The 144179-nt window shown below is 40.1% G+C and overlaps 4 protein-coding genes and 1 long non-coding RNA gene across 5 annotated transcripts in view; all 5 read right to left on the bottom strand.

Annotated features, from left to right (window-relative positions):
* Nucleotides 1-3168, bottom strand: part of LOC109439377 (guanylate-binding protein 6) — a 146470-nt gene extending 143302 nt beyond the window's left edge. The window contains exon 1 of the long non-coding RNA XR_012497296.1: nucleotides 3067-3168. This is a non-coding gene — a long non-coding RNA (guanylate-binding protein 6). The remainder of the gene's footprint in view (nucleotides 1-3066) is intronic.
* A 20913-nt stretch (nucleotides 3169-24081) lies between these two features.
* Nucleotides 24082-67695, bottom strand: LOC109439374 (guanylate-binding protein 2). The gene is given in 16 exon segments (XM_074335100.1): nucleotides 24082-24275; nucleotides 25398-25591; nucleotides 26118-26180; nucleotides 26183-26216; nucleotides 28288-28500; nucleotides 29838-30118; nucleotides 32187-32429; nucleotides 32770-32966; nucleotides 33385-33494; nucleotides 34446-34573; nucleotides 35165-35290; nucleotides 35293-35367; nucleotides 64251-64319; nucleotides 64322-64388; nucleotides 67508-67671; nucleotides 67674-67695. Coding segments are annotated over 16 exon segments (2103 nt in total). The 3' UTR covers nucleotides 24082-24158.
* Nucleotides 67696-81123: 13428 nt separating this feature from the next.
* LOC109439539 (guanylate-binding protein 7) lies at nucleotides 81124-103720 on the bottom strand. The gene is made up of 11 exons (XM_074335097.1): nucleotides 103601-103720; nucleotides 99383-99577; nucleotides 96372-96499; nucleotides 94227-94336; nucleotides 93830-94026; nucleotides 92208-92453; nucleotides 91002-91282; nucleotides 83942-84154; nucleotides 82769-82871; nucleotides 82251-82444; nucleotides 81124-81389 (listed from the first exon to the last, which is right to left on the bottom strand). Exons 2-11 carry the CDS (start codon nucleotides 99570-99572, stop codon nucleotides 81195-81197), a joined length of 1857 nt encoding a protein of 618 aa, XP_074191198.1. The 5' UTR covers nucleotides 99573-99577; nucleotides 103601-103720; the 3' UTR covers nucleotides 81124-81194.
* A 15679-nt stretch (nucleotides 103721-119399) lies between these two features.
* Nucleotides 119400-128531, bottom strand: LOC141572388 (guanylate-binding protein 2-like). Its single transcript, XM_074337109.1, is given in 8 exon segments — nucleotides 119400-119836; nucleotides 120963-121156; nucleotides 121683-121781; nucleotides 123852-124067; nucleotide 124457; nucleotides 125412-125692; nucleotides 127748-127990; nucleotides 128339-128531. Coding segments are annotated over 8 exon segments (1344 nt in total). The 3' UTR covers nucleotides 119400-119719.
* A 13591-nt stretch (nucleotides 128532-142122) lies between these two features.
* The window catches only part of LOC109439864 (guanylate-binding protein 7), a 3634-nt gene continuing 1577 nt past the window's right edge, over nucleotides 142123-144179 (bottom strand). The window contains exons 3-5 of the mRNA XM_074337059.1: nucleotides 143688-143790; nucleotides 143176-143369; nucleotides 142123-142314 (exon numbers count right to left, since the gene is read on the bottom strand). Coding sequence (XP_074193160.1) covers nucleotides 142123-142314; nucleotides 143176-143369; nucleotides 143688-143790 — 489 coding nt within the window. The remainder of the gene's footprint in view (nucleotides 142315-143175; nucleotides 143370-143687; nucleotides 143791-144179) is intronic.

Below are 144179 nucleotides of genomic sequence, written 5' to 3'. Positions count from 1 at the left end.
TCAGCCAAGTTTTTGTTCCTGCCTCGCCCCCAGAGAATTGTCAGTTCTGGGAGGTTTCAGCAGTTACGTTGATAAAAATATTGCTTATACAGTTGAAGGGCCAGTTCATTCAAACAAACAATACCTACTGCTCTTGCCCAGGACCATTGGCCCAAAGTCTTCCAAAGCCTGGCAACATGCCTGTCACATCTCTCTCATATAACTTAGTTATTTCTTCACCTCATCTGCTGATGCGGGTGAAGCAGACAGAAAGCATCATCCAAATCTCCCCTGCCAGGAATGAGATGAGGGAGCATTTTCTTAACCCTAAGCTAACCATTTCCTCACATGAGGGAAAAACAACAGCATCTCATGTGAAGGAACAAAAAGCTAGCAGACAAACCTAACCATCTCCTCATGAGGGAGAAACATAACCATCACCTCATGAAGGAACTACCATTACCTCATGAGGGAGAAACAGACAACATGAAACAATGAAGCTGTATCAGCCTTGTAGGCTATATCAGCCAATGAAGGCGAATTTTCCTAACATCTTCCCCACACATGTGCTGGGCGCTGTTCTAGGTCCTCAGTATCAAGTGGTGAAAAAAACGAACAGAAATTCCTGCCTTATGGAATGCTATTCTAGTGGGAACAGACAGGTAATAAAGAAAACAAGCTAAATATATATACAATATACATATTACATATGTAGCTTTATATATAATTATAATTATCACAAATTTATCTATCTATCTATCTATCTATCTATCTATCTATCTATCTATCTATCTATCTATGATGATATAAAGTACTCAGAGGAAAATAAGCAGGGACTGGGATAGGGTGCACGAGGGTTGAATTTACATAGAGGGCAGTCAGGGAAGGCCTCTCTGAGACAGAGAAATAAATGTGATCTGTGACCTTGAAGAGGAAGGTTTAAAGAACTGTGGGAGCAGGAGCGGACTGGAGGAGGAGAGACTTTGAGAGGAAGAAGAAGACGTAAAGAATGCCATTTGCTCTCAAAGCACAACAGGACAGATCTTTATAACTTGGATAAAGTTATGGCTGCAGGAATTCATTTATTTCACTGGAATAAAAGGAAATTTCTTATGTATAGGCTGACAGGGAAGAGGAGCATTAGGCAGTGTTTTAGGATCTGCCCAGATCGGCTTGAGTCTGACAGCACGGCGGGGCTCTACTTTAATGTTTTCATCACACTGATTGGGTGTGTCATAAAATCGAGACACAGAGAACCGTTGAAGAGCTTTGACTGTCCCTTTATGTTCTCAAAGACAATGCTAAGCAACATTCATGTGTTCCCATACTAGCCCAGCTGTGTGACCGGTGGAAAGATGATTAAATTCTTTGTACTTCAGTTTTGTCTTATGTAAAATGGTAACATTTACAGTACCAATCTAGTGGTCATTAGACGGATTAAATATCTCATAATATTTATAATGTTCTTAAAATCACGCTGGTACATACCAAGTGCTATGTCAGTATTGATTAAAACTTGAATGTCTAAGAAGATAGGAAGGGTAACTTCTAAATGAAGGAGGACTGCCTTTGCAGTGAAGTAGTGTGACACTTCCCTCCCCTGTCCCAAACAAGCATGAGGACACATCCCATGAGGAGGATGTGCAGGCAGGACAGTGCCAGCAGTGACAGCTGAGAGGCAGGACACAGACAGAGGACTAGTCTCCACGGAGGAACCCAGAGCAGTCCTAGGATGGCAGAGCACAGATTTTGGAGTGAGGCTGCCAGGGTTCAAACGCCAGGGTTCAGCTCACTTACTGTCAGTGAGATCTTGAAAAAGGAACTTACCTCTGTGAGTCTCTATTTTCTTTGTAAAAGAAGTGTTATAGTAAAACAAGAACTCCTGCCTGATCCATTATTGTACAAGCCGGTAACACATAGGCTCTTGATAATTAAAATTTTTTCCCCAGCATTAATGTACTGTTTCAACAACGAGCAAGTTAGGTAATGTGCTGAAAGTCATCAATACATTCAGTGAGCTGCCAATTTTCAAGAAACAATAAGGCATGCAAAATCTTTTTCTCAGTAAATAACATGCATTTGTTGAACAGACTTCCTCGGTACCATTTCTCTTCTTTTTTACAGGTGCCTGGGAGCGGAGTTGGGGAGTAAAACATGAACCTTTGACTCCTGTGTTCTCAGCAGGAGAAGTGCAGAGATTATTTCTTAGATTTAATGTTTAATAAGCTTTGGGTAAGAATAGGTGAGTTTGTTTTATTTTTTTAATGCGGGTATACTTAGATACCCAAACCCAGAAGCTGTTAATTCCAAATAAACAAGTAGAATGAAATAGTTGTATTAGATGGATTTGGATGTTCAACTGTTTCCAAAGTTTGCTCTTTAGGAGAGGCATCTGAAGATACTTCTCAGCAAGTATCACAGGTTATTCTGACGCAGTTCTTGTATGGGCCACACATTAAAACAGTGTTTAGTAAACACGATTGGACCTTACATTTATTTTAACAGTTGATTAGTGAGAGTAAGATGGAATTATTCTATAGAGCAGCTTTGTAGTATCTTTGAATGTTAAATGTTAATACAAGAATAATCCGGTCAATCTTTTAGGATATAAATTGTCTGGAAATAAGGGTCACCTTTTCTTTCTGTTTTTTCAAGCTGGGGGAGATGAGCAGTGGGGAGGGGAAGCATGGCCAGGAAATGTCTGAGGCTAGAATGAGGGAAATGGAGGAGGAAGGGAGCCCACCCTGCGAGGGCTCAGGATATGTCTCCAGAAAGGACTTCGGCCCCTTTTTGCAGATAACGTAGTATACTTTCCTCTTTCTCCCATGCAGGGCTTTCTGTGCAGTCATGGGTGGGTGCCCAAAGAGGAGCAGTCCTACTCAGAGCTGGTGCTGTCTCCTGCCTGGGAGCCACTTCTGATCCTAAGGGAGACCCTGAGCTGGCTTGAGCAAACTGCCCCGCAGGGCCACCCACCACTGGGCCCAGGACTTCTGCCTTCCTGTGGACGGTGTGGAGCCTGCACTTGGGCATTTGCTATTGTGAGTTAATGGATATGGCATGGAAGACCAAGTTTAGGGCTGAACTTACGTGGTGTGGGAGCTGCAGCCTGGGCACAAGTTCTCAGCTGTCCTTGGTCGTCCCTCAGCTCCTCTGGGTACAGACTGTTCTCTCTGGAAGCTGAAAATTGAGCCAGATATTAGAGCAAAGCAGTTATCGCTGAGTATATGCAAAACGAAATCAAATGACTGGTAAGTTAACTTTCAGTTTTTATGCCCCACCCAGCCCCACCTCTAAGGAATGAACTGGGCTCCAGTTTTGGCTGAGTATGCAAAACAAAATCAAATGACACGCCCTGTCCTGTGAAGTAGAGACCCCGCATGACACCCTGCATGACACAGGGTCTCTAGTCCTGCTCCCCTCACAAGAACACAGGATATGGTGAGGCCAAAAAGGAAGACTCACAGAGCCATAGGTAGGGGAGTCATACCACTGTATTCTCACTGGTGTCTGAGTTGGAGACAAAGGAAGCTGGAGCCACACGATCCGCAACCTACCGTCCATTTCCCTGCCAACCAAACTCACTTGCTAACTGCAATGCGCCCTTGCTAGCTTAGCCATGGAGGTTATATCAGTGGCTAATGGCTAACTGGTAACAGCTGATAGTCAACTAGTCACAGCTGATAGCCATCTACTACCCGAGCCAGTACTTTTCCATAGGAGTTCGAGAGCCTGGAAACAGCTCTCTGGGACTCTGTCCCCACATTCCACCCCTACAGGGTCTCGCCTCACAATCTACGTGACAAGCGTCTTCCGTGACGGGTCCTGTGCTGTATTAGCCTATAGGCACCTATGTGTGGAAAGAAATAGTAGTCTTAGGAACCAACAATGGAAAATTCCTTCCATCTGGGAGGATACATGGTAGCTTTTGGTCCTGGGAAAGGAGGGTCGCTGCCACTGGTACCTTTCCCAGTTTGTGGTACCAGACCTTTACGGCAGTTCTTGGTGTCCCTTGTGTAGTTTCAACATGTAACAGAAAGGGGACCCCATAGTAGGCCATAGTGAGAGCACATAAGTTCCGCGCAAAATCGTCCCAGCATCAGGACCTCCATATACCACAGTCACTTGTGGTGGCCACTCGGCCACCATCCCTGACATCTCTTGCAAATCATGGGTCAAACCAGCCCCCTATGGGGCTATCAGGCCCAACCACCGCAGTAGGGGCTTTTGACCTGCCAGGGCCCAGTCCATTGCTGCCGTTCCTCTGCTTTCAAGCATGTGGATGCTGGCAGCAAAATGTTTCCATTTCTTCCATAGCATGGCTTTAACAGTCGCACTTGTAGTAACCTGTAACTGGATGGGAGCAGCTGTTCGATGTAGCAGAGCTGCTACTGGTGCGGGCCCTCCTTTCAGTGGTCTCTCACTCAGGATTCTCAAGACGTCCCATAGACGTGAGGCACAGTCGCGCATCATGGGAGGGTGTTTTGACACCCGGAGTCCTTGCTTCAAAAGGTCATTGTAGCGTTCAATCATGCCAGCTGCTTGTGGATTGTATGGGGTATGAAACAACCATTGCACGTACATCCTGGCAGCCCAGCGCTGCACTTCCTGCGCAGTAAAATGAGTACCCCTGTCACTTTCAATGACTTGGGGGAACCCATAGAGGGCGCACAGCCATGTAAGAAAGACCTCTGTATGTCATTGATCCACAGTCGGACACGGCCAAGCAAACATCAAACCTGTGGCAGTGTCCACTGCTGTGAATGCATACACTGCATTGCGGGCCTTAGGCAGAGGTCCGATGTAATCCACTAGCCAATGAGTGAGAAGCACCATCCTGGCGTAATCTGCTGTGTCTCCCAGGGGAGCCTCCGCCATTGGGGGCTGTCCTGGGCACAGACGGCACAGTCGTAGCAGGCATCTGCTATCTCCTGCCATTTCAAAGGCAGACCCCAGCGTCTGCTCACCTGTCACATGGTTTGGCTTCCAGCGTGCTGCCATTTCCTATGCAGGCAATGGGCCACCTCAGTGGCAGGGGCCCATTCTAACCATCGGACCTGTGTTAGGGCATCTGCTTCATCATTACCTGGGGACACTAGAGGGAGTAACCTGTGACATGCATCAGGGTCACCTCCTTTTTCTGCCCTCGGTCCCAGAGCTCTGGCCACATGGCTTGACCCCACAGTGGACAGTGTCCTACCAACAAGTTTTGGTGTTTCCATGTAGGGAGCCACAATGTTAGGCCCCAGAACACCACCCAGCTGTCAATACAAACAACCTGGGGCCCGGGCTTGTGGCTGTTTATCATCCACACAGCCTGTAGCTCAGGCCACTGGCTACTCTGACCCATCCCAGTATCAAACCAAATGGTATCTGTTTTGGGCTGCACACCAATAGCCGTCCAAATGGCTGCAGCTCCTCTGCTAGAACCATCAGTAAACCAGGCATCCTCAGGTACTGGGGCCTGTTCTTCTCTGTAGGGCGAGGGCTCCAAGTCCTCCCTACTAGGCAGAGCGCTTGGCTCAGCCTGGGCTATAAGCTCCACAGGCCCCAGGACCTGTTGTAGCTCTGCGCTCAAAGGGCTTGGACTAAGGGTGCTACATTCCTCCAAGAAGGCACCCCAATTGGCGAGGGTGGTGGTCTGTGCCACCCCTGTTTTGGGTCCCTGGGTCCACATACAGATCCACCCCTGGGCGGGATAGGTTGTTTGAACCAACACGCGTGCCGTTCCTGTAATGGCTTCTGTGGCCACTAGGGCTGCATACACTGCAGCGAGCTGTTTCTCTATTAGAGAGTAGCGGACTTCCACTCCTTTCCCCAATTGGGATCAAAATCCCACTGGCAACCGGAGATGCTCCTGCCATTGCCAGAGACCCCAACCGTACCCCTCTTGGGTTATGTGAACATCAAGTTCAAACGGGCGACCAGGGTCTAGTACTTGCAGAGCCTATGCCTGTTGCACTGCCCGTTTTGTGGCAACAAAGCCTTGTTCTATAGCCTCTGTCCAATCCCATGAGGCCCCCATTTTTATCATGTTATATAAAGGCCGTGCCATTTGTGCTAAATGGAGTACAAACACCTGCAAATACCCCAGCAGACCCAAATATACGTCTGCAGTTGGGAGACCTTGGTCGGGTGGGGAAAGGCTTGTATTTTGACAATAATTGCCTCAGGTACGACCTTTGTCTTACCCAACCACACAACACACAATAACTTGACAGATAAGCCAGGACCTTGGACCTTTTCCTCAGTCACCTCCCAGCCACGTGACTTTAGGTGGCGGAGAAGAGAGGGAGCTGCTTGCCTAAATCTGAAAGAGAATCAGATGTCAGTGAAATATCATCAATGTAGTGAAACAAGATGACAGTTGATCTCACTGTGCCAAGTCCTGGGCTACGAGCCCGTGGCAGATAGTGCGGCTGTGCAAGTATCCTTGAGGAAGGACTTGAAATGTCCACTGCCGCCCGTCCCAATTGAAAGCAAACTGCTCTTGACACTCGGGTGCAATGTCACTGGAGAAAAAAGCATTTGCCAATCCACTACATAATGATATGTACCCAGGCAGACAGTCACATGTACCATCAAATTGTGAATTGAAGGCCCTGCAGTTTGCAAAGGTGGCATCACTTTATTTAACTCCCTGAAGTCCACAGTCATTCGCCAGGTCCCATCTTCCCCTCTTGCTTCTTGACAGGCCATACTGGGGAGTTAAAGGGACTGTGCGTCGGCCTCACAATATGTGCCTTCTCCAATTCCAAAATATACGACCAATCTCCTCCTGTCCTCCTGGCAGGTGGTACTGTCGCACTGTAACCACGTGTCAGGGCTGCAACAACACTTGAGGAGGGTGGTGAGCATGCCCACGTGTCACTGCTTTCACTACCCGGATATGGGAGACAGAACTCTCCAACTGACGTCTGTAAACTGAGGCCATGTAGTACGTCCACTCATAGAACATATTCTGGAATGGGGGAGACATACACCTTGCAGGCACAGAGGGGACGCCTTCCTATACCCAGTGGTTAGGAAACAGCTTTTACCGTCACAGTCTTCCCCCCATAGCCATCAATGCAGATTGCTGGTCCGGGGAACAGTTCTGGGTTCCCACAAACAAGACTGCAGTCTGTCCTGGTGCCAACTAGGGCCAAAATCCTCTGCACATTAGAAGGGGACCAATGTATGGACAGGTCCACGTGGTCCCTCCGGGTCCCCGCTCGTCCCCTCTGACCGGGTACGTTGGCCCTTCCCCTAATCAAGCTGAAAGGAGTCAGCCTCAAGAGGCAGCATGACGTTCTGGAGGGACACGGGTCTCACTTTCCCAGACTTGTCCTTTAGGCTCCGCTGGAATTGCTGTTCCGGACATAGCTGTTTCCAAAGTTCCAACAAGAGTGCATTGGATTGTCTGTCTATTTTTTCCCCATCAACCCCTGCTGCCATGAAATCACGCCACATCTGCATGCGTGTTACTCTCTGAGGCTTGGGACCTTGCTCTGTTCCTTTTGATTTGGGCTTCCAGGTCTCGACTTCTCAGACCTCCTATCAACTTGCCTCGCCGCCGGCTTTCAACATCCCCCAGGGTGTCCATGGAGATGATAACTTCATGGATCCACCGCCCCACATAGGGCATAAGAATAGCAACCAAGTATCCAAAAGCACTTGCGGTGGCCATCTACAAAACCGGATCTCTCACGTTGGCTGTAAAATGCTCGTCATCCAGCCACCGCATATTAGGGTTGTATATAGCATGTGTCATACCCATTTCACAGATGATTTCAGTGAGTTCATTATATGATTGCCATTTACTCACAGTGTCTGGCAGCACACCAGCCTCTCCCCATACTGTGTGTACTGCAGCGGTGAGCCACTCCATTAGAAGGTGGTTGCCCTGGTCTTGGGCCAACCTGTGAAAATTCTGTAACCTTTGTCGCAGGGAAAGATGCCCCGTCACGAAGGCTAGCTTTCCCATTTCGCCTGGGGAGGAGAGAATGCTGTCTGCCCCCTCATCCCATAAACGTAGTTAAGCCAAGACGGGCTCTCCAGGGCACTGTAGGTACCGCCTCCCCAGCTCCTGATACTCAGTGGTAGTGTAAGGGGTGTAAGTTGTGAACTCAGTCACAGCTGGCTTACAGGTAGCAACGCCCCCGGGGCCCAAATGTTGCTCATGGTTTACATTTTGCTTCAAGATGGGCCGGGTTTGGGGGTTGGGAGCCACATTGTCTCCACTCGCATCTTCCGCCTCTGCCTCAGAGTCTCCACTGTGGGGCTCATCCTCTAACAGGCGACCAAGCTTCCAATGCTTCCCACCAGGACACCTGGTCCCGCACCTGGGCTATTCCAGCAAGCGCTTTCTCCGAGTCATGATGCACCACAGTGAGAACCCCTCCAACTGACAGTCCCAAGCTTCCAGTGCCTCCTGCTGGGGCTACTGGTCTGGCACCTGAGCTATTTCGTTAAGTGTGTGTGGGGGCAAAGCCCCAGAAAGAAGTTTCCAGGCTCTCGGCCTCACATAGAAAGGTGTTGGCTCAGGTAGTAAATGGCCAACTGTGATTGCATGGCCATCAGCTGTGGCTAGTTGGCCGTCAGCTGTAACCAGTGAGCCATTGGCCACTAATATAACTGCTGTGGCTACGCTAGCAGAGAAGAGAAAGAGAAGAGAAAGAATGGGGGCTGGCAAGAAGATGGTGGCTGGGCTGGCAAGCATGGATGGCGGTTTGCGGACAGTGTGGATCCAGCCTCCAGTGAGAGTATAGTGCCGCCAGAGAGAATATAGTGGTATGACTCCCCTACCTATGGCTCCGTGGGTGTTGCTTTTTGGCCTCACCATATCCTGTGTTCTTGTATGGGGAGTGGGAGCAGAGACCCCGCAGGCCTCCCTGCATGACAAATGGTGCAGCGAGCAGGGTACGGTGCCGGCCAAAGCTCTCCAAAGGACGGTGGAGCAGTTTGTGTGTATGAACACTCAGTCTCAGGAAGACCAGGAGGAGCAGTTGCCGGAGAGCTGGACCCCCGTGGAGGGGTGGGAAGATGTGGACGGTACTCCCACCAGCACAGGAAAAGCCAAGCAGCTGCCGGAGAGATGGAGCCCCATGGAGAGTTGGAAAGATGTGGATGGTTCCCCAACCAGAACAGGCCGGAGAAAGCGAAGGTCGTTGTAGCCCTGTGGGCCGGGGAAGTTCCTGCTTAGGCAGCCCAGATGCAGGACTTGTAGTCCCAGGAGGTAACGCTTGCTGAGTCCTCCGTGGGAGATGAGGGTGAGGTCAAGGTCGTCCCTCACCCCCAGGACAGCCCTGGTGAATGACTATGGACTATGGGGAATTGCCTTCCATCCCTAATTTAATGGACTGCTTGATTGTTTGTTTGGGAACTGTTGTTAGTGGAACTGGGGGATATTTGCTTTTGTCTTTTGACTGGCTGCCATTGAGAATATGTAAGCACCTTGATTGTGAGTCGCTGTTGTACCAGCAGGGTACCCTGAGAGGCACAGAGAGAGTGGCAGTGCCCTGAGAGCCCTGGCTGTGTCCAGGAAGTGTGGCTGTGCCCACAGAGAGTGGCAGTACCTTGAGAGCCCTGGCTGAGTCCAGGAAGTCTGGCTGAGCCCTGAAGATACCCTGGCTGTGCCCAGGAAGTCGGGCTGTTCCCAGAGAGAGTGGCAGTGCCCTGAGAGCCCTGGCTGAGTCCAGGAAGTCTGGCTGAGCCCTGAAGATACCCTGGCTGTGCCCAGGAAGTCGGGCTGTTCCCAGAGAGAGTGGCAGTGCCCTGAGAGCCCTGGCTGTGTCCAGGAAGTGTGGCTGTGCCCACAGAGAGTGGCAGTGCCCTGAGAAATCCTAGCTGTGCCCGGGGAAACTAGTGGTACCCTAAGAAGTCCAGGAAGTCTGGCCGTGCCCAGAAGCACTGGTGGTGCCCTGAGAAACCCTGGCTGTGCCCAGAGAGCCTGGCTATGTCCAGGATATTGCATTCACCCCCAGGCTCCTCGCACAGGTCCCCTCGCGGAAGACACTTGTCGCGTAGATTGTGAGGCGAGAGCCTGTAGGGGTGGAGTGTGGGGGCAGAGCCCCAGAAAGAAGTTTCCAGGCTCTCGGCCTCACATAGAAAGGTGTTGGCTCAGGTAGTAAATGGCCAACTGTGATTGCATGGCCATCAGCTGTGGCTAGTTGGCCGTCAGCTGTAACCAGTGAGCCATTGGCCACTAATATAACTGCTGTAGCTACGCTAGCAGAGAAGAGAAAGAATGGGGGCTGGCAAGAAGATGGTGGCTGGGCTGGCAAGCATGGATGGCGGTTTGCAGACAGTGTGGATCCAGCCTCCAGTGAGAGTATAGTGCCGCCAGAGAGAATATATGTGGTATGACTCCCCTACCTATGGCTCCGTGGGTGTTCCTTTTTGGCCTCACCATATCCTGTGTTCTTGTATGGGGAGTGGGAGCAGAGACCCCGCAGGCCTCCCTGCATGACAGTGTGTCCTTCATGTTACGAAGCAAGGTGGTGAGGAATATCCAGCCCACATGGCCGGCTGTACCCTTCACCTCCTCAGGCAAACGCTCAGCTAGAACCTGCAGGGCCCTCTCCATGCTGGCCGGAGACCTGTCCATGTCCTCCCACCCCTCCTTGTTGGTTCAACTCCTGAGAACAGTGGCCACTGGGTACCACACACTGTGTGGGGGCCACCTGTCCTCCTGCCTAGTCAGACTCCATTGCTACCTGGTCAGATCCTGCTCACTGTAATAGGTGTCCAAGCGGGTGGTGGCCTCGGTGTAAAATATCCACTACTCTAGGAGCCCATGGCAGCAGCAAACCACCAAAAGGAAGATGACACTTGATTTGGCCAACAGGGTGGCGTGCCATCCAGAGGCTTCAGAGTCCCACCAATTCACCGAGGGGTCACGTCTCTCCCAGGCCATTTGTGTTTGCTGTTCCCGGTGCAGTTCCTCACGGGCGTCCAGAGACTGAGCATTCACTAACACAAGCAGCTTCACCATCATTCGGAGAGCTCTGGCTGACACCGTACCCTGCTCATGAAACTGAGCTTTCAGATGTATAAACTGCTCCATTACCACTTTGAAAATTCTGGCCTACACCATTCCCCGCTCTCTGCTCCATGTGTCATGTAGGATGTCATGTGGGGTCTCTGGTCCCGCTCCCCACATAAGAACACAGGACACGGAGAGGCCAAAAAGGAACACCCACGGAGGCCTAGATAGGGGAGTCATACCACTATATTATCGCTGGCAGCCAGGCGAGACACAGGAAGCAGAAGCCACACGATCTGTAACCCAAGTCCACTTCCCTGCAATCTGTAATCCACACTACGCGCTTGCCAGATTAGCCACGGCAGTTATATCAGTGGCTAATGGCTAACTGGTAACGGCTGATGGCCCTCTATTACCTGAGCCAGCACCTTTCCATGTGAGGCCGAGAGCCTGGAAACTGCTCTCTGGGACTCTGTCCCCACAATTTAATAATAACATTGTAGTTTATAATATAGTCAAATTATTTCTGAAACTAATCTCTTCCCAATTGGAAAATGTTTATTCCTATTTGAATCTTTCTCGATTTCTGTTGCACAACGCCAGAAAGAATACAGCTAGAGATATCTTTGACACAAAATTTAGTCCTAGCAGATCATGGGCTTCCTTAAATATAGCTAAGGATTTCATTTGTGCCCTTATTTTTACAGATAGATGTCAGTGCAAGTTGAAAAAGACGTAAAAATTACTGGAAACCAATTTATAGCAGATGAAGCAAATTAGGCCTTCAGGGCTCATTGAAAACTTGAAAAACAAAGGAAGGAAGTAATGAAACAACCATCTCCAGGCAATCCATATGTGCCATCCCAAATCTTTATTACTGGAAGTATGGCTACATGTCAAAGGAAATATAGTTCCCACGGCAAAGATCCCTGTAGTGAGATGCACAGAGTGTAGCCATTTCTTCACAAAATGGGTTACCAAAAAATTATACACAGATTTGGAGGCAATTTCTATAGTGGTCTTATTCACATGCGGTTGAAAGACCTCTATGCTATTCACTACACTGCCCACAAAATCAAGGTACTTTCTGAAATGTAGGAAAACTATATATCTCGTTTTCCCAATATTGAAAACTTTAGTGACCTACAACGTTCAAAAGTAGTTATCATATATGTGTTGACTATAACTGAGATTTTTAGCAATTACCAAAGAGGTACCAAAGCTTGAAACATTGGTCATAGGTCAAAAATCACCTTCTTCTGGGGCCGGCCCGGTGGCTCAGGCGGTTAGAGCTCCATGCTCCTAACTCCAAAGGCTGCCGGTTCGATTCCCACATGGGCCAGTGGGCTCTCAACCACAAGGTTGCCGGTTGGATTCCCTGAGTCCCGCAAGGGATGGTGGGCAGTGCCCCCTGCAACTAAGGTTGAGTTCAACGCACGGCACCTTGAGCTGAGCTGCCGCTGAGCTCCCAGATGGCTCAGTTGGTTGGAACGCGTCCTCTCAAACACAAGGTTGCAGGTTCGACTCCCGCAAGGGATGGTGGGCTGTGCCCCTGCAACTAGAGAACAGCAACCGGACCTGGAGCTGAGCTGCGCCCTCCACAACTAAGACTGAAAGGACAACAACTTGAAGCTGAACGGCACCCGCCACAACTAAGATTGAAAGGGCAACAACTTGACTTGGAAAAGAGGCCTGGAAGTACACACTGTTCTCCAATACAGTCCTGTTTCCCTTTCCCAATAAAATCTTAAAAAAAAAAAGAATGACCTTCTTCTAACATTAGTAATAATCTATGTAGGGTCATCATTTCCATATATGTTTTGAGACATTGGCTAGAGAATGAGGCATCTCTGAACAAAACTGAAGAACCAGAGGAATTTTCTGCTCAGATGACAGCCAAATGACCCTTCAAATGAGCCAGTCATGCACCAGTTCTTATCAGTGTACAACAGAGGCAAAAAAGATTATACAGCAGGTATGTTATAAAGGTCGACTTGATGTCACCAAGTTTTCGTGAGTTGGATTGTGACTCATAATCCTTGCTCAACTGATCCACCCATTTAAGAATTTCTCTGTGGATATGCAGGAAAAAATGATATTGATAAAGTGGCCATGTGCCACCTGGGTCATTTATAAATATGCATATTCTCTGCTTATCAATACAAGTATGTTCAAACAGACAGTCTGTGTCAGAATTCTTGCACCCCTGTAGCTAGAATTACATGTTCACAGCACACTTTCTAAAGTAGCAGCCTAACCCTGTTAATTGTGCTAAGCGTAATCAAACTCATAAGCAGTCCTCTTAACGTTTAACTTTAAGTCACCCTGGGTGATAACCAACTGAATCACACTACTCCATAATCATTGCCCCAATATTTACTAAGGCCTAAACTACCTAATTCTTCCAAACAATTAAAGTACCCGCACACCAAAAAAGCTATTTTCAAGTACAATTCAAATCAAATAGGCAAAACACTGGAGCTCCAGAAGAGAAAACACAAACAGTAGAAATTCAGTAAGAATTTACTAATTAAGAGAAGCCATCTCCTTTATTTAAAAATGCTAGTTGTCTAGAGATAAAATGAAAACTTGTCAGCAAGCATTACCTTCTCTCTCTGGGTTCTTTGAGATATCCACAAACCGCAGAGGAAATAAATCATCTCACTCCCACGTACATATCTTTGTCTTACAATAAACATTCAAAAAACAGAATAGATTCGAGCAACCAAATAAATAAATGTTGGATTATAATCCGAAATATAAAACAGATACCCATGAATCCATACTGATATAAAGAAACAACTGAATAAATAAATAAACGGAGACAAATCTCCCATGCCAAAGAATTCTAAATAATTGATATATTCTATCCACAAGGAGATTAAGCATAACTCCACTCCTTAAGTGTCGGTTACACATAGTAACTTCCTTCCAAAGAGTACAGTATGGAAAGTGGGGAAAAGAGTAACTTGACAGTGGGGAAATCTGACAAACTACCTCAGCCAGGTAATCAAGGTTGGAGTTGGAGACACAGGAAGCAGGAGCGACACTATCTGCAACCTGCCGTCCACTTCTCTGCAATCCACAACCCACACTCCCCCGTGCGAACTGCAATCTGCGCTTGCCAGCTCAGCCACCTTCTTCTTCCTAGCCCCCATTTTTCTGCTAGCGAAGCCATGGCAGTTATATTAGTAGCCAATGGCTCACTGGTTAGAGCTGACGGCCAACTAGCCAGAGCTGATGGCCATCCAATCACAGTTGATGGCCATTTACCACCTGAGCCAGCACCTTTCCATGTGAGGCCGAGAGCCCGGAAACAGCTCTCTGGCACTCTGTCTCTATACTCCAGCCCTACAGGGTCTCGCCTCGGAATCTCCGTGACAAGCATCTTCCGCAAGGGGCCCTATGCCATATTAGCCTATAGGCATCTACAGGTAGAAAGAAATAGTAGTCTTAGGAACCAACAATGGCAAATCTCTTCCATCTGGGAGGATACATGGTAGCTTTTTCTCCTGGTAAAGGAGGGTCGCTGCCACTGGCAGCTTTCCCGGTTTGTGGTACCAGACTGTGGTGGGGGATGTCACGTGGGGTCTCAGCTCCTGCTCCCCACATAAGAACGCAGGATATGGTGAGGTCAAAAACGAACACCCATGGAGCCATAGATGGGGGAGTCATACTACCACATTCTTGTTGGTGGCTGTGTTGGAGACAGGAAGCATGAGCCACATTGTTCGCAACCCTCACTGCGCAGCTTGCTAGCTCAGCCACGATCTTCTTGCTAGCCCCCATTTTTCTGCTAGCGTAGCCACGGCAGTTACATTAGTGGCCAATGGCTAACTGGTTATAGCTGACGGGCAACTAGCCACAGCTGATGGCCCTCCAATCACAGTTGATGGCCATTTACTACCTAAGCCAGAACCTTTCCATGTGAGGCCAAAAGCCTAGAAACTGCCCTCCTGGTTCTGTCCCCACACAGACCCTGACAACAGTGCTTGGGGTCCCTTTCGTAGTTTCAATATGTAACAGAACAGGGGACCCATAATAGGCCATAACGAGAGCACATAGTTTCCGTGCAAAATCATCCCGTCATCAGGACATCCATATACCACAGTCACTTGCGATGGCCACTTGGCCACCACCCCTGGCATCACTTGCAAATCATGGGTCATACCCGCCCCGCATGGGGCTATCAGGGCCAACCACCAACCTCCTGTGTCTGGCTCCTCCGGGTGTAGACTGTTCTCTCTGGAAGCTGAAAATTGAGCCAGATACTAGAGCAACGCAGTTTTGGCTGAGGATGTGCAAAACCAAATCAAATGACACGCCCTTTCCTGTGAAGTTAACTTTGAGTTTTCATGCCCCACCCAGCCCCACCCGCAAGGAATGAACTGGGCTCCAGTGGGAGGAGAGTCATGGTTCCCCCACACCCGACTTCAGAATCCCAGGCTGGTCTCTCCTCTTCAGTTGTTGCTTAGGTTACCGGACCCCACAATGAAGACAGCCTGAATGTGTGAGCCAGAAATAGCAGGCTGATAGGTCAGCAGCCTGTCTCTCAGGGGTGCTTTGTAAAGGAAAGGGGTTTCGTTCAATTCTTTTCTTTTTCCTTTTTCAAAAAGTGTTTTGCTTTCCACGGTGATTTTTTAAATTATCAATATATATATATATATACAGGTTGTGTATGAGTGTGTGTAAAATGCCTAATTTTACAGCTCAGACATATTCACAATTATTTTGGTGCATATTCTTACACACTACTAGGGTGTCCAGATTTGGTGGGGGAGGTGGGCAATGCTAAATATAATTTGAGGGTCTCCTTCAACTCAAATAATAGAAAAATGTGAAGTAAAAAATGAATATTTGAAATGAGCAAGACCACACCAACCATATTTTTTAAAAGTTGACAAGTACTACAAATGTTTTCTTTCATTTTGTTTCTTTCTGTTAAGCCACTCCTATCATGTTTGAATTTCAGTGTGAGCCCAAATTCTGGCAAATATGTTTGAATTGTATACCAGGGAAATTGTAAATCTCTTTAAAATTTGCATTCCATTGTATTGAACAACAGAACAACAATTGTATCTATTAATTGACAGTGTTAATTCCATTTTAGCCAATATATTTCTGTGAAAGAGGCTCTTTGATAATAACAGTGATAAAAACAAAAAGCAGCTAGATGTTAGAGACTCAGTTTTACAGTACTAACAAAAACAGATTTCTAAAATATAACTTAAAAAATACAAGACTGTTACGTAGTATAAAATATCAGTAAATAAAACTCCCTTGTTTTCTTTTGATTGGTGACATGATACTAACAATCACATTCTCATCAGGAAGTTATCTTTAATATGATTTTATATTTTAAGTGTTACAATGGACTCTGCATGAATTGTAGTGAAAATCTATGATCAGTTTTCTAAACTGTCTTTATGTGTATATAAAATTGGGCAATGCTGTTTTTTCCAGTGACACTCGACTACATTTTACTGGTATTTGGAATCCAAATGTGGGAATCATTGCTATTGATAATTAAAGGTAAACAAATCAAAATTTTCACCCTTAATAAATGTATATCTTGTAGTGAAAAATGACTTGAAGGATAAGACTTATACTGTGCAGGGACTACACTAAATTGGGAAAATTTTCTATAGTGATGATCCTGAGAAAATGACCTTTTGTTCAGCAGAATACATTAAAGAGTTGTTGAATATACAAAGGTAAGACAGGAACCTGGTTTGAAGTAATCAGCTAGTCACCTAAACAGCTGTACATAATAAGTGAACAGTAATTGGGAATTGGAGATAGAGAAAAGAACATGTTCAGAGAAAAAAAGGAGGCCACAAAAGATGACTAGGTTGACTAACACACACACCATCACCAAACAATTGACTGTCCTATTTAATAGAATACCAGAATAAGAAGGAATTAGAATGGTGTACATCTGGGGGAAAGTGGTAAAAAAGGAACAGTGGCAGCAGATAACAACTGGGGTAGGAATGGAGAATTCAACTGATGAAAGAGACCCAAACTAATTTGAGTAAAAATTCCTGTCTAATTCTTATAACTTAATTTTGAGTTCCTCTGTCAATGGTTGTTACAAAGATGAATTAACCCTTGATAGGTCTACTCCGAAATCATGGTCAACAGGTCACATTTACTTTTGCTAGAAGTAAGCCCCCATATTCTGTGCCCATGCCTATCAAAGTGAAGGCTGGGATGAGAAGCTTGTGTGATGCCATTTAGAAGACTGTTTGACTTGCTGAGAAAAGCAATAAGAGACAAAGTCAGTGTAAAGCCACTGCTAAACAGTAATCAGTCTACAAGAATATACTGAAAATCCTGCGTGTAGGTATATGGGAGGGTATGGTCAGGACTGTAACAGCTCTATTCAAACAGCAAACCTGCTGAGGAAAACAAGTGAAGATGAGGTTGATCATGAACGCTTTGGTTATAGCTGGACAAATACCCCACACCCAGCTACCCAGAGAGCGACCTGCAGATATATCTTCTAGTCTTTCAGAATTAATCAGGCCCTTTGAAGTGGTTATTTAAAGACTTTAGTCTTTCCTTCTCGGTATGAAAGAATAAACTCACCTTCATAGTGTAATATTCTTTAATTGTGAAGCTGAATTTTGGCATCAGTGAAGAGAAGGATGGAGGAGGCATGTGCAGAGGTATTTATTTCCTCCCTCACTAAAGTGAGAAGTTGACCAAATGTTCAAAATTATTCATTTTCTTTTCTTATCCACTGCTCTCCTTGATCCAATTTTAGTCAGGCTTCTCTCCTCCCTAAAGACCCTGAACTCTGTCTGCCCCCAACTCCAAGCAAATACTAAACACCAGAATGTGCCCCCTATCAGCTTATCCTGAGAACAAGCTGACCACAGCACTTCACTTCCACAGCACTTCACTTTCCTGTGAGAGTCTGCTCGTCATGGCCCATTGCTTGCCCAGATTCCTCAAAGGTCCTGTAAAAGCTTTGCTTATAAAAGGAAAGCCTTTGCTTGTGTGGTGTTTACAAACTTGGAAATTCCTGAGATTAAAGAGTACTCCTGATTATAATGGTTTCTTATCTAAAAAAAGTCCCACCTTCTCTCAGTCTCACTTGGCTTTTATTAACATTAATAGATACACATAAAATAACAAATTGCATTTGGTTTATGTATGTGTGTTGTCACCACTTTCTTTCTGTCCAGTACTGTTGCTGGCTCCTGAGGGAATTTTTGTTTGTTTGTTTCACGGAGACCAAAGGAAACTTGGGAAAAACAGTACCTTTTCATTCTTAGTGTGTTGAATTAGTATGTGACGCCTAGAACTACAGCTATCATTTTGGGAACATGAAAGGAGCTGGCCTCAGAAAACAAAAATGAGGTAGTCGGTGAATAAAGTAAAAAGAAATCTGGGTCAATTATGAGGCTCTTTGAGCTGCACATTTAACCATTACCTTTAATGACCTACCGTCAGATTTCTTACAAGACTATCTTCTAAGAAATATCTTCTAAAACGTTCTGTTATAGACCATTTTAAGTTGTCTTTAAATTTAATAGCCTAAATTACTATTTTTTGTTCGCGCTTACATTATTTTTATAATTTACAAAGTCTGTTGAAAACCATGATTAAATACATTTGAAATTCTTGTAAAAATTTAAAGGACGGTGGTCTCAGGAGGATAAAAAAAAATAGGTACTGCTTCAAGAGAATGAGAAGACATGCCCCAGACTGGGAGAAAACTTTTGCAAAAGATGTATCTAATGAACTACTAGTATTCAAAATATACAAAGAACTCTTAAAACTTAACAATAAGATAACAAATAATCCAATTCAATACTGAGCAAATATCCAAATAGACACCTTCCTAAAGAAAATGTACGGACAGCAAATAAGCGTATGAAAAGATGGTCAATATCATACTCATGTGTCAATTAAGAATTGCAAATTAAAACAATGAGTTACCACTACATACCTATTAGAATGCAAAAAATCCACATTGACAACACCAAACGATGGCAAGGATGGAGCAATAGGAACTTTCATCTATTCTTGGTGGGAATGCCAGTCCAAAATCATACTCCTTTGTATTTACCCAAAGGTATTTGTAGAAACCTTGTCTTAGGAATATTTGTTTGGTAGATGGTTTTGCTACACTGGTGAAATGTTTGCTTGTGCAGTTGGTTGAGAAGAATGAAGAACAAGACATAAAGCAGTTAATTAAGAAGAACAAAAATGACTTTATACACAAACATACTCGCTCTTCATAGAGTTAGTAGAGGTTTGTGTACTCTAAACACTATAATTAGGGTGCCCTCTAGTCTATGATTGTCATTTAAAAAGAAATAAAATGTGGTGGATTTACATTTGTCTATGCTGTATTATTTAATATATTTCTGATAGGAAACTTCCATTTTTAACCAAGTTTGGATAAGAACTGATTTTTTTATTTAAAAGGTTACAAAACAAATAACTGGACATTTTTGCACAGACTAGCTTTGGTTCATTATATTTCAAACCTTGTTTTGCATCTACTACTCGCATAGCACTGGTTCTGAGAACCTAAGGATGTGGCCCCATATGTGACCTCTGGCCGTGCACCTTCACATAGTGATGCACAATCAGCAGTGGAAAAATTCCTGCAAGTTTTTACAACACTAGGACAGCTAGAAAAGAATTAACTATTTAGGGAAGGAATTGTAAACCAAAAAATATATGTCCTCCTAAACCCAAGCTAAAGGTATGTTAACCTCAATTGTTCTTAATAAAAATATAAAAAGCTTGCATGGCCAATCCAATGCCAGATGACAGAAGGTAAAATGGGACAGAGAGGAGCTGAAGTGAAAAGAGGTGGCAATATATATGATTGCAGGTTACATAACCTTTAAAAAAATAACAGATTTATTGGGATGTAAATCACATACACTACAATGCACAAAATCAGAAGGTACAATTCAATGGTTTTAGTATAGACGTAGAGTTGTGCAACCATCGCTACAATTAATGATAGAAATTTAAATCACCCCAAACCCAGAAAGAGAAGAGAGAAAGCAAGGGCTGGAAAACATATTTGAAGAAATGATGACTGAAAACTTTCCTAACCTGGTGAAGGAAATAGACAAACAAGCTCAGGAAGCACAGAGAGTCCCAAACAAGATGAATTTAAAGAAACCCACACCAAGATGAAGTATAATTAAAATGGCAAAGGTTAAAGATAAAGAGAATCCTAAAAACAGCAAGACTAAGGCAGCTAGTTAATTACAAGGGAGCCCCCATAAAATTGTCAGCTGATTTCTCAACAGAAACTTTGTAGGCAGAAGAGATTGGCTTGAAATATTCAAATGATGAGAAGTGAGGACCTACAACCATGATTAGTTTACTCACAAGGCCATCACTTAAAATTGAAGGAGACAGAAAAATTTCCCAGACAAGGAAAAGCTAAAGGAAATCATCCCCACCAAAACAGTATTACAAGAACTGTTAAAGGAACTTCTTTAAGGAGAAGAAGGAGGGAAATTAAAAATAAATAAATATGTACAGTATTAATAAAATGAGAACAATGTATCGATCAATAATCACTTTACATGTCAATGAATTAAACGCTCCAATCAAAAGACATAGGGAAGCTGAAGGGGTAAGAAAACAAGACCCATACATGTGCTGTCTTTAAGAGACCCACCTCAGATCAAAAGACACACGCAGACCCAAAGTAAGGGGATGGATAAAGATTTCATGCAAATGGAAATGAGAAAAAACTGAGGCAGCAATACTTATATTCGGCAAAATGGACTTTAAAATGAGGACTATAATAAGACACAAAAAGGATATTACATAATAATAAAGGAATCAATCCAACAAGAGGACATCACCCTAGTAAACATTTATGCACCTAACATAGGAGCATCTAAATACATAAAGCAAATCACGACTAACATTAAGGCAGACAATGACAGTAACACAATCATAGTCGGGGACTTTAACAACCCACTGACACTATGGACAGATCTTCCAGACAGAATATCAATACAGAAATGTGGTCTTAAATGACACATAGACCAGCTGGATTTAACTGATATTTTTAGAGCATTTCACTCCAAAGAGGCACAATATACATTCTTCTCAAGTGTACATGGAACATTTTCCAAGATAGATCACATGTTAAGCCACAAATAAGTCTCAATAAATTTAAAAGATTGAAATCATATCAAGCATCTTCTCTGACCACAGTGGTATGAAAATAAAAATCAATTACAAGAAGAATAGTTAAAAACACACAGACTAAATAACAAAATGACATGGTACTAAGTAATGAATGGGTCAAGAATGAGATCAAAGAAGAAATCAAAGGATTTTTTGAAACAATTGCAAATGAAAACACAGTGATCAATATCTATGGGACAGAGCAACAGCAGTCCTAAAAGGGACATTCATAGCACTGCAGGCCTACCTAAAGAAACAAATCAACAATTTATCTTTGCAACTAAAGGGACTGGAAAAAGAACAGCAAACAAAGCCCAAAGTGAGTATAGGGAAGGAGATAATAAAGATCAGAGTGGAAATAAATGAAATAGAGACTGAAAAAACAATGCAAAAGATCATTGAAACCAAGAACTGTTTTTTTTGAAAATATAAACAAAATTGACAAACCTTTAACCAGACTCATCAAGAAAAAAAGAGAGAGGACCCCAAATAAATAAAATCAGAAATGAAAGGGGGGAAATGACAACTGACACCACAGATGTACAAAAAAAATTAAGAAAATGCTGCAAACAACTATACACCAACAAATTGGACAATCTGGTGGAAAATGGATAAATTCCTAGAAGTATACAATCTTCCAAGGCTCATTGAAGAAGAAAAATAAAATCTGAACAGGCTGATTACTACCAATGAAATTGAATCAGTAATCAACAAGCTCCCAACAAGCAAAAGTCCTGAACAAGGTGGCTTTCCAAGGGAATTTTACCAAATATTCAAAAAAGAATTAACACCTTGTGGGACAGAGCCTCAAAGAGCAGTTTCCAGGCTCTGGGCCTCACATAGAAAGGTGCTGGCTCAGGTAGTAAATGGCCATCAACTGTGATTGGATGGCCATCAGCTGTGGCTAGTTGGCCGTCAGCTGTAACCAGTGAGCCATTGGCCACTAATATAACTGCTGTGGCTACGCTAGCAGAAAAATGGGGGCTAGGAAGAAGATGGTGGCTGAGCCTGCAAGTGGTGCAGTGAGGGTTGCGAACAGTGTGGCTCCTGCTTCCTGTTTCTCCAACCCAGCTGGCAGCGAGAATGTAGTGAGATGACTCCCCTACGTATGTCTCCGTGTGTCGGGCGGGAGACCCTGCGCGCTGCGCCATTTGTCGTGCACGGCAGCCTGCGGGGTCTCTGGTCCTGCTCCCCACATAAGACGCAGGACATGGTGAGGCCAAAAAGGAAAACCCATGGAGCCATAGCTATGGGAGTCATATCACTATATTCTCACTGGCGGCTGGGCCAGAGACACAGGAAGCAGGATCTACACAATCTGCAACCTGCCGTCCTAACAGCAATCCGCGCTTGCCAGCCACCATCTTATTGCTAGCCCCCATGTGTTCAAGTTCCATCCATGTTGTTGCAAATGGCAATTTTGTCTTTTTTATGGCTGAATAATATTCCATTACACACACACACACACACACACACACACACACACACACACACGTCACATTTTCTTTACCTATTCAGTTGTCAATGGACCATAGACATGGGTGTTTCATATCTTGGCTTTGTAAATAATGCTGCTGCAATGAACATAGGGGTACGTGTATGTTTTTAACTTAGTGTCTTTGTTTCCTTCAGATATAGTATATCCAGAAGTGGAATTGCAGAATCACATGGTAGTTCTATTTTTAATTTTTGAGGAAACTCCACGCTGTTTTTCATAGTGGCTGCATCAATTACAAGTCTTACCAACAATGCAGTAGGCTTCCCTTTTCTCTGAATCCTCGCCAGCATTTGTTATCTCTTGTCTTATCAATAATGTCCAAGGAATATTTTAATTCTGATGAAGTCTAATTTAATAATTTCTTATGTATAGTGCATGATATTTTATATCCTGTTTAAGAAATCTTTACCTACCACAAGATTATAAAGATTTTCTTCTATGTTTTCTTTCAGAAGCTTTATTATATTACTTTTTACATTTAGGACTATGATTTATTTTAAATTTATTTTGGCATATGGTGTGAGTTGAGGGTCAAAGTTCATTTTTTTCCCCTCTCAAAATATTGTTCCCACACAATAGCAGAGGGGCAGAGTGAAAAATGCAGTCCAGTTTTAGGTTTTGTAGGACTATAGTTAACCATGACTCTCAGAGGAATGGAAAGGAATTTACTTCACGTTTGAGTTAAAACTTCCCTTTCTATGACTATAGAAGTTACTTTCTGAATCGCAGGAGGGCAAAGACTAAAGAAAGGATACTAGGAGAGAGAGATAGAGATGTAGGGTGGCCTGTGGAAGGGGCAGTAGTTAACGTATAGGGATTTTATAGACATAGAAGGTGGAACATCCACGCAGAAATCCATTCTGCACAGAGGCAAGCAATTCTCCTACCAGTATCCTGGAATCCCATCAGTGCCCATAGACCATGCAGCCATGACCCAGTGAAGAACTGTACATTGTCTGCACCTCGCAGCCAGTTGTCCCAGATCTCCCTCATTGGCAGCCAGCCCAGGAGCCAATGACCACTTGGCAGGAGTGAGCTCAATCATGCCCGATGGCTTTGTCCACTTCCATAAGAATTGCCCTATGTTTACAACTCTCCACCTCTATTCAAAAACCAAAGTAAACCCTTGAGTAATAGCAAGGGACTGTGGATATCTAGAGGGTGGTGTATGTAAGGAAAAGCAAGTGTATCCTAAACAGAGCCCACTTGATATCTCCTCATTGTAAAACGCATCCCATTAAACAATCTGAAGTGTGTCTAGAGTCAATATGCATAATTTCAAGTATAGGATCCAGTTAAGAATCATACTAATCATTATTACTATAATTAATCATGAACTGAATCACTCTGTAGGCAAAACATTGCCTTCACAGTTTATTTCATCTTCGCAAACTTTATGGCTCAACACAAACACAAGCATCATGATTTTAACTTTAGTTTAGTGGCAGTTGTTTGATGTCATGAAGTTGCTCGTTTAACTCGCTCCTAGTGGAGGAGAGGAGAGCTGGTTAGGAAATTATGTTCCTTGGATATTTAGAGTATGTTGCATATTGTGAATAATCCTCTGCTTCTCCTGTGGATGGCTTCCATCTCATTTTGAAGTCTCCTGCTCTCTTGCTGGAATCCCTCCTTGGGAAGCCGTTCATATTCCTAAAAGAGAAAGTGGAGACCGAACTCACACAACTTAAAACATTTCCCACATTTTCCAAAGTATTTCCCCTGCCAATACCTACATTAACCCTCATGAGCTTTTGAAAGTTATGCTTGAAATCCTTTCCTCCCTTAACTTCTGCTGTATCACTCTCCTGAGTTTTCTATGACTGCTTATATTTTTTTACTTTTTTTTGGTTTGTTTTTGTTTTTTAGCTGCAGGAATGTTCTCTTATAGTTTTAAAATATTAGTGATCCAGAATCATATTCTTGGCCCTTTTCACCCACATGCAACACAGTCTTTCTGGAAAAAAACCCTCATTTTTTTCCCCCTTCAACTCTGATTTAGGTAGTGTGGATTCTCAAAAATATATCGAAGAAGGTATGGAAGATGGGTGAATTCTAATAGGATGGTTACTACCTGATTCAGAATCATGGCTGATGTTTGATTAGGGAACTTAGTACAAGTCTCCTAACTGTGGTGATAAGGTAACAGAAAAGAGTTGAAGAGCTCAGGGCCTGCTCTGGCCCATATTGAATTTCTGGGTGTATTTAGACTCAACGTAGACTTTAGGTAGAGTCTGGAGAACAGGAAGGTACAGGCACTCTGGGTATTTATGTGGTTAATTGTATAGAAGGTCATGGAGTCTTCCTACGCATAAGGGTGCCTGCGGAGATAAAGTTATACCAGATATGGCAGAAACAAAATTACTTGGACTCCACTCAGTAGGAGAGTCCAGATATTCTTCCACAAGGTAGGACCGGAAATATTATCCCTCATGAAATTAAAATTTTTTCATTTGAAAGTTGATAATATAACAATACCTATAACATAACATGAGGATTTGATCACAGACTGCCTGTAAAGCCTTGTGCAGTGTTTGGCAATGAATAGCTACTGTTTATTAGTGATTAATAATGAAGGAATGCATGGTATTTAATCCTGCAAGTAATTAGCCTTTAGTAACAGATATGGTCACAGGTAGAGGCAGTAATAGAATGAAATGTCTACTAGGGTTTTTGCTACAATAGGTCTTAATCTGACATGATGCTCTAACTTCTAAGCAGTGTTTTTGATTCGGCCCAAGTGGAAGATGAAATGGCGATGACACAATCAAATACCTGAAGTTTAAGATCTAGAGTCCTCTGTTGTTCTGCCATTAACTGGGCCCTCTCCATCTCCATCTTCTCAGTCAACTGTTTCACATGTTCCTGATGACTCTTTTCTTTCTGTTCCATCATTTGCTGATTCTTTGCTTGCATTTCCTCCAACATGTTTGCTGCAGCCTCTGCAGATTCAGTCTTCATACGTTGCACTGTCAGGAAGCAAAGAAGAAGAAAAATTTATAGGGGTGACCACATTGCTTCTTTCTTCCTGGTATGCTTACCTGCCATTATTGCTGCCGACTGCATATGCCCTACTCAGAACTGACTTCAGCTGGTAAGAGGCATCATTGCTCATCTTGCTCAAGTTTAAGATCCCAGATTCACCCACCCAGTTTATTTAATCTTTTAAGAGCTTTTGAGGCTATCTAGTCTCTTGACTTGCTTCTCACCTTCAATGTCCAATTAGCAGAGAAACATGACAACCGTATTTTGCTGTTCACTCCCCTTTTTTGTTTTATTCTCATTTCATAGAGAAAACTTTTTGTGATAATTTTTGCACTGAGTGACCAAAAGGTAGATGACTGTAAATTCCAGTTAAGAAATAAAATTCCCTAGAGCTATGAACTATATTTGATATTCTTTGTTCTACAGTAATGATTTCGGGTGGACTAATATGGCTTACATGAACATTTCTCAGGCTTCCCAACTGTCTAGAGTGTTTTCAGCTGCTCTCACCTTCAATCTCTTTTTGCTTGTCTGTGAGGGACTGATCAGTCTGTTGAAGTGCATCAGCCACAGCTTGGACTCCAAGTATTTCTTCAGTGTCTCTTCTGCCTAGTGATACAGAGGAAGTTAGAATTAGGAAATAGGGATTATGGGTTTAAGCAAAACTCAGAGATACAGCTGTTAATTCAATATAATTTTACCACCCATATAGAAATCATTTCTGAGTTCAAATAGTATTTCAAACTAAACTGACCTACAACCCAACTCTGGATCCCCCTCAAACCTGTGTCATTCCCAATCACTTCAGTTTTAGCTATTTACTTTGGTAACTCTGAGTTTCTAACTGTATGGGTTAAAAACCTGACCATTACCCTCGATATCCTTTTTTCTCCCACATCCCACATGTAATCATCAGCTAATTAGGTTTGCTCTATCTTCAAAGTAAAACCAGCCAGAACCCATCACTTTTCACCTGCTCCTCCCAAACGCCCTGGTCTAAGACATCATTACATCTTGCCTGGACCATGGTGTTAGCTTCCTAATTGGTCTTCCTACTTTCATCTTGGTCTGCTACAGTCCATTTTTCTCAGAGCAGCTAATGTTATGCTATATGATTTTAAGAAAGATCCCTTCACTCGTATGGACAAAATCCTCTACTGATTTTTCTACTCTTTCTAAATAAAATTCAAACATTCTCAGTGATCTTTAAGGTACTAACTTTTCTGCCCTCTGACCTCTGAACACCTATCTGACCCCATCTCCTGCCACCTCTCTTTTGCTCACTGCCCACCTACTATGTTTCTTGCTATTCCTGGAGCATAAACCAATTTCTTTTTCTGTGCTTTGACACTGTTTGAAAGTTTCTTCCCCTAGATCCCCATTTGCCTTCCTCCCTTCCTCCTTTGAAGACTCTGCTGAAACATTACTTCATCAGCACGGCCTTCTGTAAAAACATAAATATAAAATAGGATCACATCTCCTTCCTCTTCCATACGTATAACCTACTTTTCTCTTCAGGGCACTTTTTGTCACTGTGCTAGTGAGTGCTAGAGTTATCCTAATATTATTCTCCTCTTTGTTCTTAGTAACAGAACTCTGATTTTTTTTTCCTGGGCACATTGTGGATCATTATAAAATTTTGTATTTTCTACTCAACATCTCCGGTAACTGGGATGCCCATATGATTAAATTCTGGCTGATAACACTTAAGCAGAAATGTCATATGGTACTTCTTGGAAATCACCTTCAAGAGAGTTGACCCAAAGGTCTTTTACTCTTGTTTTTCCCTTTTCTTTCCATGTATAATATGGAACTAATAAGTGAAACTCTAGCAGCTATCTTGGACCATAAATTGACCTTGAAAAGGGAGGCTGAATGCTAAGGTACTAGAGCAGAATGAAGGAAGAGGCCTGAGACCAGTATTATTATGAAGTTGTCATGTCAGCCTGGATTCGCAATTCCTCATTTCTTGTAAATGAGAAAGAAACTTTTGTCTGTTTAAAGCAACCATTTAAAAAACAATAATATGTACCCAAGCCTAATTCTTACTGATACAATCTGAGCATGCCAGCATAAAGGAATAGTTAAGAGCACAGTCTGCTATCTGGATTGGCATTCCACTGTACCACTCATCACCTGTGTTCTTGGTTGGGTGAGTTCTTTTGCTTCTCTGTATCACAATTTTAGTATATATAAAATAGGGATATTAATTACATGTACTTCATAACATTCTTGTGAGGATTGAATGAGTTAAGCCCAAGCATTACCTGAAACACAATAAGTTCTAGGTGTTAACTGTTATTTTAGTCTGTAAGCTATAATTTGTTTATTGCTGGTAAATACTTTGAGAGGACTTGTTTATTTGTCCTTTTTTTCTTTTAAATTGCCTGAACCCCAGAAACTTGATAAGACCTGACATGTTGTGAGGCCTAAATACATAATTGTTGGATTATTGGATGATTAAATTAATGAATGAATTCTGCAAACATTTTTGGAGGGCTCCATCTGTGCTTCCAAAGAACAACAAGTTCTCTATTCCATGGTGGGTTCTCTTACTGAATAAACCAGTGAGTGGATGAATGAAAGGCAGAGGCATTATGTACTATTTCAGTTTTTTTCTGCTGTAGTTTGAAAGGCACCTCAGCAAGACCTCACAAATGGTACTCAGCAGGTAGCTTACCTGTTTCCCCTTTCTGGGCACCTGGTAGTACTTATTTATCAGCTCCTGTTTCCTCTGAATAAAGAGATAATAGCCTCTTGGTTTAGAAAATGCCCCCTGCTTCACATCTTCTTCTAGAGAACTGAAAATATCATGAAGTAAGGCCATGCAACAATCTGATGATGCTTTCATGTTCTGCTTACAAAAGTCATCTTGTTTTGCTACCAAACAGGCCTGTGAAATGACAAAATAACACATACAGTACCGTAAGCCATGAGAATGTTAACCACACACAGACTACTGGGGAATACTTCTCCTGCAGGGACTGTAGCACACAAACAGGACCTCACTCCTCACCTTGCTGTGAGATTCTAGAATATCCTTAACAAGAGTGTCGATAAAAAAACAAAAACATCTACTTTTCTGGTTGTGATTATCTGAAGCTCCTTTCTCCTATTTTTCCTGCTTCAGAGAATGATTCACAAAGCACAGACACTGTTCCATATGAAACTTCTCTTTTCAATTCTTTAATTTCAAGAATAGTTTAGAGCATAAATATTGGAGTCAGGCAGGCCTGGGTGACATTCCTGGCTCCACCACTTTGTGGCTTTGTGACACTGCCTTTTTGAATTGAGGTTTCCTTGTTGGTAAGATGGGAAATTATATCTATCTCATAGATTTTATTTCCGGATTATATGCAGTGATGTAAAGTATTAAGCCCAGTGACTTCTTCATAAGTGCTCAGTAAAGGGTCAATGGTTAATTGGTACATTCTTTAAAATGAGAATATTTTCGTAAACTTTCTCAGTAGAAGACTAATGAAGGTAATGGCGATTGTATTCCAGGTATTTTTAGTACTGATAAAGCCTAATAGAACAGCATATTTACCTACATTAAATCATTCAAGACAACTTATACATCAAGCTTTTTCTTTAGTCTAGATGGATGTCCATTGTCTGTTGACTTTGACTAGCTAGTTTCATCAAAACTTCTGAAAGCAGGAAGTTATAATTTGTAAAATCCTGCCTTGCAAACCAGGGATTGTCACTTGTGAAGTGATCGTTAGTCATGCGACAATCCTTCCCTAATGTGGAAGGACTCAGACTTGAAACCATTCTCATATAGCATTCTTATGATTGGTTTCAATTTCTTGGTCTTCTGAAAATTTTACCATTGCTTTACATTAAAGACAATGCATAGTTAGGGTTTTCAAAAAAAAAAAAAATTGAATCCTACCAGGGTATCAGCAGGGAACATGAAAGCCTGGTGCATTTGATTAATTTTTAAAACAGAAAATAAATTAAAATAATCTTATATAAATACAATTTTACAATTTACTATTTGCTTAAAATATAGCATCCAGAAGAGGGAAATTAACAGAGGAGAATATTAGTAATAAACATACTCAGTTATGGTGCCGTGGTCTATAGGACTAAGTCTAAAAGTATTCTATTATTTTTTTTGGTAATGCTTGCAGATGAGTGCTGCTTTCTTTGGGTATAGGAAGAACTACTCATGTCTAGAAAGGCTCAGATTTTTCTCTCTCTCATGATCTAGAACAGCAAATATACCCCCAATTCCTTCTGGAACTTTTGGCCCACATCCTTGAAAGAATTCTTCATGAAGACTTCGATGGCCCCTTTCTCACTGGCCCTGTGCAGGTCCAGAAGCTCCTGGAGGGTGTCGGTGGGCAGCCGCAGCTTCTGGCCCATCTGCTGGTCATAGTGAGCAATGGCCTTTTTCAGTGCAGCCGAGTTCTCGATCTGGGCCAAGGCCAGGACTTCATTCTCCATGCAGGGCAGATCCCCACAGCTGATGGCATTGACATAGGTCAGCACCAGGCTCTCCAGCCCTACAAGCAGGAATTTAAAAGTAGTAACTATCAGTTGGTGAGAGAGAGGAACAAACCATATTCTGTTTGGGTCTGAGACTTTAAATTTAATTATTTAGAACCAATTGCTAGAATATTTTATATGCTTTTCAAGTGTCATAAATAATAGTTTTAAGGATTTTCTGAGGGACAGCAGTGATGGAATATTTCCTTAACCTCTAGACTCAGAGGTGTTTAAAGCTTTTCTTTTCTTCTCTTTCCCACACCCAAGTGGAAGATGTTGCAATGATTGGATCAGAATAAGGATATTTTACGGCTAACATATTAGGTCTTGATTTCTTCTTAACCATTCTATGCCTCCTTTTTTTCTGCCTTCTTTTCTGTTCCCTCCTCACTTCTACTTTATGAAAAAGGCCAAGGAGAAAACTTAGCTTGTGCGTGTGTGTGTGTGTGTGTGTGTGTGTGTGTGTGTGTAGGTGTGCATGGGTATGTGCCTGCTGCAGGCCACTAGTCCTAGATAAGTTGGTCCTCCTAGCTGTTCTCTCATCAGAGCTACATGCAGTGTGACCAGTTCACCCAGGGGTTGGCTGGTTTTAACATCGAAACTCTTTCAGCCCAGGATATCCTAGCCTTGAGCAAATTGGAGTGGTTGGTCATCTTACAAATAGCAGTTCTTTGGGACTGAATCCTGGACCTTCTCTTGTCTTTCTATAATTTTAAATACCATCTACATGGATATTAATGAATTTTATTTCCTGCTTTGACTTGATTTTTAAGCTCATTTAAACATCTGCATGGTATCGCTTCCTATACAAACCAGGGGAAAATCAATATTAGATAATCCAAATCTAAACAGCTTCATCTACTCTAAAGAACTGTTTCTTCTCCAGATAGTCCTCTCGGTAAATAATATCCATTCAAGCAGTGGCTTAAGCTCAGAACCCTGGAGTCCTTCTAACTCCCTCTACACATCCATCATCAAGCCTATGGGTTTGACATTCAAAATATGTGTGGATTCTGTCTATTTTTAGCTTAACATAATCCCCGTTCTTTACCAAAATATTGTAAATATCATCCCTCTTCTCATTACCTCCTTTAAATCCCTCCAACACTTTATGTACCACATACTCAGAAAGACAGCTTTAGATACAAATTAGATAAGTTTAACTCTCTGTTTATAATCCTTCATGATCCTCCCATTGAGTTTAAACTCTAATCTCCTTGAAGTCATCTTCCAGTCCTGTCAAGTACTGCCCCCTGCATACTTTTCCAGCCATGAGGCCACTCTTATTCTCTCTACACTTATTCAAATCACAATTGTCTTTCTTTTACTGTCTTGAAGTCGCAGAGTTCTTTCCTGTCTCAGGCCTCCTCACATGATATTATTTCTGTCTGCAAAGCTATTCCATATGCTCTTCTGGTTAACGCCGACTCATTTGTAAGGGTTCATCTTGCATGTCAGTTTCAGAGACAAATATTCTCTGTCTTTGAATCCAAATTATCTCCCACCTGTCTACACTCCTTATTCTCTCATAGCAGCCTATTATTTTGATGGATTGTGCTTTTCACTATGATTTTAAAATTTTAAGTATCTTTGCACCTGTTGTGCTGGAATGAGGAAATAAATAAAATATTTTTATCTACCATTATACTTAGTGGTTGGTATATTGCATGCATGTCTTAGTCAATTCAACTGTTTGTGAATTGATGAATAAGAGAATTGTGGTAAGGTTAGTGGCAAAGCCTCACATATGTGGAGTATTTGCTTTTTCCTGACTTTGCCAATCTATATTGATCTCCTGGATGGATGTTTCATAAATAGGGATCTGTGAATTTGGTGGAGAAGGTTACTACACCTGGATGGATTCTAGTTCTTTTCCTGTATTCACTCTGCTTATGTGGATATTAGATGACACCAGCAATAGTTTTAGTTGCCACGTAAAATTCACAATGTGATCCTTGGGATGTGTGTTCCTAGCCATCATCAGACTATGTTTTTGTCAAAAGTAACCATTATACCTCCCTCTTTATTCTCTACAATGGGCAGAAGGAAAGTCCAGGTAAGAAGCAGGGAGTGAGAGGGACTCACGAGGTCCATTGACTGTGATGCCGCCTGAGAGAGTCTTGGCCTCGGAAGATTTGAGGATGTAGGAGCAGTAGTCCGCTCCTTGTTCTCTGAATTCAGGGTTCAGGTCTTCCTCCTGTAACTGTTCCAGGTGGATAAGGTACCTCCACTGAGCTGGATGGTCGAAGATGAAGCACTTCTTCCTTGGGAAGAACTTTCGGATGCACAACCGAGGTTCATTGAAACTTTTAGTTTTTATATCAATACCTAAAGAAATTAAAAAAAGTAGTACAACTTTAGACTCACTACCTCAATTAGATGACTCTTCAACATTGTAATTGGCAGAAACCCTGTATAAAAAATAAACTCATGATGGATTGGCAATAAAAAAATTTAAAGAATAGAAAAATAAAATTTCTTTCTTTCTCTAAGAAGAGGGACATAACTTAAAACTAGGTCTACATGATTCAGGCAAGGAATGTTTTCATTTCCTCTAATAGAACAGCCAGGATTACACAGTTACAACATTATACTTTTTAGCATCTACACAGAAATGGTCATTTTGATATTGTTTTTTCTTTGTCACCCAGTGATCAGTCCCAGTCACCTTGCTTTAGTTTCAGTGACAACTCTAGGTACTCATCAGCAGTGATGGGTTGTCCATTTGCTTCTAGCTCTAGGGAGAAATCGCTCAGAGTCCACACAAAGTCTGGAAAGAAATTCACAAAGTCAGCTGAGTCTTCAACCTCACTGTCACCAGGTGAGGATTTTGCCCTGATTCGATCAGTCAGTTCTGTCATGTAGCTGAGATGCTAACACAGGAAAACTGCAGAAATAGAGTAGTACATTTTCTGCTATATTTCCTCCCAATACTCAGCTAAAATATTTTTTCTCTTAATTAGCTCATTCATTCATTCATTCCACAAACATTTATTGAGCACTTGCTACGAACCAGGCACTGTTCTAGGGATGAAGAATATTGCGATGACTACCATCAGAGAGCTTGGATTCTAGTGAGGGAGACAAATGATACACAAATAAACAAAAATATAACAAAATCTGAGATATCAGAAAGGATTGAGTTAAATGTGGATGTTGAGCATAATTTGATTCAATAAAGAGGGGACTTATGATTTCTTCTGTAGTTGCGCACTGCATGTGGTGAAAATGTAAAGCTGTAATTTTCCAGATTTACTGTTGTTCTGGACCATGGAAAGGATACTGCAGTTGGTCCATGGCCTGCTGGTTGATGGTCCCCATGCTGTTGTAGACGAAGGTGCTGCTCAGGAGTATTGCCAGGGAAAAGCTCCAGGAGTCATTCTGGTTGTCACCCTGGAAGTCAGTGTAGAAGCCACATAGAATAGTGAGGAAGGGCAACATCCTTTCAATTCAGATAAAGTCTGAACCCAGCTCTGTCTCTATTTAGCTGTGGAAACTTAGGTTAGTCATCATTTCCTTATGCAAATGGTTTCCCATCTATACAATTATATTCATGGTGTTGTGAAATTTAAAGAAGGCATCGTATTTAAACGCATATAAGAGTGTGAAGCACATTAGCACTTGATCGTAGCAACTGTTGGGATCAGGTAATACATTTCAAACAGATCTCCTGAACTTAGATTGTGGTCCTATTCCACTTTCGTGACATGTCATGGTAAGGAGCTTCTTAGACCGTAGCTAAAATATGCTACTTAATAATAGTTTTCTAGGTCGAAGACTTATACAAGTAATAATGTATAATCCTTTATGAACAAAGCTTATCAGATCTTATACTTTGTTTCACATGAATAGTACTGCTATGGATAACCATTCTTACCATCTTTCTGGGTTCCGATTGTGAAAAGTTAGACATGTTTATAAAATATCTAGTCCTGCTTAGAGGCAGCTTTAGGAGCCTCACCAAAACAGTTTCCTATGATATTAAGGAAAAATGACTATCAGCATCATTAGCCATTATTTTACGGGTTGTATAACCTATCAATTGACCTTACTGCCCACTCTCAATGCTTAGATATGTGGCCAGGTAGAGTTCAGTGTTCGAGGGATACACAATTCTTAAATTAGCTTGTTATGATTATTCTTAATGTTTATTTTCTTTACATAAAGCTCAGTTTGGTTGGCTTCAAATTTGATCTCAGGTCAAATATTGACCACCACTAAGTAAATGTAAAGGGTAATACTTTAATATGATAAGTTAGAAGCATAAGTCAAGAAATGGGGAGGGATAGCACAACGGGGGCTACTGATGTGACATAAATAGGATTTAGAAGATTTATTTTTTACCTTCTCTACATCCCTCAGGCCCTCAGTGTCAAGCAAAACTAGGGTGTGGTTTGGCTTCTTGGGGTGGGGCACACACCACATCCAGATTCCCTTGGTGTGAGACTGTATCTTGTAGCCCAGAGAGAAGCCTGCAGGGGGAGAGGAGATAAGAGGACTTGAAGTTTTAATATTAATTGGTTCTGGAACTTGACATAAAAGTTAATGAAATCAAAGTTAAACAGATAAATGAAACCATGATCAGTGTTGATCTTACTTACAACCAGAAAAGTAAGGTAATTAGAATATTCAGTACAAAGTGAAACATTTATTTCACCTTCAAGATCAGTGCAAGCTTAATAAAAGACAACAAAAACACAAACAAAAATCCCAACAAAACAAAAGAAAGTTAAAAAACAGTGCAAGCTAGATAATAATATCCAAACATTTTAGTAAATGTTTCACAGCTTATTATTATGTATATTAATTGTCTTATTTACTACCTTATTCCTTCCGGAAGATACATTTATACTTTAAAAGGGAAAATGAAGGCAAAGCAGGAAAGAGTGAGTTGACTCTTACCCTCTAGAACAAAGTAAATGTAAGGAGCGCATCAGTGAACTGAAAGTTAGATTGTAGTATTCCTCCCCTTCTCTAACTTTCTCTCCTCACATCACCATAGTCAATGCTGGGAAGGTGGGTGAACACAAGGGACTCAGCAGAGCTTTGCTGGTGCCACTCACCCTTTTTCTTCCCAGCCAGGCTGTTCATCAGGTAGGATTTGCCTGTGCGGTAGAGACCCACAACAGCCACCACGACAAGAGGCTCTGTAATGGCAGACAGGAACTTCAGAGCTTCTGGATCAACCAAAGTTGTCTTTTAGTATTCTCAATGAGGCACACTGGGCCTGGCATGTGGATCTTGGAGGCCATGTTCAATGTGTGACCTTATCTGCAAGGGAAAAGATGGAATGGAAAGCAATTTCTAGTCAGTTAGCTGAGCAAGAACTTACAACGTGGACTAAAATTTTATTTTCTGTCCTGGACCTTTCTTCCCTATGTGTTTTCAAAAGTTCTGTGTCCCGTTTAAGACTGTCCTATGGACTAGTCCACTGGTTCTTTTTAAAAATAACTTGATTTTGAAAAAATTTAGACTGACAAAAAGGTTGTAGAATAGGTACAGAGTGTTTCCATATACCATTCCCCCAGTTTCCCCTAATGTTAATATCTTCTATAACCATAGAACAATTATTTATACACGATTTTTACACTGATACAATACTATTAACATAATCTACACACCTTTTTCTCATTTCACCAACTTTCCCACTAATATCCTTTCCTGATCCACGATCCAATCCAGGATCTCTCCTTGCCGTCATTATGTTTCCTTAGTCTTCTATCATCTTTGACAGTTCCTCATTTTTTATTTTGTCTTTCATGGCCTTGACTTTTTAGAAGAGAACTGGCTGGTCAGTTTGTAGACTATCCCTCAATTTGGGTTTATCTGATGGTTCCTCATAATTAGATTGACAGTATGCATTTTTGGCAAGAATGCCATCAAAGTGATGCTCTGCCAGTCTCAGTGCATTGCATCAAAGGATTTGTGATGTCAATATAACTTACTCTGAGGCCATTATGCTAACTGATCACTTGCGTAAGGGTGTGTCTGTCCGATTCTCCATTGTAAAGTTACTACTTACCTCTTTGTAATTACAAAGTACCATTTGGGGACATATTATCGAGACTATGCAAATATATTCTCATCATACTTTCATATCATTTTAATGCTAATTTTAGCATTCACTGATGACAATTCTTGCTTGTAGCAATTATTACAGTAGTTTTTGCTGATAGATCACTTTGTATTTTCGCCATTCCTTCAACATCTATTAAACTGAGTTCTACTACAAGCAATCGCTGTCCCTCTTCTCCATTTATTTATTTACACATTCAGTTATTTAGTTGTATCAGTATACATTCATAGATATTTATCCCATGGGTTTAATACTCTACTATCATTATTTATTTTGTTGCTTGATTTGCCCCAGATTTATTCATTGAGAGCCCCTTCAGGCTGGCTGATGTGTCTTTTTGGCATGTTCGCATTATAATCTGAGCAATTCCTTACTTTCTGGCACTAGAAAGTATTCTGTCTTGTATTTTCCCTGATTTGGCTCTAGAATCGACCATTTCTCCCAGAAGCCCTGATTTTTCTTTTTTTCGGAAAACAGTACTTAGATACCAAGATATCACACTAGGAGTGTGCATTACTTCTAGGCCTCTCAGGGGCAAAGTTAAGAAATGTCTGTATGTGTACCAGTACCTGTGTACACACATCTATATTTAGTTCTTTATCTACCTATTTCTGTAGACAACCTTGATTCCTCCTGGCATCTCCAATTCCAATCTAACACAACAGGGTTTATTCAAGCTTTTCTCCTTTCTTTATTTTTACTCCTTTCTCTTACTCTGAGAGTCCTGGTTCTTATTATCTATAATAAATTTACTTATTTGCTCAATTCTAGTACACGTGTAGTTTCAAAATTTTTAATTCATATTCTAATTAGAGAACATTATTAGTGTACAGTTCTCCCTGTCTTTGGCCTTATGTATACAGTCAGAACACTGTATGCCAAAGTTTCTTAGGTTAGTTCTTTCCTCCCTTATCCTCTTCAGTGTGGTAAAATTATTCATTTATAATGAAATCGGGTTCATTTGTTACTGTCTATGTTTCATTTCGGCCTCACCCAAGTCTTGGTTGATTTTAAGCATGTATTTATTTTTGAGTATGTGAAACATTACTTGTTTCTGAGTCAGCTTTCCAAAAAGGTATTCTCAGAGAAATGTCACTTCTCTTTCATCTTTCCACCACATTCTCAGTTTACCTTTCTTTCTATTTTTTACTACCCCATTCTCACCCATCTTCTGTAAGTTCCCAACCTACTTAGTTTCTGGTTTATACTTCCTAGATGTCTTTTTCCACAAATGAGAAGATATATGTATGTTTTCTTATTCACATTTCCTAACGTGAATGATCACATGGTATAGGTATTTGGAAATCACTCCATATAGGTTAATAAAAAGCTTTCACATTCTTTTTGGCTGGTGCTTTCTCCATTATGTATATATATCATAGTCATTTCAACAATTCTCCTATGTAAGTGCATTTAAATTGCTTCCAATTAAAAAAAGAAAGTTCAAACAATGCTGCAGTGAATAACTCTGCTAACTTTATTTTCACATTGTAGCTCTTTGATAGATTCCTAGATGTGGTATTGTTGTGTCAAAATAGAAGAACAGATGCTTTTGTTACATATTGCCAAATTCCTTTCTGGAAGAGTATACCAGATTGCAAGCATTCCTACCAGATCATCTTGTATCTCATTTTCCAGAAAATGGAGATTTTTCCTTGTTTCTCACATCTCTGACTTCATTACAAAATTTCCTTTTAAAGCTATTCACCTTCACATTTAGACGTTTAGATTGAACAAATATGACACCTCTGAGCTTAGGTATGTAGCAAAAGGAAGCTTGCATCTGGAGAACGTTGTGTAAAACATATCCATGTACTTTGAAACACAAACACCATTCTAACCCAGGCTGGGCCCTCATTTCTCTCAGTGTGTTCCTGGGCCAGGTCTGGGTCAGATGGAGGGACTCAGATTCCCCAGGGGCTTCTTCCACTCACTGTGCAGGAGGCCCCAGAGCTGTTATGGCCTATCTTGCTTACCCACTCACTGCTTCTTAATCTTTGTTCTGTATCTGTATTCATGTTTTTCACCCAAGATTTGATATCTAAAACCTTATTCTGTTGATTTTTTAACTCAATTTTCTTACCAGATTTTGACCTCTTTGTGTTTTCAGATTGATTCTTTCCTATCTGCACATATCAGCTCACATATTGCTTTTAGTTATTTCAGGTCATGAAGCTACCATTATCTTGTAAGTCAAAGCTTGTTTTTGTCTTTTTTATCTCTCTCTAAACTCTGCTCTATGTATTTATTCACACAATTTTAGGTATGACCAGAGCTTGATGATTTGATAATTTTAATAATTTTATAAAATTAATAGGAGTGAAAAGTCTTCCTTTAGTAATGCCTTCTTTAACTTTAGGTTTTTCAACTTCAGTGTGTCAAGCTCTGTAACTTGAAGTGATCATTATAAAACATTTGTTCTTTTTTTTTTAGATACAAATACAGAGTATAGGCACCCCCATTTTCACTCTTACCCTATAAGAAAGAGCAGTTTGCTCACACTTTAAAGTTGATTACTTCCAACTTGCTCTTGCTGAGGGCTTATGCCTAATAGGGTCCCAGTCATGCCTACCATCTGTCTCCCCATCTCTTCAGGGGAAGATGGCAAAAATAAACAAATAAATAAGTTTTTAATTTTTAAAAAAGTTAAAATAGCTAATATATAATGTTATATTAGTTTTTTTCTATGATTAGTATAGTTAAGGTACAATACATTATTAGTTTTTTTCTATGATTAGGACCGATTTTCTCTTACAACAATGGCCTACAGGGGCTGCTGACACGTGGATAGTCTGTATGATTTTATAACATAACATCTATTTTATAAAATAGAATCATTCTATGACTGACTCAGAAAAAGTGAAAGATAAAAGATTTTATAAGCTCCCGAATTACAATGACTCGTTTTCTCTTTTTACAGATCTCAAGTTGCCTAACTTCTTTTTACCTTGCACTATAGAAGTTTGCAATAAAGAATGGAATGGAGTGTGAGCTTTATTAAGCGGGTTTTATCAAAGATAAAGGTACTTTCAGTGTCAAGAAAGAAATGACAATGTTGAAACTTTCCAGACTCAGTGTAGGCTCTCCCTGTGCTGGAACCTAATTCAACACAGAGCTGGAGAGCAGGCATTGAAAGGACACCCTGCTGCCTGACAACAGCAGAATGTCATCTGAACTGGTGTGCCGGTGATCAGCTGCAGCCCGTTAGAGTTGGAAAGACAGCAGCTTCAATGAGAAAGTGGTACGTGCTTCTCCTCTTCCCTCTTCTGAGTTTCACTGTACTGGTTTCTCTTTCACTGGCAATTTAGCCTTTTACTTTACCCCTCCAGTGTCCTAGAATGTACTGCATTTTCTTCAGAAGCCCAGAGATGAACAAACTCTGCAAGGAAACAGAAACTGAAAGCACTGAGTCCAACGCAGTCACTTAGTGAAGGAATTTCTGAGAGCTTTGCTTGTGAAAAGGTTTGACATGATTTCTCAACTAGAATCATCAAATTTTCATATTAGAACATAGCTCAGAGACAGCTTGCAATCAAGAAAAAAAGGTCAATGGATCAATTTAAATACAGTTGACTCTTGAAGAACATGGGTTTGAACTGCGTGGGTACATCTATGTGCAGAATTACAAAATAAATAAATATACAGTCAGCCTTCTGCATCCCTGGATTTGCATATGCAGATTCAGGAACCGGGGATTGAAATAGTATTTTCCATTTGCAGTTGGGCCTCTGCGGATGCAGAGTGCGGATTTTAGTTATACATGGATTTTCTACTGCGCAGGGAACTGGTGTCCCTAAACCCCACATTGTTCAAGGATTAACTGTAGTGTCACTTATTTCATGTTTGTGGGCCAGTTTGAAACGCATGAGAATGAGAAAACATCGTATAACATTTTTGTAGGTCCAGTTGCCTGGAATGTTAGTCATTCATGATGGACCTGGTTACTTATGTTTAGAGAGAACTGTAAGTTTCCTGAGGGAATAAACGTGTCTTACACGCATGAATTCTCAGTACCTAACCCAGGTCCTGGCACTTAGCACTTAAATAATGAGGACTGCTTCTATTTTTTTGCTCACATGATCCAGACCCAGTGACAACTTCTTTACATAGATAATCCTATTTTATTCTTATTACAACTTGTCGTGCGGGAGACCCTGCTCACTGCACCATTTGTCGTGCGGGGCGGCCTGCGGGGTCTCTGGTCCCGCTCCCCACATAAGAATGCAGGATATGGTGAGGCCAAAAAGGAACACCCATGGAGCCATAGGTAGGGGAGTCATACCACTATGGTCTCACTGGAGGCTGGGTTCACCGGACGTGCGAACTGCTGTCCGTTTTTCTGCCAACCGACCGACGACTCTCCTCCGCTCTCCTCGACTCTCCTCCGCAATCCTCAGCTCTCCTCGGCTCTCCTCGGCAATCCTCGGCTCTCCTTGGCTCTCCTCCGTAGCCGCAGCAGTTATATTAGCGGCCAATTGGCTAACTGGCCACAGCTGACGGCCAACAAGCCCCAGCCGACGGCCATCCACCACCCGAGCCAGCACCCTTCCACGTGAGGCCAAGAGCCTGTAAACTACTTTCTGGGGCTCTGTCCCCACACTCCACCCCTACAGGGTCTCGCCTCACAATCTACGCGACAAGCGTCTTCCGTGAGGGTCCCTGTACCATATTAGCCTACTGACACCTACGGACGAAAAGCAACAGTAGTCTTAGGAACCAACAATGGCAAATTCCTTCCATCTGGGAGGATACATGCTAGCTTTTTGTCCTGGGAAAGGAGGGTCGCTGCCACTGGCACCTTTCCCGGTTTGTGGTACCAGACCTTTATGGCAGTGCTTGGGGTCCCTTGCATAGTTTCAACATGTAACAGAACAGGGGACCCCATAATAGGCCATAGTGAGAGCACATAGTTTCCTCGCAAAATCATCCCGGTATCGGGACCTCTGTATACTACAGTCACTTGAGGTGGCCACTCAGCCACCACCCCTGGCGTCACTTGCAAATCATGAATTGAAGGCACTGCAGCATGCAAGGGTGGCATCACCTTATTTAACTCCTTATAGTCCACAGTCATTCGCCAGGTCCCATCTGGCTTCTTAACAGGCCATACTGGGGAGTTAACGGGACTGTGCGTTGGCCTCACAATATATGCCTTCTCCAATTCCAATATTGTACAACCAATCTCCTCCTGTCCTCCTGGCAGGCGGTACTGTCGCACTGTAACCACACGCCAGGGCTGTGGCAACCCTTGAGAAGGGTGGTGATCATGCCCGCGTGTCATCGCTTTCACCACCCGGATCCGGAGACGGAACTCTCCTACGGACGTCTGTAAGCTGAGGCCATGTAGCACGTCCACCCCTAGAATATAGTCCGGAACGGGGGAGACATAAACCTTGTAGGTACAAGGAGGAAGCCTTCCTATACCTAGTGGTAAGAAAACGGATTTCAGTCACAGTTTTTCCCCCGTAGCCATCAATGCAGATTGCTGGTCCAGGGAACAGTTCTGGGTTCCCATAAACGAGACTGCAGTCGGCGCCAGTGTCAACTAGAGCCAAAACCCTCTGCACATTAGAAGGGGACCAATGTATGGACAGTTCCACGTGGGGCCTCCGGTCCCTGCTCGTCCCCTCTGACCGGGTACCTTGGCCCCACCCCTAATTAAGCTGCAAGGAGTCGGCCTCAAGTGGCTGCATGAAGTCCTGGAGGGACACGGGTCGCGCTTTCCCAGACTCCTCTTTTATGCTTCTCCGGAATTGTTGCTCCGGACGCAACTGTTTCCAAATTTCCAGCAGGAGTGCATTGGGTTGTTGGTCTATTTTCTTCCTATCGACCCCTGCTGCCACGAGATCACGCCACATCTGTGCGCGTGTTACTCTCTGAGGCCCACGACCTCGCCCCTTTACCTTTGGTTTGGGCTTCCAGGTCTCAACTGTGCGGACCTCCTGTCTTAACTTCCTTCGCCTCCGGCTTTCAACATCCCCTAGGGTGGCCATGGCAGTTGTAACTTCATGGATCCATCGCCCTACATATGGTGTAAGAATAGCAACCAAGGATCCAAAAGCACTCGCAGGTGCAGTATCCAAAACCAGATCTCTCATGCTGGCAGTAAAAAGCTCGTCATCTGGGCCCTGCATGTTGAGGTTAAAAATAGCATGTCTCATACCCATTTCACGGATTATTTGCGTAAGTTCTGTATATGACTGCCAGTGACTCACAGTGTCTGACAGCTCGCCAGCCTGTTCCCATACGGTGCGTACCGCAGCTGTGAGCCACGCCATTAGAGAATGGTTGCCCTGGTTGTTGGCCAACCTATGGCAGTTTTGTAACCTTTGTCGAAGGGACGGATGCGCTGTCATGAAGTCTAGCTTTTCCATCTCGCCTGGGGAGCAGAGAATGTTGTCTGCTCCCTCATCCCATAAACGTAATAGCCAAGCTGAGACTGGCTCTCCAGGGCGCTGTCTGTACCGCCTCCCCAGCTCCTGCAACTCAGTGGGAGTGTATGGGGTGTAGGTTGTGAACTCAGTCACAGCTGGGTTGCCGGCAGCAACGCCCCCAGGGCCCAAAGGTTGCTCACGTTTTACCCTTTGCTTCAAGACTGGCCGGGCTTGGGGGTTGGGAGCTACATTGTCTCCACTTGCTTCCTCCGCCTCTGCCTCAGAGTCTCCACCTTGGGGCCCCTGTTCTAACAGGCGGACCTGGGCTTCCAGCGCTTCCAACCGGGACACGTGGTCCGGCACCTGGGCCATTTCATTAAGCCCATTTTCCGTGTTGAGACTCAAGGCCTTGAGGAACATCCAGCCCACGCGGCCGGCTGTAGACTTCTCCTCCGGCAACCGCTCAGCCAGAGCCTGCAGGGCCCTCTCCACACTGGCTGGAGAGCCGTCCATGTCCTCCCACCCCTCCTTGGGGGTCCAACTCCTGAGAACAGTGGCCACCGAACACCATATATTGTGTGGGGGCCACACGTCCTCCTGCCCAGAGTCAGACGCCATTCCTACCTGGTCGGAATCTTGCTCACCGTGCCAGGTGTCTGAGTGGGTGGAGGCCTCCTTGTAAGATGTCCACCACCCTTGGATCCTAAGGCCGCAGCAGATCAACAAAAGGAGGACAACGCCTTCTATGGCCAAGAAGGTGGTGTGCCAGCTGGAGGCTCGAGTCTCCCAGGCAGACCACGCCTGCCGTTCCCGGTGTTGCTCCTCATGGGCCTCCCGAAGCTGGGCTCTCACACGCACAAACCGCTCCACCATGCTTCGGTAGGTTTTGGCCGGCACCATACACTGCTCGCTGCACCATTTGTCATGTGGGGCGGCCTGCTGGATCTCTGGTCCCGCTCCCCACATAAGAATGCAGGATGTGGTGAGGCCAAAAAGGAACACCCACGGAGCCATAGGTAGGGGAGTCATACCACTATGGTCTCACTGGAGGCTGGGTTCACCGGACGTGCGAACTGCTGTCCGTTTTTCTGCCAACCGACCGACTACTCTCCTCCGCTCTCCTCGACTCTCCTCCGCAATCCTCAGCTCTCCTCGGCTCTCCTTGGCTCTCCTCCGTAGCCGCAGCAGTTATATTAGCGGCCAGTTGGCTAACTGGCCACAGCTGACGGCCAACCAACCCCAGCAGACGGTCATCCACCACCCGAGCCAGCACCCCTCCATGTGAGGCCGAGAGCCTGTAAACTACTTTCTGGGGCTCTGTCCCCACACAACTACTTTTACCATCTTGTTACAGAAAGATTTAATAACTTATTAAAATCACAGATACTAAGTAAGATTTGAAGCCAAAAAGTCTTGCTCCAGAATTCATGCTATCAACCACTTCACTTAATACCTCTGTTTGCTGAGTAAACAGCAATGATAATAATGTTTCCTATTTACTGATTGCTTTTTAGTTAACTTCTTACATATTTAAGACTAATAATAATGCTTTCTGATAGGGAGTAATTATTATCCCCATTGTCCAAGGAGGAAAAGGAGAGAGAAGGTAAGAAATATGTCCTTGTAAGATCACTGAGCTACACAAAGCTAGCAAATCATTAAGTGGGATTCAAACTTTAAAAGCTGTTTGATTAAAACCACATATGTTTCTACTTTGCACTGTCTGTGAAAGGAAAAAGATGTTTACTTATCATTTTAATTTATCTTCTTTTCTAACATGTGCATTTATCATTCTACACTTTTCTGTAACAATTGCTTTGATTGTATCCTGCACACTTCAAATGTAATATTTTTATTTTCATTTAGTTCAAAAGATTTTCTATTTCTAGTGTAGTTTCTTAGTTGAACTATGGGTTATTTAGAGATCAGTTTCTTAATTTTTATACTTCTGTTAGATTTTCTAATTACTTTTATTTCTAACATTATTTCGTCTGGTCAGAGAAAATATTGTTTGACTTCCATCCTTTGAATAAGAATTATCTTACTTATTTTATTATATATACCATAGTCAGGGGTTAAGAATAGTCCTGTGTATTTTATATACCTTGCAAATGTTGGATGCAATGTTCTATAGGTATTCATTAGGTCAGTTTCATTGATCGTGTTGCTCAAAATTTTTTCAGCTTTTTTGTTTGTTTGCTCTAGAAATTACTGAGAACATCTGTGGTCAAAACTCCAGCTATGATTTTGTATTTCTCCCCTTTTTTTCAACTTTTTCCCTGTACAAATTTAAAGACACATTATTGACTGTATGTGTACACACACACACACACACACACACGCGCGCGCGAGGTCAGACAATTACATTCTCGAATTCATCCTAGAAAAAATGCTACATAACTCAATGCTGAATATCACTATGGTCACCTTCAAAGTAACCCTCTTGGGAAACTATGCACCAATGCCAGCACCAAGTCCACCCTTCAAAGCAATTTTGGAACTCTTTTTCTGGAACGGCCATCAGAGCTGTCATATTACACTTGATGTCCCGAATGTCATCAAAATGTCTTCCTTTCAATATTTCCTTTATCTTTGGGTAAAGAAAGAATTCATTGGGGGCCAGATGAGGTGAGTAGGGAGGGTGTTCCAATACATTTATTTGTTTACTGGCTAAAGCTCCCTCACAGACAGTGCCGTGCAAACTGGTACATTGTCATGATGTAAGAGCCATGAATTGTTGGCAAAAAGTTTAGGTCGTCTAACTTTTTCACACAGCCTTTCAGCACTTCCAAATAGTAAACTTGGTTAACTGTTTGTCCAGTTGGTGCAAATTCATCATGAATAATCCTTCTGATATCAAAAAAAGGTTAGCAACATCGTTGCAACAAGGTCACGAACTTAATTGGCAGACCTCGTGTGTGTGTGTGTGTGTGTGTGTGTGTGTGTGTGTGTAATATAGATACATATTTATTTAAATATATATTTAAATTTAACACTATGTATATTTATTTAAGTATGTATATTTAAATTTAACACAATTTTAATAATTGTGTATTTTAGGCAAATTGAAGCGTCTATCATTATGAAATTACTTACTATTTTTATCTCTAGTAATCCTTTTGGCCTTAACGTTTATTTGTCTGATATTCATATAGCAGCTCCAGCTTTCTTTTGGTAAGTATTTATATGATACATCTTTTTGCTGTTCTTTTATTTTTATACACCATAGAATTTTATTTTACCTTTTTCTCAAGTCAAATAATGTTGGTATTTTTGGAGCATTTAGAACAACACTGTCTGGTAGAAATATAATACATGACACACATATAATTTTAAATTTTCAAGTAGCAACATCAAGAAAATAAAGAGAAACAGGTGAAATAAATTTAAATAATGTATTTTATTTAACCCAATAGGTTCCATAGTATTATTTCAACACGTAATTAATATAAAAAGCTATTAATGAGAAATTTTACACTTTTTTGTTTTTGTTTTACTAAGCCTACAAAATCTGATGCGTATTCCACACTTACAGCACATCTCAATTTGACTAGCCTCATTTCAAGTCTTCTGTAGCCAAATATGGCTAGTGGCCACCATATTGGATAGTGCAGATTTGGAACATTTATGTTGCATCTAAATTTGGATTTAAGTATACTATGTACTTATGTGCTTTGTGTTTGTTCCCCCTATTCTGCTTCTTCTTTTCTCCTTTGATCCCTCTTTTGGACAAATTATGATTTTTAATCATTCCATCCACTTTCTTCATCCATTGTCTGAAAGTTATTTACTCTGGTTCAATTCATCTTGTGGTTACTGTGGGAATAATATTGTTCATACTTTGGACTCATCAAAATTAGTCTGTACATTTCTCCTCCTTTGAGAGAATGCAAAGATCTTAGATATTTTGCTCTGTTTAACCCTTTCTCAACTTATGTGTTCTTGTTATCCTGCTCTTTCATTCTCTAGATATTTTAAATTCCGTGAACAATATTATTATTGTTTTAAATATTGAATGTTCCTTTAGCTTTTCAAAATTTATATTTTCATGCATATTTATTCCTTTCTTTTTTCTTCATTCCATTCTCCATCTCTGAGTTTTCATATAGGATTATAGATACAAATAAATATAAATATAATATAAATTTGAATAAAAATGATCTTCACCTTAAATGGAAACTACTCTTTAGTTGAAGAGAGAGTTACACATAAACTACTAAATGGTAGGATTGAAATCAGTGGGAACAAAAAGGGTAAGTATGAACTAAACAAATTTTAATGCTAAAGCTGTGTTGGATGCCCATGTAAAATATTATCCAGTATTATTCCCAAATCTAGGAGCAGGAGGGCCAGTCAGGGATCACTTAGAACTGTTTTAAGAAGAAATTTTTATCTTTGAAATAAATGGTCCAGGGTTAATCAGATATCCATAGGAAAAACAAGAAAATGACTCCTGCCTTATATCATACACAAAAAGCAATTCCAGAAGGATTGTAGAATTAAATGTAAAAAGGGAAACAAATAAAGACTCCAGAAAATAATATGGAAGAATATTTTCAAGTATTTGAAGATAGGAAACAATTTTTTAGGACACAAAATATACTAAACACAACTGGAAAGACTGTTAGATTTGGCTACATTAAAATTAAGATATTTTGTTTATCAAAAGACACCATTAATGGAGCAAAAATGCAAGCCACATATGTGAGAAGACGAATACAAATGATAAATGATCCATATACAGAATATATAAATAACTTCTACAAAGACAGAATGCTCAATAGAAAAATAGGTTAACAACATAGGCACTTCAAAAACAAGATATCCAAATAACTATAAACATTAGAAAAAGGTGTAAGGTAAATCATGACAGAAACACTAATTAACATCGCTATGATATTGTAGTACACACCACCCAAAATGGCTTAAATTAACGATACTGATAATTCCAAATGTTGATATTTTACCCACTTAGGGTTGTGTTCATTTTGTGGTATTCCATCTATTGTGTACATTTAATCTGAGCCATTTTCTGTTCCTATATTATACATATATTAATTTTTTTTTAATCTTCTTGAGAAGGTTTTACATTAATAAAAAGACCAGTTGGGGTCTGTAATTATAAACGTATTCTCCCCAAACCAAAGAAAAACGAAATGAACACATCCTGTACTGTTTCTTCTTCAATGCCACGGTCATCTGTAAGTATTTGGACTCTTTTGTGAAATAATTGCGAAATTTAAAGCCTGACCCAAAATTAAGATTCTTACCCACACTTTCAGGAAAAAAGACTCAGATCCTAAAATAACTAGTCAATGTGTCAACAGAATTCAGGAAAATTTTAAACACTAAGCTGAAAGAAATTGGGCAAGGATGCACCAATTCTGCCTGTCTCTCTTCTTGCCTTCCCCGACACAGTCTGTGTGATAGATATTTTGTCAACAATAAGGTCTACAGTTCATCCCCATCTTTTTCATGAATGTGAAATTCTGTTGTCAATTTCAGGACAAATTTTGAAACTTCATTTCTGTTAATAAAGTGAGACTGAAAGTGAAAGTAAGGCAGGGCTACATAGGATTAATACTAAGAAATCAACTGTTCTTTCTTTGAACCAATAAAGTTTATCATTTATTTCAGGTAACTGAAAAATAATTCCAGGGACAATTGAAACTTCTTGTGAATTGTGTGCAATGTAGGGGTAAATAAAGCTTTTTTCTGCTTATAAATTGAAAAAGCCCATTTCCCTACCCCCTTTTAGAGTGTCTCTTTCGAAACAATGAACCAGTCAGTGTCTTTTCTCTAAACCCCTGAATGTAAATAAAACTCTCCAAGGACTAAATGAAACCATTGCAGCTTTACAATCCAGAGATATCTCCAAGTGTCTGGTCTTACTCCCTTTTGTAATATATGGAAACACCCAGAAAGCTAGAGCTCCAGGCTTCCTGACACCTTGGATATCAATGATTCAAGGAAACATGTTAGATAATGGCTATAAACTGTGCAAAAGAATTTTATCTACTTGGATATATAAATAGTGAAATTTCATCCTTACTTTCTAATCACTTTCAGTCTACCTGCATGCATGTACTTGGCTCTGCATACTCGATCATACAAGTTTTCCTTCTTTTCTACATGGTTATGGAGAGGACATTCTTTGTTGGTAAAACTTTTAATTCACCAACTATGTGAAACAACTGAATTTGCTGCTTTCCCTCCAAACCCCTTTCCAGATGAACTAAAGTTATTACCTGTAGATAAATTTGGACATGTTAGTTGTGAATGGTTCAATTTATGGTATATATGAAAGTATTCTATTTATAAAAAGCTTACAAATCAATAATTACTATATAAAAGCCTAGAAGCACATATACTCCTACTCTATCACTGAAGCGTTTCCTTAAAAAATACATATTGTGAGAACTATTTGTAATCCAGCTAACAGGTGAGAAGATAGCATCAGTGAAGCAGGTATAGACAAAGTTGAGAAAATAAGGAAAGAACTTTAGAAATGTCCACACTGCGGACTTCTTAGTGTATCAAAATGCCATGCAAGAGTGGTTGTGAACCATCCTTCCAAAAAGTTGTTAAAAAGTTACTTGAAATAGATCTTTTCTTCCATCAATAATTCAATGGACCTAGAGGGTATTATGCTAAGTGAAATAAGTCAGACAGAGAAAACCAATGCCATATGATTTCACTTATATGTGGAATCTAAAAAACAAAATAAATGAACAAACAAAAACAGAAACAAACTCATAGATACAGAGAAGAAATTGATGGTTGCCAGATGGGATGGGCTTTAGGGGGTTGGGTGAAAATGATACATAGGTTTTACAACATTAAAAGGGATTAAGAAACACTGATTGGCAGTTACAAAATAGTCATAAGGATGTAAAGTATAGCATAGTGAATATAGTGAATAATGTTTTAAAAACTATGTATGGTACCAGGTCCGTATTAATTGAGGGGATCACTTCGTAAATTATATAAATGTCTAACTACCATGCTGTACACCTGAAACTAATATAAAATAATATTGAATGTGAACTGTAATTGAAAAATAAATAACTAAATAAATAAAATTACAAAAAAGTCAATAATTGGGAGTGACATCATAGGAATGGCGGCAGCGGGGTTCATTTTTTAAGTTCTTCTCCGGATCTTATCACAAACGGGACATATAACCCATCAAAGGACTCTCTGCTCATCACGCAGAACAGCTAAGAGACTCGTGCAAGGATTACTTGCAGGAGGGCAAATTGGGCGAGCATGGGAAGAGGGAAGGGAGCGGAGTGGAGACCCAGCCCACATCTGCGGCTGTGGAAACGTGCCCGCATCTACAGCTGCAGAGACACAGGGGATTGCAGAACGGAACAGAAAACACAAAAACCAGGAGGTGGGCTCTTTCCCTGCATCCCACAGCTGATCTCTCCCGCCCAGGGGCCAGCATATCCAGCATTTGAGGCAATAACTTCAGCTGATATCCCCAGTTGGGCCCTAGGTCGGACAAAGGACACAAACGCCATACCTAGGCCCCTCCCCATCACTCCTCCAATCCTACCCCTGCCATTCCAGAGACTTAAACTGGCCCCTGAACTGAGGAGTAGTGTCAGATTACAGAGGAGCCTTAGTGCTCAGACTCTGGGAAGATTGGCAGGCAGCTCTGAACCAGGGAAGAGGCTAGGAAGAGTGTGATTTTTGCTGGGCTAGGAGACAAGAGACTCCTCCACCCCCAGCCACCACCTTTTCTGGCCTGCGGGAAGAGTGTGACACGACTGGGCTGGGAGAAAGAAGACACCTCCATCCCCAGCCCCCACCCTTTCTGGCCTGCCTAGGGCAGGGCAATTACAACTGCAGAGGCACTCCCAAGGATCAGCAGTAAGGGGCAGACACAGCTCCCGGCTTTCAGCAGCTCAGAAATCTCCCGCCCACCACACACACACACACACACACACACACACACACACACACACGGAAGAAGTGCCCTAAGACTTAGGAGAACTGGACACAGGGCTGGTGGTGCTACTCTCACTGTGCATATGTGCAGGCAAGGGCAGAAACTGCTCTGACTTTGTAAAAACTACCGTCCAGACCCCTCAGCCCTACGCATCTAAATCTGCAGTCCCAACATCACTCTGGGAACCAGGTGACGGGCTCTGCCTGCACAATACGCAGGGGACTCTTTGGTACAGCAGAGGACAACCTGGAGACTACTTGATGGCTTAAACCAAGAGTGGCGCTGCTTTTTCTTTCGATTTGTTTTGTTTTGTCTTTATATCTTTGCCTGTGTTGAGTGGGGGTTGTTGGTTGTTTTTACATGTGAATGTATTTGATTTTTTCTTTGTTGTTGTTGTTGTTACTGTGCTTGGTGATTTGCTTTGTTCTAAAATTGCCCTACCAGGGCCCAGCTTAAGAGGAACAAGATTCAACATACCCAGAGGCCAACTCCAGACCAAACCAGAGTACTACCTGGTACCTTTAAGTGACACACCCAGAGGGAATTCTCTACAGGCACAAGAGCCCATAGAGGACAACCCACATTTAAGCGGTCAACCCTCACGTAGCAGAACACCCTGCGGTTGGCAGAGCCAAGTCTCACAACTAGTCAGCCTAGGAGTTAACCCCACCTACTCACAAGCGAAAAGCAATTAAAGATCTTCTTTAACAGGACAATATACACAACATAAGAGTCACCTTTGGAGAACACGCAGAGGAGAAGAACGAAGTAGTGCAAGTCAAATATAAAGGACACATACTATATAAAATAACCCAGCAAGAACTAAGAACTCTAGGGGATCTACCTAATATATCAAAGCAAACACAGAGAGTCAGCCAGAATGTGAAAAAAAAAGAAACATGTCCCAAATAAAAGTACAGAAGAAACCTCCAGAAATGGAACCAAATGAAACACATCAGAGACAGTAACCAGCCTATCAGAGACAGAGTTCAGAACACTGATGATAAGAATGTTTAAGTAGCTTAGAGACGACATCAACAAGGATGTAGAAATCATAACGAACAACCAGTTAAAACTAAAGAACACAATTACCAAATAAAGAACTCACTTGAAGGAATTAACAGCAGGTTAGATGAAGCAGAGGATCGAATCAGTGACTTAGAAGACAAGTTAGCAGAGATCACCCAAACAGAACAACAGAAAGAAAAAAGAATAAAAAACAATGAAGATGGTTTAAGAGACCTATGGGATAACATCAAGTGCAACAACATGCGCATCATATGAATACCAGAAGGTGAAGAGAGGAAGCAAGGGATTGAGAACATATTTGAAGTAATAATGTTTGAAAACTTCCCTTACCTGATGAAGGAAACCAACATACAAGCCCAGGAAGTGCAGAGAGTTCCAACCAGGATAAACCCAAACAGGTCCAAACCAAGACACATTACAGTTAAAATGGCAAAGGTTAAAGACAAAGAGAGAATCCTAAAAGCAGCAAGAGAAAGACAGAGGGTTACATACAAGGGAACTCCCATAAGACTATCAAATGACTTTTCTACAGAAACATTGAAGGCCAGGAGGGAGTGGCAGGAGATACTCAAAGTGATGGAAAACAAAGGCCTACAACCTAGCTTGCTTTATCCAGCAAGGCTATCATTTAAAGTTGATGGAGTGATAAAGAGCTTCCCAGAAAAGAATAAGCTAAAGGAATTTATTACCACCAAGCCAGCATTGCAAGAAATACTAAAAGGACTTCTGTAAATAGAAGAAAGATGAAAACAATCTAACTACAAATTTAAAAATGGCAATAACTATGTACCTATCAATAATCACTTTAAATGTAAATGGATTAAATGCTCCAATCAAGAGACATAGGGTGGCTGAGTGGATAAGAAAGCAAGACCCTTGTATATGCTGTATACAAGAGACTCACCTCAGATCAAAAGACACACACAGGCTGAAAGTGAAGGGTTGGAGTAAGATATTTCATGCAAATGGAAATGAGAAAAAAGCTGGAGTTGCAATACTTATATCTGACAAAATAGACTTTAAAATGAAGAAAATATTAAAAGACAAAGATGGGCACTATATAATAATAAAGGGATTGATCCGACAAGAGGACATACCCTGGTAAACATCTATGCACCCAACATAGGAGCACCTAAATATATAAAACAGATATTGACTGACATAAAGACAGAGATCAACAGTAACACTATCATAGTAGGGGACTTCAACACACCTCTGACAACAAGGGACAGGTCTTCCAGACAGAAAATCAATATGGAAACAACAGCCTTAAATGATATATTGGACCACTTGGATTTAATCGATATTTTCAGAGCATTTCACCCCAATGCTGCAGAATACACGTTCTTCTCAAGCGCACATGGAACATTTTCCAAGATAGACCATATGTTAGGCCACAAAACAAGTCTTGATAAATTTAAGAAAATTGAAATCATACCAATTGTCTTCTCTGACCACAGTGCTATGAAATTAGAAATGAACTACAGGAAAAAAACTGGAAGACACACAAATTCATGGAGGCTGAATAACATGTTACTAAATAATGAATGGGTCAAGCAGGAGATCAAGGAAGAAATAAAAAGATATCTCGAGACAAACAAAAATGAAAACACGACGACCCCAAATCTATGGGATGCCACGAAAGCAGTCCTAAGAGGGAAATTCATAGCATTGCAGGCCTACCTAAAGAAACAAGAAACATCACTAATCAACGGTTTATCTTCACACTTAAGGGATCTGGAAAAAGAATAGCAAAATAAGCCCAAAGAGAGTACAAGGAAGGAGATAATAAAGATCAGAGCGGAAATAAATGAAATAGAAACCAGAAAAACAATACAAAAGATCAATGAATCCAAGAGTTGGTTCTTAGAGAAGATAAACAAAATTCACAAAACTTTAGCCAGACTCATTAAAAAAGAGAGAGAGAGGACCCAAATTAATGAAATCAGAAATGAAAGAGGAGAAGTGACATCAGACACCGCAGAAATACAAAACATTTTAAGAAATTACTATGAGCAACTATATGCCAACAAATTTGACAATCTGGAAGAAATGGACAATTTTCTAGAGGCATACAACCTTCCAAGGCTAACTCAAGAAGAAACCGAAAACCTGAATAGACTGATTACCGCCAGGGAAATTGAATCAGTAATCAACAATCTCCCAACAAACAAAAGCCCTGGACCAGATGGCTTTACAGGTGAGTTTTTACAAAACGTTCAAAAAAGAATTATCACCTATTCTCCTCAAGCTCTTCCAAAAATCCAGAAGGAGGGAAGACTCCCAAACACTTTTTACGAAGCCGCTATCACCCTGATCCCCAAATCAGACAAAGACACCACAAAAAAAGAAAACTACAGGCCGATATCGCTAATGAACATAGATATGAAAATCCTCAACAAAGTATTAGCGAATAGAATTCAGCAATACATTAAAAAGATCATACACCATGATCAAGTGGGATTCATCACTGGTATGCAAGGGTGGTTCAACATCCGCAAATCAATTAATGTGATACACCACATTAATAAAATGAAAAATAAAAATCACATGATCATATCAATAGATGCAGAAAAAGCATTTGATAAAATCTAGCAGCCATTTATGATAAAAACCCTTAAGAAAGCGGGACTAGAGGGATCATATCTCAACATAATAAAGGCCATACATGATAAACCCACAGCTAACATCATACTCAATGGGGAAAAGCTAAAACCATTCCCATTAAGATCAGGAACAAGGCAAGGTTGACCACTTTCTCCACTTCTATTCAACATAGTGCTGGAAGTTCTAGCCACAGCAATCAGACAAGGAAAAGAAATAAAAGGCATCCAAATCGGTAAGGAGGAAGCAAAATTGTCATTATATGCAGATGATATGATACTATATATAGAGAACCCTAAAGACTCCACCAAGAAACTATTAGAGCTGATAGATGAATTTAGTAAAGTAGCAGGATACAAAATTAATATTCAGAAATCAGTTGCATTTGTATATACCAATAATAAAACATCAGAAGGAGAAATTAAAAAAGAAATCCCATTTAAAATTGCTCCAAAGACTATAAAATACCTGGGAGTATATTTAACCAAAGAAGTAAAAGATCTGTACTCAGAAAATTATAAGATACTGAAGAAAGAAATGAAAGAAGATACAAATAGATGGAAACACATACCATGTTCATGGATTGGAAGAATTAATATAGTTAAAATGTCCATACTGCCTAAGGCAATATACATATTCAACGCAATTCCTATCAAATTACCAACGACGTTTTTTCACAGAAATAAAACATATAATCCTAAAATTTATATGGAACCATAAAAGACCCCGGATACCCTCAGCAATCTTGAGAAATAAGAACAAAGTGGGAGTTATAACAATACCTGACATCAAATTATACTACAAGGCTATAGTAATCAAAACAGAATGGTACTGGCATAAAAACAGACACATATATCAATGGAACAGAATAGAAAGTCCAGAAATAAGTCCATGCCTATATGGCCATTTAATCTACGACAATGGAAGCAAGACTGTACGGTAGGGTAAAGACGGTCTATTCAATAAATTGTGCTGGGAAACCTGGACAGACACATGCAAAAAAATGAAGCTGGACCACCTCCTTACACCATATGCAAAAATAAATTCAAAATGGCTTAAAGACTTAAATGTAAGATCTGAAACCATAAAATTCCTAGAAGAAAATATAGGAAAAAACTTCACAGACTTTACCCTGAGTAAGATTTTTACTGATATATCCCCTCATGCGAAGGAAGTAAGAGAAAAAATAAACATGTGGAATTACATCAAACTAAAAAGTTTTTTCAAAGGAAACCATCAATAAAACAAAAAGGGATCCTACTGAATGGGAAAAGATATTTGCCAGTGATATATCTGATAAGGGGTTAACATCACATATTTATAAAAAAACTCACTCAGTTCAACTCCAAAAAACAAACAACCCAATTAAAAAATGGGCAGATGACATGAAGAGACATTTTTCTAAAAAGGACATACAGATGGCAAACAGACATATGAAGAAATGCTCAACCTCACTAACCATCAGAGAAATGCAAATAAAAACCACAATGAGATGCCATCACACCCCAGTCAAAATGGCTATCATCAATAAATCAACAAACAACAAGTGCTGACATGGATGTGGAGAAAAGGGAACGCTTGTGCACTGTTGGTGGGATTGCAGATTGGTGCAGCCACTATGGAAAACTGTATGGAGTTATCTCAAAAATCTGAAAATGGAACTACCTTATGACCCAGCAATTCCACTCCTAGGTATCTATCTGGAGAAATCCAAAATTCCAATTCAAAAATCTTTATTCACTCCTATATTTATTGCAGCACTATACACAATAGCCAAGACATGGAAACAACAGAAATGCCCATCGGTAGATGACTGGATTAAGAAACTGTGGTGCATTTATACAATAGAGTATTACACAGCCATAAAGAAGAAAGAAATCTCACCATTTGAGACAACATGGTTGGACCTAGAAAACATTATGTTAAGTGAAATAAGTCAGACAGAGAAAGACAAATACCATATGATCTCACTTATATGCGGAATCTAAAGAAAAGAATAAGTGAATGAACTAATCAGAAACAGTTTTGGAGACATAGAGCAAAAACTGAGGGTTGCTAGATGGACGGGGGGGTGGGGATAAGGGGGAAGGTGAGCGGATTAGAAAACAGTCGGTAGGATTTCCGGAAAAATAGCGGCGTGAGGTGAGCCTCTGTAAAGCTCCCCTGGAATTTACAAAGAATCGAACAACAAAAACTCCACAAAGGACTTCCTGCACAGCAGACAGGCAAGACGAAGAGGCCCACTACTGACTGAAATCACCTACAGGTGGGAGATTCGCACGAGTGGAGGGAGGAGGAAAGGGGGAAGTGGGCGGAGACGGAGCTGCGCGGGTGCAGGAAGCAGACCTAGCTCAGTGCGCCAAGCTCGCTGCTTCCCGGAACTACGGCAGCTGCGAGTGAGGGAAGAACTCGGACTGCTAGGGCTCCGCCAGGGCTCCACAGGGCTGAGGGGACAGCATATAACACGGCTGAACCCAACGCTCACGGCAAAGACCTCGGAGAAAAGACTGAGGGAAAAAGGCTGAAAACGGTGGTTTAAGCCCGCACTGCCGAGCAGAGAATGGAAGCCTTAGGCACTGAGACTAGCCGCCCCCTCCCTCTCCTCCCAGAGCTCGCCCTGCCCCCACCTGCCCGGTGCTAGAAGCAAAACAGTAGCAGTGTCAGATCAAAACAACAGAAAATTTGCTGTTTTGAGAACTGTGGACCGCAGACACAAATTCACAGCCCAACTAGTTCCGGCAAAGGAGAGGGAGCTGTGGAAGCAGGACCGGTTGTGGTGGTGGTCGCCGCCATTGCTCTGGGCCACCTCTCACAACTCACCCCGCCCCTGGCCCCACCTACCTGGGCAGATGCCTGCAGGAGTAAACAGAACTGCTGAAACATACGGGCTCTGAATCAGGAGCTGGAAGAGCTTTGGAACATCAAAAGCTCTCCGCATACCCACAAGGACACTGCGCCCTGTGACCTAGATGAACTATTAACAAAGGAGAAGCCCGTCTCCCAGGGAGTCCTCCCATTGTGTGAGAAGCTGGAATAGTGCAGAGAAAACATAGCACTACCATGTGGGAGAAGAAAAATAAGCTTCAGTTGGAGAAAAAAATAAAACATTCTACCAACAAGTACTGGAGAACAAAAGAAAGACCTCTTCCTATCAACCTGTTGCAGAAGTGACTCCTGTAGATGTCTAGGAAGAGAAATAGTAAACCAGTAATCGCCATGAATAACCAAGGCAACAAGATAGCTCAGAAAGAAAGTGAAAAATCTCCAGAGAAGGCACTTAAAGATACAGAAATATGTGACTTAAATGACAGAGAATTCAAGATTGCAGTTCTGAAAAAACTCAACGAGATACAAGAAAACACAGATAGGCAGTTAAATGAACTCAGAAACACAATCAAAGAACAGCATGAGCATTTTATGAAAGAGATTGAAATTTTAAAAAAGAACCAAATAGAATTTCTGGAGATTAAGAACTCAATAGAAGAAATTAAGAATGAAATAACCAGCTTAGGTAGTAGAGTTGACCAGATGGAGGAAAGAATCAGTGACATCGAAGACAGAAACCTGGAAATGACACAGATAGAAGAAGAAAGAGACTTGAGACTTAAAAGAAATGAAAGAACTCTACAAGAACTTTCTGACTCCATCAGAAAGAGCAATATAAGAATAATGGGCATACCAGAAGGAGAAGAAAGAGAGAAGGGAACAGAGAATATATTCAAACAAATTGTCAATGAGAACTTCCCAAATTTGTGGACAGAACTGGACCCTCGAATCCAAGAAGCAAATAGAACACCTAGTTACCTCAATCCCAACAGGCCTTCTCCAAGGCACATTGTATTGAAGCTGTCTAAAATCAACGACAAAGAAAGAATCCTCAAGGCAGCCAGGGAAAAGACGGTAACTTACAAAGGAAAGCCCATTAGATTATCAGCAGATTTTTCAGCAGAAACTCTACAAGCCAGGAGGGAGTGGAACCAAATATTCAAACTATTGAAAGAGAGAAATCATGAGCCAAGAATAATATATCCAGCAAAGATATCCTTTAGATATGAAGGAGGAATAAAGACCTTTCCAGACATACAGAAGCTGAGGGAATTCTCTAATACACGACCTGCACTACAAGAAATACTAAAGGAGGCTATTCGACCACCATCAACAGGGACAATTTGTGGCAACCAAAACTCAAAAAGGGGGAGAGTAAAGGCCTGAACCGGAATACGGGAATGGAGAAAGGAAATGTGCTGAAGAAAATGGAATACTCTAAATATCAAACTTTCTTTTACATAAACTTAAAGGTAACCACTCAAAATAAATCCAGAACTGAAATATATACTGAAATAAAAGAAGAAACAGAGGGAAACATCATAGAATACCACCACACAGAAATAATAGACAACAACAAAAAGGCAAAGAAACAATGGAGACACAGCCTTACCGGAAAACTAAAGATAGAATGACAGGAAAGCCTCACATATCAATAATCACCCTCAATGTAAATGGACTGAACTCACCATTAAAAATCACAGAATAGCAGATTGGATCAAAAAACTAAACCCAACCATTTGTTGTCTCCAAGAGACACATCTCAGCTACAAGGACTAGCAGAGATTCAAAGTGAAAGGGTGGAAAGTGACATTCATGGCAAATGGTACCCAGAGAAAATCAGGTGAAGCCATAATGATATCAGATGAAACAGACTTCAGGGTGAAAAAGATAATAAGAGACAAAGATGGACATTTCATAATGGTGAAGGGGACTGTACAACAAGAAGACATAACAGTCATCAATATTTATGCCCCCAATCAGGGAGGACTGAAATACACCAAGCAACTACTAACAGAACTAAAGGGAGAAATTGACCAAAACACAATTATACTAGGGGACTTAAATACATCATTGACAGCTATGGATAGATCATCCAAACAGAAAATAAATAACGAAATAGCAGCCCTAAATGACACATTAGATGAAATGGACATAATTGACATTTATAGAGCACTTCATCCTAAAACATCAGACTATACATTCTTTTCTAGTGTACATGGAACATTCTCAAGGATAGACCATATATTGGGACATAAAATCAGTCTCAACAAATTTAAGAAGATTGAAATCATACCATGCATATTCTCTGATCACAAGGCTTTGAAATTGGATATCAACTGTAAAAAGAAAGCGGAAAAACACAAATACATGGAGATTAAACAACATACTTTTAAAGAAGGACTGGGTCAAAGAAGAAATTAGAGGAGAGATCAAAAGATACATAGAAACAAATGACAATGAAAATACATCCTACCAAAATTTTTGGGATGCAGCGAAAGCAGTTTTAAGAGGGAAATTTATCTCATTACAGGCCTATCTCAAGAAACAAGAAAACTCCCAAATAAATAACCTCATGTTACACCTTAAAGAACTAGAAAAAGAAGAACAAGTAAAACCCAAGGTCAGCAGAAGAAAGGAAATAACAAAAATTAGAGCAGAACTAAATGAAATAGAGAACAAAAAGACAATAGAAAAAATTAATGTGACAAAGAGCTGGTTCTTTGAAAAGATTAACAAAATTGACAAACCTATGGCTAGACTTACTAAGATAAAAAGAGAGAAGACACTAATTAACAAAATCAGAGACGTATAAGGGGAAGTTATCACGGACAACACAGAAATACAAAGGATCATCCAAGAATACTATGAAGGACTATATGCCACCAAATTCAACAACCTAGAAGAAATGGACAAGTTCTTAGAAACATATAGCCTTCCAAGGCTGAACCATGAAGAACTGGAAAATCTAAACAGACCGATCACCGGTAATGAAATTGAATCAGTCATCCAAAACCTTCCCAAAAGCAAAAGTCCGGGACCAGATGGCTTCACTAGTGAATTCTACCAAACCTTCAAAGAGGATCTAATACCAATCCTGCTCAAACTCTTCCAAAAAATTGAAGAAGAGACAGTACTCCCTAACTCATTTTATGAGGCCAACATCACCTTATACCAAAACCTGGTAAGGAAAGCACAAAAACAGAAAACTACAGACCAGTATTTCTGAGGAATACTGATGCAAAAATCCTAAATAAAATTCTAGCAAATCGAATACAGCAATGCATTAAAAAGATTATTCATCACGACCAAGTGGGGTTCATCCCCGGGGCACAAGGATGGTTCAACATACGAAAATCCATCAATGTGATACATCACATAAACAAAATAAAGGACAAAAATCATATGATTATATCAATTGATGCAGAAAAAGCATTTGACAAGATACAACATCCATTTATGATTAAAACACTTAATAAAATGGGTATAGAAGGAAAATACCTTAACATAATAAAGGCCATATATGACAAGCCCTCTGCTAATCTCATAATTAATGGAGAAAAACTGAAGCCCTTTGCTCTACGTTCAGGAACACGACAGGGATGTCCCCTATCACCTCTGCTTTTCAACATAGTGTTGGAAGTCCTTGCCAGAGCAATCAGGCAAGAGAAAGAAATAAAAGGCATCCAAATTGGGAATGAAGAAGTTAAATTATCACTCTTTGCAGATGACATGATGCTATATATAGAAAACCCTAAAGACTCCACCAAAAAGCTATTAGAAACAGTAAAGTTGCTGGCTGCAAAATCAATGCACAAAAGTCCATTGCCTTCCTATATACTAACAATGAAATCTCAGAAAAAGAAATACAAAAAACAATTCCTTTTGCAATTGCAGCAAAAAGAATAAAATACCTAGGAATAAACTTAACCAAGGATGTGAAAGACCTATATGCTGAAAACTATAAGACATTTTTGAAAGAAATTGAAGAAGACACAAAGAAATGGAAAGACATTCTGTGCTCATGGATTGGAAGAATCAACATAGTTAAAATGGCCATATTACCCAAAGCAATATACAGATTCAATGCAATACCCATCAAAATCCCTATGGCATATTTTAAAGAAATAGAACAAAAAATCATCAGATTTGTTTGGAACCACAAAAGACCCCGAATAGCCAAAGCAATCTTAAGAAAAAGAACAATAATGGAGGTATCACACTTCCTGACTTTGGCTTGTACTACAGGGCTACAATAATCAAAACAGCATGGTATTGGCAGAAAAACAGACACATAGACCAATGGAATAGAATGGAGAACCCAGAAATAAAACCACATAAATATGGACAGATAATTTTTGACAAAGAAGCTAAAAACATACAATGGAGCAAAGACAGCCTCTTCAATAAATGGTGCTGGGAGAATTGGATAGCCACGTGCAAAAGAATGAAACTGGACTGCTATTTGTCACCATGTACCAAAGTTAATTCAAAATGGATCAAAGACTTAAGCATAAGACCTGACACAATAAACTGCATAGAAGAAAACATAGGTACTAAACTTATGGACCTTGGGTTCAAAGAGCATTTTATGAACTTGACTCCAAAGGCAATGGAAGTAAAAGCTAAAATAAATGAATGGGACTATATGAAACTTAAAAGCTTCTGCACAGCAAAAGAAACCATTGACAAAATAAAGAGGCCACCAACTGAATGGGAGAAGATTTTTGCAAACAGTGCCTCCGATAAGGGGCTAATATCCAAAATATACAAGGAACTCATGCAACTCAACAAAAAAAAAACCACACAACCCAATTGAAAAATGGGCAGAGGACTTGAAGAGACATTTCTCCAAAGAGGACATACAAATGGCAAATAGACATATGAAAAAATGCTCAACATCACTAATCATCAGAGAAATGCAAATCAAAACCACAATGAGATATCACCTCACCCCAGTCAGAATGGCTATCATCAACAAGACAAATAGTAACAAGTGTTGGAGAGGCTGTGGAGAAAAAGGAACCCTCATACACTGTTGGTGGGAATGCAGACTGGTGCAGCCGTTATGGAAGGCAGTGTGGAGGTTCCTCAAAAATTACGAATAGAATTGCCATATGACCCAGCAATCCCTCTCCTGGGTATCTACCCAAAAAATCTGAAAACATTTATACATAAAGACACGTGTGCTCCAATGTTCATTGCAGCTTTGTTTACAGTGGCCAAGACATGGAAACAACCAAAATGTCCTTCGATAGATGAATAGATAAAGAAGTTGTGGTATATATACACAATGGAATACTATTCGGCGGTAAGAAAAGATGATATAGGAACATTTGTGACAACATGGATGGATCTTGAGAAAGTAATGCTGAGCGAAATAAGTCATATAGAAAAAGCAGAGAACCATGTGATTTCACTGATATGTGGTATATAAACCAAAAACAACAAAAGAACAAGATAAACAAATGAGAAACAGAAACTCATAGACACAGACAATAGTTTAGTGGTTGCCAGAGGGTAAAGGGGGTGGGCGGTGGGGGGTGGGAGATGAGGGTAAGGGGGATCGAATATATGATGATGGAAGGAGAACTGACTCTGGGTGATGAACACACAATGGGATTTATAGATGATGTAATACAGAATTGTACACCTGAAATGTATGTAATTTTACTAACAATTGTCACCCCAATAAATTTCATAAAATAAAATTTAAAAAAAAAAAAGAAAAAGAAAACAGTCGGTAACCACAAGATGGCCACGGGGTTTTGAAAATTAATTTGGGGAATGTAATCAATAATGTTGTAAAGATGTTGTAGGGTATCCGATGGACATGTGTACCATTTGGGAGACCACCTCAGGGATGATGTAGATGCCTGATCACTGCACTGTACACCTGAAGCTGAACAATAATGAATGTCAACTATAATTTTATATATACATATATATGTATTTATATGTAGGTATATACATACAAGAAGCGGAGTACAGCATTAGGAATAGAGACAGTGGAAATGTAAGGGCTCTGTGTGATGTCAGAGGGATAGTGGATGGGGGGAGGGGGGTTCACACAGTGTGAGGGATACAAATGATAAACGTCTAAGTATTACTTTGTCTTGTGCACCTGAAACTAATAAAATAAATAAATAAATAAATAAATAAATAAATAAATAAATAAATAAATAATTTTTTTTAAGTCAATAATTATTTATTCATTTTCAAGTGTGTGAGAGGTTTTCTGTTTGGAACCTGGGGATGCATATAAACTATTACAACAGATGACAACTTATGTTTAAATTTCAACGTGGATGAAGATGAAGTAGCAGGAAAAAGTCCTGCATACTCATCAAATTTCCCCAATACACATGCCCAGCAAACAGAATATAAAATAGTCAACTAAGAATGTTGACATGAAATTTTAGCTATTTATAGATCAGGAAGAGATCAGAACTGAGGCAAAGGACAATAAAGGTGAGTAAAAGGAAACTTCCCTGGAGAACCCTGAGTAATACAAATTTCTTCAGTGAGTTTACTCCAGTGGAAGAGTTTTGAAAGTAACAACCCACAAATATCGATTGCCATTCAACTATCCCACTATTAGCATGGATCTTAGTCCAGGCTCAAACAAAATTTGAACTCAAGTGCTGAATGATGGTACTCAGTTGACCCCACCCACTTCTGAACCCTCCACCACCCACGCCATATTCTGATTCCTGGAATCACCTTCAAGGCATCTACCAGGCACTCATTCTTCAATGATGTTGTGTCCATTTATCTTCAGCTGCAGGGTGATATCCAGGTAGTCCAAACAAATTCTGGAAAGAAATTTTTAAAAATTCAATGGAGTCTTATACTTCATCAGGTATGGAGGTGGGTTTTGCTCTGATTAGCTCTGTTAGCTGAGTAATAGAACTGGGAACTTAGCTAGGGAAAAAGTGATCTACACCACAATTTCCAGATCGCACACAAAAACTTACATTTCTAAACATCTTTTGCCCTGTGTCCCCTTCTCAGCCATGACAACGAGTTACAGGGGAAAAATAATTTGCCATAGCTGTAATCTCAATACATATTTATTAAATTGTGTCATGAATACCAGTGTTAAAATTAAGATGAAAATCTTGTCCTAACGTACCAGGATATTTTTCCTCTCAGGAAATAAGTTCATGGCAAGAGAATTTAACCACATTCACAACTTGCATTTGCTGTCTGCAGGAGTAAGTCATAGAAGTTGAAATAAGATGGTAAAATAAATGGCAAGGGCGAAGAAGATTTGTTAACACTCTGCCTTACCTTTGTCACATTCCCTGGGTCCTCAGTGCCCAGAAGGACCTAGGTGTGGTTCGGCTTGAGGGGTAGGGTATATACCACATCCAGATCCCCTTGGTTTCAGACCTCACTGTGGAACCCAGATGGGAACCTGCAAGGGAGAAACAAATAACATAAAATAACAGTGGATAGTCCAGACTGTCCCAGAGCTTCATGGTTAAACTTGTAAGAATGCAAAGGCCCAGCAGGGAGAAGGGTTGCTTCCATTTCAGCAAGGTCAGTCAATCCAACCTTTACAAATATTATGGACTTTCTCAAGAACATTTGGTGCCCCTATTCACCTCATACCTTTATAGTCTCAGATCACATTACAGACTAATGTAAACTCTATTAACCTGTGTATTTTTACCTGACACTCAAAAGGACATAAAAAGCATGACTTGATAACTATAATAAGAGAGAGGGCCGAGAGAACGCTACGATTGTGGCTTGTCTTTATGTAGCACCTCTTTTTCTTTATTTGGATCATTATTAAGGGAAGGGCACCTTATGGAGAAGATATTGTCATGGGAAGGACAGCATTGAGCTGTCACTCTAAGCCAGCTTTGCTGAAAGTCTTCTAGAAGGGGACCAGTGAGGACTGAGTCTTGAAATGTAGTTATGTAATCCACAACGTGAGGCTGTGAATGCCTCATTAAGTAGACAGGATTTGTTAGATAAAAAAATCACTTACGTTTTTGAGATGGACAGTAACAAAACTGAAAATATATTTATAAAAATTAGTGTGGCATTGGAATAGAGGATTAATTAGGAATTAAGGTCTTGGAATAGTTAGAAGGCTTCTAGAATTTTAGAGCCAGGATCGACTCCAGTGGCCACTGAGTCCACTGGGAAATCGACTTCTTATTATTTGATGTCATCTTGAGTAGAAAATAAAAAGCACATTGTTGAAACTCCCTGATTTTACCTCTCATTTTTTTGAATTCTTTAATTCCTCAAATAAAACCTATAAATTTATTCGGGCCTGGCCAAAAAAAAAAAGTCCTTCCCTGATTGAAAGTCAAAAATTCCCTTAAAAGAAAGATATTTTGCTTAGAAGATAATGGGAGATTGGAAAGCAAAAGGAAAGAAAGAAGAAATATAGATGGGGGTGGGAAGGTGGGGTGGGGAAGAGAGAGAGAGATAAGAGGGAGTTAGATGTGTGGGATCCTACCTGAGAGGTCAGTGGGCTGCAGTTCAACCCCTAGTGGTGCTGAACCAGAAAGGAATGAATACATTTGAAAAAAATGGCTACATGTTCTAAACAGACAAAGTCCTGCAGGACTACAGGGAGATTCTCCTAAAAATCAACAAGAACCATAAGAAACAACCAAGTTAAAAAGCAAAAACAAAAAACTCCACATCAGGGAGCAATATGAACGTTCACTTCATTCTGGCTACCTTGAACCTGAACTATTCTGTTTGTTTTCATAAAGACAATAACATTGAAGGCAAAGCTCAATGCTTATCAGTAGTTAGCACAGTCTTAGAAGTTGTACAAGACCTAGAACCACTTTTATATTTTTTTGTGGATCTTGGGACACTTATCAGTGCTGATTCAAGCACTGTACAATTAGCCAAGTCTTTAGGTGTTGATTCTCAAAAAAAACCCAAAAAAAAACCCCTCAGTATCAGAACCAGTTAAAGTAAGTAAATGCTGTAGCCTTATCCTAAATTCGCTGCAACAATGGGGAAAGGGGCTGAAATTTTAAATTGATTAGTTTTTCCTCATATTTTACATGGTAATTACAGATCATAAAAAGGGAATACTGTAAATGAAGTAAAATTTCAGATCTTATAAAGTCAGGAAGAAGAGGAAACAAAGGAGAAATACAATTTTTGCATTTAAAAAGACAGGAAATACGAACAACAAATAAATATGTGAAAAAGTTCTCAAACATATTTATAGTGAGGCATATGGTATATGATTATACAGTTATGAGAACAGCAAAAGCTAAAATGTCTGACATTAACAAATGTCAGAATGTGGAAACAAATGGTAAGAATGCAAAAATCTCAATACGGCTGATAATCATGTAAATTGTGCATAATGTTTGAAAAGCTGTTTGATAGTATCAGAATGGCTGAAGACACACATATCCTGTGACCTTGCGATTCCAAATCTAAATATAATGTGCAGGGAGAGCTTAAGATTTTCAGGATATAAGAGCAAAAATATTTATGATAACCGAGTTCATAAAAAATAAAATCTGGGAATAATATTAACATTTATTAATAATAAACAAAGAAACAAATTGTGGTATCTTCAAACAATGGCACCCTACATAGTACTAAAAATAAATAAATTACATATGTGTACAAGAAAATGCATGATTGTTATAAACTCCTTGATATGAAAAACAAATACGCAAAAGAACACATACAATATAATTCCATTTATATAAACTTTAAAAGCAGGCCAAATTACACTGTTTTTTGTTTGTTTGTTTGTTTGTTTTTAGAAATACATAGAATGTAAAACAATTTTTAAAAAGCAAAGAGAAAGAAGTGCTATGAAAATCAAAAGTACTGGTGAGCACTAGTGAGGGTGACAGGTGTGATTTGGGCTTTTGGGTGTATGTAATGTACTTCTTGACCTGTGCAGTGATTACACAGGTGATCACTTTACATTTATTTACTTTATTGTACATGTATGTTTTATATACTCTTCTCTGTGTTGTAATTCACATATTAGAAAATACTAAATACAGAAAGAGAAGGGAGTATAATTTTGTTATGAAATGGAGCAAAAAAATGAATCTTAGCTCTTTTGAGATTTGAGAAAAACAGGTTCCCTGCTTCCCTCCCCTTCCTCCCTCTCTTCTTCCCTTCCTTCACTCCTTCTTCCACTTTTTAAAAAGAAGCCACAATAAGCTAAAATTTTGTGCTGCTGGGAATGACATTGTAGTTTGGGCAAAGAGTATACAAGAAAAAGAAAGGGAGCTCCTGAGCAGGTGAAAATGGATGGGATCCAGAGAACAAGTGTGGGGGATCTTTAATAGGATCTAGATTCTGTTTTTTTGTTTGTTTGTTTGTTTGTTTTTTACTGGAGAGAAGAATAAGATTTTGTGGACATATAGGATTGAGGTTGTAAATTTAATGGTAAGAATTAGAAATTTTCTTCAGTGGGAGGGGTTAGGCTCTCTCTTATGATGACCCTGAAGGAAGTGTGATCAGCCTGTGTTATCTCTGCTTCCTAGCAAATAGCTCCTGTCACAGGACAATACTCATCATGGTTCTGTCCTCCCAGGCGGTTCATTAGGTAGTATTTTCCTGTTGTATACCACCCTGCGATGGCCACCACTACCACAGGCTGACAGATCTTGTCAAGAATCTTTAACGCTTTGGGATTCACCATCAGCTGCTCCTCCTGGTTTTCCATCATGCAAATGGGACCATCATGGTAAGTCCAGATGCCATGGTAACCTGTAACCCAGTAGAGCTGTTCAGTATAATAAGAGATCCCAAAGTCATCTCTAATGATCATACAAATTGCACATATATTTACATATATATCAGCTTTCTGCTAGTAGAATATAAATGTGTATACATACATATATACATATATATATATATATATATATATATCTTCTTATATTTGTACATTTCTGTGCAGCTTAGTGTACAGATGCCTATCCCTATTATCTCACTGATCTTTAAGTGAAGCCTAGGATAACCTTGCCCAGGAAATGCATAAAACGAATAGAATGAGAAAAGCAAAGGACTGATGGTGGAGTCCTGAGAAAACTAACATTTTGTGGGTAAGTAGAGGCAGAATGGAACCCTGCAGGTGATGAGAAAAGTGGTCAGAAGAGTTTCTAAGATTTTCAGGACAATATGGTGAGGCATTAATGAGACACCATTAATTTTACAAATATTTATTGAGTACCTACCACATGCTGCACTGTTCTAGGTGCTCAGTATCCAGAAGTGAAGAGAATGGATACAAATTCCTGCCTCATGGAGGTCTAGTCTAGTAGGGTCAGACAGGTAATTAACAAAACCAACCAGCAAGGATTTATATGTGTGTTAGATGATGATAAGTGTTCTCGAAAAACATAAGCAGGGAATAAACTATTCAAGGGAATGGGATAGGGATTGTTGGTGGTTGAACTGTATATAGGGTTTTCTGAGAAAGAGACAAAATGAAGGTAATCAGTGACCGCAATGAGGACAGATTTAGTAAAATGGTGGAAACAGGAGGCAGACTTTGATGGAGGAATGACCATGAAAGAAGGGAGAACAGAGAAAGAACATGGCTTGTCTCAACATGCAAAAAAAAAATAAAAAATAGAAAGACCTGTATCATGCTTAAAGAAATATTTTGTCCAAGATTAATTTATTTAACTGGACAAAAAGGACATTTCTTGTCTATAGGTGCAGTGTTTGAGGATCTTCCCAGATCTGAAAGAATCCCACATCTGGGTGAAGCTCTTAGGTCCAAACCCAGAAGCTCAACTTTGATTGTTTTCATCTCAATGAATGGGTCATTTCATGGCACCGAGCAATGGAGACCAAAGAGCATTTACTGTGCCTTTAATTCTCTCTAAGACAATGCTAAGCAACATTCGTATGTTCTCACAGTGTTGTCAGCACTCTACCTAAGGTAGTGTTACTGTGAATAGTCATCCAGGCGGTCCTGGGCCCCAAGTGGTAGGAGGTCTCATGTACAAAGATGCCCCAAAGGTACTGTCCATAAGAATCATCTGGAGTGATGGTTAAACACATCTCTAAACCCATATGTTTAATAAGTACTGCAGGTTGTTATTTGTGCATGAGCCATGCATTTAGAAAGCGCATAATGATGAGCCATATAGTTAGACCATATAGCTGTGTTTAACAACTGATTAATAGTAGATTAGGAAGAGTGTCATTGAATTATTCTACATAATACAGCTTTGTAGTATCTTTGAAATAGTGAATGTAATATGAAAATCAATAGTCCACATTTTTTATTTAAATTGTCCCTAAGGTAAAGATCATCTTTTCTCTCTATTTTTCCAATGCCTGGCAGGCGCAGTCAAGGAATGTCTGAGGAGGGGGAAGGAAAAGACCTCACACAGCACCTCTGCAAAGGGGCCGGGTTTGGTCTCTCAGTCCAAGAATGGACTTCAGCCCGCCAGCAAATAAGGGTAGGATGCACTCCTGCTTCTCCTGCGCAGGGATCTTTGCACAGACCTGAATGGGCGATTGAGGAGGAGCAGAGCATCCTGGGAACACGGTGTGCGCTCTGTCCACAGCTGTCTTGGGTCCAAACTCAGACGCTGAGCTGCCCAGAGCAAAGCACCGCTGTCCACCCACTACAGGGCCCTTCGCTGGTGGTCCTGTGCCTTTGCCACCTGCCAGTGTGGAGTCTGGGTCTGGGCATGTATTGTTACAGCTGCTGCTGTTGTTGTAGTTGTTAGTGGGTTAGTTAGTTAGTTATCTAGTTAGTTAATGGATATGTGCATGGAAGACCAAGTTTAGGAGAGAATTTACGTGGCCAGGGAGCTGCAGCCAGGACACAAGTTCTCAGCTGTCCTTCCTAGTCCCTTGCGCGCTCCTCCTGCATCTGGCTCCTCAGGATACCGACCGTTCTCTTTAGAAGCTGAAAATCCAGCCAGAAATTACAGCCAAACAGTTACGGGGAGGGAAGAGAACAAAAATAGAAAGATCACACTGTAGTTTTTGCTGTTGTTTTTGCGGCTTTAACGGTTGGGGATTTTCCCTGTTTTCACCGAGGTTGGAGAAATGAGTTAAGAAACCGGATGAGGCAGGTGGCAAATCTGCGCGGTTCCTGCACATCTGGCTTTGAAAACCCAAGCCCATCCCTCTCACAGCTGGTTTAGGTTTCCTTGGCTCTATGATGAATACAGAACAGCAGACATGAAAGTGAGCGAAGTAACGGTAGACTGAGATATTTAAACAGCCTTTCCGGGTACCTTGTAAGGAAAGAGGTTTGGGTTTTTTTTGTTTGTTTGTTTGTTTGACTTGGTCTGTGGGTTTTGGGGATTAGGGTTGGTAATTTTTACGTATTCATTTCTTATTTTTTCCTTTCCTTTCTCCATATCTTTCTTAAAAAGTACTCTTGTAGTTAACATGAATATTCTTTTGCATAACAATAAAAATACATATCTATATGTGCATATATAAACAATCACTATAATTTTGTTGCATAGTCTCCCCGAGTTTTTTTTCTCTACTTATTCTGAGATGTATCTGGCTTTTGATAAAAAAGGTTGTTCCACCTGATTTGTATGAGAAAAATGCAAATTAATGTCTCAATGAGATACCAGCACACAGCCACCATATTCACAAAGGTTGAAAGTTCTGATGTGGAAAGCAGTCATATTCTCTGGTCAGTTGGAAAATTGCTGCAGAGACTTTTGAATGATATTGCCCCTGACCTAGAAAGACTGAAGACACACATCCTTCATGGCCTAGGAATGGTGCTTCTGGGTTTATTATACAAGGGAATTGTAGACATATGTGCATAGATAAGTATGTGCAAAAATATCCTAAACAACATTTCATACAAGAAAAACCTGAAAATCCAAATATGAATTAATAATAGAAGGAATAAACTGTTTTTGTCTTCGTACAATATGATATATACAGCTTACACCTACACACAATGAAACAGCTGAATTTTATAAATATCTTATTGAACAAATGAGACAAGATACAAAATAATACATACGATGTAATTCCCTTTATATTATGTTTGAAAGCAGGCCAAACTAAATTATATTATTTAGGGCATCATATGATAACATCCTAGAAAAGAACTGTGAAAGTTTTGATATTGGTTGGCTCTAGCAGGGTTGTCAGAGGTTGTAAGATGTCCCTTAGGATGCTCAGTGTTAGGAATGCTCAGTTACTGTATCTGGGGTAATTTAGGTATTCATTTGATAGTGATATTTATATTTATCCTGTGCTTTTTACATTTTATGTACTCTTCTGTAAGTGTCATACTTCATAATTTTTAAAAACAGAGAGAACGGGATATAATTATCAACATATTGCTTTGAAAAGGAGCAAAATATTGTGTTGTAACTGATTGAGATATGGGGTCAAGAGATGTTTTCTTTTTCCCTGTCCCTGTTTCTTTTTATTTTTCCTTAAATTGGAAATATTCAGTGTTGAAGCGAGGACTTCTGTTTCTGGAAAGATAAAGTGGTAGTACTTTTCCCTATTCCTCCCACCAAGTGCAACTAAAAACCCTGAATATTGTGGGTATAACACATATTAGAAGACTCTTAAAGATGAAGAGAAGAAGGCAGATTAGACGTGTCCCATTTTGGTGCTGGAAAAGCTGACAACCGAGAAACATCAATAGGTTCTGAAAAAAAAAGCCTTATAAAAGCACATTTACTCTAGCCAAAAGACCATGAAAGAGGCAATCTACCAAGACAAAGAAAGTTCTGCACAATAAAACCACTTTATTCCAGTCAAACAGCACAGGAAAATCTGCAGGCCAACCCCCAGCCTCCCACACAGCAAGGAAAAGCTGAGACTTCTGTTCTCTCCAGGCTGTAAAAAGGCTCTGCTATCCTCTGCCTGGATGGTGCCAGAGAAGGTCCACTAGGAAACTGGACTCTGATTCTCATTGCAGGATCACCAGGCACCCTTCTCTCTTCTCACTGGGGCCGTGTGGAGAGGCAGGACTCTCAGTGGCAGGGAGGCCACCAAACAGTGAAGGCCATGTGGGAAACAATAATAAGGGACTCCGCCCTCCTCAGCCTGGGTGGCATCAATAGCAACTTCATGGGGAATAGCAGACCACTGAAATGAAAATTTGTAGGATGGTTACTTAGAAAACAAAAATAACTTTCTGCTAAATAAGGCCTCCCATATTTATAATTATGAAAAACAAAAGGATCTCTTATGTTATTCCCTGAGAAGTGCTGACGTTCCTTCTGTTCCTCGTCAGCACAGGTTCAGCTGACTGTGACTTATCTCCTCTGCCACCGGTCATTGAGTATATTCACTTCAAACCACTTCATTGACGGTGACCACAGGCATCACCTGTGGGTACAGCCCAGACTCTTGGTCTTTGCTCAGCTCGCCCTGACCCCATTCCCAGGAACAGATTTAGTGTCATGAAAGTGACGCCAGTTGGAGAGAGCATCTTCACCTCTGGTCCCAAGACCCAGTCTGTGAAATTAAAACAATAATGAGATAATCTGGCCTCCTCTGTTGCCTGTGACATCTGTTTCTAGATGGTGAAAATTGCATGTGAGTAGACTGTTTTAAAATTGGAAGTGCTATTATACATTTCCAAAACATTTCAAGTCTAGTTCATTTTAGGTTAAGGAATTTTCAAATTTCCGATTTTGGCATCATGTCAATTAAAGTTGGCTGTCAAAAGCAATTGATTTGCATTTTGCCTATTTGTCATTATTACAGTTCCAAGGCCCTTAAAACCAGCACTTTGTGTTGACAAAATGTAATTAATAGGTACAGCATAATCTACGGAAAAAGGTCACATTAGGAAATACACAAGACTCTGAAAAACAAAGTAGTAGAGTTACTTTTAAAATTTTTATGGTTAAAAATATGTACAAACATATAGATATACAATTCACAGTTTTTAAGAAAAATCAGTAGGCTTTCATATATGATTGCAAAGATTTGAGATCGTTTAACTTCAGCACTATATGCAAATATAAAATTAAATGAGCCCCATCAGATTTTGGGGCACATAATCTAGCATTCCTTATAGTATTTATATATAGGCTAAGGGGTTATAAAGACACAATACACAATTATTAAATCCAATGTAAATTGTTTCATGATATAAAATATCCTATTTAAGTTATGCCCTTGGTGAGGGTAACAAAAAGGAAAAGCCTTCTTTAGCCCTTCAGCCTATGACACAATTTCCATGCTGGTTGTTCCTTCCATCTTTTGAAGCACCTCTATTTTGTTATAGTGTTATTTACTTACAGTTTGGAATCTCTCTAAGCAAACAATCTACTGCCATGGCCAGGATCACACCACTGCCCATAGACTGAGCAACCTCCACCCAGTTGAGAACTGTACATTGTCTCCACTGAGAAGCTAGGTTAGTTGTCTTTACATTGGTGACTCCCTCTGATGGCAGCCAGCACATGACCACTTGGCAGGAGTGATGCCCACCTGAGCTCAAACTTTGGTCAAATCCCACTTGACTTAGCCCATTGTGAATCACACCCCCTAGGTCATTTCCTATCCCCCTTTAGACAAATATGGAAAATTAGAGGGGTGGCATTGAGGTACAAGAGAAAATTTTCCCTGAGAGAGCCAGCTCAATATCTCTACCAAATAAAGGTTGTGATCAAATGTCCCTTATTATACGATTCATAATCTTTTTAAGGAACTAATCATCATTTAAACTATCAAAGTGCACATTTTACCAATTAGGAGCATCATAACTTTATAACTAAATACAAAAGTTCATTATAATTATTATATAGCTTTTTAAATGATAATTGTCCATTATAATTATTATATAGCTTTTTAAATGATAATTGTCCCAAGTTCTATAGTTTCTTGTTCCTTTTGTCTTCAGTGAAAATAAACACAAAAAGGAAGTTCTGATGTTTAGCTTTAGAGTAAGATGCATATATGCTCTGGTGGGGCTGGATTCCTCAGCTGTCTGGAGTCTTCTCCTTTCAGCTTGGATTCTTTCCTCCTGCTTTGCAGCCTCTTCCTGAAGAAGAGGCTGTAGATAAACTGTAGAGTTTAGCAAAAAGTACTGTCCAGATCATTGGGGCAGAGGGATAAGGCCAAGTCATTGACTTTCATTACTTATTTTAAGCCATCAGTAACAAAAGACAGTCCCTGAATTCTCCTTTCTATTCATGTCCATTTTTACCTCTGTCTTGGTTTCCTACATGAATAATTCTTCTCCCATATCTCTCTAGGTCGTTTGTTTGTTTGTTTGTTTGTTTGTTTGTTGTTTTTTGTTTTGTTTTGTTTTGTTTTAGCTGCAGGACTGTTCTCCTCTTACGGTTTTAAAATATTAGTGACCCAGAATCATGTTCTTGGCCGTCTGCACCCACTTGCAATACAGTCTTTCTGGAAAACATTATCATTTTTTTCTCCTTTAACTTTGATCTAGGTGGTGTGGACTCTCAAAAATATACCTTTTTATTCTTAATGTGTGAACTGAAGTGTGACGTCTAGAACTACAGCTGTCATTTTGGGAACACAAGAGGAGCTGGCCTCGGAAAATAAAAACAATGTAGTCGGTGAATAAAGTAAAAAGAAAGCTGGGTCATTAATGAGACTCTGTGAGCTGCACATTTAACCACTACCTTTAATGACCTACCTTCAGATTTCCTAGAAGACTATCTTCTAAGAAATATCTTCTAAAATGTCCTACTATAGGCCATTTTAAATTGTCTTCTAATATCATAGCCTAAATTCCTATTTTTTGTTTTTGCTTACATTATGTTTATAATTTACAAAATCTGTTCAAGACCATGACTCAATAAATTTTTAAATTCTTGTAAAAATTTAAAGGAAGTTGGCCTCAGCATGATATTTAAAAAATAGTGTCCCTCGACAGATGATTGGATAAAGAGGATGTGGTGTATATACACAATGAAATACTATTCTGCCATAAGAAAAGATAAAATAGTACCATTTGCGACAACACGGATGGATCTTGAGATTATTCTGTAAGCGAAATAAGTCACACAGAAATAGTCAGGAAACATATGATTTCACTGATATGTGGGTATAAAACAGAAAACAACAAAAGAACAAGATAAACAAATGAAGAAAGAAAAACTCATAGACACAGACAATAGTTTAGTGGTTACCAGAGGGTAAGGGGGGGAGGGGGTGGTAGATGAGGTAAAAGGGATCAAATATATGGTGATGGAAGGAGAACTGACTCTGGGTGGTGAACACACAATAGGATTTATAGATGATATATTACAGAATTGTACACCTGAAACCTATGTAACTTTACTAATAATTGTTACCCCAATAAACTTTAATTAAAAATATAAATCAATAAAAGTAAAGGATATATGTGCTCCAAAAAAAAATAAAAAATAAAAAATAAGTACTGCTTCAAGAGAATGAGAAGACAAGCCACACTGGGAGAAATTGTTTGCAAAAGATGTATCTGATAAAGGACTATTATCCAACGTATAGAGAGAGCTCTTAAATAACTTAACAGTAAGATAACAAATAACCCAATTCAAAACTGAGCCTAAGACCCCAACAGACACCTCACCAAAGAAGAGATATAGACAGCAAATAAGCATATGAAAAGATTTTCAACATATGTCATTAAGAAACTGCAAAATAAAACAACAATGAGGTACCAATACATACCTATTAGAATGGACAAAATCCACACTGACAACTCCAAACGATGGCAAGAATGGAGCGACAGGATCTTTCATCTATTGTTGGTGGGAATGCCAATCCAACAATCATACTCCTTAGTATTTACCCAAAGGTAGTTGTAGAAACCTTGTCTTAGGAACATTTCTTTGGTAGATGGTTTTGCTGCAATGGTGAAATTTTTACTTGCGCAATAGACAAAATGCAATTGGTTGAGAAGAATGAAAATAAAAACATACTTGTTTGACTTCACATACAAACATACTTGCTCTTCATAGAATTAGTACAAGTTTGTGTACTATAAACACAGAATTAGGGTGAGTTCCAGTCTATTACGAAAGAAATAATGTGGTGAATTTACACTTGTCTGTGCTGCATTGTTGACTATGTTTCTGACAGGAAACTTCCGTTTTTAACCAAGCTTTGATAAGAACTGAATTTTTTATTTAAACTGTCACAAAACTAATAATTGGAAAATGTTTGCCCAGACGAGCTTTGGTTCGTTACATTTCAAACCTTGTTTTGCATCTACTACTCGCATAGCACTGGTTCTGAGAACCTTAGGATGTGGCCCCACATGTGACCTCTGGCCTTGCACCTTCACATAGTGATGCACAATCAGCAGGAGAAAACTTCCTGCAAGTTATTACAGCACTAGGACAACTAGAAAAGAATTTACTATTTAGGAAAGGAATTGTAAGCCAAAAAATATATATCCCCCTAAACCCATACTAAATGTCTGTTAACCTCAATTGTTCTTAGCAAGAATATGAAAAAATTGCATAGCCAATCCAATGCCAGGTGAGAGAAGGTAAAATGGGACAGAGAGGCGCTGAAGGGGAAAGAGGTGGCAATATATATGATTGCAGATTACATAACCTTCATTTTTAAAAGAAAAATAACAGGTTTATTGGTATATAAGCCACATACCTTACAATTCACAAACTCAAAAAGAACAATTTAATGGTTTTCAGTACATTAGTGATAGAAATTTCCATCCTTCCCAGAAGAAACCTAGTATCCATTAGTAGTATTTCTCATGAATCCTAAGCCCTAGGTAACCTTAATCCGCTTTCAGTCTCTATGGATTTGCCTCCTCTGGACATTTGATATTAACAGAATTATACAGCAATAGGTCTTTTGTGATGGGCTTCATTTCTCAAGGGTATATACACAGTGGGGGTCAGATGCAATGTTTCATCAGAAGTCTCCACTCTCACTTTCACACTAGATGGCACTGTATTCAGACTTCTCTAGAAATACAGCTTTTCTTCCCTTATCAGTGCATGAGGCTGTAGTGGTTAGTAATTATTTTCTTATCCTTCCCCCAATCTCCTCTTTCCAGAACTTCACATCCAAGAACTGCTGTACTGTTTTCATTAGTCCCATGTTCATATAATTCCTACGTGAAACAAATTATTTCTGTAATCCTTGGTGGTAACTGTTTTCCTGACTGAATTGAGACTGATCACTCAGTATTATACGAGGATAAAAGTCCAATGGAGGATGATTCCAGCATTTTTGAAGTGTTTCCTGCTCCGTGACCCTATACTGTTTACACACTAGGACCATTGTACAAAAACAGACAAGTCATTTGATTAGAATATGGTGCTTAAAAAGCAGTGGGTCTAACAATTCTATTTAAGTGATTTTTTTATTTAACAGAGTGTAAAGCTCTACAGTAAGAGTGTTGTACATCCTCTAATCCTAATTAGACATTTTAAAAGCATGTATGAATGATGAAAAAATTAAGCAAAGAATTAATAATAACATAAAGGATTATACATTATTACAAATTTTGTACACCGAAAATTTAACCAGAAGGAACACATATTTAAATATCAACTTGAGAAATTATCATCATTATTTGTTTATTAAAAGGGGTACTGACTTTTACATGATAATGGTGACCATTACAATGTTAAAAGACTTTTACATACATGATCTTGAATAATTCTCACAAATCGCTATGAATTGGGTATCAATATAGCATTGAGAAGATGTGTGAAATAATTCATAGAGAACTTTGGTTGTCACACAGCAGCCTAACCGTCTGTCCCCTTGTGCCTACCCCTAAAGAAAGAAGAGTCTGTGAGACTGTTCCTTTCAGGGACTTTGCTTCACCTTTGTGCTTACACTTCATGTCTCTCTGTTTGGGCCCCAAAAGATGGTTGGTCAGCCAATGACGGGTAAGATTCCTCATGGGAGCCCCAAGCTGGGCGGAACCACGTGGGGACCACCAGGAGAACTCACGGGGTTGATAAAGGTGGGCACAGCCCCTACCTTCCCCCGGCTAAGGAAAGCTTCCACTTATGTGGCTATATTCCTTTCCACAACCTGCTTGGGAAGTGAGCCAATGATGTAATAACATCAGTTCTCCTTCCATTCTTAACAATAAGTTTTAGCATGAAGGATTTGTTCCTGGGGAGGCACATATCATAATTGTTAAGACATCATGGGACTTTCTATTCTGGCTGTTTGCAGGCAAGGGTGATTGATTTGAATCAGTTTTCTGGTATGATGTATGAGACTCACAGACCATGGAGAAAACAATGCTACTTGCTTGTGTGTACATCAATAAAAGCCAGAAGGCGGCCCGATTCAGGGCTCTCAACCTTGGCCCCCTGTTTCATAACTTTCTTGATTTCTGTTTCTTTCTTAACCGTTTGCCGCCCCTTCAGTTCTCTCACTGCCAATGTTGCGATGGACGCGACAAACTTTGAAGCTGATAACTAGCAGAATGGGCTACGGACTTGGTATGCCAACAGCTTCAAGTGTTTTTTTCTCCATGTTGCTAATTTGACAGAGCTGGAAGTGAGGTTGATTAGATGTCATTCTAGCTCCTCACAGTGGCTGCACCAATTTGCAATCCCACCAACAGTGCTTGAGAGTTCCCTTTTCTCCACATCCTGGATGACACTTGGTGTTTGTTGATTTATCGATGATAGCCATTCTGACTGGTGTGAGGTAATAATCGCATTGTGGTTTTATTTTTTTAATTAAAACTTTAAAAAGTTTTTTTTTCAGTTACAGTTGATATTCAGTATTATATTAGTTTCAGGTGTGCAGCATAGTGGTTAGACATTTATGTAATTTATGCAGTGATCCCCCTGATTAGTCTAGTACACCCTTGCCACTATACATAGTTGTTGCAACATTATCAACTATATTCTCTATTCTATACTTTATACCTCCATGACTATTTTGTAACTACCAATTTATATTTCTTAATCCCTTCACAGTTTCACCCAGCTCCCACCCTGCCTCCCCTCTGGCAACCATGGATTTGTTCTCCATATCTATGAGCCTGTTTCTGTTTTGTTTGTTGGCTTATTTTGTTCTTTAGTTTCCACATGTAAGAGACCATATGGTATTTGTCTTCCTCAGTCTGACTTATTTCACTTAGCACAATACACAAGGTCCATCCATGTTGTCGCAAATGGTAAGATTTCATTCTTTCTCATGGCCGAGTAATATTCCATTGTATATAGGTATCACTTCTTCTTTATCCAACTGTCTACTGATGGGCATTTGAGTTGCTTCCATATCCTGGCTATTGTAAATAGTGCTGCATGAAAATAGGTGTGCATATACATTTTTGAATTAGTGTTTTGGATTTCTTTGGTTAAATACCCAGAAATAGAATGGCTGGGACATAAGGTAGTTCTATTTTAATTTTTTTGGAAATTCCAGACCATTTTCCACAGTGGCTGCATCAATTTTGCAATCCCTCCAACAGTGCACAAGGGATCCCTTTCATCCACATCCTCACCAACACTTGTTTTTGTTGATTTACTGATGATTGCCATTCTAACAGGTTTGATATCTCATTGTAGTTTTTTTTTTTTTTTTTTTTTTTAAATTAAATTTATTGGGGTGACAATTGTTAGTAAAATTACATAGATTTCAGGTGTACAATTCTGTATTACATCATCTATAAATCCCATTGTGTGTTCACCACCCAGAGTCAGTTCTCTTTCCATCACCATATATTCGATCCCCCTTACCCTCATCTCCCACTCCCCACCCCCCGCCCCCGTTACCCTCTGGCATTGTAGTTTTAATTTGCATTTCTCTGATGATTAGTGACCTTGAGCATCTTTTACTATGTCTGCTAGCCATTGGTATGTCCTCTTTGGAGTAATGTCTATTCAGATCCTCTGCCCATTTTTTAAAATTAGATTATTTTTTAGTGTTGAGTTATATGAGTTCTTTATAAATTTTGGACGTAACCCCTTATCAGATGTATCATTGGCAAATATCTTCTCCCATTCAGTAGACTCATTTTGTTGGTGGTTTCCTTTGATGTACAAAACCTTTTTAGTTTGATGTAGTGCCATTTATTTATTTTTTTCCATTTGTTCTCCTTGCCTGAGGATATACATCAGGAAAAATATCAATAAGAGCAATGTCAGAGTTTATTGCCTATATTTTCTTCTTAGGAATTTTATGGTTTTGGGTCTTATATGTAAGTCTTTAGTCCATTTTGAGTTTATTCTTGTACATGGTATAAGGAGGTGATCCAGTTTCACTTCTTTTGTATGTATCTGTCCAATTTTCCCAGCAACATTTGTCAAATAAACTGTTTTACCCCATTGTGTATCTGTGCCTCCTTTGTCATAGATTAAATGACCATATAGGTGTTGGTTTATTTCTGAGTCCTCTGTTGTGTTCCATTGATCTATGTGTCTGTTTTTATGCTAAAACCATACTGTTTTGATTACTATAGTCTTGCAGTATACTTTGATATCAGGTAGCATGATACCTCTAACTTTATTCTTTCCCAAGACTGTTGTGTATGGAGTGGACAGATGGCTGAGTTGGTTAGAGCATGAGCTCTGGGCAACTGGGGCTGCCAGTTCGATTCCCACATGGGCCAGCAAGCTGCACCCTCCGCAACTAGAATGAAGTTTTATGTAAATTTTAGGATTATTTGTTCTAGTTCTGTGAAAAATGTCATTGGTGTTTTGATAGGGATTGCATTGAATTTATAGATTGCATAGGTACTAAGGACATTTGAACGATGTTATTCTTTCTATCCATGAGCACGGTATATTTTTCCATTTATTTGTATCTCCATCATTTTTTTTTCAATGTCATATAATTTTTTGAGTAGAGGTACATTACCTCCTTATAAATTATTCCTAGGTTGTTGTTTTTTTAAGCAATTGTAAATGGGATTGTTTTCTTACTCTTTTTGATAGGTTGCCATTGATGTATAAATATGCAAGTGATTTCTGAATATTAAATTTGTAAATTTTCCTACTTTGCTGAATTTATTTATCAATTCTAATAAGTTTTTTGTGGTATCGTTAGGGTTCTCTCTATACATAGTAGCACGTCATCTGCAAATAATGACAACTTTACTTCTTCCTTTCCAATTTGGATACCTTTTATTTATTTTTTTCTTGTCTAATTGCTGTGGCTAGGACTTGCCTTGATTTCTTTTTCATCACTTTTTATTTTTAAACTTTTCTTGGGTGAAATTACCCTAACACACATATTTCAAAAATGAGCCAGAGTGTTATGCTATTAAACATAAGAAACCTTTTATAATATACTTAACAGGAATTCTCATCCTGTCCAGTAACAGATTATATCCATATAGGCATTTTAATAGTTATTTTAAAAATTCTTCGAAAAAATGCTGGGATGTCTTTCAGAACGATCTCACGAAATGATCTCCTATTGTTTTTAAGTGTTTTAATCTCTTCTTTTAGTTGACTTATCTCTTTTTCCATCTCCTCAGATTTCTCCTTAAATCCTTCATCAAGTAGTTCTTTTTGCATCTGTAGAAAAGAATCCCCAAATTATGAAAACTTTGTATTTAACAACTGCAAGTAAGCATGTTATATTTTTCTACTAATGTACATATTCTTTGATGAGTTTGTCCAATATTTTCAAACATTTGGACCTGATAGTGCGAGTATCCATGCTTAATACTTTTCTATGGTTGCATAGCACCATCTCACTGAGGCTAGGGAGGAGTGGAGCTGGGTCAGGCCTGTCAACTGTCCCAGGAAAGTGTCCCAGCACTAAGGATGCTTTTTGGGAAGGATGGAGATATAATTCGAATTATTTCTTGGTTCGTCCAAAGTAGGATGAGCACACATGTAACAAATAATGGGAACTAGTAATTCTGTGTAGAACATTGGCTACCAAACTCTATGTTGGGACAAAGGATGCACTGTATTCTCTGTGTATAAAGTGATTCAGGCAGATCTGGAAATAAACACAGCAAATTTTAGAGCTTTTAGCATCCTATATTTCATATCAGGCACAATCTGATACTTCCAGACCAGATGGATCTATATCAGGCCTCCTTGATGGTTGTGCAAAGCATCTTAAGGACTGTAGGACTGAGATTCTATTCACTTGGGGGCACAATGACACCCTATCATTATCACAAGCAGCACTCCAGGAGCCTGAGGCATGTTATTTGTACCCTGCAAACTCTAATACTACAGAAGGTGTGAGTCTCGCAGATTCAGGGCTTAGACATGATCCAGATTAATTTGACATTTCATTGAATCAATATGTCTTTGGATTTCCTTTAGGTTGTATGACATTAGTTAAAATTTTTGTACTTCCCTCCTTGAGGAAACAGGGTACTGTCCTTTATTCACTGACCAGACCCCATAGAGACTTACTTTCAGCTTGTGCTCCAGTATTTCTTCCTGCTCTCTCAGTTGGATTTCTCTTTCTTCCTCCACCTTCTTCTTCAGTTGGACTATGTTTTCCTTGCAAGCTTTCTCATGAGCCTCCATCTTTTCCTGCTGTTCCTTCAGTTTCTGATCTTGCAGCTCCAGTTCCTTCTGAAGGGCCTGATTCTTGGCACGTTCAGCTGTTCCCCAAGGGTTTTACAGAGGAAAGAAAGTAACAGTTATTTTGCGCTGTACCCTCCGGAGTTCAGAGAATGAAATGATTTTTAAATGGTAGGGAGAAATCTCTGAATATTCCTATTAGCCACACCAACAAAACATGCTTCAGAATATGATAGATATTGGCTAAATATGCAACCAGAATTCCCTTGGTTATTTCGGGTTTAGCAAAGTTGTTGGACAGAAGGAGCAGACGCTTCTTATTTCAAGAGGTTTTTGTTCTCACAGCTGTTAAAGGGCCCTGCAAGAACCTCTCCTCCACTCTGTGACCAAGCCCTGCCCTGTACCTGCTAGATTCTTCTCTGCAGCAGTGAGGGCACTGTCTGCCTGCAGGATGGATTCCTCTGTAGCAGCCAGTGACTGCAGGAAGTTCTGGAGAACCTCATTCGCCTGAGGAAACAAGAAGGAGCAAAGACCTATTAGGCAACAAAGATCAAGTCTATTGCTGTGCAAATTATTATTCAATAAAACTACAAATCAGACCCGGGAAATTCTTCATTCTTTTGGGGAGATTCACTGTGTGGTTCTTTTCCTTCTAGGCCATAATAAAAAACCACCCCACTTAGAGAGACATGAAAACCCTCTATCGCAGCCTCTTTCCTAGCCCTTCCAGCTTCCTATACTAAAGAAGCCACCTACCTTCAACCCTTGGTTACAGAAAACTAAATTTATGTGCAGTTCTATAAATACCAATCCTCCATTGTTTGCAATATATGCACGTTCTTTTTCTTCTGAATGGATGCTCGTCTACCCTTTTGTTACTCAGATATCACTGATTGATACTTTTACTTGAGCTGCTACCTCCTTTTCCAGGAAGCTTTACTAAACTTCTTGCGGACATTTAAATGGCTGCCTGGTACGCAAGGCTGCCCTACCACTTGCTGGCAGTATTTTCTTAGGCAACTTAATAGATATTCAGTGCATCACATTTCTCAATTGTATAATGTGGATGACAGTGGTAGCTATTCCACATTATTCTAAGGATTAAAATATTAATCCAAACACAGAATCTAAGATGATATCTACAATAGGAAGTGAGAGCTCTATACATGTTAGCCACTACCATCATCATCATCATCGTCATTGTCATGTACTTGTATGATAATCATTACCCCACCATATTAAATTGCCTATTTATATGTCTTTTTGGGTAAGATCATAGGCTTTTTGAGAACGTTCTTTCTTTAATTATATATCCCCTATATGTAGCACGAAACCTGTTACATCGCATAGTGAAAGGAATATACTCTTCATCTGGATTTCTGATAATGAATCCTATATTTGGGAAGAAATATTTCTAGGTTATTTAAGAGTATCTGATTGTGGATATAAAAGTTAAAAATGTAGCGATATCGTCATGCTCTGCTTTCTCTCCACTCAGTGCTGTGGTCTCAGATTTTCAAAAGAATCAACAAAGACCGTCTGACCCTAATATGATGTTCCTCCTTTGTATTTCTCACCTTAACTCCTTTCCTAGGCACCAACTTATAGGATTGTTCAACCTTGTGCCTTTCTTCTAAGTAGAGTTCGTATCCTCCAGGCACAGAGAAAGTCACTCCAGAAATATCATTCCTCAAGGGTTCAAGAAGCTGCGTAAGCTGAGCCTCACAATATTTCCTAGATGCTTCTTCATTCTGCAGCAAGAAATCTTCTTTCTTTTCCTGTATGGTGCTCTGTCAGGGAAATGTGGAGAAACCCAAAGGAAAGATTCTGTTAGAAGGGAAGGTCCAACAGTAATCCTCTGAGGAGAAGCAGTCTGCCTTGCAGTCAAGATGGTGAAATATGTAAATGTTATGCTTGCCTCCTCCCACATCACACCTACAACTAATTTACAGAGCCACCATCATTAAAAACCATCCGAAGAATAGCTGAACAAAAGTCTTGTAACTAAAGATATAAAGAAGACACCATGATGGGACTGATAGGAGAGGCAGAGAAGCAGAGCAGACAGGTCCCACACATATAGTGTGGTGATTAACAATTGGGATGGATATCTTGGCTGCTGAGGGTCCCCCCTGAGGAGCGAGAGGTCCAAGCCCTATCCTGGGCTCCCCAGCGCCAGTACCATTGCTTGGAAGAGGCTTTCCCACAACATCTCTGTGAAAACGAGGAGGTATTGCAGGTGAGTGAGAGGAGGGCTGCTGGAGTACCGGGTGTTCCTCTTGAGGGGTCCGCATAAGGACTCGCTTGCTCACAAACTCACTTGCTCTAACCTTGCGAGGACAGCAGCTTGAAAAGCTGCAGGAATATATACACAGGGAGGAGCTGAATTGACTCGGTTCAGGGCTAGGGCTGGAAGGGCAGAGGTCAGGGTGGCTCTCTCTGGAGATGGGAAGCAGGGGTAGGTGCCATTGGCTCTTTTGATGAGGCCTCCCCTGATGCTGCCAGCAGGCACAGGTGGGCACCAACTCTGAGTTCTCTGAGCTCTCCACAAACCTCTGAGAAGAAGCAGTCTGCCTTGACCACTCTGCCAAGACTGAGAGATGTACCAAACCTACCTCATGTATAGAAACAAGCAAACACAACTCCAGGAAAAGAACTCAACGAAATGGAGAAAAGCAAATTACCAGATGCAGAGTTCAAAACGCGGGTTATAAGGATGGTTAATGAAATTAAGTGAACAATAGATGAACTCAGTGAGAAACTACACAAAAAGAGGAAACATAAAAATGGAGATGGAAAATATAAAAAAGAACCAGAGGAAAATAAGAATACAATAACCAAAATGAAGGATACATTAGAGGGACTTAACAGCAGATTAGATGAATCAGAGGATCATATCAGTGATCTGGAAGACAAGGTAGCAGAAAACACCCAACTGGAACAGCTAAAAGAAAAGAAAAAAAGAATATTAAAAATGAGGATAGTTTAAGAGACCTCTGGGAAAACATCAAGAATAACAACATTCATATCAAAGGGTTACCTGAAGGAGGAGACAGAAAACAAGGGATTGAGAACTTATTTGAAGAAATAATGACTGAAAACTTCCCTAACCTGGCAAAGGAAATAGACATACAAGCCCAGGAAGTGCTGAGAGTCTCAAATAAGATGAATCCAAAGAGGCACAAGACACATCGTAATTAAAAGCCAAAGGTAAGCTCTTCCTCTGCGTGGCCTATGGAGGTGGCACTAATCATCTCGGGATCATGGCTGTCCTCAGACTACTCATGAAGCCCGAAATCGTCCAATAGATGACCAAGAAGTTCATCCCACACCAGTCAGACTGATATCTTAAAATAAAGCGTAACTGGTGGAAACGCAGATGCACTGACAATAAGGTACGTAGAAGATTCTAGGGCAGGTCTTGATGCCCAACATTGGTTATGGAAGTAACAAGAAAACAAAGCTCTAGTCCGGGGCTTTCAGAAGTTCCTGTTCCTAAATGTCAAGGAGCTTGAGTGCTGCTGATGTGAAACAAATCTTGCTGTGCTGAGATTGCTCACAGTGTCTCCTCAAAGAACCACAAAGCCTTTCTGGAAAGAAAAACCCAGCGGGCCATCAGAGTCACCAATCCCAATGCCAGGCTGTACAGTGAAGAATACAAATAGACAGCTTGTGTGCAAATTGTGTTATAATAAAACCATTAAATTCTTCCATCTGGCAATAATAATAATAATAATAATAATTAATAAATAAAAGCCCAAAGTAAGAGGCAAAGAAACAATCTTAAAATAGCCAAAGAAAAGCAGTTAGTTACGTATAAGAATGCTCCCCTAAGACTGTCAACTGATTTCTCAACAGAAACTCTGCAGGCCAGAAATGGTCAATGTGAAATAGTCACACTGATGGAAAGCAAAGACCTACAACAAATATTACTCTACCCAGCAAGTCTTTCACTTAAAGTCAAAGGAGAAATAAAGAGATTCCCAGACAAGAAAAAGCTAAAGAAGCTTGTCTCCACCAAACCAGTATTACAAGCAATGTTAAAGGGATTCTTGAAGGAGAAAAGATCAAAAATATAAGTGAGAATATGTAGGAAAGAAACAATTCTCACTGACAAAGCAAACAGTAAAAGCAGTGGAATAACCAAGTGTAAAGCTAGTACAATGGTTAAAAGTCAAAGAAGGAAGATCACGTGTAATTATAACAATATATTAAGGAATGCACATAAACATATATACACAAAAGAAGTAAAAAACTGACAGAAACACAAACATGGAGGGGATGAGTAAAAATTGTAGTGATTTTGAATGTGTTCAAACTTAACTGACTATTATGTTAAAATAAACTGCTATTAAGATATTTTGGTATATATAAACCACATGGTAACCACAAACCAAAAATTTATGAGATGTACAAAAAACAAAGAGAAAAGAATCCAAACACAACACTGTAGAAAGTTATCAACATACAAGAGAAGAGAGCAAGGGAATAAGAATGGAACAGAGAAGAACTACAAAAGCAATCAGAAAACAATTAATAAAATGGCAATATCTAAATGCTCATCAATAATTACTTTAAATGTAGATAGGCTAAATGTTCCAATGAAAAGGCATAAGGTCCTTGAATGGATAAGACCCCTACAAATGTTGCTTACAAGAGACTCACTTCAGATTGAAAGACACACACAGACTGAAAGTAAACAGATAGAAAGAGATATTTCAAGCAAATGGAGACTAAAAAGGCTGGGGTAGCAATACTTATTTCAGACAAAATGGGCTTTAAAACAAGGCCTATAACGAGAGATAAAAAAAGGATTTCATAATCATAAAGGAATCAATCCAACAAGAGAATTAACTTTCATAAACAGTTACACAACCAATATAGGAACACCTAAATATATAAAGCAAATAATGATGAACATAATGGGTGAGATCGACAGTAATATTGTCATAGTAAGGGAACTTAACACCCCATTATATCAATGGATAAAACATCCAGACTGAAAATGAAGAAACAAACAGTGGCTTTAATTAATAATTTAGAGCAGGTAAACTTAATTGATGTTTTTAGAACATTTCTCCTAAAAGCAGTAGAATGTACACTCTTTTCAAGTGCACATGGAACATTTCCCACGATAAACCACATGGTAGGCCACAAAACAAGTCTCAATGAATTTAAGAAGATTGAATTCATATGAAGCATCTTGTCTGATCACGAGGGTGTGAATCTAGAAATGAATTACGAGAAGAAAACTGAAAAAAACACAAACATGTTGAGACTAAATTACATACTACTAAACAATGAATGAGCTAGCAATGAGATCAAGGAAGAAATCAAAAGATACTTCGAGATAAGTGAAAATGAAAACACAGTGACCCAAAGTCTATGGGTACAGCAAAAGAGTTCTAAGAGGGAAGTTTGTGTCAATACTGTCAAGAAACAGAAAAATCTCAAATAAGCTATCTAACTGTACACTGAAAAGAATTATAAATATCTAAAAAAGCACAACGTGAGTAGAAGGAAGGAAATAATACAGGTCGGGATAGAAATACATAAAATAGAGGCAAACAAAAAAAAAAAAAAAGAAAAAAAAACACTGTAGAAGATATCAATGAAACCAAGAGCTGGTTCTTTGAAAAGATAAACAGACTAGATAACTTTTAACCAGGCTCAACAAGAAAACTAAGAGAGAGCACCCAATTAAATACAGTCAGAAATGAAAAAAAGAAGTGACATCTGCCACAGAATAGAGTCCAGAAATATACCCACACCTATAAGATCAATTAATCTATCACAGAGAAGGCAAGAATATTCAATGGGATAAAGACAGTCTCTTCAATAAATGATGTTGGGGAAACTGGACAGATATATGCAGAAAATGAAGCTAGTCATTCTCTTATACCACATACAAAATAAACTGAAAATGGATTAAAGACAAATGGAAGACAGAAAACCATAAAACTCCTAGAAAAAAATATAGGCAATAAAAGTTTTGACATCGCTGTTAGTAATACTTTTTTGGATATGACTCCTTGAACAAGGGAAACAAAAGAAAAAATAAAGAAATGGGACAACATCACACTAAAATGTTTTTGCACAGTGAAGGAAACCATCAACAAAATGAAAAGGAAACCAACTAAATAGGAGAAGATATTTGCCAATGATACATTTGATACGGTATTAATATCCAAAATATATAAGGCTCTACAACTTAACACTCACACACAAACACACACATACACACCCCAGAGAGAGAGGGAGAAAGAAAGAGAGAGAGAGAGAGACAGAGACAGAGAGAGAGAGAGACAGAGAGAGAGAGACAGAGAGAGAGACAGAGAGAGAGACAGAGAGAGAGAGAAACCAATATAAAAATGGGCGGAGGACCTGAATTGACATTACTCCCAAGAGGACAGATGGCCAACAGACATGTAAAAAGATGCTCAACCTCTCTAATCATCAGAGAAATGAAAATAAAAATCACGATAAGATAGCACCTCAAATCTGTCAGAACAGCTATCATCAATAACCAACAGACAACAAGTGTTATCGAGGATGTGGAGAAAAGGGAACTCTCACCTACTGTTCCTGGGATTTTAAATTGTTGCAGCCACTATGGAAAACACTATGGAGGTTCCTCAAAAAACTGAAAGTAGAACTACTAAAAATAGATCTACCAAAAAATAGAAGTACCCAGCAATTCCACTGTTGGGTACTTAAAGAAATCCAAAACACTAATTTACAAAGATATATTCAGTCCTACATTTCTACAGCATTATTTACAATAGCCTAGATATGGATGCAACTTAAGTGTCCATCGATAGACAATTGGTAAAGAAGTGGTACATAGGTACAAAATGAAATCTTGCCATTTTTGACAACATGGGTGGACTTAGAGGGTATTATGCTAAATAAAATAAGTCAGAGAAAGATAAATACCATATGATTTCACTTATATTTGGAATTTGAAAAAACAAAATAAATGTAAAAACAAAAGGGAAACAAACTCATAGATATAGAGAACAAATTGATGTTTGCCAGACAGGAGGGGTTTGGTGAGATGGGTCAAAAAGGTGAAGGGATAAAGTAGTACAAATTGCCAGTTGTAAAAACAGTCATGGATATAAAAAGGACAACATAGGGAATATAATCAATAATATTATAATAACTTTGTGCGGTGTCAGATCGGTACTAGACTTATCAGGGTGATCACTTTGTAAGTTATATAAATGTCTCATTACTCTGTTGTACACCTGAGACTAATCTAATATTGTATGTCAACTGTAACTGAAAATAAAAGAAGCAGTCTGATGGCATCAGGATGGATGGGGAATTGGAACCATTGTGCGTCATGAGGACGGACAGTCCCTTATTTGCTTTCACTCAGGATCAACATCTGTGAAATGATGGGGCTGGGAGACATGAACTCCATGGTGCCTTTTTTTTTTCAATTGAAATACAATTGGCAATTAACATTATACTTTCAGGCGTCCACCATAATTAATCAATATTTGTATACACTGTGAAATGATCACCACAAGTTGAGTCAACATCTCTTATGTAGTTGCAATTATTTTTTTCTTTTGATGAGAAGTTGTAAGATTTATTCTTAGCAACTTTCAAATATACAATCCAGTATTATGCATGGTTCCTTTATCAGTAATAAGATTAACAGTGATCCATCCATTGACAATGAGCAATGGAAAGTTCAATATGACTGGAAGTAGACTTTCCTCTGAAAACTTGGGGTGTTATGAAGCTAAACATGAATATGTAGCAAATCAATGGCCCACTCATGAGTTAAGCTGGTCTCTGGATAGTTTTCAACCTGTCATAAATTCTTTCAATGAGGGTTTGATTGTGCAAAAACATAGGAGTAAAATTTATTTGTTGTGCTTCTCCATTTTGATGCAGGTGGATTTCTTCTACATAAACTGAGAGATTTTCGTAACCTGTAGGATAGTCTAAGACAGACTGAAAGACAAACTTTCATGAAGGAGCCTGTGCTAAGTAGAATCATGACGTCTTCCAAGAGTTCTCTTCTCTGGTGTCCACTCTCTAATTAAGCCTTGAGCTTGTGAATCTGATGAACATTAATCCTATGATTAGAGTGTGTTCTGCAGCACAGGTTGACTTTAAGATGGAAATTACCTGGGTGGGCATCACCTAACTACTTGAGCCCTTTAAAAACAGTTTTCTCCAGTTGGTGGCAGAGAAGGTAGGCAGAGAGAGATTAGAAACAATACAAGGATATGATGTACCATCACTAGCTTAAAGACGGAGAGGAGCTTCCCAGAACTTCCATTTGATAATATAAACCCCTTTGAACCTTGTTTTCAGTTGTGGTACACAGAGCAAAGTATGCATATCTTATGCTGGAATCTGACCTGAAGAAATCTGATCTAATAAATGTGTCTTGTTTTAAGCAGCTAATCACTTGGTCATTTGTTTTGCACTAATTGAAAATAAAGAACCAAGCCTTTAGAAAAAGGAACCATTATAGCCTATAGAGCCTTGTTACCCACAAGAATCTAAACTCCTACAATGAGAAACACATAAACTATGGGATTAAAAGGAGGTAATCTTGGCATCACTCTAAAAGGACAGGAATCGGGAAGAATATATGCTAAGACATATTACCACAAGCTTCTTCTGGAACTCCTGGTTTTCATCCTTGAAGGAGTGCTCCATGAAGATTTCAGTGGCTTCCTTCTCACAGGCTGCGTGCAGGTCCAGCAGCTCCTGGAGCGTGTCTGTGGGGAACGTCACTCGCTGGGCCATCTGCTCACTGTAGTGGGCGGCTGCCTTCTGCACGGCCGCTGAGTTCTCACGCTGGACCAGAGTTGTCACTGCATTTTCCAAACAAGGTACTGCTCCACTATTGATGGCATCCACATAGGTCACCACCAGGGTCCCCAGCCCTGGATGACACATGGTATTTAGGGAATGGACAGGAAGTTCTCATTCATTGCTTGAGAGATTTAGAGATTAGCATTCTAAAAATCACAACAATTTTACTAAAGTGAAGTTTTACTTTTTCTCTTTCTTCTTTTCCTCCTAATCTTCTTTTGGGCCTCAATGGTCTCCTTCTCCTTGCTCTTCTATGGATCCACCTCCTTATAATAACATTCCTGTGTCTCCTATTCACTGTCTCTTTTATGGTTCATGAACTCATCCATTACAATATTAAATTAATAACCTCAACCAATATGTGAAAGGTTTCCTAGAACACTTTTCCCATTGAAATAAAATATAAAAGATTGTTTTACACATAATTAAAGTACTTAATTTGTTGGCACTGTTCCAAATGAAAATACAGGGGCTCTGGTAAAAAAAAAAATCAAGAATCTTGGGACCGTGACATAAATATTAAACCAAGCCTGGGCCCATCTCAGCACAGGGCACTATGTGTCCACCCAGGTCGCATATCCATGAATCCAGCCTTGTACATAGGATTATATATAAATTTGTTTCTCAAACTCTGACTGAGCTATCAGACGCTATTTATTTTCTATCTGGTGTAAATTCACAAAATATCTTGTGTATCCTCACCAAGAAATACTTATCCCACTGAATGTCTCATCCATATGCAGATTTGTATCCTTATCAGCAGCTCATGCTTATGTCGTAAGTGTATTAGTTTTATGACATACAGTAAGCTTCAATAATCCCTCATGTAGGGAAACTATAATGAAGAAACAAGCATTGTCTATATGTGGTATGAACATCTGTTTTTCCACATCACATAAAGAAGAGAACGAAATTACTGACAAACCCAGAGAGCAGTCACAGCTTCATCACACACACTGAACCACAGAGAGACACGCTGTAACAAAGGAGACTTACTATTTCCATTGACAATGATCCCTTGTCTTAGGGTCTTAGCTTCGGCATTTTTGAAGACATATGAACAGAAATTTTTGGATTGCTCCTGGAAGGTCGTTTCCAGTTGGGTCTCTGATGCTTCATGAAGAAGGCGTAATACTTTTTTGTCATTTGTAGGCCGGTCAAAGACAAAGCACTTCCGTTTGGGGAAGAATTTCCTGATACACTCTCTGATCTTGTTGTTGTTTTGGATTTGGGAACCCTCGTCTGCAGAAGTGAAAAAGAGCAATCACTGATTTGATTATCTTCAAGCAAGTTTGTTGAAGACCTTCACTTCCAGAGATGTTTGTGTAACTGTAACTCTTATGTCTATAAATCTTTTATTTAATTATGCAAATCTAATCTACTCAAGACTTGGAACCCCCCCCCCCTCTTTTTTTTCCTTTGGATAGAGGCAAGAATGAAGAAAGTACTTTTGGGGAAGAAGGAAGGCACGCATTCCAAGTGATGAAACGTCTGATTGTTCCTTAGTCTTTGTATGGTATGCGCTGGATCGACTATTTATTAGATATTTGTTGAAAGGTAGATTAACCAAAACAATTTTCAGGAATATATTTTGAACAATACAGTCCCTCTGTCAGAAATGAAATGTGGGCTCTAAAGTAAAGTAAGGGTACGAATAAAAATATGTATAATATTTCAGAGAAAATCCCCATGTGTAAGACCAGTGATATTCAGGACAGTTAAAAAAAGCTTTATAGCACCAGAACCCGCTGTAAAAATAGAAAACTTATAAATATGTTCAGAGATTCCTTTAGCAGACACCACCAAATAGTAAGGTCACATAAATGTAAATTGCAGACCTCTCCAGTTTTCTGTAGCAGATTATATTGGAATTTACAATGACAAGCAATGGCATTCTGACATGTATCAGCTGCTCAATAAATATTTTTGAAAAAAATGAATAAATGACTAAATAAACAAAATGAATATTGCTTCTAGGTGCCACTTTTATGCTCTCTGCTGCATGCCAACCTAGAAATGAATTTATTACATTAACACAACAACATATTATATAAGACTCAGTTTGAAGAGAGTGTTGTTAATGAGAAACAGAAAATGAAGGATTTCATAGTGTCACTGGAGAGATATGCCAATGATTTTTTTTTTTGGACTCATATAGTGTATAAATATCCTTTATGTGAAGGATGTAGCTCTATGCAGTTAGTCAAATAGACTGCATGAAATATATTTCAAAAAAATTTGGTCTTTTGATATCTTTGTGATTCTCTAAATAGAAGTTGAGGAACTCTGAAATTAATAAGTAACAGAAGTATTTGTGCCTGAGGAAGTTTTAGCATTAGCTGTAATCCTCAAATTCTTTCTATGGTGTCAATTCTTTCAAAATCGTTTGGCCCGATATTGGATTCTAAATTCCTTCAGTGAGGTTCAACTGTAGTCACTGGAGTTATTCCTGTAGTAATGACTGAAACTATATCCACCTGTCACACACCAATCACCACTAGCAAGCCTCAATCCAATCTCAAATAAAGATTGATGTCAAGTGCTGAGTGACAGGGCTCAGTTGGTCAATCTCACCTACTCAGTTGGTCAATCTCACCACCCAGGCCGTGCTCTGATACCTTTAATCAGCTTCAAGGCATTCTCCAAGTACTCATCTTCAGTGATGGGCTGTCCGTCTAACTCCAGGTCCAGCATGAAATCCCGTACAGTCCAGACAAAGTCTGGAAAGAAACTGACAAACTCAGCTGAGTCATCTACGTCACCAGAATGGGGAGAAGATTTTGTCCTGATTAGGTTGGTTAGTTCAGTCACGTAGCTGAGATCTTAGCTAAGGAATGAGAATAAACACCAAAATTTCCAGATCTTACCCAGAAACAAGATTTATAAATATTCCTGTTAGCCCTGTGTCCCATTCTCTTCAACAATGAGAACTAAGTCATGGAAAAAAAAAGAAACAATCTCAGTTACATTCCCATAACTCAATGACCCAGGGCAGTTTAGTTTCTGGAAGGATACTGCAGCTGCTCCAGGGCCTGGTGGTTGATGGTCCCCATGCTGTTGTAGACAAACATGCTGCTCAGAAGCACGGCCAGCGCGAAGATCCACGAGTCATTGTTAGAATCACCCTAAAAAAGAAATGCTTTACAGCAGGCATCTATAAGCATTATTTAGGCATCTACTCTTCTCACTCATTCAGTTGTTCATTCACTATGTCAGCTGTACTATAACTGAATGGTAAGGCGAATAACATAAATTGTGAAGACAACATTAAATTCAAACCACACTTTGAGTACCGACGTTGACCCCACTAAGGGCCTGAGTTTCTTTAGCTATTAACAGAAGTGAATGACGCTGTAAATATGTGTCAAATATTTAATACAGTGCCTAGAACATGGAAGTATGTTATCAGATGTGGGCAATGATTCTTTTGCAAATTTTCCTCATCATGGGCTTATTGGGGACAGAAATGCTATTCAGTTAAATTCATCAACTACTCATTGTGCAGCTGTGAAACGCCAGACTGCATTTGCTTGTGAGGATATAAAGTTCTATATGGTAATGCTTGTTCCTGAGAGATGAATTTCCTGAGGGGCACATATACGTGGCAACGTGCAAACGCATCCGAGATTATAAACTCTGCCAGGAGTGGAACCACATATTATAACGTAACAGACATGGGAGGGATTCAAAAACCAGATATGTGCTCTGTGAATTTAGAGCCAGAAGTGATTATGTCTGAATGAGATACAAGCCCATAAGGTTGAAAATAGCTGGGTTTTAATAGACTGACAGAATGTGAAATTGTGGACATTAAGGGACCAGGCAGGTGGAAGGACCAACAGACCAAGCAGAATTGCCAGAGCGTGCTGTCATACAGAGGTATTATTATATGTACTATATGTACATATATCACTGGGGTATCCTCAGCACTTAACAAAACCCCTAGAATTTAGCTGCCCAATAAATATTTATTAGGTTGCATCTTTTCCCCAGTGTTAAAAATAAGATCTATCCCTAATACCTTTGTATGACAAGTGTTCAAAATAAGACTTATCCCTACATGTATTATATAGGTTATTTTATTTGACTGAAGTAGTGGTAATGTGCGAGGTGGGAGTAGATGATAAGACTGAAAATAAGATTCAGGTCAAGTCATGTGACTTTGTTACGTTATTTGATACTATTCAAATACATTCTAAGTTCTAAGGGCATCAAATACTTCTGATGCTATCAGTTTACTTTTGGTATGTTTTAGTTCCTTGAACAATGCAGTTAGATAAAAAGAAGAAGGTTTATACAAATTAAAATTTGTTAGGAATCAGTAGACCATTTTGGGTTTACATCAAGGTGACTATTGAGTACATTAAACCAAAAATTTTTAAATTCAGATTATCTAAATTCATGTCCCTACTCTTTTTGCAGTACTGAAAGTCAAAGACCCATTGTTGCTGCTTTCACTTTATACTCAGACTAATATAAATAAGGAGAAAAGATTGCAGCGAACATTAAAATGGAGAAAATACTAAAATTACCCCCATTTACAATGATTTGGTGCACCTAGCTCATGTTGTATAGAAGTCAGTCAGGAATTCATCTTCAAAGCACAGAAATGGACTAAACCTTAATGAATGTTCTTGGAGTAACTAAAGTTTTTGTGGAGATTAAGTAGATTACTTCACTGAAACCCTATTTTCATGGGTCTTACTTCCAATCCTATCAACCTCACACACCTTAAGTAGTAAAGTTCACTGATCCCATGGTTATAGCTTCCCTAGGATGTTTTCCCTAACCTGAACAAGTGGATTATGTTCTCACTCTTTGTATCCATACTGATAACACTGCATATTCCCAACTATGCTCTGGGTCTATACCTTATTCACTGGGATATCTGTAGCACTTAACAAAAAGCCCTAGAATTTAGCTGTCCAATGAATATTTATGAACTTGCATCTTCCACCCCAGTGATAAAAATAAGATTTATCCTTAATAACCAACATATTGAGTTTTCCAAGAAAGTAATTTCAAAGGAACAGAATTTAACCTCATTAGTAATAACTAGTTGGATTTGTAGTTTATAGAAAACTATCATAAAAGTTGCACTGAGGTTGCAAAGTAAAATGTAAGTGGAGCATCAAGAGCAAAGAAGATTCTCTGCCTTACCTTTTCCACATCGCCCAGGCCCTCGGTGTCCAGAAGGACCAAGGTATGATTCTGTTTGGAGGGGTGGGGTACACACCACATCCAGATGCCCTTGGTTTCAGACCTCACTGTGCGGCCCAGAGGGAAACCTGCAAAGGAAGGGGAGAAAGCAATATGCCGTAACAGCAGATAGTGCAGACTGCAGGTGGGTTACATTGGTTAAACTTGTTGGAATGTGAGTGCCTGGCTGGGAGGAAGGTTGCTTCCATTTCAACAAAGACAGTCAATACAACCTTTCCACACATTATGGACTTTCTAAAGAAACACTTTGTGTCCCCTATTCGCCTCATACCATCCATGACCCAAGCTATGTCACATTACAGAGTTAATATAAACTCTATTAACCTTTGTGTTTTTATCCTACACTGAATAGCAATCTTGTCCTCCAGGTTCTGAAGGAGTTCAACCAGAGGGAGGCAATAGCAGGACAATGAAAATCAGGCATGTGTTCCTGTAGCTTCCCCTCTGGTGAGCCACACTGTCCCGGTACCTCTGTTCCTGCACTTAGGGTCACAGCGCCTGTCATGTAGCTCCCTCCAATATCTCTGGTCTTTGCCACATGATGGTATCCACTCTTTTCTAGCTTCTTCAGGCTATAGGAGTTAAAATGGGTACCTAGCCATGCTACTGCCACTCTCTAGGTGCTTGCCCATCTCTCACTGGTTCCCTTTGTCCTGCATATGCCCTTGTAAACAGTCCCTCCATTAAACACTCCTTAGTTACCTCTTGAATGGGTCACATGTGTCCTGCCAGGACCTGGATTGGCCCATCAGCTTTCTGTAGGATTCCCCCACCCCTATTTCATTTCTTTTCTCTTCTTCTTCAAGCAAATAATGAGCTCTTCATTCTTTGCCTCAAGTGGGGATTAATGGAAGAGAAAGCAGAAAAGACCTGTGAGACTTACTTGCCCCTCTTTCCAGAAGCTTAAATTAAACACACAGGGGGAGAGAATGTGAGGTAGATGCCTTAGAACATGAGGGTGACATATCTCGTCCAACAGTCCACGATTTTGATTATCTGCCATATGCCAATACTTGTTAACGGAGAATAGAAATGGACACAATGAAATACATAGGGGAGGTTTATTCAGCATGGCTCAGGCCATTCAATTTCCACATCCAGTGTGATCTCCACCGAGAGGGTATAAAGCCTGAGATGGTCTGCATTCTTCTAACTGTGATAGCATTTGATGGCATGCTGATTAATACAGAGAAATCTGAACTTCCAATTCCCCAGTGAGATAAGATAGGTATAATTGGAGGCCATTACACTAGGTTATGAGAGGTAATAAACACACAAAGCAGGTCATCAACAAGGACGAAGACTAGTGACCTGGTCATGCTCTTAGATCCTGACAAAGTGCAAATCTCTTTTTGTTCTTTCTGTGATATGAGTGGGGTGGTAGAATCACAATTCAAGTGTTTGAAAACATTTTGATGTTAGGGACTTTCTCAGCAATGCAAATACCTCATTATTACCAGTTGTTCTCTGAATAGATTAAAAATGACATTGTTGAAACTCCTTGACTGATTTCTCTCTCTTAGGGTTCTCAAATCATTAATCTCTCACAAAATTGCCCATTAATGAATTTAGGCTAAGCAAGAAAAAGTTCCCTCCCCTGATTGATGGTCAAGAAATTCTCTGCAAGAAAAACCAAGATGAAATGTTTTGTTAGAAGTCAATGGGAGATTGGGAAGCAAAAAGGAGAAAGGGAGATACAAGGGAAAAGGAGAGAGGGAAAGGAGAGACAGAAAGAAGGAGACACAGTGAGAAAGAGATAATGAAAGGTATTCCTAGGGATCTTTAAAGTTCATTGGACTGAGGTTTAACCTCTAATGGTGTTGAGCTGCTGAGCCACTAGGAAGACATTTGAAAAAACTGGTATGTGGTCTTCATAGACAGTAATGCCTAACAGGACATAGGCAGATTGTTCTAAAAATCAGTAGGAACCAAGAGAGACAACCTAATAGAAAACAAAACAAAAACTTCCTGAAATAAGAAATGAGACAGCACATAAATATGTGAAAATGTGCTCAAATGTATTTGTAATGAGCCAAATAACATGCAACTCTACAGTTAACCAGATCAGCAAAAGTTAAAAAGTCTTGCACTAAATTTTTATTAGGGTGTGGAGAATTCTTACTGCCGTTATGCACATAAATTGCACATAAAATTTGATATTACCTAGAAAGGCTAAAGACGTATATACCCTGTGACGCAGCAATTCCATTTCTGGGTATCTCACCCAGGGAAGTTTGTATAGTCGTACATATCCACCAGGATGTAAATAAAAGAATATTTATGACAACATCATTCATAAAAGATAAAAATTAGAAATGATACCAATATTCATCAACAAGTAGATAAATAAATTGTGGTATCTTCTGACTACAGCACATGACAAAGTAGTGAAAACAAATAAATTATCAACACAAATGACGAACTAGATGTTTAATGCACTCTTCTGTGTGTTATGTTCACATGTAGTTAACATAGAGAGAGAGCGAATGGGCACAATTTTTCAAAGTTTTGCTATGAATTGAATAAAAAAAATTGGATGATAGCCCTACTGAGATATAGGATATGTGGGATTCTGCTGTCTGTTCTTCCTTCTATATCTTTTGAAAACAGGGCATATTGAACAATACTTGGGTGCCACTTGAAATGACTCCGTAGTTTATGGCAAAAGTCATGTAGGTAAAGGAAAGGAATGATTTCTGGAGCTGAGCTCCTGAGCAGATGACTAATGGGATGGGTCTTTGGATGAAGATAGGAAACTCTTTATTACTGGACATGTGAAGGAGATGTTGTGGACAGATGGTGCTGCAGTTATCAACTGGGCAATAAGAATTAAAAGTTTTCTTCAGTGGAAAGAGTTAGGCTCATCCTTAAGATGACCCTGAAGGAGGTGAGGTCAGCCTGTGTTATCACTGCTTCCAAGCAAACGGCCCCTGCCCCAGGATGACACTCACCATAGTTCTGTCCTGCCAGGCGGTTCATTAGGTAGGATTTTCCTGTTCGACACAGCCCTGCGATGGCCACCACTACAACAGGCTGAGTGATCTTGCTAAGAATCTCCAGTGCTTTTCTATTTACTGTCAGCTGATTTTTCCGGTTTTCCACCAGACAGATGGGGGCCTTCGTCATAGATCCACAGGCCATGTTATCTGTAATCCAGAGGAACACCTCAGTGATATACAGGTCTCGAAGTCATATCTAACGGTCACACAAGTCGCGTGCAAGTCAGTTTTCTGTGTGTAGAACTTATGAATAGGTTTCCTATGTTTTATGTGTTTCTCAAAGATAAGTATTTAGCCAGGTGTGTCAAGGACTCATACAGATACCTCATGTACATGATCGTGTTCATCCTTAAATGAACCTAAAACAACCCTGCCATGTGATGCATAAAATGAATAGGACAAGGAAAACGAAGAACTGATGATGGAGTCTAGAGAACACCCACATCATCGGGGAAGTTCAGGCAGAGTGGGACATGCGGGAGATGAGGAATGACCAGAGAAGATATCTGGAGTTCCAGCATGATTTGGTCTCTCATTAATTGCACAAGTATTCACTGCATACCTATCATGTTAGAATGATGAGCGGGGAAAACAAAGGAGTACACACACAGAAGTTTTAAAGGTTTTAGTATATATGTATTTACTATTGATCAAAATCACTTGGCTAAATATACAAAGAAAGTTAATAGGGAGCATCCAAATGCAGTAATAAATTCTATAGGATAGCAACTATTACAGTAGATGCCAAAAGCTCATCAAACCGTGGGAAAGCAACACTGGAGAGGTCGGGAACTGATCAGATAATCACCTGTCCCATGGCTGGAGATGAGGGCGTCCCCTGATGCTGCCAGCTGCAGCTGCCAGCTGCATACAAGTTCCCAATAAAGGCCGTTAAGACTAAACTATACATACTAATAACAATGTTATGCCAAAGAAGCTCACCAAACCATGGGGAAACAACACTGGAGAGGTTGGGAAACAGCCAGACCTCACCAGGTCCGCGGCTGGAAGTCAGGGCATCTCTTGATACTGCAAGCTGTGTAAAAGTTCCCAGTGCTAATGTCAGCATGATGACGAATGACGAATACACTGCCAACTGAGGTCTGTCTTATATATCTCTTCAGATGTACTTTTGACCCAAGTTTTTGTTCCTGCCTCGCCCCCAGAGAATTGTCATTTCTGGGAGGTTTCAGCAGTTACTGTGATAAAAACATTGCTTATACAGTTGAAGGGCCAATGCATTCAAACAAACAATACCTACTGCTCTTGCCTGGGACCATTGGCCCAAAGTCTTCCAAAGCCTGGCAACATGCCTGTCACGTCTCTCTGATATAGCTTAGATATTTCTTCACCTCATCTGCTGATGTGGGTAAAGCAGACAGAAAGCATCATCCAATATCTCTCCTGCCAGGAATGAGATGAGGGAGCATTTTCTTAACCCTAAGCTAACCATCCCCTCACATGAGGAAAAAACAACAGCATCTCATGTGAAGGAACAAAAAGCTAACAGACAAACCTAACCATCACCTCATGAGGGAGAAACATAACCATCACCTCATGAAGGAACTACCATTACCTCATGAGGGAGAAACAGACAACATGAAACAATGAAGCTATATCAGCCCTGTAGGCTATATCAGCCAATGAAGGCGAATTTTCCTAACATATTCCCCACACATGTGCTGGGCGCTGTGCTAGGTCCTTAGTATCAAGTCGTGAACAAAACGAATAGAAATTCCTGCCTTGTGGGCCTCTATTCTAGTGGGAACAGACAGGTAATAAAGAAAACAAGCCAAATATATATATAATACATGTATTACATATGTAGCTTTATATATAATTATAATTATCACAAATCTATCTATCATCTCTCTCTCTCTCTCTCTCTCTCTCTCTCTCTCTGATGATATAAAGTACTCAGAGGAAAATAAGCAGGGACTGGGATAGGGAGCACGAGGGCTGAATTTATATAGAGGGCAGTCAGGGAAGGCCTCTCTGAGACAGAGAAATAAATGTGATCTGTGACCTTGAAGAGGAAGGTTTAAAGAACTGTGGGAGCAGGAGTGGACTGGAGGAGGAGAGACTTTGAGAGGAAGAAGAAGAGATAAAGAATGCCATTTGCTCTCAAAGCACAACAGGACAGATCTTTATAACCTACATAAAGTTATGGCTGCAGGAATTCATTTATTTCATTGGAATAAAAGAAAATCCCTTATTTATAGGCTGACAGGGAAGAGGGGAATTAGTCAGTGTTTTAGGATCTGCCCAGATCGGCTTGAGTCCCACAGCACAGCGGGGCTCTACTTTAATGTTTCCATCACACTGATTGGGTGTTTCATAAAATTGAGACACAGAGAACCATTGAAGAGCTTTGACTGTCCCTTTATGTTCTCAAAGACAACGCTAAGCAACATTCATGTGTTCCCATACTAGCCCAGCTGTGTGACCAGTGGAAAGATGATTAAATTCTCTGTGCCTCAATTTTGTCTTCTGTAAAATGGCAACACTACAGTACCAATCTATTGGTCATTAGAGGGATTAAATATCTCATAATATTTATAATGCTCTTAAAAATCACGCTGGTACATACCGAGTCCTATGTAAGTATTGATTAAAACTTGAGTGTCTAAGAAGGTAGGAAGGGTAATTTCTAAATGAAGGTGGACTGGCTTTGCAGTGAAGTAGTGTGACACTTGCCTCCCCAGTCCCAAACAAGTGTGAGGACATATCCCACGAGGAGAATGTGCAGGCAGGACAGCGCCAGCAGTGACAGCTGAGAGGCAGGACACAGACAGAGGACGAGTCTCCTTGGAGGAACCCAGAGCAGTCCTGGGATGGCAGAGCACAGATTTTGGAGTGAGGCTGCCAGGCTTCAAACCCCAGGGTTCAGCTCACTTACTGTCAGTGAGATCTTGAAAAAGGAACTTAACCTGTGTGTCTCTATTTTCTTATCAGTGTTATAGGAAAACAAGAACTCCTGCCTGATCCATTACTGTATAGGCTGGTAACACATAGGCTCTTGATAATTAGAAAAATTTCCCAGCATTAATGTACTGTTTCAACAATGAGCAAGTTAGGTAATGTGTTGAAAGGCGTCAATACATTCAGTGAGCTGCAAATTGTCAAGAAATAAACGGGGTGCAAAATCTTTTTCTCAGAAAATAGCATGCATTTGTTTAACAGACTTCCTCGGTACCATTTCTCTTCTTTTCTACAAGTGATTGGGAGCAGAGTAGGGGAGTAAAACATGAATCTTTGACAGCTATGTTATCAGCAGGAGGAGTGTAGAATTTATTTCTTAGATTTAACATTTAAAAAGTTTTGTGTAAGAATAGGTGAGTTTACCTTTTTTTTTTTTTTTTTTTTTTTTTTTTTTAATGCTGGTATACCTAGATACTAACCCAAAAGCTATTAATTCCAAATAAACAAGTAGAATGAAATAGCTGTATTAGATGGATTTGGATGTTCAACTGTTTCCAAAGTTTACTATTCAGGAGAGGCATCTGAAGATACTTCTCAGCAAGTATCACAGGTTATTCTGACGCAGTTCTTGTATGGGCCACACATTAAAACAGTGTGTGGTAAACACCATTGGACCTTACATTTATTTTAACAGTTGATTAGTGAGAGTAAGATGGAATTATTCTATATAACAGCTTTGTAGTATCTTGGAATGTTAAATGTTAATACAAGAATTATCCGGAGTCAATGTTTTAGGATATAAATGTCTGGAAATAAGGGCCATCTTTTCTTTCTGTTTTTTCAAGCTTGGGGCGGTGAGTTGTGGGGGAGGGGAAGCACGGCCAGGAAATGTCTGAGGCTAGAAGGAGGGAGATGGAGGAGGAAGGGAGCCCACCCTGCGAGGGCTCAGGATTTGTCCCCAGAAAGGACTTCAGCCCCTTCTGCAGATAATTGTAGTATGCTTTCCTCTTTCTCCCAAGCAGGGCTCTCTGCGCAGTCCTGGGTGGGTGCCCACGGAGAAGCAGCCCTGTTCAGCGCTGGTGCTGTCTCCTGCCTGGCAGCCACTTCTGATCCTAAGGGAGACCCTGAGCTGGCTTGAGCAAACCGCCCCGCGGGGCCACCCGCCATTGGGCCCAGGCTGCACTTGGGCATTTGCTGTTGTGAGTTAATGGATATGGCATGGAAGACCAAGTATAGGGGTGAACTTACGTGGTGTGGGAGCTGCAGCCTGGGCACAAGTTCTCAGCTGTCCTTGGTCGTCCCTCAGCTCCTCTGGGTACAGACTGTTCTCTCTGGAAGCTGAAAATTGAGCCAGATATTAGATCAAAGCAGTTATTGCTGAGTATATGCAAAACGAAATCAAATGACTGGTAAGTTAGCTTTCAGTTTTTATGCCCCACCCAGCCCCACCTCTAAGGAATGAACTGGGCTCCAGTTTTGGCTGAGTATGCAAAACAAAATCAAATGACACACCCTGTCCTGTGAAGTAGAGAACCCGCATGACACCCTGCATGACACAGGGTCTCTAGTCCTGCTCCCCTCACAAGAACGCAGGATATGGAGAGGCCAAAAAGGAAGACTCACAGAGCCATAGGTAGGGGAGTCATACCACTGTATTCTCGCTGGCGGCTGCGTTGGAGACAAAGGAAGCAGGAGCCACATGATCCGCAACCTACCATCCGTTTCTCTGCCAACCAACCTCACTTGCTAATTGCAATGTGCCCTTGCTAGCTTAGTCATGGCGGTTATATCAGTGGCTAGTGGGTAACTGGTAACAGCTGATAGTCAACTAGTCACAGCTGATGGCCATCTATTACCCGAGCCAGTACCTTTCCACAGGAGGTCGAGAGCCGGGAAACAGCTCTCTGGGACTCTGTCCCCACACTGCACCCCTACAGTGTCTCGCCTCACAATCTACGTGACAAGCGTCTTCCGTGAGGGGCCCTGTGCCGTATTAGTCTGTAGGCACCTCCGCGTGGAAAGAAGCAGTAGTCTTAGGAACCAACAATGGCAAATTCCTTCCATCTGGGAGGATACATGGTAGCTTTTGGTCCTGGGAAAGGAGGGTCGCTGCCACTGGCACCTTTCCCAGTTTGTGGTACCAGACCTTTACGGCAGTTCTTGGTGTCCCTTGCATAGTTTCAACATGTAACAGAAAAGGGGACCCCATAATAGGCCATAGTGAGAGCACATAGTTTCCGCACAAAATCGTCCCAGCATCAGGACCTCCATATACCACAGTCACTTGTGGTGGCCACTCGGCCACCACCCCTGACACCTCTTGCAAATCATGGGTCAAACCAGCCCCCTATTGGGCTATGAAGCCCAACCACCGACAAAGCAGGGGCTTTTGACCTGCCAGGGCCCAGTCCATTGTCGCCGTTCCTCTGCTATCAAGCATGTGAGTGCTAGCAGCAAAATGTTTCCATTTCTTCCATAGCCTGGCTTTAACAGAGTCGCACGTGTAGTAACCTGTAACTGAATGGGAGCAGCTGTTCAATGTAGCAGAGCTGCTGCTGGTGCGGGCCCTCCTTTCAGTGGTCTCTCACTCAGGAATCTCAAGATGTCCCATAGACGTGAGGCACAGTCGCGCATCGTGGGAGGGTGTTTTGACACCCAGAGTCCTTGCTTCAAAAGATCATTGTAGCGTTCAGTCATGCCAGCTGCTTATGGATTGTATGGGGTATGAAACAACCATTGTACGTCCATCTTGGCAGCCCAGAGCTACACTTCCTGCCCTGTAAAATGAGTACTCCTGTCATTTTCAATGACTTGGGAGCACCCATAGAGGGCAAACAACCATGCCACTGATCCGTAGCCGGACACGGCAAAGCAAACATCAAACCTGTGACAGTGTCCACTGCTGTGAACGCATGCATTGCATTGTGGGCCTTAGGCAGAGGTCTGATGTAATCTACTAGCCAGTGAGTCAGAAGCACCCTCCCTCATGTAATCTGCTATGTCTCCCAGGGGAGCCTCCGCTATTGGGGGCTGTCCTGAGCACAGACAGCACAGTCATTGCAGGCATATGCTATCTCCTGCCATTTCAAAGGCAGATCCCAGTGTCTGCTCACCAGCCACATGGTTTGTCTTCCAGCGTGCTGCCATTTCCTATGCAGCCAATGGGCCACCTCAGTGGCAGGAGCCCGCTCTAACCATCGTACCCGTGCTAGGGCATCTGCTTCATCATTACCTGGGGACACTAAGGGGGAGTAACCTGTGACATGCATTAGGGTCACCTCCTTTCTCTGCCCTCGGTCCCAGAGCTCTTGCCACATGGCTTGACCCCACAGGTGTCCTACCAACAAGTTTTGGTGCTTCCACGTAGGGAGCCACAATGTTAGGCCCCAGAACACCACCCAGCTGTCAATACAAACAACTAGGGGCCCGGGCTTGTGGCTGATTATCATCCACACAGCCTGTAGCTCAGGCCACTGGCTACTCTGACCCATCCCAGTATCAAACCAAATGGTATCTGTTTTGGGCTGCACACCAATAGCCGTCCAAACGGCTGCAGCCCCTCGGCTAGAACCATCGATAAACCAGGCATCCTCAGCTACTGGGGGCTGTCCTTCTCTGTAGGGCGAGGGCTCCAAGTCCTCCCCACTAGGCAGAGCGCTTCGCCTAGTGGACTGTTTTGGGTCCCTGGGTCCATGTACGGACCCACCCCTGGACTGGATAGGTTGTTCGAACCAACACGTGTGCCGTTCCTGTGATGGCTTCTGTGGCCACTAGGGCTGCATACACCGCAGCGAGCTGTTTCTCTATTAGAGATTAGCGGACTTCCGCTCCTTTCCACAATTGGGATCAAAATCCCACTGGCAACCGGAGATGCTCCTGCCATTGCCAGAGACCCCAACCATACCCCTCTTGGGTTATGTGAACATCAATTTCAAATGGGCGACCAGGGTGTAGTACTTGCAGAGCCTGTGCCTGTTGCACTGCCCGTCTTGTGGCAACAAAGACTTGCTCTATAGCCTCTGTCCAATCCCAAGAGGCCCTGTTATTATCATGTTATACAAGGGCCTTGCCGTTTGTGCTAAATGGAGTACAAACACCTGCCAAGACCACAGCAGACCCAAATATACATCTGCAGTTGGAGACCTTGGTCGAATGGAGAAAGGCTTGTATTTTGTCAATTATTGCCTCAGGTATGACCTTTGTCTTACCCAACCACACAACACAGTAACTTGACAGATAAGCCAGGACCTTGGACCTTTTCCTCAATTACCGCTCAGCCACGTGATTTCAGGTGGCGGAGAAGAAAGGGAGCTGCTTGCTCTAAATCAGAAAGAGAATCAGATGTTAGTAAAATATCATCAATGTAGTGAAAAGATCACAGAGGACAGTTGATCTCACTGTGCCAAGTCCTGGGCTACGAGCCCATGGCAGATAGTGCGGCTGTTCAAGTATCTTTGTGGAACGACTTGAAAATACCATTGCCACCCATCCCAAGTGAAAGCAAACTGCTCTTGACACTCGGGTGCAATTTCAATGGAGAAAAAACATTTGCCAGGTTCACTACATAGTGATATGTTCCCAGGCAGACAGTCACATGTACCATCAAATTGTGAATTGAAGGCCCTGCAGTTTGCAAAGATGGCATCACTTTATTTAACTCCCTGAAGTCCACAGTCATTCGCCAGGTCCCATCTTCCCCTCTTGCTTCTTGACAGGCCATACTGGGGAGTTAAAGGGACTGTGCGTTGGCCTCACAATATGTGCCTTCTCCAATTCCAAAATTGTACGACCAATCTCCTCCTGTCCTCCTGGCAGGTGGTACTGTCGCACTGTAACCACGTGTCAGGGCTGCAACAACACTTGAGGAGGGTGGTGAGCATGCCCACGTGTCACCGCTTTCACCACCCGGATATGGGAGACAGAACTCTCCAACCAATGTCTGTAAACTGAGGCCATGTAGTTCGTCCACCCATAGAACATATTCTGGAATGGGGGAGACATACACCTTGCAGGCACGGAGGGGAAGCCTCCCTATACCCAGTAGTTAGGAAACAGCTTTTACCATCACAGTCTTTCCCCCATAGCCATTAATGCAGATTGCTGGTCCGGGGAACAGTTCTGGGTTCCCACAAACAAAACTGCAGTCTGCCCTGGTGTCAATTAGGGCCAAAACCCTCTGCATATTAGAAGGGGACTAATGTATGGACAGTTCCATGTGGTCCCTCCGGGTCCCCGCTCGTCCCCTCTGACCAGGTATGTTGGCCCCACCCCTAAACAAGCTAAAAGGAGTTGGCCTCAAGAGGCAGCATGAAGTCCTGGAGGGACACGGGTCTCATTTTCCTGGACTTGTCCTTTAGGGTCTGCTGGAATTGCTGTTCCAGACATAGCTGTTTCCAAAGTTCCAACAAGAGTGCATTGGGTTGTCCATCTATTTTTTCCCTGATCAACCCCTGCTGCCATGAAATCATGCCACATATGCGTGCAGTGTTACTCTCTGAGACCTGCGACCTTGCTCCCTTACTTTTGATTTGGGCTTCCAGGTCTCGACTTCTCAGACCTCCTATCAACTTGCCTTGCCGCCGGCTTTCAACATCCCTCAGGGTGGCCATGGTGATGATAACTTCATGGATCTGCCGCCCCACATAGGGCATAAGAATGGCAACCAAGGATCCAAAAGCACTTGCAGGGGCAGTCTGCAAAACCGGATCTCTCATGCTGGTTGTGAAATGCTCACCATCCAGCCCCCGCATATTAGGGTTGTATATAGCATGTGTCATACCCATTTCACAGATGATTTCAGGAAGTTCAGTATATGATTGCCATTTACTCACAGTGTCTGGCAGCACACCAGCCTCTCCCCATACTGTGTGTATTGCAGCGGTGAGCCACTCCATTAGAGTGTGGTTGCCCTGGTCTTGGGCCAACCTACGGCAATTCTGTAACCTTTGTCACAGGGAAAGATGGCCCATCACAAAGGCTAGGTTTTCCATTTCTCCTGGGGAGGAGAGAATGCTGTCTGCCCCCTCATCCCATAAATGTAGTAGCCAAGCCAAGACGGGCTCTCCAGGGCACTGTAGGTACCGCCTCGCCAGCTCCTGACACTCAGTGGGAGTGTAAGGGATGTAGGTTGTGAACTCAGTCACAGCTGGCTTACAGGCAGCAACGCTCCCAGGGCCCAAATGTTGCTCATAGTTTACGTTTTGCTTCATGATGGGCCGGGTGTGGGGGTTGGGAGCCACATTGCCTCCCCTCGCGTCTTCTGCCTCTGCCTCAGAGTCTCCACTGTGGGGCTCATCTTCTAACAGGCGACCTGAGCTTCCAATGCCTCCCACCAGGACACCTGGTCCCACACCTGGGCTATTCCAGCAAGTGCTTTCTCCGAGTCATGATGCACCACGGTGAGAACCCCTCCAACTGACAGTCCCAAGCTTCCAGCGCTTCCTGCCGGGGCTGCTGGTCCGGCACCTGAGCTTTTTCATTAAGCGTGTCCTACATGTTACGAAGCAAGGTGGTGAGGAATATCCAGCCCATAGGTTCTGCGCAAAATCGTCCCGGCCTCAGGACATCCATATACCACAGTCACTTGCGGTGGCCACTTGGCCACCACCCCTGGCATCACTTGCAAATCATGGGTCATACCAGCCCTCCATGGGGCTATCAGGCCCAACCACCAACCTCCTGCGTCTGGCTCCTCTGGGTACAGACTCTTCTCTCTGGAAGCTGAAAATTGAGCCAGATACTAAAGCAACGGAGTTTTGGCTGAGGATGTGCAAAACCAAATCAAATGATACACCCTTTCCTGTGAAGTTAACTGTGGGACAGAGCCCCAGAATGCAGTTTCCAGGCTCTTGACCTCACATAGAAAGGTGCTGGCTCAGGTAGTAAATGGCCATCAACTGTGATTGCATGGCCATCAGCTGTGGCTAGTTGGCCGTCAGCTGTAACCAGTGAGCCATTGGCCACTAATATAACTGCTATGGCTACGCTAGCAGAAAACTGGTGACTAGCAAGAAGATGGTGGCTGAGCCTCCTAGCGGTGCAGTGAGGATTGCGAATGGTGTGGCTCCTGCCTCCTGTGTTTCCAACCCAGCCTCCAGCAAGACTATAGTGGTATGACTCCCCTATCTATTGCTCCGTGGGTGTTCCTTTTTAGCCTCACCATATCCTGCATTCTTTTGCGGGGAGTGGGAGCTGAGATCCTGCATTACAAATGGCGCAGTGAGCAGGGTCTCCCGCATGACATTAACTTTCAGTTTTCATGCCCCACCCAGCCCTATCCCCAAGGAATGACTCTACTCCAGTGGGAGGAAAGTCATGGTTCCCCCACACCTGGCTTCAGAATCCCAGGCTGGTCCCTCCTCTTTAGTTGTTGCTTAGGTTCCCCAACCCCACAATGAAGACAGAGCCTCAGCCTGAATGTGTGAGCCAGAAACAGCAGGCTGATAGGTCAGCAGCCTATCTCTCAGGGGTGCTTTTGAGAGAAAAGGGGTTTCGTTCAATTCTTTTCTTTTTCCTTTTTCAAAAAGTATTTTGCTTTCCACAGAGCTTTTTTTAAATTATCCATATAAATACAGGTATGTGTGTGTGTATGTGTGTGTGTATGTGTGTGTGTGTATAAAATGCCTAATTTTATAGCTCAGACATATTCACAATTATTTTGTTGCATACACTTACACAGTACTAGGTAGGGTGTCCAGATTTGGTGGGGAAGGTGGATAATACTAAATATAATTTGAGGGTCTCCTTCAAGTCAAATAATAGAAAAATGTGAAGTAAAAATGAATATTTGAAATGAGCAAAACCTCATAAGCAATATTTTTTAGAAGCTGACAAGTACTACAAACATTTTCTTTCATTTTGTTTCTTTCTGTTAAGCCACTCCTATCATGTTTGAATTTTAGTGTGAGCCCAAATTCTGGCAAATATGTTTGAGTTGTATACTAGGGAAATTTTAAATCTCTTTAAAATTTGCATTCCATTGTATTGAACAACAGAACAAAAATTGTATCAATTAATTGACAGTGTTAATTCCGTCTCAGCCAATATATTTCTGTGAAAGGGGCTCTTTGATAATAACAGTGATAAAAACAAAAAGCAGTTAGATGTTAGAGACTCAGTTTTACAGTACTAACAAAAATGGATTTCTAAAATATAACCTAAAAATACAAGACTGTTACACAGAATAAAGGATCAGTAAATAAAAATGCCTTGTTTTTCTTTCATTGGTGACATGATTCTAGCAATCACATTTTCATCAGGAAGTTATCTTTAATATGATTTTATATTTTAAGTGTTAAAATGGACTCTGCGTGAATTACAATGAAAATCGATGATCAGTTTTCCAAATTGTCTTTATGTATATATAAAATTGGGCAATGCTATTTTTTTTCCAGTGACACTCAACTGTACGTTTTATTGGTATTTGGAATCCAAATGTGGGAATCATTGCTATTGATAATTAAGGATAAACAACTCAAAATTCTCACCCTTAATAAATGTATATCTTGTAGTGAAAAATGACTTGAAGGATAAGACTTATACTGTGCAAGGACTATGCTAAATTGGGAAGATTTTCTATAGTGATGATCCCGAGAAAATGACCTTTTGTTCAGCAGAATACATTAAAGAGTTGTTGAATATACAAAGGTAAGACAGGAACCTGGTTTGAAGTAATCAGCTAGTCACCTAAACAGCTGTACATAATAAGTGAACAGTAATTGGGAATTGGAGATAGAGAAAAGAACAGGTTCAGAGAAAAAAAGGAGGCCACAAAAGATGACTAGGTTGACTAAAACACACACCATCACCAAACAATTGACTGTCCTATTTAGGGGAATACCAGGAAAAGAAGGAATTAGAATGCTGTACATCTGGGGAAAAGTGGTAAAAGAGGAACAGGGGCAGCAGATGACAACTGGGGTAGGAATGGAGAATTCAACTGATGAAAGAGACCCAAACTAATGTTAGTAAAAGTTCCTGTCTAATTCCTATAGCTTAATTTTGAGTTCTTTTGTCAATGGTTGTTACAAAGATGAATGAATCCTTTATAGGTCTCCTCCTAAATCATGGTCAACAGGTCACATTTACTTTTGCTAGAAGTAAGCCCCCATATTTTGTGCCCATGCCTATCAAAGTGAAGGTTGGGATGAGAAGCTTGTGTGATGCCGTTTAGAAGAGTGTTTGACTTGCGAGAAAAACAATAAGAGACAAAGTCAGTGTAAAGCCACTGCTAAACAGTAATCAGTCTACAAGAATATACTGAAAATCCTGCGTGTAGGTATATGGGAGGGTATGGTCAGGACCGTAACAGCTCTATTCAAACAGCAAAGCTGCTGAGGAAAACAAGTGAAGATGAGGTTGATCATGAACGCTTTGGTTATAGCTGGACAAATATCCCTCACCCAGCTACCCAGAGAGTGACCTGCAGATACATCTTCTAGTCTTTCAGAATTAATCAGGCCTTACAAAGTGGTTATTTAAAGACTTTAGTCTTTCCTTCTTGGTATGAAAGAATAAACCAACCTTCATAGTGTAATATTCTTTGATTGTGAAGCTGAATTTTGGCATCAGTGAAGAGAAGGATGGAGGAGGCATGGGCAGAGGTATTAATTGTCTCACTTGCTAAAGTGAGAAGTTGACTAAATGTTCAAAATTACCCCTTTTCTTTTCTTACCGGCTGCTTTACCTTGATCAATTTTAGTCAGGATTCTCTCCTCCCTAATGACCCTGAACTCTGTCTGCCCCCAACTCCAAGCAAATACTAAACCCCAGAATGTGCCCCCTATCAGCTTATCCTGAGAACAAGCTGACCACAGCACTTCACTTCCACAGCACTTCACTTTCCTGTGAGAGTCTGCTCATCATGGCCCATTGCTTGCCCAGATTCCCCAAAGGTCCTGTAAAAGCTTTGCTTATAAAAAGAAAGGCTTTGTATGTGTGGTGTCTACAAACTTGGAAATTCCTGAGATTAAAGAGTTCTCCTGATTATAATGGTTTCTTATCTAAAAAAGTCCCACCTTCTCTCAGTCTCACTTGGCTTTTATTACCATTAATAGATACAGTTAAAATAACAAATTGCATTTGGTTTATGTATGTGTGTTGTGGCCACTTTCTTTCTGTCCAGTACTGTTGTTGGCTCCTGGGGAATTTTGTTCGTTTGTTTGTTTCACGGAGAACAAAGGAAACTTGGGAAAAACAGTACCTTTTCATTCTTAGTGTGTTGAATTAATACGTGACGCCTAGAACTACAGCTATCATTTTGGGAACATGAAAGGAGCTGGACTCAGAAAAGAAAAATGAGGTAGTCGGTGAATAAAGTAAAAAGAAAGCTGGGTCAATAATGAGGCTTTTTGAGCTGCACATTTAACCACTACCTTTAATGACCTACCTTCAAATTTTTAGAAGACCGTCTGCTAAGAAATGTCTTCTAAAATATTCTATTATAGGCCATTTTAAGTTGTCTTCTAATTTCCATAGCCTAAATTATTATTTTTTGTTTATGCTTACATTATTTTTATGATTTACAAAATCTGTTCAAGACAATGACTGAATACATTTTTAAATTCTTGCAATAATTTAAAGGAAGTTGGCCTCGGCAGGATTTTTTTTAAAAATAGTGTCCTGTGGTACATGGTACATAATTGGACAAAAAGTGTGGTATATATATACACACACACACACACACACACACACACACACACACACACTGGAATACTATTCTGCCATAAGAAAAGATAAAATAGTGCCATTTGCGACAACATGGATGGATCTTAAGATTATTACGCTAAGCGAAATAAGTCACACAGAAAAAGTCGAGAAACATATGATTTCACTGATATGTGAGATATAAAACTGAAAACAACTAAAGAACAAGGCAAATGAAGAAACAAAAACTCATAGACACAGACAATAGTTTAGTGGTTACTGGAAGGTAAGGGGGGAGGGGGTGATAGATGAGGTAAAAGGCATCAAATATATGGTGATGGAAAGAGAACTGACTCTGGGTGGTGAACACACAATGTGATATATAGATGATGTATTACAGAATTGTACACCTGAAACCTATGTAACTTTACTAACAATTTTTACCCCAATAAACTTTATTAAAAATAAAAATAAATAAAGGATATATGTGCTCCAAAAAAAATAAAAGCTTAAAAAGATAGGTACTGCTTCAAGAGAATGAGGAGAGAAGCCACAGACTGGGAGAAATTGTTTGCAAAAGATGTATCTGGTAAAAGACTACTGTTCAAAGTATACAGATAACAAAACTGAGCTTACGACCCAAACAGACACCTCACCAAAGAAGAGAAACAGACAGCACATAAGCATATGAAAAGATGTTCAACATATGTCGTTAGGAAATTGCAAATTAAAACAACAATGGGGTAATACTGCATACCTGTTAGAATGGACAAAATACACAATGACAACCAAAAGATGGCAAGAATGGAGCAACAGGATCTTTCATCTATTGTTGGTGGGAATGCCAATCCAACAATCATACTCCTTAGTATTTACCCAAAGGTAGTTGTAGAAACCTTGTCTTAGGAACATTTCTTTGGTAGATGGTTTTGCTGCAGTGATGAAATTTTTACTCGCACAATAGACACAAGGCAATTGGTTGAGAAGAATGAAAATGACATCACATACAAACATACTTGCTCTTCATAGAACTGGTACAAGTTTGTGTACTATAAACACAGAATTAGGGTAAGTTCTAGTTATTTAAAAAGAAATAATACGTGATGAATTTACACTTGTCTGTGCTGCATTGTTGAATATATTTGTGACAGGAAACCTCCATTTTTAACGAAGCTTGATAAAAACTGAATTTTTCATTTAAAATGTCACAAAACCAATAATTGGAAAATGTTTGCCCAGACTAGCTTTGGTCTGTTACATTTCAAACCTTGTTTTGCATCTAACTCGCACAGCACTGGTTCTGAGAACCTTAGGATGTGGCCCCACATGTCACTTCTGGCCGTGCACCTTCACATAGTGATGCACAATCAGCAGTGGAAAAATTCCTGCAAGTTATTACAACACTAGGACAGCTAGAAAAGAATTAACTATGTAGGGAAGGAATTGTAAACCAAAAAATATATATCCTCCTAAACCCAAACTAAATGTATGTTAACCTCAATTGTACTTAACAAAAATGCGAAAAAATTGCATAGCCAATACAATGCCAGATGACAGTAGGTAAAATGGGACAGAGAGGAGCTAAAGTGGAAAGAGGTGGCAATATGTATGATTGCGGGTTACAAAACCTTTAAAAGAAATAACAGATTTATTGGGATATAAATCACATACACTAAAATTCACAAACTCAGAAGGTACAATTCAATGGTTTTAGTATAGACGTAGAGATTTGGAACCATCGCTACAATTGATAGAAATTTAAATCACCCCAAGCCCAGAAAGAAAAGAGAGAAAGCAAGGATGGAGAACGTATTTGAAGAAATGATGACTGAAAACTTTCCTAACCTGGTGAAGGAAATAGACATACAAGGTCAGGAAGCACAGAGTCCCAAATAAGATGAACTTAAAGAAACTCACACCAAGAAACATTATAATTAAATGGCAAAGGTTAAAGGCAAAGAGAAACCTAAAAGCAGCAAGAGACCGGCAACTAGTTAATTACAAGGGAGCTCCCATAAAATTGTCAGCTGATTCCTTAACAGAAACTTTGTAAGCAAGAAAGGATTGGCTTGAAATATTCAAAGTGATGAAAAATGATGATCTACAAACAAGATTACTTTACTCACAAGGCTATCATTTAAAATTGAAGGAGAGATAAAAAATTTCCCAGACAAGGAAAAGCTAAAGAAATTCATCCCCACCAAAACAGTATTACAAGAATTGTTAAAGGAACTTCTTTAAGGAGAAGAAGGAGGGAAATTAAAAATAAATAAATATGCATAATATTAATAAAATGACAATAACAATGTATCAATAAACACTTTACATGTCAATGGATTAAATGTGCCAATAAAAAGATATAGGGTAGCTGAATGGATAAGAAAAGAAGACCCAGACATATGCTGTCTGCAAGAGACCCACCTCAGATTAAAAGACACATACAGACCGATAACAAGGGGATGGATAAAGATTTCATACAAATAGGAATGAGTAAAAACTAGAGTAGCAATACTTATATCCAGCAAAATAGACTTTAAAATGAGTATAATAAGAGACAAAAAGGACATTACATAATAATGAAGGAATCAATCCAACAAGAGGACATCACCCCAGTGAACATTTATGCACCTAACATAGGAGCACCTAAATACATAAGGCAAATCATGACTGACATAAAGGCAGACATCAACAGTAACACAATCATAGTAGGGGACTTTAACAACCCACTGACACCAATGGACAGACCTTCCAGACAGAATATCAATACGGAAATGTGGTCTTAAATGACACATAGACCAGATGGATTTAACTGATATGTTTAGAGCATTTCACCCAAAGCAGCACAATATACATTCTTCTCAAGTGTACATGAAACATTTTCCAAGATAGACCACGTGTTAAGCCATAAACAAGTCTCAATAGATATAAGAAGATTGAAATCATATCAAGCATCTTCTCTGACCACAGTGGTATGAAAATAAAAATCAATTACAAGAAAAAAACTTAAAAACACAAAAATTAAATGACTACATTACATGGTACTAAATAATGAATGGGTCAAGAATGAGATCAAAGAAGAAACCAAAAGATTTATTGAAACAAATTGAAATGAAAAGACAATGATCAAAATCTATTGGACAGAGCAAAAGCAGTCCTAAGAGGGAAATTCATAGCACTGCAGGCCTCATTAAAGAAACAAGAAAAATCTCAAATCAACAGTTTATCTTTACACTTAAGGGAACTGGAAAAAGAACAGCAAACAAAGCCTAAAGTGAGTACAGGGAAGGAAATAATAAAGATCAGAGTGGAAATAATTGAAATAGGGACCGAAAAAACAAACAAAAGATCAATGAAACCGAGAGCTATTTTTTTGAAAATATAAACAAAATGGACAAACCTTTAACCAGACTCATCAAGAAAAAAAGAGAGAGGACCCCAAATAAATAAAATCAGAAATGAAAGGGGAGAAATGACAACCGACACCACAGATGTACCAAAAAATTTAAGAAAATGCTACAAGCAACTATAAGCCAATAAATTGGACAATCTGGTGTGGGGGGAGGAATTGATAAATTTTTAGAAGTATATAACCTTCCAAGGCTGAATGAAGAAAAAAAAGAAAATCTGAACAGGCTGATTACTACCAATGAAATTGAATCAGTAATAAACAAGCTCCCTACAAATAAATGCCCTGAACCAGGTGGCTTCCCAGGGGAATTTTACCAAACATTCAAAAAAGAATTAACACCTATTCTCCTCAAACTATTCCAAAAAAATCCAAGAGGAGAGAAGGCTCCCACCCTGACTTTCTGAGTCCACCATTACCCTGATGCCAAAACCAGACAAAGACATTACAAAAAAAGAAAACTATAGGCCAATAGATAATGAACAGAGGCAACAAAATATGAGCAAACTGAATTCAGCAATCGTTAAAAAGATCATACACCATGATTAAGTGGGATTAATTCCTGGTATGCAAGGTTGATTCAACATCCATAAATCAATTAGCAAGATACACCATGTAAACAAAATGAAAAATAAAAATCTTACAATCATATCAATATGGAATGTAAATTGGTGCAGCCACTATAGAAAATAGTATGAAGATACCTCTAAAAATTAAAAAGGAACTATATGAGCCAGAAAACTTGTTTCTTGGTATATATCCAAAGGAAATGAAAACAGGATCAGAGATATCTATACAATGACAAACACATGGAAGCAAACTAAATGTCCTTTGAATGATGACTTGACGAAGAAAACCTGGTATTTACATACAATGGAATGTAATTCAGCCTTAAAAAAGAAGAAGTCCTGCAATTTGTAAGAACATGTATTAAACTAGAGTACATTATGCTAACTGAAGTAAGTCAGACATACAAACACGTGATACCACTTATATGAGGAATCTGAAACAATAAAACTAAATAAAGCAGAGTAGATTGGTGGTTGACAGGGGCTGGCAGGTATATGGGGAGGTATTCCTTAAAGGGTACAAGTTTCAGTCCCTAAGGTTGATTTAAAGGAGTTCTTTATATGTTCTGGATATGAGTCCTTTGATTGATATTTGCACTGTGAATATTTTCTCCTAGATGGTGGTTTGATTGTCTCCTTTATTATGACTTATTTTAATGAGTGGAATATTTTAATTCTTTTTTATTGAGGTATAATTGACATACAACATTATATTAGTTTGTGGTGTACAACATAATGATTTGATATTTGGATATATTGCACAATGATCACCACAATAAGTCTAGTTAACATCCATCACCATACATAGTCACAGAACCTTTTTTCCTTGTGATGAGAACTTTTAAGATTTACTTTCTTAGCAACTTTAAAATATGCAGTATAGTATAATTAAATATAGTTGCCATGTTGAACATTATATCCTCCTGACTTATTTATTTGATAGCTGGAAGTTTGTACTTTTTGACTCCCTTTACCCTTTTTCCCACTCTCCACTCCCTACCTCTGGTAACCACCATCGGTTCTCTTTATCAATTGGGTTGATTTTCTTTTTTTTCATTTCATATATGTGAGATTATATGGTATATGTCTTTTTCTGTTTGACTTATTCACTTAGCATACGTGTTCAAGTTCCATCCATGTTGTTGCAAATGGCAATTTTTTCTTTTTTATGGCTGAATAATATTCCATTACACACACACACACACACACACACACACACACACACACACACGTCACATTTTTTTACCTATTCCGTTGTCAATGGACCATAGATATGGGTGTTTCCATATCTTGGCTTTGTAAATAATGCTGCTGCAATGAACATAGGGGTACGTGTATGTTTTCAAGTTAGTGTTTTGTTTTCTTCACATATAGTATATCCAGAAGTGGAATTGCAGAATCCTATGGTAGTTCTGTTTTTAATTTTTGAGGAAACTCCACACTGATTTTCATAGTGGCTGCATCAATTTACACTCCTACAAACAATGCACTAGGCTTCCCTTTTCTCTGTATTCTTGCCATCATTTGTTATCTCTTGTCTTATCAATAATAGCCAAGGAATATTTTAATTCTGATGAAGTCTAATTTAATAATTTGTATGTATAGTGCATGATATTTTATATTCTGTTTAAGAAATCTTTACCTACCCCAAGATTATAAAGATTTTCTTCTATGTTTTCTTACAGAAGCTTTATTATATTAGTTTTTACATTTAGGACTGTGATTTATTTTAAATTTATTTTGGCATATGGTGTGAGTTGAGGGTCCAGGTTCATTTTTTCCCCCTCAAAATATTGTTCCCACACAACAGCAGAGGAGCAGAGTGAAAAATGGAGTCCAGTTTTAGGTTTTGTAGGACTATAGTTAACCATGGCTCTCAGAGGAATGGAAGGGAATTTACTTCAAGTTTGAGTTAAAACTTCCCTTTCTATGGATGTAGAAGTTACTTTCTGAATCGCAAGAGGGCAAAGACTAAAGAAAGGATACTAGGAGAGAGAGAGATGAAGGGTGGACTGTGGAAGGGGCAGTAGTTAACCTACAGGGATTTTATAGACATAGAAGGTGGAACATCCATGCAGAAATCCATTTTGCACAGAGGCAAGCAATTCTCCTACCAGTATCCTGGAATCCCATCACTGCCCACAGACCATCCAGCCAACACCCAATGAAGAACTGCACCTCACAGCCAGTTGTCCCAGATCTCCCTCATTGGCAGCGAGCCCAGGAGCCAATGACCACTTGGCAGGAGTGAGCTCAATCATGCCCGATGGCTTTGTCCACTTCCTTCAGAATTGCCGTATGTTTACAATGCTCCAACTCTATTCAAAGACCAAAGTAAACCCTTGAGTAATAGCAAGGGACTGTGGATATCTAGAGGGTGGTGTATGTAAGGAAAAGCAAGTGTATCCTAAACAGAGCCCACCTGATATCTCCTCATTGTAAAATGAATCCCATTAAACAATCTGAAGTGTGTCTATAGTCAATATGCATAACTTCAAGTATAGGATCCAGTTAAGAATCATACTAATCATTATTACTATAATTAATCATGAATTGAATCATTCTGTAGGCAAAACACTCCCTTCACAGTTTATTTCATCTTCGCAAATTTTATGGCTCAACAAAACACAAGCATCGTGATTTTAACTTTAGTTTAGTGGCAGTTGTTTGATGTCATGAAGTTGCTCGTTTAACTCACTCCTAGTGGAGGAGAGGAGAGCTGGTTAGGAAATTACGTTCCTTGGATATTTAGAGTATGTTGCATATTGGGAATAATCCTCCGCTTCTCCTGTGGATGGCTTCCATCTCGTTTTGAAGACTTCTGCTCTCTTGCTGGAATCCCTCCTTCAGAAGCCGTGCATGTTCCTAAAAGAGAAAGTGGAGACCGAACTCACACAACTTAAAACATTTCCCACATTTTCCAGATTATTTCCCCTGCCAATACCTACATTAACCCTCATGAGCTTTTGAAAGTTATCCTTGAAATCCTTTCCTCCCTTAACTTCTACTGTATCACTCTCCTGAGTTTCCTACAACTGCTAATATTTTTTTACTATTTTATTTTTTTAACTGCAGGAATGTTCTTCTCTTATAGTTTTAAAATATTAGTGACCCAGAATCATATTCTTGGCCCTTTTCACCCACATGCAACACAGTATTTCTGGAAAAAAAAACCTCATTTTTTTTCCCCTTCAACTCTGATCTAGGTAGTGTGGACTCTCAAAAATATATCGAAGAAGGTCTGGAAGATGGGTGAATTCTAATCGGATGGTTACTACCTGATTCAGAATCATGGCTGATGTTTGATTAGGGAACTTCGTACAAGTCTCCAAACTGTGGTGGCAAGGTAACAGAAAAGAGTTGAAGAGCTCAGGGCCTGCTCTGGCCCATATTGTATTTCTGGGTGGGTATTTAGACTCAACGTAGACTTTGGGTAGAGTCTGGAGAACAGGAAGGTACAGGCATCCTGGGTATTTAACTATGTGGTTAATTGTATAGAAGGTTACGGAGTCTTCCTCCTCATTAGGGTGCCTGCGGAGATAAAGTTATACCAGATATGGCAGAAACAAAATTACTTGGACTCCACTCAGTAGGAGAGTCCAGATATTCTTCCACAAGGTAGGACTCGAAAATATTATTTATCCCTCATGAAATTAAAATTTTCTCATTTGAAAGTTGATAATAAAACAATACCTATAATATAACATAAGGATTTGATCACAGACTATCTGTAAAGCCTTGTGCAGTGTTTGGCAATGAATAGCTACTGTTTATTAGTGATTAATAATGAAGGAATGCATGGTATTTAATCCTGCAAGTAATTAGCCTTTAGTAACAGGAGATGGTCACAGGTAGAAGCAGTAATAGAATGAAATGTCTACTAGGGTTTTTGCTACAATAGGTCTTAATCTGACATGATGCTCTCACTTCTAAGCAGTGTTTTTGATTCAGCCGAAGTGGAAGAAGAAGTGGCGATGACACAATCGAATACCTGAAGTTTAAGATCTAGAGTCCTCTGTTGTTCTGCCATTAACTGAGTCCTCTACAACTCCATCTTCTCAGTCAACTGTTTCACATGTTCCTGATGACTCTTTTATTTCTCTTCCATCATTTGTTGATCCTTTGCTTGCATTTCCTGCAACATTTTTGCTGCAGCCTCTGCAGATCCAGCCTTCATACGTTGCACTGTCAGGAAGCAAAGACAAAGAAAAATTTATGGTGGTGACCACATTGCTTCTTTCTTCCTGGTATGCTTACCTGCCATTATTGCTGCCGACTGCATATGCCCTACTCAGAACTGACTTCAGCTGGTAAGAGGCATCTTTGGTCATCTTGCTCTAGTTTAAGATCCCAGATTCACCCAGCCAGTTTATTTAAACTTTTAAGAACTTTTGAGGGTATTTCGTCTCTTGACTTGCTTCTCACCTTCAGTGTCCAATTAGCAGAGAAACATGATAGCCTTATATTGCTGTTCACTCCCCTTTTTTGTTTTATTCTCATGTCATAGAGAAAACTTTTTGTGATTATTTTTGCACTGAGTGACCAAAAGGTAGATGACTGTAAATTCCAGTTAAGAAACAAAATCCCCCAGAGCTATGAACTATATTTGCTATTCTTTGTTCTACAGTAATGATTTCGGGTGGACTAATGTGGCTTACATGAACATTTCTCAGGCTTCCCCACTGTCTAGAGTGTTTTTAGTTGCTCTCACCTTCAATCTCTTTTTCTTTGTCTGTGAGGGACTGATCAGTCCGTAGAAGTGCATCAGCCACATCCTGCTTGGACTCCAAGTATTTCTTCAGTGTCTCTTCTGCCTAGTGATACAGAGGAAGTTAGAATTAGAAAATAGGGATTATGGGTTTAAGCAAAACTCAGAGATACAGCTGTTAATTCAATATAATTTTACCACCCATATAAAAATCATTTCTGAGTTCAAATAGTATTTCAAACTAAACTGACCTACAACCCAACTCTGGATCCTCCTCAAACCTGTGTCATTTCCGATCACCTCAGTTTTAGCTATTTACTTCGGTAACTCTGAGTTTCTAACTGGATGGGTTAAAAACCTGACCGTTACCCTTGATATCCTTTTTTCTCCCACATCCCACATGTAATCATCAGCTAATTAGGTTTGCTCTATCTGCAAAGTAAAACCAGCCAGAACCCATCACTTGTCACCTGCTCCTCCCAAACGCCCTGGTCCAAGACATCGTGACATCTTGCCTGGACTATGGTGTTAGCTTCATGATTGGTCTTCCTACTTTCATCTTGGTCTGCTACAGTCCATTTTTCTCAGAGCAGCTAATGTTATGCTATATGATTTTAAGAAAGAGCCCTTCACTCGTATGGACAAAATCCTCTACTGATTTTTCTACTCTTTCTAAATAAAATTCAAACATTCTCAGTGATCTTTAAGGTACTACCTTTTCTGCCCTCTGACCTCTGAACACCTATCTGACCCCATCTCCTGCCACCTCTCTTTTGCTCACTGCCCACCTACTATGTTTCTTGCTATTCCTGGAACATAAACCAATTTCTTTTTCTGTGCTTTGCCACTGTTTGAAAGTTTCTTCCCCTAGATCCCCATTTGCCTTCCTCCCTTCCTCCTTTGAAGACTCTGCTGAAACATTACTTCATCAGCACAGCCTTCTGTAAAAACATAAATATAAAATAGGATCACATCTCCTTCCTCTTCCATACGTATAACCTACTTTTCTCTTCAGGGCACTTTTTGTCACTGTGCTAGTGAGTGCTAGAGTTATCCTAATATTATTCTCCTCTTTGTTCTTAGTAACAGAACTGATTTTTTTTTTTTTCCTGGGCACGTTGTGGATCATTATAAAATTTTGTATTTTCTACTCAACATCTCCGGTAACTGGGATGCCCATATGATTAAATTCTGGCTGATAACACTTAAGCAGAAATGTCATATGGTACTTCTTGGAAATCACCTTCAAGAGAGTTGACCCAAAGGTCTTTTACTCTTGTTTTTCCCTTTTCTTTCCATGTATAATATGGAACTAATAAGTGAAACTCTAGCAGCTATCTTGGACCATAAATTGACCTTGAAAAGGGAGGCTGAATGCTAAGGTACTAGAGCAGAATGAAGGAAGAGGCCTGAGACCAGTATTAATATGAAGTTGTCATGTCAGCCTGGATTCCCTCTTCCTCATTTCTTGTAAATGAGAAAGAAACTTTTGTCTGTTTAAAGCAACCATTTAAAAAACAATAATATGTACCCAAGCCTAATTCTTACTGATACAATCTGAGCATGCCGGCATAAAGGAATAGTTAAGAGCACAGTCTGCTCTCTCGATTGGCATTCCACTGTACCACTCATCACCTGTGTTCTTGGTTGGGTGCGTTCTTTTGCTTCTCTGTATCTCAATTTTAGTATATATAAAATAGGGATATTAATTACATGTACTTCATAACATTCTTGTGAGGATTGAATGAGTTAAGCCCAAGCATTACCTGAAACACAATAAGTTCTAGGTGTTAACTGTTATTTTAGTCTGTAAGCTATAATTTGTTTATTGCTGGTAAATACTTTGAGAGGACTTGTTTATTTGTCCTTTTTTTCTTTTAAATTGCCTTAACCCCAGAAACTTGATAAGACCTGACATATTGTGAGGCCTAAATACATAACTGTTGGATTATTGGATGATTAAATTAGTGAATGAATTCTGCAAACATTTTTTGGAGGGCTCCATCTGTGCCAAGGAACAACAAGTTCTCCATCCCACAGTGGTTCTCTCACTGAATAAATCAGTGAGCGGATGAATGAAAGGCAGAGGCATTATGTACTATTTCAGTTTTTTTCTGCTGTAGTTTGAAAGGCACCTCAGCAAGACCTCACAAATGGTACTCAGCAGGTAGCTTATCTGTTTTCCCTTTCTGGGCACCTGGTAGTACTTATTTATCAGCTCTTGTTTCCTCTGAATAAAGAGATAATAGCCTCTTGGTTTAGAAAATGCCCCCTGCTTCACATCTTCTTCTAGAGAACTGAAAATATCATGAAGTGAGGCCATGCAAAAATCTGATGATGCTTTCATGTTCTGCTTACAAAAGTCATCTCGTTTTGCTACCAAACAGGCTTGTGAAATGACAAAATAATACATATAGTACCGTAAGCCATGAGAATGTTAACCACACACAGACTACTGGGGAATACTTCTCCTGCAGGGACTGTAGCATACAAACAGGACCTCACTCCTCACCTTGCTGTGAGATTCTAGAATATCCTTAACAAGAGTGTCGATTAAAAAAAAAAAAAAAACATCTACTTTTCTGGTTGTGATTATCTGAAGCTCCTTTCTCCTATTTTTCCTGCTTCAGAGAATGATTCACAAAGCACAGACACTGTTCCATATGAAACTTCTCTTTTCAATTCTTTAATTTCAAGAATAGTTTAGAGCATAAATGTTGGAGTCAGGCAGGCCTGGGTGACATTCCTGGCTCCACTACTTTGTGGCTTTGTGACACTCTGCCTTTTTGAATTGAGGTTTCCTTGTTGGTAAGATGGGAAATTATATCTATCTCATAGATTTTATTTCCGGATTATATGCAGTGATGTAAAGTATTAAGCCCAGTGACTTCTTCATAAGTGCTCAGTAAAGGGTCAATGGTTAATTGGTACATTCTTTAAAATGAGAATATTTTCGTAAACTTTCTCAGTAGAAGACTAATGAAGGTAATGGCGATTGTATTCCAGGTATTTTTAGTACTGATAAAGCCTAATAGAACAGCATATTTACCTACATTAAATCATTCAAGACAACTTATATGTCAAGCTTTTTCTTTAGTCTAGAAGGATGTCCATTGTCTGTTGACTTTGACTACCTAGTTTCATCAAAACTTCTGAAAGCAGGAAGTTATAATTTGTAAAATCCTGCTTTGCAAACCAGGGATTGTCACTTGTGAAGTGATCGTTAGTCATGCGACAATCCTTCCTAATGTGGAAGAACTCAGACTTGAGTCCATTCTCATATAGCATTCTTATGATTGGTTTCACTTTCTTGGTCTTCTGAAAATTTTACAACTGCTTTACATTAAAGACAATGCATAGCTAGGGTTTTAAAAAAAAAAAAAAATTTGAATCCTTCCTGGTTGTCAGCAGGGAACATGAAAGCCTGGTGCATTTGATTAATTTTTTAAAAAGAAAATAAATTAAAATAACCTTACATAAATCCAATTTTACAATTTACTATTTGCTTAAAATATGGTATCCAGAAGGGGAAAATTAACAGAGGAGAATATTAGTAATAAACATACTCAGTTATGGTGCTGTGGTCTATAGGACTAAGTCTAAAAGTATTCTATTATTTTTTTTGGTAATGCTTGCAGATGAGTGCTGCTTTCTTTGGGTATAGGAAGAACTACTCATGTCTAGAAAGGCTCAGATTTTTCTCTCTCTCATGATCTAGAACAGCAAATATACCCCCAATTCCTTCTGGAACTTTTGGCCCACATCCTTGAAAGAATTCTTCATGAAGACTTCGATGGCCCCTTTCTCACTGGCCCTGTGCAGGTCCAGAAGCTCCTGGAGGGTGTCGGTGGGCAGCCGCAGCTTCTGGCCCATCTGCTGGTCATAGTGAGCAATGGCCTTTTTCACTGCGGCCGAGTTCTTGATCTGGGCCAAGGCCAGGATTGCATTCTCCATGCAGGGCAGATCCCCACAGCTGATAGCATTGACATAGGTCAGCACCAGGCTCTCCAGCCCTACAAGCAGGAATTTCAAAGTAGTGACTACCAGTTGGTGAGAGAGAGGAACAAACCATATTCTGTTTGGGTCTGAGACTTTAAATTTAATTATTTAGAACCAATTGCTAGAATATTTTATATGCTTTTCAAGCGTCATAAATAATAGTTTTAAGGATTTTCTGAGGGACAACAGTGATGGAATATTTCATTAACCTCTAGACTCAGAGGTGTTTAAAGCTTTTCTTTTCTTCTCTTTCCCACACCCAAATGGAAGATGTTGCAATGATTGGATCAGAATAAGGATATTTTAGGGCTAAGGTATTAGGTCTTGATTTCTTCTTAACCATTCTATGCCTCCTTTTTTTCTGCCTTCTTTTCTGTTCCCTCCTCACTTCTAATTTATGAAAAAGGCCAAGGAGAAAACTTAGCTTGTGCGTGTGTGTGTGCGTGTGTGTGTATGTGTGCGTGGGTATGTGCCTGCTGCAGGCCACTAGTCCTAGATAAGTTGGTTCTTATAGCTGTTCTCTCATCAGAGCTACATGCAGTGTGACCAGTTCACCCAGGGGTTGGCTGGTTTTAACATCGAAACTCTTTCAGCCCAGGATATCCTAGCCTTGGGCAAACTGGAGTGGTTGGTCATCTTACAAATAGCAGCTCTTTGGGACTGAATCCTGGACCTTCTCTTCTCTTTCTATAATTTAAATACCATCCACATGGATACTAATGAATTTCATTTCCTGCTTTGACTTGATTTTTAAGCTTTAGATTTGTATATTTAAACGTCTGCATGGTATCACTTCCTATACACACCAGGGGAAAATCAATATTAAATAACTCAAATCTAAACAGCTTCATCTACTCTAAAAAACTTTCTTCTCCATATAGTCCTCTCAGTAAATAATATCCATTCAAGCAGTGGCTTAAGCTCAGAACCCTGGAGTCCTTCTAACTCCCTCTACGCATCCATCATCAAGCCTATGGGTTTGACATTCAAAATATGTGTGGATTCTGTCCATTTTTAACCTAACATAATCACCATTCATTACCAAAACACTGTAAATATCATCCCTCTTCTCATTACCTCCTTTAAATCCCTCCAACACTCTATGTACGAAATAGTCAGAAAGACAGCTTTAGATATAAATTAGATAAGTTTAACTCTCTGTTTATAATCCTTCAAGATCCTCCCATTGAGTTTAAACTCTAATCTCCTTGAAGTCATCTTCCAGTCCTGTCAAGTACTGCCCCCTGCATACTTTTCCAGCCATGAGGCCACTCTTATTCTCTTTACTCTTCTTCAAATCACAATTTCTCTTTCTTTTACTGTCTTGAAGTCGCAGAGTTCTTTCCTGTCTCAGGCCTCCTCACATGATATTATTTCTGTCTGCAAAGCTATTCCATATGCTCTTCTGGTTAATGCCGACTCATTTGTAAGTTCTCACCTTACATGTCACTTTCAGAGACAACTATTCTCTGTCTTTGAATCCAAATTATCTCCCATCTGTCTACACTCCTTACTCTCTCATAGCAGCCTATTATTTTGATTGATTGTGCTTTTCATTATGATTTAAAAAATTTAAGTATCTTTGCACCTGTTGTGCTATAATGAGGACAGAAATAAAATATTTTTATCTACCATTATACTTAGTGGTTGGTACATTGCATGCATGTCTTAGTCAACTCAACTATTTGTGAATTGATGAATTGTGCTAAGATTAGTGGCAAAGCCTCACACATGTGGAGTATTTGCTTTTTCCAGACTTTGCCAATCTATATTGATCTCCTGGATGCATGTTTCATAAATAGGGATCTGTGAATTTGGTGGAGAAAGTTACTGCACCTGGATGGATTCTAGTTTTTTTCGGTATTCACTCTGCTCATGTGGATATTAGATGACACCAGCAATAATTTTAGTTGCCACATAAAATTCACAATGTGATCCTTGTGATGTGTGTTCCTAGCCATCATCAGACTATGTTTTTGTCAAAAGTAAGCATTATACCTCCCTCTTTTATTCTCTACAATGGGCAAAAGGAAAGTCCAGGTAAGAAGTAAGGAGTGAGAGGGACTCACGAGGTCCATTGACCATAATGCCGCCTGAGAGAGTCTTGGCCTCAGAAGATTTGAGGATGTAGGAGCAGTAGTCCGCTCCTTGTTCTCTGAATTCAGGGTTCAGGTCTTCCTCCTGTAGCTGTTCCAGGTGGATAAGGTACCTCCTCTGACCCGGACGGTCGAAGATGAAGCACTTCTTCCTTGGGAAGAACTTTCGGATGCACAACCGAGGTTCATTGAAACTTTTAGTTTTTATATCAATACCTAAAGAAATGAAAATAAAAAAAAGTAGTACAGCCTTAGACTCACTACCTCAATTAGATGACCCTTCAACGTCGTAATTGGCACAAACCTTGTGTAAAAAATAAACTCTTGATGGATTGGCAATAAAAAGAAAAATTAAAGAATAGAGAAGAAAATTTCTTCCTTTTTCTAAGAAGAGGGACATAACTTAAAACTAGGTCTACATGATTCAGGCAAGGAATGTTTTCATTTCCTCTAATAGAACAGCCAGGATTACACAGTTACAACATTATACTTTTTAGCATCTACACAGAAATGGTCATTTTGATATTGTTTTTTCTTTGTCACCCAGTGATCAGTCCCAGTCACCTTGCTTTAGTTTCAGTGACAGCTCTAGGTACTCATCAGCAGTGATGCGATGTCCATTTGCTTCTAGCTCTAGGGAGAAATCTCTCAGCGTCCACACAAAGTCTGCAAAGAAGCTCACAAAGTCAGCTGAGTCTTCAACCTCACTGTCACCGGGTGAGGATTTTGCCCTGATTCGATCGGTCAGTTCTGTCATGTACCTGAGATACTAACACAGGAAAACTGCAGAAATAGAGTAGTACGTTTTGCCCAAGTGATATTTTACCACATTACTTTGTCTGTCTGAACTATCTGAGAGTTAGTTACAGAGACAATGCCTATCTACCTCTTAATAATCCAGTGTGTATTTCCTAAAACATTAACTGGGAGAGAATACAGCTTCTCCGTCTCCTGCTTCCAATTACATACGTAGTCTATCTGATTTCTAGATTGACCATCTGGTGATGTCCACGTATATATACAGTCGTCTGTTTGGTTGTCTGAAGTATGTGTCTGTGATGGACAAGTTGTTTCACAGAAATTCATGAGCTGATGTCTTGTTTCGTTTCTGACCCCTCGTCCAAATTTCCCACCATTTGATTCTGCTTTACTTCCTGTTTTTCTGTGCCAGTCACTGATAGTTATCAGCATGTCTTGTGTTGGTGTGTGATCAATTTCTTCTTGGATACTTGCATAAAAGCGTTCAATTTTATTTTATTCAGTTCAGTAAAATGAAAAAGAGAGAGAGAGAGAGAAAAAGAACTGGAAAAGAAAATGCAGCAGTGGTTTACCATTGCTTTCTGCTGTGTAGTGTGTGGGTCTAAACCATGTGTGCTCGGGTCCCTGGTGACACAATCACCAAACTTGTAAGAAATCTAAGCTCCCCTGGGGTTCTAAATTCCTGACAGGTGTTATTCATTACATTTAATTTATTCTTCAGCACATGCTTACAACGTAGGTGTTATTTGCATTTTATACACCAGTAAATGCAGCTTAAAGATGTTTAATGGTTTTCTAATAGCAGTTCATTGGACCACAAAGCCCTGATAGTTGGTTGATTTGGAATTTCCTCAGATGATGTGTCAGTGTGTTAAAAAAGGCAGGTCAAGTTAGGCTCTTCCATGGCTCTGTGTTTACAAAAGTAGACTGAAACACTCTCATGCTGCAGGTCTTTCCCAACTATGACAGCCTGATTGGTCCTTTTATAAATTAAGTTTCTGGCTCTTCTTTTTCTCTCGAGTAGGGAATATCTTGAGTCAGTTAAGGACAACTTGAAAGCATTTTTATCAAACACATATCAGTTGAAAGTGAAAGCAAGAACAAGCTCTTAGTTTCTCAGAAATAAACCTGATGTTAAAAAAACAAACAAACAAACAAACAAAACAAAACAGCTCCTTCCTGTTTATACAATGATTTTGTATAGTTTTTGTGCATTTTGTTTCTGGTGGACAATTTTCTAGGGACTTTTTGTTTTAATTGCCAAGTATGAGGAAGCTATAGTTCCTTACTTTCCAACATACTTGGAGTTGAAGTCTCTAGAATACTTATGCTAGAAGAATGTCACAGATTAAATTAATTTGCATGTTAGTATTATTACATTAAAAATTCATATATGTATATGTGCTGAGCGGTTTCAACTGTTGTCCAGATTCTGAATTCCAATGGTGGAATGTTTTTATATTAAGCTGCTTTTCACATGAAGAACTCCATGCAGCATGCTCTGCGGTTCTCCCCAGCAGGAATTCATTTAACTGGGGTCACTGAGTGGCATTTACAATGGAGGGAAGACCAGCAAGTTAGAAACACAATGTGCAATGTGTATGAGTTTGCATAGAGAGCATATGTCCTGTGCGCACAGCACTGTGCTAACGTGCTGAGGGAGTGTGTGAAGATTACTTAGACATAGTCACTGCCCTACATGGCTTAATCTAGTGGGTGAGACTGACTTGCACTGAAATAATAAAAGCAAAGGAATGCACAAGAAAGTGAGGGAGGAGCACTGATTACTGAGGTAGCTAGTCTCAAGATCTCATATTGGGACATTTGAAATTTTACCCATGAGGAATTTATTTTGATGTCAGTGATAGGAAATACATTGGATTTATTTTTTTTAAATGGCCTGACAGTTGTTCTTTTTCATATGTAAATTTTTCAACCACCTAGTCTGTTCTGTTGTCTATCCTAATAAACTCCGTACCACCCCTTTATATGACTAGCATTTATAATTTGTTTGAATAATATAGCAAATTCTTTTCCAGTGCATTGTTTTGCCTACTCTCACCAACCACTTCTTCTCAGTGAAAATTAGGATCACTGTGTGAAGGGCCTACAGAATTGGGATTATAGTGGATGTAATAGACAAATATAAACTGACTTATAGGTAGTATTTTTAGCTAATTGCTTTCATTTTTGAGTATGGATTAGTGCTCTACTTATTTAAAACCCCTTTTTAGAATTTTATTTATTAAGTATACTAATAGCATTATTATTTTTCTTTCTTTTCTGTGTAATTGTAGTTTAAAAAAAAGTAACATCAAATTTACCATCTTAACTATTTTGGTGTACAGATTACATGTACTGAAATGTTAAGTATATTCACATGGTTGTGCAACAGATCTCTAGAGCTTTTTTTCTTGCAAATCGGAAACTCTGTGTCCACTGAACAACTCCTCATTATCTTTCTACCCCACTCTTGGCAACCATTATTGAATTTCTGTTTTTTTGAGTTTCACTATTGTACACACTTCATGTAAGTGGCATCATCAAATACTGGATTATTTCACTTAAAATAATGTCTTCATGGTTAATTCATGTTGTGGCATGTGACAAGATTTCCTTTGTTTAAGGCTGAGTAACGTTCCATTGTATGTATTTACCTCATCCTCTTTATTTGTTCATCTGTCGACATGGCTTGCTTCTACCTCTTGACTGAATAATGCTGCAGTGAACACGGGTGTGCAAATATGTGTTTGAGATCCTGCTTTTAGTTCTTTTGGACATACACCCAGTAGTAGAATTTATGGACCATATGGTAACTCCATTTTTCGTTTTATCAAGGGATAACAGATATAAACCCATCTTTATTATCAGGCAAATAAATTAAAGCATTATATGAGGTAGCGGGAAAAAATAACTTTTTCCAAAGTTTATCTAATTTAACAAAACAAAAAATGTCATACACAGAGGATTTCTTCTGCTTTGTGCTCTTCCTCGACCTCCGCCGTCTCTTCATTGGCCTCTAAAGGAACCTCGGATATTACCACCCTGGCTTCTCACACTGGAAACTTGGTCTTGATCATCTCTCTTTTCTCTCTCACGCCTCCAACTTCGTGCATCATTTCTCCCATTGTTACGTGATGATTTCTTTGCTTCAGGTTGACATCTGGAGCTGTTCTGGGGATCAGATCTTTCTCATACATCATGTAAGTGGCGTGGTACCCACTCACTTGCGCTTATTAGCTCGCTTTTGTTGATCGCTGGACTGAGCCTCGTCCTCACTGACATTTTCACCAGGACCATCTAATTTTGCTTCGCAGCTTTCTTTGCTCTCGCTGTTACTTCTCAACTTTGTCTTCTCTTTCTCTTTTATTTCGTGGCTTCTTACTTCCTTGGTTGATGACACTCTGCTATCCAGTGTTCACGAATTCACGTGGTGTTGGCCAGTTCGCCATATCGCTGAAATCACTAGCCTTGTTGGATTTCTTTGTCTTGAGTTTTCCTGCTTTTATAATTTTTGGGTAACTGAGCTCTGATTCCAGTGAGGGTGGCAATGGCCCAGATCCGACAGGGGACAGGGGCTGAAAAGACTTTTTTGTGCAAGGATTCTCCTTAGGTGGCGGCGGCTTTTCCACAGAATGTGCTGCCACGTCCTCCTTTGGGCATCCTCAGCAGGCGGGTACCGTGCGGCAGGGGCTCCCCGTGGATGGGACTCCGGACCCGCGCGCCTTGTGCGCTGATGCAGCGCAAGAGGTCGCACGGGCACGGCCGCCTGGGGCTTGCTGTGACCCAGCACTGGTGCAGGCTGTCCCCTGCCCCTGTCGTCCTTGCCGGAGGAGGCCCGGGGCCAGGGAACCCAGCTGCTCGTTTCCCCACCCAGGCACCGATTAGGTCCGGCCTGGGAAACGGAGCCCAAGGGCCCGGCCGCCGGCCACGGTCGCTAGCGGCGCCCAGTACTGCCGAGGCGGTGCTGCAGTGGTCGTCCTGCCCCTTCCCGCGTGGAGCAGAGCGCTGACCGCCCGCCAGCCCCGCCCGCCTCAGCAGCGCTCGCTTGCAGCCAGCAACCGCAGCCCGGGGTGGGAGCCGGCCCCTCTCACCTGGCCAGGCAGTGATGGATGGTAACTCCGTTTGTAAGTTTCTGAGGAACAACCATACAGTTTTCCATAGCAGCTGCATCATTTTCCACTACCACTTACATTGCACTACAGTTCCAGTTACTCCATGTCCTCACCAATATTTGTTATTTTCTTCTTTCCTTTTTTTTTTTTTAATAGTAACCATCCTAATAGGTGTGAAGCGATATTTCATTGTAGTTTTGATTTGCATTTCTCTAATGATCAGTGATATTGGCATCTTTTCATATGCTTGTTGGCCATTTATATATCTTCTTTCAATACATGTGTATTCAACTCCTTTGACCATTTTTTAAACGGTTATTTGTTTTTGTTGTTTTGAATCGTAAGAGTTCTTTATATATTCTGAATATTTGTCCCCTATCAGATATGTGATTTTCAAATATTTTCTCTCATTGCATAAGTGCTTTTTTTACTGTGTTGAATGTTTCCTTTGATGCACAGAAGTTTTAAAGTTTGATGTAGTCCCATTTGTCTATTTTTCAATTTATTTTATTTTTTAAGGTTTTATTAAAATATAGCTAACATACAACGTTATATTAGTTTCAGGTGTACACCATAGTTATTCGACATTTATATACCTAAAGAAGTGATCACCATGGTAAGTCCAGCAATCATTCTGACACCATATCATGCTACCACAATATTATTGACTATGTTCCCCATGCTGTATGTTACATCCCCATGACTTATGTGTTTTATACCTGGAGATTCGAACCTCTTATTCCTCTTTAGTTTCCCCCGCCCCTTTTAAAATTTTCAATTACAGTTAACATTCAATATTATATTAATTTCAGATGTACAGCATAGTGGTTAATCAATTGCATAATTTAAAAAATGATCCCCCTGACTAGTCTAGTATTCACCTGGTACTATACATACTTATTACCATATTATTAACTATATTCTCTATGTTTTACTTTGTATCCCCACGACTATTTTGTAACTACCAGTTTGTAATTCTTACTCCCTTCGCCTTTTACACACTGCCCCCCAAACTCCCTATCACCCTAAGAAATCTCATACCCATCTGACACCATACATAGTTATTACAATATTATTGACTATATTCCTTATGCTGTACCCTACATTCCTATGACTACTTTGTAACAGTCAAGTTGTACTTCTTAAGCCCTTCCTCTTTTGCACTCATCCTCAACCCCCTCCTCCCATCTGGCAACCATCAAAATGTTCTCTGGATCTATGAGTTTGTTTCTGTTTTGTTTGTTTATTTTGTTCTTTAGATTCCACATATGAGCAAAATCTCCTTGCATTTGTTTTTCTCTGTCTGATACTCTACTCAGCACAATTCCCTCCATGTCCATCCATGCCACCCACACATGGCAAGAACACATTCCTTTCCATGGCTGAGCAATATTCCATTGTACATATGTACCACCTCCTCTTTATCCATTCTTCCATCGACAGACACCCAGGCTACCTCCACATCTTGTCTATTGTAAACAATGCTGCAATTAACATATGGAGGCACATGACCCCTTGAAGGAGCATTTGGGTTTCTTCAGATAAACACTCTGAAGTGGGATTACTGGGTCCTTTTTGCTTCTTGTTAGAGCCTTTGTTTTCAAGTTTATTTTGTCTGGTATAAGTATTGCTACAGCAGCGTTTTTTTGTTTGTTTATTTGTTTTCATTTCCATTTTCATGAAATATATTTTTTTCACTCCTTTACTTTCCATCTGTGTATGTCTCTCAATCTGAAATGAGTCTCTTGTAGGCAGCATGTGTAAGCGTCTTGTATTCTTATCTCTTCAGCATTCCTATGTCTTTTGATTGGAGCATTTAATCCATTTACATTGAAAGTACTTGTTGATAGATATGTAGCTATTGCCATTTTATTATTTATAATTTTGATTTTTTTTTCTTTTCCATCTGAAAGAAGTCCCTCTACATTCTTTATAATATTGGTTTGGTGATGGAACTCCTTTAGCTTTTTCTTGTCTGGGAATCTCTTCCTCTGTCCTTCAATTCTAATGATAACCTTACTGGGTAGAGTAATCTTGGTTGTAGGTCCTTGCTTTTTCATGAGGTTGAATATTTTGTGTCAATCCCTTCTGGCTTGCAAAATTTCTGTTGAGAAATCAGCTGACAATCTTATGGGAACTACCTTATAAGTTACTAGTTACCTTTCTCTTGTTGCTTTTAGGATTCTCTCTTTGTTTTTAACCTTTGCCATTTTAATTATGATGTGTATTTGTGTGGGCCTGTTGAGTTCATCTTGTTTGGGACTCTCTGTACTTCCTGGACCTGTACGTATGTTTCGTTTGCCAAGTTAGGGAAGTTTTCAGACATTATTTTTTCAAATAGGTTCTCAATCCCTTGCTTTCTCTCTTCTCCTCTGGTACCCTTTGATGCAAATGTTGCTATGTTTGAGGTTGTCCCAGAGGTCTCTTAAACAATCCTAATTTTTTTGGATTCTTTTTTCTTTTTGCTATTCTGATTGGAAGTTTTCTGCTACCTTGTCTTTCAAATCACTGATTCGATCCTTTGCTTCATTTAGTCTGCTGGTGATTCCTTCTAGTGCATTCTTCATTTCAGTTATTATATTCTTCACTTCTAATTGGTTCTTTTGTATGGTTTCTATGTCTTTTTTTTTTATGTTTGTTATCTCTTTGTTGAAGTTCTCTCTAAGTTCCTTTGGCATCCCTTTAACCATTGTTTTGAACTCTGTCTCTAGTACGTTGCTTTCCTCCATTTGGTTTAGTTCTTTTTTCTGGACATTTCTCCTGTTCTTTCATTTGGGATGTATTTCTTTGTTTCCTTCTTTTGGCTGCTTCTCTATTTGTTTCTATGAATTAGGTTGATGTGCCATGTCCCTCAGTCTTGGCCAGATGTCCTCATGTAGTAGGTGCCCTGTGGAGCCCAGTGGCACAGTCTCCCTGGTCACCTGTATGGGTGCTCCAGGAGTGTCCCTTTTGTGGGTTGTGTGTACCCTCCTGTTATAGGTGAGACTTGGTTGCTGTTGGCATGTCAGTGGGTGGGATTGACCTTTGGGCTGATTGGCTGTGGGGTTTCACCATGTCCACAGCTTACAGGCTGCTGTGCAGGAGGCTTACCTCAGTGAGTGGGATGTGCCCCAGTGGACTCTGGTGCCTGTTGAGACTGCCCTTTGTGTGTGCTGCTTGTGGGACTAATTATTTGGTGCTCGGCTCTTATCTGAAGCCAACCTCCAAGTATGTTGGTTCTGGGGCCTCTTGTGAGGGGCTCTGGTGCAGGCCCAGGTCACCCACTGCCTGTGACTAGTCAGGGATTAGCTGGTAAGAGCTACAAAGTGATCTGTAATTGTTTGCTGTCTGTGCTAACCCTGGAGGCACATGGGAGAGGCCATACCTAGAACCAAGTATGTCTGACACCAGTACCAGGCTTGGGGTAGCTCTGCAAAATGCAAGGACACCCCAAGGCCTACTGTCACCTGCCAGCTCCCTTAAGGTTCAGGCACTGATAAAGCCTTGTGCTGTATGCAAGTTGGGTGAGGCAGGGTGTCAAGGAGTCTCTAGAATGGGAAGAGTTGTGGTCACCAGGTTAATGTAAATTCTGGTTCGGTGCCAGTACTGAGCCTGAAGCTACTCAGCAGAAGTCTCAGAGCACACTGAGGCCAGCTGCCTACTCTTGAGGTTTGTCATGCTCTGATAGTTTTCCAAGAAAGAGGGCAATTAGTCTGAGCTGGCCGCTCTTGGAGAAAATGCTTCCAGTGTTGGGGGCAGTTGGGTTGGGTGGGCTCCCAGTGAGCCAGTAGGGTGGAGCTTTGGAGCTCACCAGACCAGTCAGATTTAGATTTGGCTGTAAGCAAAACAGCCAAATCAGGGGATGGGATGAATACAGCAAAGGTGGCACCTGCCTGCCTTCTGCACAGGAGCAGGACCCATCACAGGGAAAATGGCCACTGTCCTCCTGCCTTTGCCCTGAAACTACACAACTCAGTCTGCTTTCCGTATGTTTCCAACACCCCCTGAGTGTCTCGTCGCTCTGCTGGAGCCCAGTGTGAGTGCCTGGGAGTAAGAGAGTCTGTGCTTGGGCCCTTTAAGAGGATGCCTGTGTTTCCCATCCCTCCTGGATGGTTGGAATCCTCACTGTTTTTCACAGCCAGATGTTGTGGGGGTTCATCTTCCCAACAACAGTAGTCTGGGCTGTGGAGGCCAGTGTGGGGCTGGGGTCCTTTGCTCCTCTAGGAGGAAACTCCGTGGCTGAGACATCCCTCCCGTTTCTCAACCACCACATGGAGGTTAGGGGTTAACTAGTTCTGAGTCTCTGCTCCTCCTACCAGTCTCGACATGGCTCCTTCTTTATATCCTTAGTTATAAAACGTCTGTTCAGCCAGAATTCAGATGGTTCTCCGGGTTGATCATTGTATAATTTAGTTGTAATTTTAATGTGTTCATGGAAGGAAGTAGGCACAGTGTTTATTTAATCTGCCATCTTGGATTTCCTATTTGTCTATTTTTGCTTTTGTTTCCTGTGCTTTGGTCTCATATTCAAGATATCATTGCCAAATCCAATGTCATGAAGCTTTCCTTTATGTTTTCTTCTAGAAGTTATATAGTTTTTGGTCTTATGTTTAGATTTTTAATATATTTTCAGTCAATTTTTATATATGGCTTAAGGATCCAACTTAATTCTACCTCCCTCACCTGGAAAGGCAGACTGCTCCCAGCTCCAATCCTCTCCCTTCCCTCTGTTGCCACAAACCACTTCAACCAGCCTCTGACTTTTAGATGTTTTTACACATGACTCAGGCACAAATCTTAGTATCCCCAAACTCCAGGGAGTGCATGTTAGCTATTAAGAAGATCTATGAAGTTCTAACTATACTTGACTTACAGAAGGGGAAGGCAAGCAATATCCCTCATAGTGGTATGGGGAAGGTATGAGGAAAAATGGAACAGAGATAGCAATACACCAATAACTCTCTCCAGTGGAATTTTCCACTACTAATCTCCTCTGATTAGTCTTCACCTCTTTTTATGTACACCAGAGTTGAGATTCGATAGAGCTTGAGAGTCTTAAGGAAGACTCACAGAAAAGTTTCACAATCTCAGAAGATTAAGTATAGTGGCATTTCTATCCATGGTTTACACTTTTAGAGCCTTCCTCTGTTAAAACTTCAGGAAATAAAAAAAAAAGGACTTAAAGTCCTATTATATATGTTTACATGTTCCCATATATTTGGTCTTATTTTTCTCCTTGGTTATTTACGTGCACCCTAATCCTTCCTTCTAGAATCATCTACTTTATCTTGAATGTTACCTTTTGAAAGCACCTTTACTGAGAATTTCTTTTTGAAATAACTGCCCCTGTTTTTGCATATCTGAAAATGTCTTTATTTTACCCGGAAAGCTCCAAAATTGTTTAGTTTGTGAATAAAACCCAGGCTGGCAGTTATTTTTTCCAAACACTCTAAAGATATTCTGATCTCATATTGTTGAAAAACTCATTGACGTATGATTCACTCCTTCTTAAGGAACGTATCCTTTGTCTTTGGCCGCTTTTGATATCATATCCGTGTCCTTGTTATACTATGATGTATCTAAGTATGAATTCCTTTTCATTCGTTTTGCTTAGGATTCACAGTAACTTTTTAAGCTGAATATTCATGTCATTTGTCAATTCTGGAAAATTCCAATTATTATTTCTTTGAATACTGTGCTTTTTTTTCATTGGAAGGCAAATTAGATCTTCTGAGTCAATCTTTATGCCTTTTCATATTACCAGATCTTTGTTTCTCTATACTATATTTGTAATTTATTTATAACTATCTTCACAATTGCTTTTTCCAGAATTATCTTATTTTCTCATTTAAATGTCAAGGTTAACTATATTATCCAGTCAAGATAAACTTTTTTACTTTTTGTTTTTTTCAAAATCTGCCTGATAGTATTTTATGGCGTATTGTTTCTTGCTAAATTTTCTAGTCTCTCTTATATTTTTAAACAGTGTAAACATTTCACTTTATAATGTGAGTTCAAACCTACAATGTATAGACTCCTATCCCCCGGCTAGCCCCCACTATCCCCCGGCTAAGGAGAGATTCTGCCTATGTGGCTGTATTCCTTCCCACAACCTGCTTGGGAAGTGAGCCAATGAAACATCAGTTCTCCTTCCATTCTTAACAATAAGTTTTAGCATAAAGGATTTGTTCCTGGGGAGGCACATATCATAATTGTTAAGACATCATGGGACTTTCTATTCTGGTTGTTTGCAGGCAAGGGTGATTGGTTTGAATCAGTTTTCTGGTATGATGTATGAGACTCATAGACCATGGAGAAAACAATGCTACTTCCTTGTGTGTACATCAATAAAAGCCAGAAGGCGGCCCAATTCGGGGCTCTCAACCTTGGCCCCTGTTTCTTAACTTTCTTGATTTCTGTTTCTTTCTTAACCCTTTGCCGCCCCTTCTCGTTCTCTCACTGCCCATGTTATGATGGATGCGACAAACTTTGAAGCTGATAAGTAGCAGAATGGGCTACGGACTTGGTATGCCAACAGCTTCAAGTGTTTTTTTCTCTACATTGCTAATTTGAGAGAGCTGGAAGTGAGGTTGATTAGATACCATTCTAGCTCCTCACAGTGGCCGCACCAATTTGCAATCCCACCAATAGTGCTTGAGAGTTCCCTTTTCTCCACATCCTGGATGACACTTGGTGTTTGTTGATTTATCGATGATAGCCATTCTGACTGGTGTGAGGTAATAATCGCATTGTGGTTTTATTTTTTTAATTAAAATTTTTTAAAATTATTTTTTTCAGTTACAGTTGATATTCAGTATTATATTAGTTTCAGGTGTGCAGCCTAGTGGTTAGACATTTATATAATTTATGCAGTGATTCTCCCTGATTAGTCTAGTACACCCTTGCCACTATACATAGTTGTTGCAACATTATCAACTGTATTCTCTATTCTGTACTTTATACCTCCATGATTATTCTGTAATTACCAATTTGTATTTCTTAATCCCTTTACAGTTTCACCCAGCTCCCACCCTGCCTCCCCTCTGGCAACCATGGATTTGTTCTCCATATCTATGAGTCTGTTTCTGTTTTGCTTTTTGGCTTATTTTGTTCTTTAGATTCCACATGTAAGAGACCATATAGTATTTGTCTTCCTCAGTCTGACTTTTTCACTTAGCACAATACACAAGTTCCATCCATGTTGTCGCAAATGGTAAGATTTCATTCTTTTTTATGGCCGAGTAATATTCCATTGTATATAGGTATCACTTCTTCTTTATCCAACTGTCTACTGATGGGCATTTGAGTTGCTTCCATATCTTGGCTATTGTAAATAGTGCTGCATGAAAATAGGTGTGCATATATATTTTTGAATTAGTGTTTTGGATTTCTTTGGTTAAATACCCAGAAATAGAATGGCTGGGACATAAGGTAGCTCTATTTTAATTTTTTGGGGAAATTCCAGACCATTTTCCACAGTGGCTGCATCAATTTTGCAATCCCTCCAAAAGTGCTCAAGTGATCCCTTTCATCCACATCCTCACCAACACTTGTTTTTGTTGATTTACTGATGATTGCCATTCTGACAGCTTTGATATCTCTTTGTAGTTTTAATTTGCATTTCTCTGATGATTAGTGACCTTGAGCATCTTTTACTATGTCTGCTAGCCATTGGTATGTCCTCTTTGGAGAAATGTCTATTCAGATCCTCTGCCCATTTTTTAAAATTAGATTGTTTTTTAGTGTTGAGTTATATGAGTTCTTTATAAATTTTGCACATAACCCCTTATCAGATGTATCATTGGCAAATATCTTCTCCCATTCAGTAGACTCATTTTGTTGGTGGTTTCCTTTGATGTGCAAACCTTTTTAGTTTGATGTAGTGCCATTTATTTATTTTATTCATTTGTTGTCCTTGCCTGAGGATATACATCAGAAAAAATATTAATAAGAGCAATGTCAGCGTTTACTGCCTATGTTTTCTTCTTAGGAATTTTATGGTTTTGGGTATTATATGTAAGTCTTTAATTCATTTTGAGTTTATTCTTGTACATGGTATAAGAAGGTGATCCAGTTTCACTTTTTTTGTATGTATCTGTCCAATTTTCCCGGCACCATTTATCAAATAAACTGTTTTACCCCATTGTGTATCTGTGCCTCCCTTGTCATAGATTAAATGACCATATAGGTGTTGGTTTATTTCCGAGTTTTCTATTGTGTTCCATTGATCTATGTGTCTGTTTTTATGCTAGAACCATACTGTTTTGATTACCATACTCTTGCAGTATACTTTGATATCAGGTAGCATGATACCTCTAACTTTGTTCTTTCTCAAGATTGTTGTGGATGGGGAGGACAGATGGCTGAGTTGGTTAGAGCATGAGCTCTGGGCAACTGGGGCTGCCAGTTTGATTCCCACATGGGCCAGCGAGCTGCACCCTCCGCAACTAGAATGAAGTCAATGAGCTACTGCTGAGCTCCCGAGTGACCAGATGGCTCAGTTGATTGGGGTGTGTGCTCTCAACCACAAGGTTGCCGTTTCAACTCCCACAAGGGGTGGTGGGCTGAGCCCCCTGCAACTCACAATGGCTACTGGACCTGGAGCTGAGCTGTGCCCTCCACAAATAAGACTGAAAGGACAACAACTTGACTTGGATGGAGCTGATGAGTTCTGGGAAAAACACACTAGTGTTCCCCAGTAAAAAGTCCTGGAAATACACGCTGTTCCCCAATAAATTCCTGTTCCCCTTCCCCCCAGAAAAAAAAATCTTAAAAAAAAAGATTGCTGTGGACATTTGGGGTATTTTGTGGTTTTGTATACATTTTAGGATTATTTGTTCTAGTTCTGTGAAAAATGCCATTGGTGTTTTGATAGAGATTGCATTGAATCTATAGATTTCAATGGGCACTATGGACATTTTAACAATGTTATTCTTCCTATCCATGAGCATGGTATAGTCTTCCATTTATTTGTATCTCCATCATTTTTTTCAATGTCATATAATTTTTTGAGTAGAGGTACATTGCCTCCTTATAAATTTATTCCTAGATTGTTGTTTTTTTTGATGAAATTGTAAATGGGATTGTTTTCTTACTCTTTTTGATAGGTTGCCATTAATGTACAAATACGCAACTGAATTCTGAATATTAATTTTGTATCTTCCTAATTTACTGAATTTATTTATAATTTCCAATAGGTATTTTGTGGTATCTTTAGGGTTCTCTCTATATAATATCACATCATCTGCAAATAATGACAGTTTTACTTCTTCCTTTCCAATTTCGATAACTTTTATTTATTTTTTCTTGTCTAATTGCTGTGGCTAGGACTTCCCTTGATTTCTTTTTAATCACTTTTTATTTTTAAACTTTTCTTGGGTAAAATTACCCTGACACACATATTTCCAAAATGAGCCAGAGTGTTATGCTATTAAACATAAGAAACCTTTTGTAATATACTTAACAGAAATTCTCATCCTGTCCAGTAACAGATTATCACCATATAGGAATTCTAATAGGTTTTTTAAAATATACTGCAAGAAATGCAGTGGCTACTGCCCCAATGATCTGTATAATTAAAAAACTATTGCTTTTAAGTGTTTCAATCTTTTCTTTTAGTTGATTTATCTCTTTTTCCATCTCCTCAGATTTCTCCTTAAATCCTTCATCAAGTAGTTCTTTTTGCATCTGTAGAAAAGAAAATCCCCAATTATGAAAACTTTATATTTAACAACTGCAAGTAAGCATGTTCTATTTCTCTACTAACGTACATATTCTTTGATGAGTTTGTCCAATATTTTCAAACATTTGGACCTGATAGTGCGAGTATCCATGCTTAATACCTTTCTATGATTGCATAGCACCATCTCACTGAGGCTAGGGAGGAGTGGAGCTGGGTCAGGCCTGACAACTGTCCCAGGAAAGTGTCCCAGCACTAAGGATGCTCTTTGGGAAGGATGGAGGTTTAATTCGAATTGTTTCTCAGTTCGTCCAAAGTAGGATGAGCACACATGTAACAAATAATTGGAACTATTAATTCTGTGTAGAACATTGGCTACCAAACTCTATGTTGGGACAAAGGATGCACTGTATTCTCTGTGTATAAAGTGAGTCAGGCAGATCTGGAAATAAACGCAGCAAATTTTAGAGCTTTTAGCATCCTATATTTCATATCCAACACAATCTGATACTTCCAGACAAGATAGATCTATATCAGGCCTCCTTGATGGTTGTACAAAGCATCCTAAGGACTATTGGACTGAGATCCTATTCACTTGGGGGCACAATGATACCCTATAATCATCACAAACAGCACTCCAGGAGTCTGAGGCACGTTATTTGTACCCTGCAAACTCTAATACTACAGAAGGTGTGAGTCTTGCAGATTCAGGGCTTAGAAATGATCCAGATTAATTTGACATTTCATTGAATCAATATGTCTTTCAATTTCCTTTAGCGTGTATGACATTAGTTAAAATTTTTGTACTTCCCTTCTTGAGGAAACAGCTACTGTCCTTTATTCACTGACCAGGCCCCATACAGACTTACTTTCAGCTTGTGCTCCAGCACTTTTTCCTGCTTTTTCAGTAGTATTTCTCTTTCTTCCTCCACCTTTTTCCTCATTTGGACCATGTGTTCTGTGAAAGCTTTCTCTTGAGCCTCCATCTTTTCCTGCTCTTCCTTCCGTTTCTTTCTTTGCAGCTCCAGTTCCTTCTCAGCGGCCTGATTCTTGGCACGTTCAGCTGTTCCCCAAGGGTTTTACAGAGGAATGAAAGTAACAGTTATGTTGTACCCTCCTGAGTTCAGAGACTGAAATGGTTTTTAAATGGTAGGGAGAAATCTCTGCATATTCCTACTGGCCACACCAGCAAATCATGCTTCAGAATATGATGGATATTGCCTGAATATGCAACCAGAATTCCCTCGGTTATTTTGGGTTTAGCAAAGTTGTTGGACACAAGGAGGGGACGCTCCTTGTTCAAGAGGTTTTTGTTCTCACAGCTGTTAAAGGGCCCTGCAAGAACCTCTCCTCCACTCTGTGACCAAGCCCTGCCCTGTACCTGCTAGATTCTTCTCTGCAGCAGTGAGGGCTCTGTCTGCCTGCAGGATGGATTCCTCTGTAGCAGCCAGTGACTGCAGGAAGCTCTGGAGAACCTCATTTGCCTGAGGAAACAAGAAGGAGCAAAGACTTGTTAGGCAACAAAGATCAAGTCTATTGCTGTGGAAATTATCGTTCAACAAAACTACAAATCAGACCCGGGAAATCCTTCATTCTTTCTGGGAGATTCACTGTGTGGTTCCTTTCCTTCTAGGCCATAATAAAAAACCACCCCCCTTAGTTAGACATGAAAACCCTCTATAGCAACCTCTTTCCTAGTCCCTCCAGATTCCTATACTAAAGAAGCCACCTACCTTCGACCCTGGGTTACAGAAAACTAAATTTATGTGCAGTTCTATAAATACCAATCCTCCATTGTTTGCAATATATGCACTTTATTTTTCTTCTGAATGGATGCTCGTCTACCCTTTTGTTACTCAGATATCACTGATTG

The sequence above is a fragment of the Rhinolophus sinicus genome, linkage group LG06 (genome assembly GCF_036562045.2).
Source record: "Rhinolophus sinicus isolate RSC01 linkage group LG06, ASM3656204v1, whole genome shotgun sequence".
Lineage (NCBI taxonomy): Eukaryota > Metazoa > Chordata > Mammalia > Chiroptera > Rhinolophidae > Rhinolophus > Rhinolophus sinicus.
Note: the sequence above shows the minus strand (reverse complement) of the source record. Positions and strands in the feature narration are given on the sequence as shown.

Excerpts from the sequence above, each read along its gene's own strand:
- LOC109439539 (XM_074335097.1), bottom strand. The coding sequence starts at position 99,572 with ATGGCCTGTGGATCTATGACGAAGGCCCCCATCTGTCTGGTGGAAAAC. Across the intron at positions 94,027-94,226 it reads CAGGCCCTGGAGCAGCTGCA|CTACGTGACTGAACTAACCA; the intron begins GTATCCTTCCAG and ends CTAAGATCTCAG. Across the intron at positions 92,454-93,829 it reads TGCCTTGAAGCTGATTAAAG|ACGAGGGTTCCCAAATCCAA; the intron begins GTATCAGAGCAC and ends TCACTTCTGCAG.